The 144,179-nt window shown below is 45.3% G+C and overlaps 3 protein-coding genes and 2 pseudogenes across 6 annotated transcripts; all 5 read left to right on the top strand.

The window, feature by feature from the left end:
• The first annotated feature begins 22,481 nt into the window (after nucleotides 1-22,481).
• On the top strand, nucleotides 22,482-23,427 carry LOC123485460 (annotated as a pseudogene).
• Nucleotides 23,428-41,990: 18,563 nt separating this feature from the next.
• On the top strand, nucleotides 41,991-44,993 carry LOC123484475 (annotated as a pseudogene).
• An 8,857-nt stretch (nucleotides 44,994-53,850) lies between these two features.
• cwf19l2 (CWF19 like cell cycle control factor 2) lies at nucleotides 53,851-82,968 on the top strand. Of its 3 annotated transcripts, none has more exons than XM_045214516.1 (20): nucleotides 53,851-53,986; nucleotides 55,432-55,542; nucleotides 55,816-55,935; nucleotides 60,492-60,617; nucleotides 64,878-64,997; nucleotides 65,141-65,234; nucleotides 68,349-68,464; nucleotides 68,805-69,066; nucleotides 69,271-69,525; nucleotides 69,602-69,833; nucleotides 70,946-71,063; nucleotides 72,148-72,237; nucleotides 76,663-76,791; nucleotides 77,151-77,288; nucleotides 80,524-80,736; nucleotides 80,940-81,056; nucleotides 81,179-81,334; nucleotides 81,413-81,493; nucleotides 81,699-81,800; nucleotides 82,599-82,968. In XM_045214516.1, the coding sequence occupies exons 1-20, from the start codon at nucleotides 53,894-53,896 to the stop codon at nucleotides 82,737-82,739; spliced, it is 2,814 nt and encodes a 937-aa protein (XP_045070451.1). In that variant the 5' UTR covers nucleotides 53,851-53,893; the 3' UTR covers nucleotides 82,740-82,968. The 3 variants fall into 3 exon arrangements, with proteins under 3 accessions (XP_045070451.1, XP_045070455.1, XP_045070444.1); XM_045214520.1 differs by having other exon boundaries at nucleotides 68,805-69,072; nucleotides 69,277-69,525; XM_045214509.1 differs by having other exon boundaries at nucleotides 68,805-69,102.
• Nucleotides 82,969-87,241: 4,273 nt separating this feature from the next.
• LOC123484307 (guanylate cyclase soluble subunit alpha-2-like) lies at nucleotides 87,242-136,826 on the top strand. Of its 2 annotated transcripts, none has more exons than XM_045214504.1 (9): nucleotides 87,242-88,037; nucleotides 92,363-92,424; nucleotides 93,983-94,104; nucleotides 99,708-100,585; nucleotides 115,998-116,210; nucleotides 116,408-116,680; nucleotides 121,051-121,194; nucleotides 133,453-133,607; nucleotides 135,185-136,826. In XM_045214504.1, the coding sequence occupies exons 1-9, from the start codon at nucleotides 87,801-87,803 to the stop codon at nucleotides 135,402-135,404; spliced, it is 2,304 nt and encodes a 767-aa protein (XP_045070439.1). In that variant the 5' UTR covers nucleotides 87,242-87,800; the 3' UTR covers nucleotides 135,405-136,826. The 2 variants fall into 2 exon arrangements, with proteins under 2 accessions (XP_045070439.1, XP_045070435.1); XM_045214500.1 differs by having other exon boundaries at nucleotides 93,977-94,104.
• Nucleotides 94,326-95,016, top strand: LOC123484308 (cyclin-dependent kinase 2-associated protein 1-like). Its single transcript, XM_045214506.1, has one exon. It carries the CDS (start codon nucleotides 94,398-94,400, stop codon nucleotides 94,755-94,757), a length of 360 nt encoding a protein of 119 aa, XP_045070441.1. The 5' UTR covers nucleotides 94,326-94,397; the 3' UTR covers nucleotides 94,758-95,016.
• Nucleotides 136,827-144,179: the final 7,353 nt, after the last annotated feature.

The raw sequence follows: 144,179 nt of genomic DNA, 5'->3' as shown, positions 1-144,179 counted from the left end.
CCCTGTCGAAGAGAGAAGGGTCTCAGCCAAATAATTAGGAATTAGAAAACTAGAATGGACTTGCCCATCGTCTGGCGGTATAAAGGTCAGCCATTTTGGTAAGGGAGTTGGTCAACCCATAGAAATAGAATGAATAGAAAGTGTCTCCAGTCATGATGGCATAATGGGTGGATTGACAGACATTTTGATTGTACCCATGCCTAGATTGAAGATGACAAAGGTTAAGACATATCCCATAACTCTTTGCAACAATGGGACAACAGCTATGCTAGCTAGCAACAGCACATTCCCAGCTTCGTGACAATGTAGTCTTAACCTGTATATTTTCGACCTAGACCCATGCCAGGAAGTAAAAGCAGGAAGTGTCCCTTTCAATTTGTGCTGTGATTTGTTGAGTCAACTCAATTGACATTACAAAAAATACATTCGATTGCATAAGCCACATCAGTTAGCATGATTTAAATGAACATTCTTCATTACGTTGGCAATCCAGCTTCAGTTGACAGATCATTCCAAAATACCATGGAAATTATTGGCAAATCACAATACCAGGCAGCCATTGCGAATGTACCCTACCAGTCAAATGACCAGGATTAGAGCCAATATGGCAACAATATGGCAACACAATTTATATTTAAATAATACTATGTAACTTCAAGTGGAACTGACAGTGTTTTAACTACTGTGCAGATATCAAACAAACAGACAATCATAATATCAGTTAAAAACATTATCAAATTCGCAGTTTGTGCTTCAAAACCAACTTCATAAGAGGTTTTAAAAATAGGTTCTATTTGACTCAAAATACCATGACGTACAGTGAGGCATTGTTGGCAGCATATATGGATGCAGTTCAATGCATGATTAATATAATTCACCAACACATTTCTTGGTAGTCCAAAAAAATATTGCAATCAGGTTGTAAATCACAGCTGGCCTAGTATATTGTTTGCTGCCACCACCCATTCGGGATGCACCGTTTCAGTTTCAATGACAATATTTTGAACAAAAACAGATGACTGTAACTAAGGCTGGGAATATCAATACAAACTATTCATAGGTTGCACCTCCGTCACTCAGTCGCGTCATGCTATTGTAATGAGCTTTCTCAAGCCGCCCTCTATCGGCAGCGCCATAGTGGTGCCCTAAAGTGGTGATAAGCGCAGTCAGTCTGGACGGAGGCTAATTACTGTTTAGTCTAAATTACACTATAGTGCCTCGAAATACGATGACATTGCTAAAGTAGTCAACTATTTAGTAGGAAACAACTTTGCCAGCATTATCATGTCATCAAATTTACTTTAGACAAATGGCAATTTTATCATTAGCTAGCAAAATTCGTCAAAAATTGCTAGCAATGCTAACTTTAGCTAGCTAAAATCCGGTGGCTTCCCCTCAATTTTAGCTAGCTAGCTAACTTTATACTGCATCTAAAGTCAATCTGGTGATATTAATAATGATGACGAAAGGTTTTCCTACTAATTATTTGCCTCCTTTTTAAAGTGATTGTATTTCCAATCCACTGTAATGCACCTTTGATGAAATCAGCGCTCATTGACGATGCATTGAGTACAATGCTCAGTCCAAAACGAACGTTAAAAACAATATTGTGACAAAACATGCACCCCATGAATAGAGTGTTTACCCATAAAGTGATTATTTCATTCAATGAAAAACATGTTTTAAGTTTAAATGTTACAACAACGTATAGCTACGTTTTTGTTATTTGGAGTTATTAAAAACTTTTTGATTAGGGTCGCAGCATATTATGCACATCTACAAGCACAGCAGCAAAAGATGGACAAATTATTTATCGATTTTGTTTAAATGCTATATACAGTATATGTACATAAGTGGACATTATAAAGGGCCATATCTTTTCTAATAAAACAATGACCAGTTTGGGTCACAGTTGCATGTTTTTTTGTAAAAACAAATAGGCTGTCTGGCCTGCGTTTTTTTCAATATGGCCCGTGCACTGATTGAGTTTGACAGCCTTGGGTTAGCGTATCTATTTATGTAACTAGCTGTTTATTTAGCAAGCTAAAAAACACGGAGCCTAACGTTAGCTAGCTAGTTGCTGCGAGGATGTCATATCATTGAAGGAGTGGGTGAGTGACCAACTTTTTCTCCTCATATCGTTATTTGTTGGCTACAGCTAGAGATGCTGCAGGTGTAATTTGGTTAGCTAGCAAGTAATGTGAATCGCTTTGCTAGCTAGCTAATTATGCTGAACTTGAACGACTGTTATCCACAGTTGGCATATCTCTTAGTTGTCAATCAAATGTATTTGGCATCAATCAAATGGGTGGGCATGCAGGCAAGTTCCCATTCAGTTGTCAAAACGTGGGTTGGGACAAGCATGCGTTGGCAGGCAAGCTGCAGAAGGACGAGCAGGCGACTATTCCCCATCATTTATCATTGCAATTTTGATGGCCAACTAGCTGAAAAAGTTTGAGAGGGTTTATCTAATGTTCCCTGGTTAGATGTTAGCTTATCTCGCTCTGGCTAGCAGTAGTTGTTGATCTTGTTGTTGTTGATGTGCACAGGCAACTGAGGGAGAGAAGTTTCCAGATGTAAGCGGACTTACATTTGCAGTGTATTTTGAGGCTTTTGGCGACTGCATTCTAAAGATATAAAGTTGTGCTGTTATTCGGTTTTATTTACTGCAGTGTCTATTAATGGTCCAAACGCACGGCCGCTTTCCCACTCTATAATGTGATATATTTTCACAATTGCCTTACTATACGTCATTCCCAAACATTCTATGAATTTAAGAAAACGTGAAAATGGCCATATCTAAGTGCTCGCTTGTCAGACATTTAAAAAAAAAAAAAAAAAATGTCATATTCTTCCTGGGGGTGTACATGAACAGATTTTTTATATGATTTAATGTTGCTAAAATTCTGTCAGTTCCACTTTGTCTAGAATTAGAACCATTTTCTGAATTTGAAAAGTTGGCCCAACTTTTAATACATGGCTCTGCATCTGACTGAATGGGGTGACCAAATGCAGTCACTCTGGGGGCAGGCGGTCAATCCAGTCAGTACTCTCATGTCACATTTCATGAATTTTGCGTGGACACTAGGTTGATCATGTGAACATAAATAAATGAAATATATGCCATTTAGCAGACACTTTTATCCAAAGCAACTTACAGTTATGCATGGATACATTTTATATATGGGTGGTCCTGGGAATTGAACCCACTACCCTGGCATTACAAGCCCCAACCAAGCTACAAAAGGAGCACATTGTGGATAACCTACAGCTTTGAGAGGTATGTCTCTACTGTTCAGAAGAGGTTAGTGTTTTTGTGATCGTCAGGCACCTATAGGCCTACTGGTTGAAAAGTAGTCACTTAACCCTTAAAACTTCCTCTGATGATTTATCCAAACAAAAATAAATGTCAAGTAAAAATACTGTATATAAAACCTAAGTTGCTACTTTGTATAAGGGTAGATGTGACTGACATGTTGTTTCATGTTCTTGCAAGACTTAGAAGTTTGTTAGAAGTGTATATGATTCTCAGAGGGAACCCCTGTCTTTCAACAACATACAACAAATGAAGTCTTGAAGGATTACTGTCTAATTAGTGTATTTTTCATACACTAAGTTCCCTTGTGTGTGATTAGTGAGGATTGTGTGTGTGTGTGTCTGTGTGTGTGCGAGTGTGTGTGTGTGTGTGTGTGCGCATGTGTGTGTGTCTGTGTTTCTGTTTTGTTGTTATGATTTCACTATGCATGCAAGAAACAATGGTCTTGGGCCTTCTGTCAACAAATTATATTTATATAATGTACATATCATAATAACTAAGCTATTTTTTCTTCTGCATGTTGTCCATTTTTGTTTAGCTAAAATGTATTTCTAATGGTGTGTCTCTTCATTGAAATCACACCACAGACTTTCAACCACTTTTGCCAGGCCCAATGATTCTCAAATAATATTATTCATATTTTGGGTCATAGAGAATTGTGCTAATTACAGAAGATTATACTGTATACTATGAAGTGAAAATAATATTTTGCATTCTCTTTTTAAAAGTCATTTGACTTTTCATGTTGAAAGATAAGGTAACCAAATCATGGTGTTGGCCTTTTTCTACAGTAGCCAATTACAGTGGGGAAAAAAAGTATTTAGTCAGCCACCAATTGTGCCAGTTCTCCCACTTAAAAAGATGAGAGAGGCCTGTAATTTTCATCATAGGTACACGTCAACTATGACAGGCAAATTGAGAAAACAAAATCCAGAAAATCACATTGTAGGATTTTTAATGAATTTATTTGCAAATTATGGTGGAAAATAAGTATTTGGTCACCTACAAACAAGCAAGATTTCTGGCTCTCACAGACCTGTAACTTCTTCTTTAAGAGGCTCCTCTGTCCTCCATTCGTTACCTGTATTAATGGCACCTGTTTGAACTTGTTATCAGTATAAAAGACACCTGTCCACAACCTCAAACAGTCACACTCCAAACTCCACTATGGCCAAGACCAAAGAGCTGTCAAAGGACACCAGAAACAAAATTGTAAACCTGCACCAGGCTGGGAAGACTGAATCTGCAATAGGTAAGCAGCTTGGTTTGAAGAAATCAACTGTGGGAGCAATTATTAGGAAATGGAAGACATACAAGACCACTGATAATCTCCCTCGATCTGGGGCTCCACGCAAGATCTCACCCCGTGGGGTCAAAATGATCACAAGAACGGTGAGCAAAAATCCCAGAACCACACGGGGGACCTAGTGAATGACCTGCAGAGAGCTGGGACCAAAGTAACAAAGCCTACCATCAGTAACACACTACGCCGCCAGGGACTCAAATCCTGCAGTGCCAGACGTGTCCCCAGTACATGTCCAGGCCCGTCTGAAGTTTGCTAGAGTGCATTTGGATGACCCAGAAGAGGATTGGGAGAATGTCATATGGTCAGATGAAACCAAAATAGAACTTTTTGGTAAAAACTCAACTCATCGTGTTTGGAGGACAAAGAATGCTGAGTTGCATCCAAAGAACACCATACCTACTGTGAAGCATGGGGGTGGAAACATCATGCTTTGGGGCTGTTTTTCTGCAAAGGGACCAGGACGACTGATCCGTGTAAAGGAAAGAATGAATGGGGCCATGTATCGTGAGATTTTGAGTGAAAACCTCCTTCCATCAGCAAGGGCATTGAAGATGAAATGTGGCTGGGTCTTTCAGCATGACAATGATCCCAAACACACCGCCCGGGCAACGAAGGAGTGGCTTCGTAAGAAGCATTTCAAGGTGCTGGAGTGGCCTAGCCAGTCTCCAGATCTCAACCCCATAGAATATATTTGGAGGGAGTTGAAAGTCCGTGTTGCCCAGCGACAGCCCCAAAACATCACTGCTCTAGAGGAGATATGCATGGAGGAATGGGCCAAAATACCAGCAACAGTGTGTGAAAACCTTGTGAAGACTTACAGATAACGTTTGACCTTTGATGCAAATAAATTCATTAACAATTCTACAATGTGATTTTCTGGAGAGAAAAAAATCTCATTTTGTCTGTCATAGTTGACGTGTACCTATGATGAAAATTACAGGCCTCTCTCATCTTTTTAAGTGGGAGAACTTGCACAATTGGTGGCTGACTAAATACTTTTTTTCCCCACTGTATGGTTGCTACTATTATGGTTCTGAATGGGCAATGAAAGCTAATTATGATAGCTTATCCACACACACATTGTTCTCTTGGTCTGTTCACACCTCAGAACATTACATCTCAGAACATTACATCTCAGAACATTACACCTCAGAACATTATACCTCAGAACGTTACACCTCAGAACATTACACCTCAGAACATTACACCTCAGAACATTACACCTCAGAACATTACACCTCAGAACATTACACCTCAGAACATTACACCTCAGAACACTACACCTCAGAACACTACACCTCAGAACACTACACCTCAGAACATTACACCTCAGAACACTACATCTCAGAACACTACACCTCAGAACATTACACCTCAGAACACTACACCTCAGAACATTACACCTCAGAACATTACATCTCAGAACATTACACCTCAGAACATTACACCTCAGAACACTACACCTCAGAACATTACACCTCAGAACACTACACCTCAGAACATTACACCTCAGAACATTACACCTCAGAACACTATACCTCAGAACATTACACCTCAGAACATTACACCTCAGAACACTACACCTCAGAACACTACACCTCAGAACATTACACCTCAGAACATTACACCTCAGAACATTACACCTCAGAACATTACACCTCAGAACACTACACCTCAGAACACTACACCTCAGAACATTATACCTCAGAACATTACACCTCAGAACATTACACCTCAGAACACTACACCTCAGAACATTACACCTCAGAACATTACACCTCAGAACACTACACCTCAGAACACTACATCTCAGAACATTACACCTCAGAACATTACACCTCAGAACGTTACACCCCAGAACATTACACCCCAGAACGTTACACCTCAGAACATTACACCTCAGAACATTACACCTCAGAACATTACACCTCAGAACGTTACACCCCAGAACATTACACCCCAGAACGTTACACCTCAGAACATTACACCTCAGAACATTACACCTCAGAACATTACACCTCAGAACATTACACCTCAGAACATTACACCTCAGAACACTACACCTCAGAACACTACACCTCAGAACATTACACCTCAGAACAGTCTCTGGGGCTGTCACCTACTTTAACAAATTATTAATGCTGGAACCCTCTGGGGTGGTTTAACAGACTGCTGCTGCCTGCTCTTCCTAGGGAATTTATAAATGGTTTACTAATATCATTAGACAAGCTGGGCATTGGGATTACAATATATTTTCTGTGAAAGGGTGACTACACTATTGAATAACATGACCTTGTCCAAACCTACTCACAGAGAATGAAAGGTTGAGAGAGAGGGGAGCTCAAGGGAATACAATTTTTAAAAGGTAGCAGCCAAAGTCATCATCAAAAATAATACAGTCACGACCTAAATTATTGGCACCCTTGATAAAGATGAGCAAAAAATACTGTCTAAAATAAATCACATAAATACTGAGCTACTGTATATTTTATGCTGAAAAAAATAAAAAAAATGTTATACTAATACAATTGCTCAGAGAAAAATATGTTGTTAAACAAGTCAAAAAATCAAAAAAAAAAATATATATAGGTGTCAAAATGATTGGCACCCCTGTTTTTAATACTTTTTGCACCCTCCCCTTGCGGGGATAACGGCACGTTGCCTTTTTTTTATAATGTTTTATTAGATTGAAGAACACATTTATAAGAATTTTGACACCTATCTTTTTTAGATTTTTTGTATTACTTATTAAAGAAAATATTTTTCTTAGAGCAATTGTGTTATTATAAAATAATCTAATTTAAAAAAATGTACATACATTATAGCTCAGTATTTGTATTAGTTATTTTATAGTATGTTTTGCTCATCTTTATCAAGGGTGCCGATAATTTGTGTTGTGACTGAATTATGTGGAGGAGGAAGGAACGTCCTATCCTGAGATCTGTGCATGTAATTCAGCATTGTCATCAACGCAAGATTTATGAGAAAGATTGGGTTGTCTTATTAGGGATTTGGCCCTCAATGATTACAGTTCACTCATGAAAGGACACAGGGCCCAATTCAACCAATTACAGAAAAAAGGAAAACTCAAAATATGTCTGTCTTTATGTGTCTTATAGGCCTTTGAGCCAATCAGCATGTATGCATGTTCTAGTGTGCAGTTTTTACACCTGTTTTTGGATACCAATCAGTATATAGTTGCCTAATGAGAATCATGACGTGGGATTCCTCAAGTGGCTGAGAGAAGGTGGCTCACTATAAGAAAGTCCGAAATTGAATACATTCAGAGACATCCAATGCCAGTCTGGTCAGAGTGTCGTCTATCAGCTGTGTGTCTGACACTTAAAGAGAGCATAGAAGCCTGGCGTACAAAGGCTGCACTGGTAAGTATAGAACTAAACAATCCATTAACAAAACTTGACCTTGTAACCAAAAGTATGTTTTCTAAATTATATGATTCTCATTATATAATTGATGTTACAATCAATACACCAGTTTGACAATGCAGACTGTTTTTGTGCAATTATTTTCACAGATCGTATCAGTGATCACAGAGTTATACTGTCCTGATAGTGGTACATGGCTGGGATATTCAAGCATGTGCTGGGAGTTGGAGATGTTGGCCTACATTTAAAACATGTCTGGCACACTCTCCATTAGAGATTCTGCAAATCACTGTAGATCAATTTACAATCTTTTGCCTCTTTTTTTTGTAATTATTTTACAGGAACATGGAGCCAAACAACCGAACAACATATACGGTAACAGAATTCATCATCACAGGAATGGATGATGTGCCTCACCCAAAGCTGGTTGGAGCAGCCATTCTGTTCATCCTCTTTCTCATTCTGATCGGATGCATCACCAACATTTGTATTGTAGCATTCAACAAGCCTCTGCACACCCCCATGTACCTTTTTATTTGCACACTGGCAATGGTAGACATAGTCTACACCAGCGGTATTAGTGTTACAATGCTTAACGTTCTTCTTGGTGAGGAGAGAAGAGTCCGCTATGCACCCTGCATGATACAGTGCTTCCTATTTCATTTAGGAAGCACTATGGAACCCTTTACTATTGCGCTGATGGCTTATGATCGCCTTATTGCAATTTCACATCCTCTTCGATATCAGACTATCTTAACTAAGACAAGTGTATACTTACTTATAATAGCCACTTGGGCAGTAGGCTGCTTATTTGCCGGTTTGTGGACTGGCATGGTGAACAATCTGCCCTTCTGTGGCTCAAATAAACTCCCATACAGCTTTTGTGAATATGCAGCCTTAGTAAGAGCAGCATGTGTTAATCCTACATATTATTTCACCGTAGCTTCTACTGTGGCGACTGCTATGTTATTGGTTAATTTAGCCCTGATATTCTTCTCATACATGAAGATAGTTTATGAAGTGATGAAAATGTCTTCATCGAAAGACAGAGGGAAAACATTTAACACCTGTGTGTCTCACATTATAGTGGTGGCTTGCTTCTTTATCCCCAAGGTGGTGTTAATATTGATCACCAGGTTTGGTTTGGTTCTCACGCTTTCTCAAAGAAATGGCCTAATTATTGGCTCTACTCTGGGGCCCTCTCTTGTGAACCCATTTGTGTATTGTCTCAAAACCAAGGAGATCCGAGGGCGCCTGAAAAATATTTTCAAGAGAACTGAAATTACTCCAAATATGTAACGGTTAGGGTTACCAAAGCCATTTCTTGTCTCTTGTTTGTTCCAAGCAAAAGTGGTTTAGTCAACATTGTTTCCATGTTTTTCATCATCAATGTAATCACGTTGCATCAATGTTGAGTTTTGATTGAATTTGCTAAAAGTCATCAGCGGTTTCATCTCAATTTAACACATCAGGTTTCAACTGTGAATCATCAATAGAGTGTCAAGGTTTGGTTGATTTAGATCACAGGTGTCAAACTCATTCCATGGAGAGCAAAGTGTCTGCGGGTTTTCACTCCTGCCTTGTTCCTGACTGATCACTTAAGGTCACTGGTTAGTTAGGACTGATCACTTAAGGCCACTGGTTAGTTAGGACTGATCACTTAAGGCCACTGGTTAGTTAGGAACTCCTCTCACCTGATACTCTAGGTCTTAATAGGACACAAATTGTAAGGAAATATCAAAAATCAGTAGACACTGATATTCCTGATTTAGATTATTTTGATGTTTGTTGACGACTCAATTAAATGTCAGTCAAAATTTGATTTTGATCTGACATTTTAGCCCATTCGAACCGTATGAAATGTTATCTACTGTTAAATGCACTTTTAATAAAATGTCAAGTGTTAGCGTAAAGCATATACAGTAACGGATCACAATTGGATTATTGCAGTATTACCTGTCAAATACAATCTGATCTACACCCTCGACTGCTTACTGCATTATTGTTGTAGTTCTTAAGATTGCGAGCACCCAAGGCCGCCTCAAAACCTTTTCTACCTGCAGTGGTCAGCTGATCATCATTGCCCTCTATATTCTACCCAGGTTCTGTATTTATCTGTCCAGTAATATCGGCATTAGATTCAGCACTGATTTATGTATTGTTATTATCGTGTTGTAAAGCCTGCTCCCTCCTATGATCAATCCACTGATATACTGTTTCAACACAAAATATATAAAACAGAGCTTGATGAAAAGATTTCTGAAGATCAGCTGATCCACAGAAAGAGAGTGTCTCTGCTGTATCTTAATGATTTAGCTACTATACTACACAAATAGTTTTGCAATTGTCTGATATCATGCAATACATGATGTTGTACAGATGCTTAATAATGAGTATTGTTTATAAAAAAACGTATCAAAACAAAAATGTATTTAGCATCTATTTATATCTATGTATTGTTATTTAGCATTGAATGGCTTAGTAAATGTTTTACTTTGAAAGTGGGTGAACACATCATTCATCACTACCCAATGCCATTATAATTTTCAAAGCTAGAATCTGCAGTTGCTACATCCATTTTTGGACTCATAAATAAATTATATATACCCCTCAAATTGTAATCTTGACCTTGAAGCCAGTTCCACTGCTTTAAAAAAAATATTCCCCTCTAATCAAGGACTAATTTTGACCTGGGATATTAGTGATCAGGTAGAACAGAAAACCAGCAGGCGCCGGACCTCATAGGGTAAGATTTGAATACCCCTGATATATACCCATTGTTTCTTCAAGAATATAACTTATACATGCCTCATGATCTTAGTTCAACTGTCGTACCCCATCATAACCCAAAATATAAGCTTGTTTGATTCCATATTTGTAAACAATGTAATTGTAAGCAAACACTGTTTAGCCTTAAAACATGGTTACAACAAAAAATGTTATATCATGGATTCCTTGCATCCATGGCTCCGTCTATGAATTTGAGAGTGGTTACATTTATCCAGGCCTATCCCTCAGCTTTTTACCAAAACAGAGGCAGGGTGTCCGCTTTGATTTTGTTTCTACTAAGGATTCTAGCTATAAGGTGTCTTGTTATAAGGTTCCCAGAATACTCTTTATTGTTGCAGCAGTGCCATAATTGTATCTGAAACAAAGGTTGTATGCACACTGTGATTGAATTCCGGCCTTGCAAGCAAACATGCAAGCAACATGAGGCCAATTCCATTTCTCCAACTAAATCCTTCCCAAAGTGTGCACTTGTTCACTCCCTCATGGACCTTCAAAGAAAGGACTGGTTTGGGTAATATGGTAGAGGATCTCCTTTCATAGAGACATAAGGGACTGTAACATACTCTGTTTTCCGAAATCATGGCTCTCTCCGGATATATTGTCCCCGTCCATACAGCCAGCGGTGGTCTCCGTTCTTCGCACGGACAGGAAGAAAGAACTCTCTGGGAAAAACAGAGATGGAGGGGTATGTCTCATGATTAACAACTCATGTTGTGATTGTGGTAACGTACAGGAACTCAATTCATTTTGTTCTTCCAATCTGGAATACTTCACCATCAAATGCCGACAGCATTACCTCCCGAGAAAATGTTATTTGGTTATTGTCACTGCCGTGTATATTTCCCTCCGAGCCGACTGTCACGACTTCCTCCGAAGCTGCCTCCTCTCCTTGTTCGGGCAGGCTTCGGTGTTCGTCTTCACCGATCTTCTAGCCACTGCCGCTACTCATCTCATCATTCCATTTGTTTTGTCTTGTTTATTACACACACCTGGTTTTCAATTCCCCTCATCAGTACCTGTATAAGTGTTCCCTCTGCCCCCTTGTCTTTGTGTGCGATTGCTTATTGTGGAGGTTAGTTTAGCTCGTGTATTTTGTATCGCCGGGATATTCACCTGTGTGCCTTGTTGTTTCCAGTACGCTGTATATTTCCGCACTCGAGGGTTTGACGCATTGCTGCGTACCGCTGTGTCAACGGAATAAACCTGTTATTCTGTGATTTACCCTCCTGCGCCTGACTCCTTCATTGCCACACCGACACAGTGATGGCTCACAAGGAACTACACTGGACTTTGTGCAAACTGGAAACCATATATCCTGAGACCGCATTTATCGTTGCTGGGGACTTTAATAAAGGAAATCTGAGGATAATGCTCTCGAAATTCTACCAACACATCTCCTGTGCTACACGCGGAGAGAACACGCTTGACCATTGTTACTCTCCCTTCCGGGACGGCTATAAGGCCCTCCCCCGTCCTCCCTTCGGCAAATCAGATCACGCTTCCATCCTGCTCCTACCCGTGAATAGATGGCAGGATTCGCACAAAGAAAAAGGCGCAAACCACTGTATTTAACCACGGCAAGGTGACTGGGAACATGGACGCATACAAACAGACAAGCTTTGACCTCTGTAAGGCAATCAAAGAGGCAAAACGACAGTACAGGGACAGAGTGGAGTCGCAATTCCAAGGCTCAGACATGAGACGCATGTGGCAGGGACTCCAGACAATCACCGATTATAAAGGGGAAGCCAGCCACGTCACAAACACCGACGCCTTGCTCCCAGACAAGTGAAATACCTTCTTTGCCTGCTTCATAGAAAGCAACACGAGCAGCCAACGTTGGCCCCCACCACTCACAAGGACTGTGTGCTTACGATTTCCATGGCCAAGTCTGGCTGGAGTCTTTATGGACATATTCAATCTCCCCCTATCCCAGTCTTTTCCCCACTTGCTTCAAGATGTCCACCATTGTTCCTGTACCAAAGATAGCAAAGGTAACTGAACTAAATGACTATCTACTCATAGCATTCACTTCTGACACCATGAAGTGCTTTGAGAGGCTAGTTAAGGATCATATCACCTCCACCTTCCCCGACACCCTAGACCCACTACAATTTGCATACCGCCCCAACAGATCCACGGACGTCGCAATGGCCATTGCACTGCACACTGCCCTAACCCACCTGGACAAGAGGAATACCTATGTAAGAATGCTGTTCATCGACTACAGCACAGCCTTCAAAACCATAGTGCCCTCTAAGCTCATCAATAAGCTCAGGAACCTTTGTCTGAACCCCTCCATGTGCAACTGGGTCCAAGACTTCCTGAGGGGCCAACCCAAGGTGGTGAAGGTAGGCAGCAATACCTCTGCCTGTCACAGATTCAGCCGAGGCTGCTCCTCCTCCTTGCTCGGGCAGGCTTCGGCGTTCGTCGTCCCCGGAGTACTAGCTGCTACCGATCTATGTTTCGGTGGTTGTCTTGTCTGGTCTTTATTGTTTACACCTGTTTCCAATTATGTTGTATTGTATTCCCTTTATAACCCTCTGTCTCTCATTGTGTATTGTGTGTGATTGTTTTTCGTCATTTTCGGCTGTTGCTATTTTGTGTGCGGGTTAGTTGTTCCTCTCTGTTTGGAGGTTTGTTTTGTTACTTTGTATTTACTTTGTACAGTAAAGTATGTGCCAGTAGCTCGGTGTCCTGCTCTTGACTTCACCCACCGCATACACGTCGCACTGACAGAATCACACACCAAGACATGGAGTCAGCAGGAGCGGCGGTGCCAGCTGGATCAATGGAAGAACGCGTAGAACAACAAGCGGCCATGATCCAGGCTCTCGGCACCGCCATGGAATGGGTGGTGAGCACCATGGAGCGATGGGAAAGAGGAGGTTTGCCTTCACCTCCTCCGACGATACCACCACCATCAGCGATGCCCATCGCTTCACCTCCGGGGTCCAGTGGGATTCGGCTCTCGCTCCCGAGGGCTTATGATGGCACAGCTGCCGGGTGTCAGGGTTTCCTGCTCCAGGTCGAACTCTACCTGGAAACCATCCACCTGGTGCCCTCGGGATACGAGAGCGTGTCCGCCCTTATCTCCTGTCTGTCCGGCAAGGCGCTGGAGTGGGCCAACGCCGAGTGGGGGGGAATAGACGCCGCTACTGTCAACTATGCGGAGTTCACCCGCCGCTTCAGGGCAGTATTCGATCATCCACCAGAGGGTAAAGCGGCGGGTGAGCGTCTATTCCACCTCAGACAGGGGAGGAGGAGCAAACAGGAGTTCGCACTGGACTTCCGGACGCTGGCTGCCAACGCGGGATGGAATGAGAGGGCCCTCATCGACCACTACAGATGTAGCCTGAGGGAGGACGTGCGTCGGGAATTGGCCTGCAGGGACACCAACCTAAGCTTCGACCAACTGGTGGATATGTCGTTTCTCCTGGATACCCTGTTGGCTACCCGTGGACGTCCGGACTCAGGGCCGTCCATTCCATCCCCCAGTACCTCCGAGCCGACCCCTATGGAGCTCGGAGTTGCTGGCACAAGGGAGACCAGGAGAGAGGCCGTCCCCTGCAACAACTGTGGCCTCAGAGGACACACTGCTGGTCGGTGCTGGGGAGGGTCTCCTAGGAATCGAGGCAGTAGACAGCGCACTGATGAGTCATTCCAGGTGAGTAGGCACCCAACTCACCCAGAGCTCCCTGTTGCGCATATGTGTATTAAAGTTATGTTTCCCAAGGTTTCTCCTCATTCCCAGCATAAGGCGCTAGTAGATTCAACTGTTCTGCCTGCGGTTACGAAACCCCTACCTGTCCCAGACCTGCTGTTTTCAACTCTTAATGATCGGCTATGAAAAGCCAACTGAGAGACCTGAGCCCTAGGACCATACGTCGGGACTACCGGCCGTGGTGACTCCTTGCTGTCCCCAGTCCGCCTGGCCTTGCTGCTATTCCAGTTTCAACTGTTCTGCCTGCGGTTATGGAACCCCTACCTGTCCCAGACCTGCTGTTTTCAACTCTTAATGATCGGCTATGAAAAGCCAACTGAGATTTATTCCTGATTTATTATTTGACCATGCTTGTCACTTATGAACATTTTTGAACATCTTGGCATGGTTCTGTTATAATCTCCACCCGGCACAGCCAGAAGAGGACTGGCCACCCCTCATAGCCTGGTTCCTCTCTAGGTTTCTTCCTAGGTTTTGGCCTTTCTAGGGAGTTTTTCCTAGCCACCGTGCTTCTACACCTGCATTACTAGCTGTTTGGGGTTTTAGGCTGGGTTTCTGTACAGCACTTCGAGATATTAGCTGATGTACGAAGGGCTATATAAAATAAAATTGATTGAAAATTGATTGATTCAGGCGCAGCTGCGAATTTTATCGATCGCCACTTCCCCTATAAGTTAGGGATTCCTATTGTTCCAGTTGATGTGCCCTTCCCTATCCATGCCCTAGATAGCCGCCCTTTGGGGTCTGGGTTGATTAGGGAGGTCACGGCACCTCTCAGGATGAAAATGCAGGAGGGCCATGATTGATTCTCCTGCGTTTCCCTTGGTGTTGGGGCTTCCCTGGTTAACTTCTCATGACCCCAACATTTCATGGCAACAGAGGGCTCTCAAGGGATGGTCAAATCAGTGTTTGGGAGGTGTGTAGGTGTTTCCGTAGGGGCAACGACGGTGGAAAGTCTGAACCAAGTTCCCACCATGCACATTCCACCTGAATATGCCGATTTGGCTCTCGCCTTCTGTAAAAAGAAGGCGACTCAATTACCACCCCATTGACAGGGGGATTGTGCGATAAACCTCCAAGTAGGCGCTGCGCTTCCCCGAAGTCATGTCTCAGGAGGAGACGGCGGCTATGGAGACATATGTTGCCGAATCTCTTGAGACAGGGATACATACGGCCGTCCACTTCCCCTGCGTCATCAAGTTTCTTTTTTTGTGAAGAAGAAGGATGGGGGTTTACGCCCATGTGTATCCCTGTCTCAAGAGATTCGGCTATACGGGTTAATGAATGCTCCTTCAGTCTTCCAATCGTTTTGTGGATGAGATTTTCCGGGACTTGCATGGACAGGGTGTAGTGGTGTATATTGATGGCATTCTAATATACTCCGGTACACGAGCTGAGCATGTGTCCCTGGTTCGTCGGGTCCTTGGTAGACTGTTGGAACATGACCTAAATGTGAAGGCGGAGAAATGTCTGTTTTTCCAGGAGTCCATCTCCTTCCTGGGACACCGGTTGTCCGCATCAGGGGTGGAGATGGAAATTGACCGCGTTTCAGTCGTGCGCAATTGGCTACCGGAGGTTCATCCGGGGCTTTGGGCAGGTAGCAGCTCCCATTACCTCCCTGCTAAAGGGGGATCCGGTGCATCTGCAGTGGTCGGCTGAGGCGGACAGAGCTTTTAGGCATCTGAAGGACCTGTTTACCTCGACTCCAGTGCTGGCACATCCGGATCCCTCTTTGGCGTTCCAAGTCGAAGTGGATGCGTCCGAGGCTGGGATCGGTGCAGTACTGTCTCAGCGCTCGGGTATGCCACCTAAACTCCGACCCTGTGCTTTCTTTTCTAAGAAGCTCAGTCCGGCGGAGCGCAATTATGATGTGGGGGACAGGGAGCTGTTAGCTGTGGTTCAAACCCTGAAGGTGTGGAGACATTGGCTTGAGGGGGCTAAACACCCTTTTCTCATTTTGACTGACCATCGTAACCTGGAGTACGAGTACGTAATCTGGGCGGCGAGGAGGCTGAACCCTCGCCAGGCAAGGTGGGCTATGTTTTTTACCCGATTTGTATTTACGCTCACCTATAGACCAGGGTCACAGAGCGCTAAGGCAGACGCCCTGTTCCGACTATATGACACAGAGGAGAGGTCCATTGAGCCCACTCCCATACTTCCGGAGTCTTGTCTGGTGGCACCGGTGGTATGGGAGGTTGATGCGGACATCGAGCGGGCGTTACGTACCGATCCTACTCCCCCACAGTGTCCAGAGGGTCGTATGTACGTGCCGCTCGAGGTTTGTGATCGATTGATATATTGGGCTCACACGTCACCCTCCTCTGGTCATCCTGGGATTGGTCGGACAGTGCACTGCCTTAGTGGGAAGTACTGGTGGCCCACTTTAGCTAAGGACGTGAGGGTTTATGTTTCCTCCTGCTCGGTGTGCGCCCAGTGTAAGGCGCCTAGACACCTGCCCAGAGGGTAATTACAACCCCTACCCGTTCCACAACGGCCGTGGTCTCACCTATCGGTGGATTGTGTCACGGACCTTCCCCCCTCCCAGGGGAACACGACGATCTTGGTCGTTTTGGATCGGTTTTCGAAGGCCTGCCATCTCATTCCTATGCCTGGTCTCCCTACAGCCCTACAAACTGCTGACACCCTGTTTACACATGTCTTCCGGCACTACGGGGTACCTGAGGATATAGTGTCTGATCGGGGTCCCCAGTTCACCTCTAGAGTCTGGAGGGCGTTTATGGAACGTCTGGGGATCTCGATTAGCCTTACCTCAGGCTTTCACCCCGAGAGTAATGGGCAGGTGGAGAGAGTGAACCATGATGTGGGTAGGTTTCTGAAGTCCTATTGCCAGGACCGGCAGGGGGAGTGGTCAGAGATAGCCCAAAACTCACTCCGCCACTCCTCAACTAACCTTACGCCTTTCCAGTGTGTGCTAGGTTATCAGCCGGTCCTGGCACCTTGGCATCAGAGCCAGATTGAAGCCCCTGCGGTGGACGAGTGGTTTCGGCGCTCGGAAGGAACCTGGAACGCTGCGCATGTCCATCTGCAGCGGGCTATCAGGCGGCAAAAGTCGAGCGCCGATCGCCACCGCAGTGAGGCTCCGGTGTATGCACCGGGAGATCGGGTCTGGCTCTCGACCCGAAACCTGCCCCTTCGCCTGCCCTGCTGGAAGCTGGGTCAGCGGTTTGTGGGAACATTTAAAGTCCTGAGGAGATTGAACGAGGTATGCTATAGGTTACAACTGCCCATTAATTACCGCATTAACCCCTCGTTCCATGTGTGTCTCCTCAGGCCGGTAGTAGCTTGTCCACTCCAGGAGAGTGAGGTACGAGAGGCTCCTCCGCCCCCACTGGACATCGAGGGGGCTCCGGCGTTCTCAGTCCGTTCCATCTTGGATTAAAGGCGTCGGATGGGGGGCCTGCAGTATCTCGTGGAGTGGGAGGGGTACGGTCCGGAGGAACGGTGCTGGGTCCCTAGGAGGGACAACCTAGATCCCTCCATGTTGAGGGAATTCCACTGGAGTCATCCGACTCGCCCTGCTCCGCGTCCTCCTGGCCATCCCCGAGGCCGGGGTCGGCGCACGGCTGGAGCCGCACGTCGAGGGGGGGGGGTACTGTCACGGATTCAGCCGAGGCTGCTCATCTTCCTTGCTCGGCCAGGCTTCGGCGTTCGTTGTCCCTGGAGTACTAGCTGCTACCGATCTATGTTTCGGTGGTTGTCTTGTCTGGTCTTTATTGTTTACACCTGTTTCCAATTATGTTGTATTGTATTCCCTTTATAACCCTCTGTCTCTCATTATGTATTGTGTGTGATTGTTTTTCGTCATTTTCGGCTGTAGCTATTTTGTGTGCGGGTTAGTTGTTCCTCTCTGTTTGGAGGTTTGTTTTGTTACTTTGTATTTACTGTGTACAGTAAAGTACGTGCCAGTAGCTCGGTGTCCTGCTCTTGACTTCACCCACCGCATACACGTCGTACTGACACTGCCATGCTGACCCTCAACACAGGGGCCCCACAGAGGTGCGTGCTCAGCCCCTGCCTGTACTCCCTGTTCACCCATGAATGCGTGGCCACGCATGTCTCCAACTCAATCATCAAGTTTGCTGAAGACACAACAATGCCGAGACAGTCTACATGGAGGAGGTGAGTGCCCTGGTGGCGTGGTGCCAGGAACAGTACCTCTCGCTCAACGTCAACAAAACGAAGGAGCTCATCGTGGAATACAGAAGACAGCAGAGAGAGCATGCCCCCATCCACATCGACGGGCCGTAGTGGAGAGGGTCAAAAGCTTAAAGTTCTTCAGCGTGCATGTCACTGAGGACCTGAAATGTGTCTCTTCAACCTCAGGTGGCTGAAGAAATTTGTCTTGACCCCTAAGACCATCACAAACTTCTACAGATGCACCATAGAGAGCATTCTGTCGGGCTGTATCACGGCCTGGTACTGCAAATGCCCCGCCCACAACCGCAGGTGCGGACCACCCAAAGCATCATCAGGGGCACACTGCCTGCCCTCCTGGACATCTACAGCACCCAGTCTCACAGGAAGGAGAAGAAGATCATCAAGGACCTCAGCCACCCGAGCCACGGCTTGTTCACGCCGCTACCATCTACACTGAACAAAAATATAAACACAACATGTAAAGTGTTGGTCCCATGTTTAATGAGCTGAAATAAAATATCTCAGAAATGTTCCATACGCACAAAAAGCGTATTTCTCTCAAATTTTGTGCACAAATGTGTTTACATCCCTCTGTTAGTGATCATTTCTCTTTTGCCAAGATAATCCAGCCACCTGATAGGTGTGGCATATCAAGAAGCTGATTAAACAGCATGATCATTACAGGTGCACCTTGTGCTGGGGACGATAAAAGGCCACTCTAAAATGTGCAGTTTTGTCACACAACACAATGCCACAGATGTCTCAAGTTTTGAGGGAGCATGCAATTGGCATGCTGACGGCAGGAATGTCCACCAGAGCTGTTGCCAGAGAATTAAATGTCAATTTTTCTACCATAAGCCGCCTCCAACGTCATTTGAGAGAATTTGACAGTACGTCCAACCGGCCTCACAACCACAGACCACGTGTAACCATGCCAGCCCAGCCCACATCCGGCTTCTTCACCTGCAGGATCGTCTGTGACCAGCCACCCGGACAGCTGATTAATCTGTGGGTTTGCACAACCAAATAATTTCTTCACAAACTGTCAGAAACCATCTCAGGGAAGCTCATCTGCATGCTCGTCGTCCTCACCAGCGTCATGACCTGACAGCAGTTCGGCGTCGTAACAGACTTCAGTGGGCAAATGCTCACTTTCAATGGCTACTGGCATGCTGGAGAAGTGTGCTCTTCATGGATGAATCTCAGTTTCAACTATACCGGGCAGATGGCAGACAGCGTGTGTGGCGTCGTGTGGGCGAGTGGTTTGCTAATGTCAACATTGTGAACAGAGTGCCCCATGGTGGAGGTGGGGTTATTGTATGGGCAGGCATAAGCTACGGTCAAGGAACACACTTGTATTTTATCAATGGCAAATTGAATGCACAGAGATACCGTGACGAGATTCTGAGGCCCATTGTTGTGCCATTCATCCGCCGCCATCACCTCGTGTTTCAGCATGATAATGTACGGCCCCATGTCGCAAGGATCTGTACACAATTCCTGGAAGCTGAAAATGTCCCACTTCTTCCATGGCCTGCATACTCATCTGATATGTCACTCATTCGGCATGTTTGGGATGATCTGGATCGACGTGTACGGCAGCGTGTTCATAGCAACTTCGCACAGCCTTTGAAGAGTGGGACACCATTCCACAGGCCACAATCAACAGCCTGATCAACTCTATGCGAAGGAGATGTGTCGCGCTGCATGAGGCAAATGGTGGTCACACCAGATATTGACTGGTTTTCTAATCCACGCCCCTACTTTTTTTTAAAGGTATCTGTGACCAACAGATGCATATCTGTATTCCCAGTCATGTGAAATCCATAGATTAAGGCCTAATTAATTTATTTCAATTGACTGATTTCAGTATATGAACTGTAACTCAGTAAAAACGTTGAAATTGTTGCATATTTTTGTTCAATGTAGAAGGCGGAGACAGTACAGGTGTATAAAAGCTGGGACCGAGAGACTGATAGAATCTGTTTATCTCCAGGCCATCAGACTGTTAAACAGTCATCACTAGCTGGCCTGCTCCCAGTACCCTGCCTTGAACCTTAGACACTGTCACTAGCAGGCTACTACCCGGTACTCTACCCTGCACCTTAGAGACTGCTGCCCTATGTACATCATTGAACACTGGTCACTTTAATAATGTTGACATACTGTTCTACCCACTTTATATGTATATACTGTATTCTAGTCATGGCTAATCCTATATAACTACTGCAGTACACACATTTTCTATTCACATACTGTTCATACGATTTATACACACCGTTCACATAAATATATATTTATATTCCGGACTGTTCCGGAAGCAAATTTCCTGTAATTCTATCAATTTTGTCATGTAGTGTTGTACTGTGAATGTAAATACTGTATTCTCGACATTGCTCATTCTAATATTTCTACTACTCTACATTGCATTTTAGTTACATTGTTTATACTGACATGTACGCGACCAATACAATTTTATTTCATTTAATTTGACACTCCATGTAGTTATTAACCCCCTGCTTTTAAATCCTTGGGGGGAGTAAATGAGTGCACACGTCAAGAAGCAGGGTGAGAAACCGAACTGGGCTCAGATTCTGCCTCATGTCTATTTTCTGTAGTGTAAAAAGACAACAACCTCAAAGGAAAGTGTAATATGTCAAATGTAGTCTAAAGTTATGGTAAAACCACTATTTTAGACAACAAACTATGAGACATTCAGCAGACAAAATTAAATTAAAGCCAAAGAGGTCATCACCATGTCGATGGTCTCCCATAGCAGCCAGCTAGCTTTACAAGACAGATGAACATATTAAGATGGCCAACTACCTAGCTTTTTTCGTTGCTAAGTATAATGAAATAAAAACATGTGCGGATCGTTTCCTTAGGGAGTAAAGGTCAGGTGTATATTTACGTCAGCAGTTACTATAAATTGGGCACTGCAAGTGTCCGTGTCAGACATCAGACTTTGGTAAGCCCTGATTTACTATCAGCTCTGGACTTACATGGCATGTCTTTAATAGCTCACTTTATGCATCTTCTTAATGTGTGGGATCTGAATATATTTTTTATCTGAATGTGATGGAATATGTTCTCTAATCTTTAGAATACAACATTGGATAACTTTAGTCCATGATACAAGACTCCATTGAAAGGCTTATTGTGAGGTGAAGCTTTTATATTGACATGCCACACATTGGGCGAAAATAGATTGTTCTCTGTGCGATTGCTGAATAACAGTAATTCGTTATTTTTTAATTATTATTTAAATGTCTTTATATCTTGACATTAATATATAGTGGGACATAATAATTTGGTGTCACTTGTAATATCAATAAGATAATGTGATGTTAAAACATACCGGTACGTTAGAAGAGATGTGTACATTAACCTATAATGATACATATTGCATTGATGTCCTACTACTTTTCCCTGTAAAACAAGAAAAAGATTTTACTCCGTTGATGTAAAATGTATGAAGTTGTATAAACTTGTGATAATGCAACCAATTGCTTTACTTACTTTTTACCTAGTATTGTTAACTCAACTTGATTTCCTGAGTTGATATACTGTGTTTTAAAAATGCAAGATAGCAGAGTAACTTAAGTTATGGAAAATCTAATTGAGATGACAAAACTGGGTAAAATAAAATGTGTTACAACTTCATACAACATAACATTTTAAGTCATTAGCTAAACGTGTATGTTTCATGATGAAACAGATAACATTTTCATTTGGATTTAAACAAAGTATTTAATCCATTACTTTCCAGTGTTGGTTCTAAGAGAACTCCACATCATCATGTCTGAGGGGAATCACAGCTTTGTGACAGAGTTTGTCATCGTTGGTTTCCCTGGACTTCACCCAAAGTTCTACGGCCTTGCCTCAGCTGTATTATTCCTCGTTTATTGTTGCACTTTAATAGGAAATGGTGTTGTTATTGTCTTGTTTGCAACTCATAACGTTCTCCATAAACCTATGTATTTTATCATTTTGAATCTGGTTGTGTCTGACGTACTATTCAGCACCACCACTTTACCAAAGATTATTGCCAGGTATTGGTTTCAGGCAGGGGCAATTTCTTTCTTTAGTTGTTTTTTGCAAATGTACTTAGTGCACTATTTTGGATCCGTAACTAGCTTTCTCCTATTGATAATGGCTTTAGACAGATATGTAGCAATCTGTTACCCGCTCAGATACCCAATGGTTATCAACAACTGCCACTATTCATATACTCAATGTCACTGCGTGGGTTGTTGCGAAAGCCTGTCCATTGATGATTGTAATCCGGGCCTATCCTCTTCCTTACTGTGACTCAAACACAATCGAACAGTGCTACTGCGATCATACTTCTATAACAAAGCTAGCATGCACTGATAGGGCCCCTTATGGTTTTCCTGCTTTTGTTTCAGCAATGGTGGTATTACTGGGACCGCTTGTCTTTATTATATTCTCATATTGCTCTATTATTGTGGCAGTGCTTAAGATTGCGAGCACCCAAGGCCGCCTCAAAACCCTTTCTACCTGCAGCGGTCAGCTGATCATCATTGCCCTGTATTATCTTCCCAGGTGTTTTATTTATCTGTCCAGTAATATCGGCATTATATTCAGCACTGATTTACGTATTGTTATTATCATGTTGTATAGCCTGCTCCCTCCCATGATCAATCCAATGATATACTGTTTCAAGACAAAAGATATAAAACAGAGCTTGATGAAAATATTCAAGAAGTCAACTGCTCCATAAAAGGAGAATGTCTTTGCTGTAAGCCAATGCTTAAAATGATTTTTTAATCAGAGTTTGAGTTCTGTTATTATGTTTAGGAATACTTTTCCCTACAAGAATAGCAACTGAGTACCATATCCTAAATGGAAATCCAAAATTGACATATAAGGCCCTGACTCTGTGTAGCAGTAGATATCCCCTTGTTAGATTGGCACAGATGGAGCATGTAGTGTTTATTGTTGGACAAAGAGTATTATATATTTAGTTATTTCAAATCTAGTTGTTTCTGATATTCTCTTTAGTATCACCACATTACCCAAGATTATTGCCAGTTATAGCCAATGATTAAATTTGTTTTGAATCTGTTTCTTTCATTATGTTCAGAAGTCCCTACAACAATATCAACTGATTACCAAATCCTACCTTGAAATCGAAAACGGACATTCAGTACCTTTTTAAAGTATCCACATCCCTTGACTTTTTCCACACTTTGTTGTGTTACAGCCTGAATTAAAAAATGATTAAATATTGATAAATATATTTTTTTTCACTGGCCTACACCATACCCCACAATGTCAAAGTGGACTTATGTTTTTCGAAATGTGTACAAATCAATTAAAAATTAAAAGCTGAAATGTCTTGACTCAATAAGTATTCAAACCCTTTGTTATGGCAGGCCTAAATAAGTTCAGGAGTAAACATGTGCTTAACAAGTTACATAATAAGTTGCATGGACTCACTCTGTGTGCAATAATAGTGTTTGTCATGATTTTTGAATGACTACTTAATCTCTGTACCCCACACATACAATTATCTTTAAGGTCCCTCAGTCCAGATAGTGAATTTCAAACACAGATTAAACCACAAAGACCAGGGAGGTTTTCCAATGTGTCGCAAAGAAGGGCACCTATTGGTAGATGGGTTAAACAAAATGCTGACATTAAATATCCCTTTGAGCATGGTGAAGTTACTCATTACACGTTGGATGGTGTATCAATACTCCCAGTCACTACAAAGATACAGGCAACCTTCCTAACTCAGTTGCCGGAGAGGAAGGAAACCACTCAGGGATTTCACCATGAGGCCAATGGTGACTAAAACAGTTACAGAGTTTAGTGGCTGTGATAGGAGAAAACTGAGGATGGATCAACAACATTGTAGTTACTCCACAATACTAACCTAATTGACAGAGTGAAAATAAGGAAGCATGTACATAATACAAATATTCCAAAACATTCATCCTTTTTGAAACAAGGCACTAAAGTAATACTGCAAAAGATTGTGGCAAAGCAATTAACTTTTTGTCCTGAATACAAAGTGTTATGTTTGGGGCAAATCCACGGAGTACCACTCTCCATATTTTCAAGCATAACGGTGGCTGCATCATGTCATGGGTATGCTTGTAATCGTTAAGGACTGGGGAGTTTTTCAGGTTAAAAGAAACAGAATGGTGCTAAGCACAGGCAAAATCCTAGAGGAAAACTTGGTTCAATATGCTTTCTACCAGACACTGGGCGATGAATTCACCATTCAGCAGGACAATAACCTAAAACACAAGGCCAAATCTACACTGGAGTTGCTTACCAAGAAGACAGAGAATGTTCCTGAGTGGCCGTGTTACAGTTTTTACTTAAAACTCCTTGAAAGTCTATGGCAAGACCTGAAAATGGTTGTCTCGCAATAGCTAGGTTTCCATCCAATTTGCGAATGTGTTGCATGTGAATATTCTAAAATCAGCATGAAAACAATATGTACATTTTCCCAACAGAGATGTTTCCATCAAATTCATTTGTTGCAGATAAAAGACTGTGCATGATGGCATAGTGCCCATAAAATACAATTTGCAGTTAAATTCCCATGTACCAAATAAAAAAATAGAAGTTAAATGGGTTTCCATGGCATTTTCAACTCTACAGATGATTTTCTCACAAAACTGTTTTGTTATACAGCGAGTGTGCCCACTCTGGTATTGGCATGTGCGCTGTAGCCAGCACGCTGTTGGCTAGAGCGCACGTATAGCCTACATGATGAGATTATTATTATGGACAAAAGAGCAAGATTATGTCAAACGGCAGCCAAGCATCGATTATCAATCATGTCACCAGAATAAGAGCCACGATATTTATTGGAAATGAGCATCAAGCTCATCACCTTGCACTTTCACCACCCTGTGAAGTTCATCATAATTGATTTAATCTGAAGCCTAATAAACTGCATGCTTTCCCGACTCGTCGCAGTGTGAGGTCCAAACAACAAGTCATCGCGTGACTCCAAGTTTACTTAGACATGATGGTTATTATATCAATATTTGCGCATAAAAGCGTTTAGACAGACATTTCTCGCATAATTCATTTTACTGATCCCACCTTTTCTAGCGTATTTTGTTTTGTTGCATTTTGGAAAGTTTACCGAAAATATTTACGTTTCCAGGCCTGTCATATGTCATGACATTTTTTTATCCGACATGTACTTTACTTGCAGAAAAAGGTTGGATGGAAGCCTGGTTTCTGATCAACAATCAATTTGACAGAGCTTGAAGAATTTTGAAAATAATAATGGGCAAATGTTGCACAATCCAGGTGTGGAAAGCTCTTAGAGATTTACCCAGAAAGACTCACAGCTGTAATCACTGCCAAAGGTGCTTCTACAAAGTATTGACTCGGGTGTGAATTCTAATGCAAATTTTAAAAAATGTAACTTCTGTTCACTTTGTCATTATGGGGTATTGTGTGTAGATGGGTGAGAAAAAAAAATATTTAATACATTTTGAATTCAGGATGTAACACAAATAAATGAGGAATAAGTCAAGAGATATGTATACTTCTGAAGGCATTGTACAAGGCCCTGATTCTGTGTAACCTGCTCAGTAGGGAACACATGTTGTTAGATTGACACAGACACAGCATGTACAGTTTATTGTTTTAGAAAGAGTACTGTGTTAACTCACTGGGTAGTTTTTCCCCTTGTGGCTTTGCCCTCTACAGAACTTGTCAATGTTATCATAAATGATTCGGTCACTAAATAGATACATTGTGAGCATACAGAGCTTCTCAGGAAGTGTCTTCGTACTTACATTTGAGTTTATTGTAATCTAGGTAAGGACATTTTTCTAACAGCATTGACTAGATTTTTGATGTATCAAACTGTGATAACATGGATGATCAGTGATAATGGTACTTAGTTTCTCATTTGATTTGCCAACACCCTATTTGAATGTCTGCTTTTAAACTGCTTACACACATTATTGCTTTGTTAGTTTACTACTACATTTAGTAAATCCATGCATAAGGCCTGTTGTTCATGATTAGTATAGCTTTCCAGGTCCTGGTTATACATTATATTCGTTGATGCTATCTTTCTTAGTTCTCTTGATCATTGTTAAGTAAACCTTGACCTTGTTAATTCCTGCGTCGGCGTCCTGTCTCTTTTTATACTCAGTACGCGTCACAGAATCACACACCAAACGAAAATGGATGCAGCAGGAGTTTCCCAGTGCCTCGACCAGTACCAGCAGCAGCTTGCCCAGTTGAACGCCGCCATGCAGGAAGTGCTCCAAACTCTGCATAATCTGCCCAGCGCTCCAGTTCCACCTCAGGGAGTGGTGAGTGCCCCCAATCCACCTGTTCCCGTGCTATCACCCACTCTTGCGGGAACCCTCGCCCTACCTGAGCGCTATGACGGTAAAACTACTAAATGTAGCGGCTTCCTGCTACAGGTTTCACTATCTGGCGCACATCCATCTGAACAAACCAGGATAGCGCTGGTGATTTTGCTTCTTAAATGAAAGATGCTGGATTGGGCCACGGCAGTCTGGGAAGGAGAGGAGGCAGTGGGGCTTCCCTACCCCACCTTCCTCTCTCGGTTCAGGGCAGTGTTTAATCATCCCACAGAGGGAAAGGACGGGGGTGAGTGTCTCCTCCATCTACAACAGAGAGAGGGGCACCCGTCTGTGTACACTCTGAGCTTTTGTACAGTGGCGGTGTCTTCCGGCTGGAATGAGCGTGCTCTGCGCACGATCTTCAGGAGAGGCTTACATGAGGACATCAAGACGGAACTCGCATGTCGGGACGACAAGATGGACCTTGATACCCGCATCACCACGTCCATCCGTCTTGATGACAGAGAGACAGCGTTCCCAACACCTCCCGGAGCCTCGACGCTCACCCCATTTGAGCTATGGAAGCCACCCTGCTTCTGAGTCCTCACCCATGGAGGTGCCTGGATTCGAACCAGGATCTCTAGTGGCACAGCTAGCACTGCAATGCAGTGCCTTAGACCACTGCGCCACTCGGGAGACCTTCTGTGTTCCAGTCCTTCGTCAATGACGTGTTCCGGGACATGCTGAGTAGACAGGTGGTGGTATACATTGACGATATCCTGATCTACTCGGCTACGTTTGAGGAGCACGTCAGGGATGTCCAAGCTGTCCTACTCCGCCTCCGGGAACACAGCCTGTTGGTGAAGGGGGAGAAATGTGAATTACACCCACAGGCCATCTCCTTCCTGGGATACCGGATCAGTCCTCAGGGGGTGTTCATGGAAGGAGTGAAGATGGACCCCGTCAGGTCATGGCCAGTTCCCACCACCATCAAGGGCTACAGAGCTTCCTGGGCTTCGCTAATTTCTACCGGCGTTTCAACAGGTCCTTCAGCTCCATAGCCGCCCCGCTCAACTCTCTCCTTAAGGGTGGGCCTCAGAAGCTGGCCTGGAACCCTGAGGCTGACGCTGCCTTCAAAAGGCTTAAGGGGAGGTTCACCACAGCGCCCACCACAGCGTCCATCCTAAAACACCCAGATCCATTTCGTCCTTTCATCCTGGAGGTGGATGCATCGGAGGAGGGCATGGGTGCGTTCCTCTCCCAGCGGCAGAGTTTGCCAGAGAAGATGTATAATAATAATAATAATAATAATAATAATATGCCATTTAGCAGACGCTTTTATCCAAAGCGACTTACAGTCATGCGTGCATACATTTTTGTGTATGGGTGGTCCCGGGGATCGAACCCACTACCTTGGCGTTACAAGCGCTGTGCTCTACCAGCTGAGCTACAGAGGACCACATATCCCTGTGCCTTTTTCTCTAAAGAATTACTCCCGCAGAGAGGAACTATGGAGTTGGAGACCGGGAGCTGTTGGAGGTGGTCCTCGCTCTGGAGGAATGGAAACACTGGCTGTAGGGCGCAGTCCATCCATTCCAGATTCTTACTGACCACCGGAATTTGGAGCACATATGGGCAGCGAAACGGATGAACTCTCGTCAAGCCAGGTGGGCCCAATTTCTCACTCGCTTCCAATTCACTCTGTCCTACCGCCCAGGATCCCAGAATATGAAGGCCTACGCACTCTCAAGGATGCACCATACCGGAGAAAGGAAGGATCTGGGGGGTCCTATCCTGCCCTCGTCTCTCATTGTTGCTCCTGTCGTTTGGGATGTGGACGAAAGCATCCGCCTGGCGGCTCAGGAGGACCCAACGCCTGCCAACGCCCCTCCGGGGCCTGTGTATGTACCCACCAATGTCCGTGACCGCCTGCTGATCTGGGCGCACACCGCCCTTACGGCAAGGCACTCTGGTATTATGCGAACCCTGCATTGTCTAGCCCAAAAATACTGGTGGCCCACCTTGGCTTCTGATGTCTCCCGCTACGTCAACTCCTGTTCCGTATGTGCCCAAACGAAGACACCTCGGAATGCACCGGCAGGCAAACTAGTTCCTCTCCCAGTGCCTCAGCGACCTTGGTCACACCTGTCCATAGACTTTGTCACCGACCTTCCATGTACTGACGGCTTCACCACAGTCATGGTGGTCATAGATCGGTTCTCCAAATCATGCCGTTTTTTGCCACTAACTGGTCTTCCTTCTGCTCTCCAGGTCGCTGAGGTCCTGTTCCAACAGGTCTTCTGGCATTATGGACTTCCGGAGGACATCGTCCCGGACCGTGGCCCACAATTCACCTCCCGAGTGTGGAAGGCTTTCCTGGAGAAGATCGGGGCCACGGCCAGCCTCACTTCCGGATATAGGCCTCAGTCAAATGGGCAGGTGGAGCGCATGAACCAGGAGCTGGGGAGGTTTCTTCGTTGCCACTGTCAGGACCGGCAGGGTGAGTGGGCAAGGTTTCTTCCCTGGGCAGAATGTGCCCAGAACTCCCTCGTTCACTCCTCCACGGGTCTCACTCCCTTCCAGTGCGTCCTGGGGTACCAGCCGGCGCTGGCCCTTGGAAACCCAGCCAGACCGATGCGCCCGCTGTTGACGAGTGGTTCCACAGGGCCGGACAGGCCTGGGACGCCGCCCATGTCCATCTCCAGAGGGCCATTCGTCGGCAGAAGGACCAAGCCGACTGCCACCGCAGTGAGGCCCCTGTATTCCAGTCTGGGGATCGTGTCTGGCTGTCCACAAAAAACGTCCTTCTCCGCCTGCCCTGCAAGAAACTGAGCCCCCGGTTTGTGGGGCCGTTTAAGGTCCTCCGGCGGATTAATGAGGTATCATACCGGCTGCTCCTTCCCCCTCACTACTGTGTCTCACCCACTTTTCATGTGTCTCTCCTCAGGCCGGTGGTTCCTGGTCCTCTGGCGGATGCCGTCCCCCGGGGTACGTCTCCTCCGCCCCTGGACATTGACGGGAGTCCGGCGTATGCGGTGAGGGACCTGCTGGACTCCAGGTTCCGTGGGGGACGGCTCCATTACCTGGTGGACTGGGAGGGGGGGTACTGTCACGTCTCCTCCCGTTGCTCCCCTCCGGCGCTCTGATTCGCCGTCCTACTGAGCCACCGGTCTGAGCGGAAACCCAACGCACCCTAATCACCTCCAGCGCACCTGCACCTCATCATCTCATCACCACCTTTATTTAGCCCTGGACTTTTCTGGATGATGTTGTGTGTGATTGTTTAGCTTCGTGCCGTTTACTCTATCTTTGTTATTTCTCTTGCTCATTGTTTAGTAAACCTTGACCTTGTTAATTCCTGCGTCTGCGTCCTGCCTCTTCGTATACTCAGTACGCGTCTTTGGTTGGTTTTTGCAAATGTACTTAGTTCACTATTTTGGATCCGTAACTAGCTTTCTCCTATTGATAATGGCTTTAGACAGATATGTGTCAATCAGATACCCAATGGTTATCAACAACTCCACTATTCATATACTCAATGTCACTGCGTGGGTTGTTGCGAAAGCCTGTCCATTGATGATTGTAATTAGGGCCTATCCTCTTCCTTACTGTGACTCAAACACAATCGAACAGTGCTACTGCGATCATACTTCTATAACAAAGCTAGCATGCACTGTTTTATATCTTTTGTCTTGAAACAGTATATCATTGGATTGATCATGGGAGGGAGCAGGCTATACAACATGATGATAATAACAATACGTAAATCAGTGCTGAATATAATGCCGATATTACTGGACAGATAAATACAGAACCTGGGTAGAATATAGAGGGCAATGATGATCAGCTGACCACTGCAGGTAGAAAGGGTTTTGAGGCGGCCTTGGGTTAGCAACATATTTAAATAATGATTGACATATTTTCATAACAAATGTTATTTTGATGAATTTATTCATACTATTTCATCCTTCCACAATAAATAGTCCCGACACATGTCTAAGGTTGCTACCCAAGCCGGCTGGTCGTTCGTTCTATTGGTTCGGTTGCCAGAGACGCGACCCAGTCATTCAGTCTTTTTGTTCTGTATCTATGGATGTGACCCAGTCGTTAGTACTAAATGTTCCATTGCAATACTGGCTGGGAACATTCTTATCCCTTGCTTGCTAGTTAGCCAACTACGGCTAATTTACAGTCATGTCAATCAGTGCAGCCATAATAACAGCAAAGTAGCTGCATTTGTGTTTGTTTCAGCTGTTTTCTAGTGACATTTATTTGGATACATCCATAACAATGAGCTAATGATGCGCGATTTCGCCTGGCATAGAAAATGTGCTCTCTCATCAGGACACTGTTGTTCACAGGAGCTAGCCAACAACACAGCTAACACAATCACTTCAAACTGAAACTGGAAAGACCGCAAACTAGCTGCATTTTGTTTCGTTTTACCTGTTTTCTATTGACATTTCTTTGTATATATCCATAAAAATGATGCCAGCTTATTCATGATTTCGACTAGCTGAAAAAATATGTTTGTCTGCCTGTCTGTCTCGTCCTGACTCCCAACACGTTCATTACTATGGGACAGCTGGAGATCGAATTTGCTGTATTTAACATTCAGCAAAAAAAGAGCTTGCGTCCATCTTCGAATAGTCTATTGGTATAAGAAATGCTCAAAAAAAATAATGTCCAGTAACTTGACAGACACTTCCTTATCAATCTACAGTGTGTCTATCTCTACAGTGTAAAATGTCAGCCGTTGGGCATTTACCTGCCTGGGTCTGATGGTGGGTGTGACGGGCAGAGGTCCTCTGTGGTCCTGTGGTCAGGGTCTCCGAGTTGTCCGTCTGTCTTCTACAGTCCTGAGGGCCAGGGTCCATCCTTAAAGTAACCCACTGCCAATGGACTGCCCACGGTTCAGATATAGCCTCTGGATGTTTGGGCCGTGGGGTGGGGCTGAACCCTCTGGAGCCTGACATGCACGTACACGCAGACCCTCACACACATCTCCTCTGCTGATGAGGGCAGGATCCAGGGCAAGGGGGACACAAGTGTTATTTATAAAAGCCCATTGTCTGAGCTGGATTACAGTACTTCTAAAGACATATACATTTTAGTAATTTAGCAGACGCTCTTATCCAGAGCGACTTACAGTTAGTGAGTGCATACTTTCATATTGTACATGCAATAAAATGCAAATGAATTACTTAAAAATCATACAATGTGATTTTCTGGATTTTTGTTTTAGATTCCGTCTCTCACAGTTGAAGTGTACCTATGATAAAAATTACAGACCTCTACATGCTTTATAAGTAGGAAAACCTGCAAAATCGGCAGTGTATCAAATACTTGTTCTCCCCACTGTATAAAGACTTGCTTTGACAAAGTATTTTCTGAAGATTATTAATTATTTCATGTTATAAGTGATTCAAATCCTGTACCTCATTTTAAGGTTAACCCTTTTACATGAACTGAACTCTAGTTTAACTATGGTAAAATGATTCCTTTAAAAAAATCAAAAGGAACATTGAACATCTAATAGTCAAATCATAGTGTAAAAGCAGGTGAGCTGGTTCTATTCCTTTTGGCCATTTTCTGGTGTTTTGTGGTGGAAAACTGAGCGGGTTGAGTATAACACGTCTACCCTGTGACTCATAGATAGACAGGCTAGAAATGTTTTAATGATTTACATTTTTAGTGAAGCTTTCATTCAATTGCCCCTCCCTGTTGCACATAACAAGCTTAAATTCCCATTGTCACAAGGGGATTATGGCTGATTTTAAGATGAAGTTGTCAACCCTGTTACGTTCAACAATGTTCTTTATTTGGCACTTAACCATCTAGAGTCTAAGCCCTGTCTAAGCCAGGGGAGGGAGGGGAGGTTCTAAGCTAACATATGGAATTGTTTTAAGATGGTCATAGCAAGGATCATTTAGCTATTTGATTTTGAATTTTAAGACCCCTTAAGGTATCAAAAAAATACATGCAAAAATCATTGGATGGAACATTGAATTTGGCATTAATGCTATTAGCCAATTGAAATGCATTAAATAAGAGATTCACTACATGGAGCAACAGATAGTCCCAAAAACAAAAATCTAAAGGAAGTTTGTTATGAAGTGTCAGTCCTATACAGTGGGGAAAAAAAGTATTTAGTCAGCCACCAATTGTGCAAGTTCTCCCACTTAAAAAGATGAGAGAGGCCTGTCATTTTCATCATAGGTACACGTCAACTATGACAGACAAATTGAGGAAAAAAAATCCAGAAAATCACATTGTAGGATTTTTTATGAATTTATTTGCAAATTATGGTGGAAAATAAGTATTTGGTCACCTACAAACAAGCAAGATTTCTGGCTCTCACAGACCTGTAACTTCTTCTTTAAGCGGCTCCTCTGTCCTCCAGTCGTTACCTGTATTAATGGCACCTGTTTGAACTTGTTATCAGTATAAAAGACACCTGTCCACAACCTCAAACAGTCACACTCCAAACTCCACTATGGCCAAGACCAAAGAGCTGTCAAAGGACACCAGAAACAAAATTGTAGACCTGCACCAGGCTGGGAAGACTGAATCTGCAATAGGTAAGCAGCTTGGTTTGAAGAAATCAACTGTGGGAGCAATTATTAGGAAATGGAAGACATACAAAACCACTGATAATCTCCCTCGATCTGGGGCTCCACGCAAGATCTCACCCCGTGGGGTCAAAATGATCACAAGAACGGTGAGAAAAAATCCCAGAACCACACGGGGGGACCTAGTGAATGACCTGCAGAGAGCTGGGACCAAAGTAACAAAGCCTACCATCAGTAACACACTACGCCGCCAGGGACTCAAATCCTGCAGTGCCAGACGTGTCCCCCTGCTTAAGCCAGTACATGTCCAGGCCCGTCTGAAGTTTGCTAGAGTGCATGTGGATGATCCAGAAGAGGATTGGGAGAATGTCATATGGTCAAATGAAACCAAAATATAACTTTTTGGTAAAAACTCAACTCGTCGTGTTTGGAGGACAAAGAATGCTGAGTTGCATCCAAAGAACACCATACCTACTGTGAAGCATGGGGGTGGAAACATCATGCTTTGGGGCTGTTTTTCTGCAAAGGGACCAGGATGACTGATCCGTGTAAAGGAAAGAATGAATGGGGCCATGTATCTTGAGATTTTGAGTGAAAACCTCCTTCCATCAGCAAGGGCATTGAAGATGAAACGTGGCTGGGTCTTTCAGCATGACAATGATCCCAAACACACCGCCCGGGCAACGAAGGAGTGGCTTCGTAAGAAGCATTTCAAGGTCCTGGAGTGGCCTAGCCAGTCTCCAGATCTCAACCCCATAGAAAATCTTTGGAGGGAGTTGAAAGTCCGTGTTGCCCAGCGACAGCCCCAAAACATCACTGCTCTAGAGGAGATCTGCATGGAGGAATGGGCCAAAACACCAGCAACAGTGTGTGAAAACCTTGTGAAGACTTACAGAAAACGTTTGCCCTGTGTCATTGCCAACAAAGGGTGTATAACAAAGTATTGAGAAACTTTTGTTATTGACCAAATACTTATTTTCCACCATAATTTGCAAATAAATTCATTAAAAATCCTACAATGTGATTTTCTGGATATTTTTTTCTCATTTTGTCTGTCATAGTTGACGTGTACACATGATGAAAATTACAGGCCTCTCTCATCTTTTTAAGTGGGAGAACTTGCACAATTGGTGGCTGACTAAATACGTTTTTCCCCACTGTATGTGTTATTTCATAGTTTTGATGTCTTCACTATTATTCTATGATGTAGAAAATAGTTTTTAAAAAATAAAATAAATAATAATAATAATAATAATTGAATGAGTAGGTGTGTCCAAAGTTTTGACTGGGACTATATACACTGCTCAAAAAATAAAGGGAACACTAAAATAATACATCCTAGATCTGAATGAATGAAATAATCTTATTAAATACTTTTTTCTTTACATAGTTGAATGTGCTGACAACAAAATCACACAAAAATGTTCAATGGAAATCAAATTTATCAACCCATGGAGGTCTGGATTTGGAGTCATCCTCAAAATTAAAGTGGAAAACCACACTACAGGCTGATCCAACTTTGATGTAATGTCCTTAAAACAAGTCAAAATGAGGCTCAGTAGTGTGTGTGGCCTCCACATGCCTGCATGACCTCCCTACAACGCCTGGGCATGCTCCTGATGAGGTGGTTGGTCTCCTGAGGGATCTCCTCCCAGACCTGGACTAAAGCATCCGCCAACTCCTGGACAGTCTGTGGTGCAACGTGGCGTTGGTGGATGGAGTGAGACATGATGTCCCAGATGTGCTCAATTGGATTCAGGTCTGGGGAACGGGCGGGCCAGTCCATAGCATCAATGCCTTCCTCTTGCAGGAACTGCTGACACACTCCAGCCACATGAGGTCTAGCATTGTCTTGCATTAGGAGGAACCCAGGGCCAACCGCACCAGCATATGGTCTCACAAGGGGTCTGAGGATCTCATCTCGGTACCTAATGGCAGTCAGGCTACCTCTGGCGAGCACATGGAGGGCTGTGCGGCCCCCCAAAGAAATGCCACCCCACACCATGACTGACCCACCGCCAAACCGGTCATGCTGGAAGATGTTGCAGGCAGCAGAACGTTCTAAACACATGCACATGCACATTTGTGGCCTGCTGGAGGTCATTTTGCAGGGCTCTGGCAGTGCTCCTCCTGCTCCTCCTTGCACAAAGGCGGAGGTAGCAGTCCTGCTGCTGGGTTGTTGCCCTCCTACGGCCTCCTCCACGTCTCCTGATGTACTGGCCTGTCTCCTGGTAGCGCCTCCATGCTCTGGACACTACACTGACAGACACAGCAAACCTTCTTGCCACAGCTCGCATTGATGTGCCATCCTGGATGAGCTGCACTACCTGAGCCACTTGTGTGGGTTGTAGACTCCGTCTTATGCTACCACTAGAGTGAAAGCACCGCTAGCATTCAAAAGTGACCAAAACATCAGCCAGGAAGCATAGGAACTGAGAAGTGGTCTGTGGTCACCACCTGCAAAACCAGTCCTTTATTGGGGGTGTCTTGCTAATTGCCTATAATTTCCACCTGTTGTCTATTCCATTTGCACAACAGCATGTGAAATGTATTGTCAATCAGTGTTGCTTCCTAAGTGGACAGTTTGATTTCACAGAAGACTTGGAGTTACATTGTGTTGTTTAAGTGTTCCCTTTATTTTTTTGAGCAGTGTATATATATTTTATTTATATGTATTTTTTTCTCACAAAGTAGTGCACTGGGCCTTTAATAGTCCTGTATTAGCGGACCTGCAAACCCCCCCGCCCCGTAGAAGATAAAGATTGCATCACCTCCATCCCCAAACTACTTCCTGCGGCTATGTGGTGCCCTACCAAATCTCATCAAATTAAACCAATTCAGTTTTTATTCAGAGCTTTTACAAATGCATTTATCACAAACAACAGCATCACAGGCTTAATCCCCCAAAGAGCAAATAGGGGAAACAGTAGCAATAACAAACCACACACTAAACTGGAGTTTTGATCTCATAGTGTTTACACTTATGCACACTACACACCCATGACCCCTTTAGAATGCCTGGAATGGTGGTCGGGGCCTGTTGACATCCCCATGTCTCATTTTGGAATGGTGGTCGGGGCCTGTTGACATCCCCATGTCTCATCATGGAATGGTGGTCGAGCCTGTTGACATCCCCATGTCTCATCAATATGGGGATAATCCTGTTTTCTCTATTTTGGGCTCCTCTTAGAGCCATATGCAGCTGTCAGAAGCACAGAGCCAAGTGGACCTCAGACACACACTAACTGAAGGAGAATTCAAATAGTGAATCTGTATAAATTTACGAGAGAGAGAGAGAGAGAGAGAGACATCACTGCTCCCGAATGCACACCATGGATGAGTGTGGACAGTGCAATATCCGTCCATATCCTGTTCCCCATATTACTCTGTAGATAGTGATTGGACAGAACAGAAGCTTCCCTGCTAGCACATAACATTCTGAGAACCATATGTTTCTTAGAGCTTGGTGAGAGTGTGGTTGTCCTATGCTTATTTTGCATACAACCTTCCCGCAACTTTCTGAGAATGGTGCAGGATAGTTGCTTGGCTTTGGAACATTCTCAGCACATTTAATGAACTTGCATAAAAAATATTATATGGATAGAGAACAGATGGTTATAAGTTCGACTCTCACTGATGCCGTGTCACAATAAAATAAGAAATGTGTTTGCATGATTAATGCATAAGGAAATTCATTTCCATGTGTTCTATCTGTGCTAAAAAATAGTTAACCCCCCAAAAGATAGAAGTGTTATTAAAAGTCTTCGTATTTTGTCTCAAATTTAGAGCAGCTGAGGGACCAATACCATGGACAATTGGCAAAGTTCAAATGTAATTTTATTAAACATTCCGGCTTGTAGAGGACCATTTCCACAATCAAACACTGTCACACGGCAGGTACTGGTAGCCTAGCAGTTAAGACCATTGGGCCAGTAACCAACAGGTCGCTGGTTGGAGTCCCCGAGCCGACTAATTGAAAAATCTGTCGACGTGCCCTTGAGCAAGGCATTTAACCCTAATTGTTCATGTAAGTCGCTTTGGATAAGAGCATCTGCTAAATGACTAAAAGTGTTCCAGATGGTGTATTAGAAATTCACCATCTAGTCCCCAGGCAACCAATCAACCAACTGTCAGTGGCTGTGCAGGTTTCAGTCACTGGCTGATGGTTGTTGTTTAACTTGTTTGTCTTTCAGTGCAGAAAGCCCTGAAGTACAGGAGAGTGAAGCATTATGGTTACGAGTTTCGCTACGACAACAACAATGTGGACAAAAACAAACCGTTACCTGGAGGTGTGTATGTCTGTCAGTCCCTAATATCACGATTACAGCGTATGGAATATACTCTCAGTGATTCCCATGCTAAACATTGATGTTTGTTGTCTTGTTCCCAGGTCTTCCCCAGGTGTGTGTCCCTGTGCTGGACAGGTGTGTGAGGGATAGACACAAAGACGTCATGCCAGACCAGCTGACTGTGAACCAGTAGGTGAGCGTAATCTTATCTCATCCAGCAGCTGTAGTACTCTCCTTGACCACATAGGGGCAGCAGAGCTCTGCAGTCATAAGGTAGAGGACAATGAAGGTAGTATCAACGCTGCTGTAGAATCAGACTGTAGTGTGTGGAATTGGAAATGAACACAACCCTCATGGCAGTTATTCAGAGGTAATTTATAGACCTTTTTACTGGTTGGTGTTTGGATAACTCATGTTAATAGTGCCAATGGTTTATTTGTGTTCTTGTTGTCAGGTTATCCTCCTCATGTGGACACTCACTCTGCCTTTGAAGACCTCATCCTCTCCCTAAGCCTGGGGCTATGGTACATCTACAGTGGTGAGGGTAGGGTAGATGATGGTGACGTAAATGGCTTCGATCTGCTTTCTTTTCTCACAGAACATTGTCTGTACTCTGTTCACCATCTCTCTCTTCTCCCCACCCTTTCCCCTTTCTCTGTCTCGGTCTCCCTGTCTCGGAGACCTCGGTCTCCCTGTCTCGGTCTCCCTGTCTCGGTCTCCCTGTCTCGGTCTCTCTGTCTCGGTCACCCTGTCACGGAGACCTCGGTCTCCCTGTCTCGGTCTCCCTGTCTTGGTCTCTCTGTCTTGGTCTCCCTGCCTCTCTGTCTCTGTCTCTCTGTCTCTGCCTCTCTGTCTCTGTCTCTCTGTCTCTGTCTCTCTGTCTCTGTCTCTCTGTCTCTGTCTCTCTGTCTCTGCCTCTCTGTCTCTGCCTCTCTGTCTCTGTCTCTCTGTCTCTGCCTCTCTGTCTCTGCCTCTCTGTCTCTGTCTCTCTGTCTCTGTCTCTCTGTCTCTGCCTCTCTGTCTCTGTCTCTCTGTCTCTGCCTCTCTGTCTCTGCCTCTGTCTCTGCCTCTCTGTCTCTGTCTCTCTGTCTCTGCCTCTCTGCCTCTCTGTCTCTGCCTCTCTGTCTCTGCCTCTCTGTCTCTGCCTCTCTGTCTCTGTCTCTTGTGCTCGGTCTCTCTCCCCTCTCACTCTCTCGCTCTCCTCTTGCTCTCCTCTCTCTCTCTCTCTCTCTCTCTCTCTCTCTCTCTCTCTCTCTCTCTCTCTCTCTCTCTCTCTCTCTCTCTCTCTCTCTCTCTCTCTCTCTCTCTCTCTCTCTACCACTGCAGTGAACCAGCTTTTCAGAGTTTCTGTGAACGTGTTACTGTAGCAGTCTAATTGAAAGGATTGAGGATAGGCAGGTGTGAGTTTGCACGCGCACGTCTGTGTATGAAGGTTTTTCAGTCTAATGGGAGGGTATGTTATATTTAAGACCTGTCTCTGCTGGAGAGGCCTTCACAATGATGTTTAGTATCCCACAAGAGACACACACACGTGTACACACACGCACAAACTCTACCCTGGAGAGTTCCGTCTCATAGACTGAGTTGATGGTGCGTCTCTTTGAAGACTGTTTCTTTTGGTTAATGGTGAATTAATGAAAGAAATACAAAGACCGATGTAGAAAAAACAAATAAGGGAATGGAAAAGGAGAGAGAGAGAGGTTCCAATGTCCCTTATGTCTGTGTGACGTTGTTCCCTGTCACAGCTACTCGGGAGACACTGTCAGCACATGACTGGTTGACAGGAGGGGGCAGCTTTTACTGCGACATTCTGACAGGGCATTGTGTCACTGTTTGTTTTATATATAATAGACACTGTAGATATCCTTGTCTCTGAAGCTGTGGTGAAGTAGGTAGTGTTGAGTGATCGTCTGTGATACTGATATCGTTTGTGATACTGATATCGTTTGTGATACTGATATCATTTGTGATACTGATATCGTTTGTGATATGTCTTTGTGATGAAGTGTCTTGAGGGACGTCTATGTTTGTAAGTTGTAATGAAGCAGTAGGCAGTCTTGAGGGTCTTTTTTTCTTCAGTAGAAATAAATAGGCAGTTATAACTGCTAGTTGTAGGCTTCTACTGTGTTAATATTTCTGACGTTGTAGTAAAGGAGGTTATCTGGAGTGTAGCTCAGTTGGTAGAGCGTGGCGCTTGCAATGCCAGGGTTGTGGGTTCGATTCCCACGGGGGACCAGTATGAAAATGTATGCACTCACTAACTGTAAGTCGCTCTGGATAAGAGTGTCTGCTAAATGACGTAAATGTAAAATAGGTTAGGCCTACTTGAAGATGTCTTTCTTTCCTCTGCAGCAGTAATTTAACAGGAAGTCGTCAAGCAATGGTAATGAATCAGTAAACATTGAACTGCCTTTCTATTCAATTGGTGAGTGTGTGTATGATTAATTGCTGAGTATTGAAGCGTAACAAAGCTGTCTGGTTCTGGATTGATTTGGTCACAGCTGAGCAGCTCCATTGATAGGTTAATACTCCTCAGAAGATCTGAGAGGAGGAAGAAAGCCCAGATCTTGTGCGTGTGTTTGTGCATGCGCATGTCTATATCAATAGGGCCTGTGATTTGATAGGGGAGAAAGTGGTGTAGAAAGTTGTGATCTGTTCCTGCTTTGTAGCACACAGGTTCAGCAGTGTCTGAAGTTCCATTATATCCTGTCACTCTCTCTTCTTTCTTTCTCTCTTTCTCTCTCGCTCCATCTCTCTCTCACCATCTCTCCCTCTCGCTCCAGCTCTCTCTCACCATCTCTCCCTCTCGCTCCATCTTTCTCTCTCGCTCCATCTCTCTCTCACCATCTCTCCCTCTCGCTCCAGCTCTCTCTCACCATCTTTCTCTCTAGCTCCATCTCTCTCGCACCATCTCTCCCTCTCGCTCCAGCTCTCTCTCACCATCTCTCCCTCTCGCTCCATCTCTCTCTCACCATCTTTCTCTCTCGCTCCATCTCTCTCTCACCATCTCTCCCTCTCGCTCCAGCTCTCTCTCACCATCTCTCCCTCTCGCTCCATCTCTCTCTCACCATCTCTCTCTCACTCCATCTCTCTCTCACCATCTCTCTCTCTCGCTCCATCTCTCTCTCACCATCTTTCTCTCTCGCTCCATCTCTCTCTCACCATCTCTCTCTCGCTCAATCTCTCGCTCACAATCTCTCCCTCTCGCTCCATCTCTCTCTCACCATCTCTCCTTCTCACTCCATCTCTCTCTCTCGCTCCATCTCTCTCTCACCATCTCTCTCTCGCTCCATCTCTCTCGCACCATCTCTCTCTCTCACGCCATCTCTCTCGCACCATCTCTCTCTCTCTCTCCATCTCTCTCTCACCATCTCTCCCTCTCCCTCTCGCTCCATCTCTCTCTCACCATCTCTCCCTCTCGCTCCATCTCTCTCTCACCATCTCTCTCTCTCTCGCTCCATCTCTCTCACCATCTCTCCCTCTCGCTCCATCTCTTTCTCTCGCCATCTCTTCCTCTCGCTCCATCTCTCTCTCTCTCTCTCTCTCTCTCTCTCTCTCTCTCTCTCTCTCTCTCTCTCTCTCTCTCTCTCTCTCTCTCTCTCTCTCTCTCTCTCTCTCTCTCTCTCTCTCTCTCTCTAGACGGTGATGGATTGGGGAGAGAAAAGAGATGGGAGGGAGAGGTAGAAAGAGAGAAAGAGAGAGATGGAGGGGGGAGTGATGGGGAGGGAAAGAGAGCTGATACCTATGGACTCACTGCTAAGAGGGATATGGAGATGGAGAGTGAGAGAGAGAGCGAGATGGAGAGAGAAAGTGGGGGTGAAGGTTTCAGGATTTCTGCCACAAATGCTAAAATGTTAGTATGTGTAAACATTGCCATGGACACCAAATCATGGATTGATGTCATACCTTGTCCATAGACTGCTTTCCGGGTAAAGAAACCAATGTCATTTTGTAATTTGGGTGAACTATCCCTTAAAATGTGTGTTTTCTGTGGTTTTCTAGGATACATTTACATTTTAGTCATTTAGCAGACGCTCTTATCCAGAGCGACTTCCAGTAGTAAGTGCATACATTTTCATATTTGTTAGTACAAACCCTGACATTGCAAGTGCCATGCTCTACCAAATGATAACCCCCAGGAAGTTTGACGTGGTGCCAGCCTGTGACCCAGAATCCCCTGCTGCAGTGATCTCTGACCTCAGTAACCATAGTAACCTCACCCTAAAAGCTTTTGTGTGTCTCTGTGTGTACTGACTGACGCCTGCCGTCTGGAGGCAGAGTTCGTGCACCACGTGTACGAGGAGATCGCTGGTCATTTCAGCATCACTCGACACTCCCGCTGGCCACGCGTGTGTCACTTCCTGTCTTCCCTAGAACCAGGAAGCATTCTTGCTGATGTGGGCTGTGGGAACGGAAAGTACCTGGGCGTAAATCCGGAAGTGATTGCATTAAAGGGGTCTGTGAGGGTTGTTTATAAATACTAGCATCTTTTAACAGTATCTATGGAAGAGAGAGTGTCCTGTTTATTGACCCTACTGTTCCCTATCTTCTCTCAATTCAATTAGCCTACCATACAAGTTTCACAGACTCAATTTTTTTTCTCAGTTTTACGAACCCTGATGAAGACAATTTACAGTTACAAATGCTACACTATTTTTGTGAGAATGTATTATTTGTCTAAAAACATTTATTTTCCTCTATCTGGGTACTCAGAGACTAGGTTTTAGATATACCATATAAGCTTTCAAAGACTCCAAACAATCTCTACACGATGTTCCCAGCTTAGCGAAGCCTTGTGAATGCTACTCTACTTTAGTATAAATGGATTAGGCTACCTGTAGAGACTCTTCACCCCCTCAGCCATTCTAATAGTGATAACTTCACTACTTTGAATTTAATGCAAATGTTGACCTTTGTGTGTCTGCCTCTGTGTATGAGCAAGAGTGAACGTGCGTTTTTTGGCACGCGTGTGTGTTTACACTCACGCATGATGAAACAGACTATATGACATTCTCCCCCAGCCTTGCCCCAGACCCCTCCTCATAGGCTAGAGCGAATGCCTCATAAAGCTTAATTACATTTCTCCCCCGAACAAGAGTTTTATTGAAAAGATTATTACTGCTATCAATTTCCCTCACTCTCTCCTCTCCTACTCTGCTGTGAGTTATTGCAGCTGGCTAATCTGGCTGTAATTTGTCCACTGCTGGTTTTCATTATGTGGAGTAAATTGGGTGACTTTGATAAGGATATAAAGGTCTTAATGATTCTCTCGATGAGGCGTGTGTAAAGGCAGGCCAGTAATGGGGTTGGCTGGGGTCATATAGGAGCTTTATGATCATTAGTTGTGTCCAACTGTGGAAAAGGAGTTGTGTGCGTTTGTATCTCCTATTTGTAGGTGGGCTGGGTGGATTAATAAAGTTGTGTGCATTTGTATCTCCTATTTGTAGGTGGGCTGGGTGGATTAATAAAGTTGTGTGCATTTGTATCTCCTATTTGTAGGTGGGCTGGGTGGATTAATAAAGATGTGTGTGTTTGTATCTCCTATTTGTAGGTGGGCTGGGTGGATTAATAAAGATGTGTGTGTTTGTATCTCCTATTTGTAGGTGGGCTGGGTGGATTAATAAAGATGTGTGTGTTTGTATCTCCTATTTGTAGGTGGGCTGGGTGGATTAATAAAGTTGTGTGCATTTGTATCTCCTATTTGTAGGTGGGCTGGGTGGATTAATAAAGATGTGTGTGTTTGTATCTCCTATTTGTAGGTGGGCTGGGTGGATTAATAAAGATGTGTGTGTTTGTATCTCCTATTTGTAGGTGGGCTGGGTGGATTAATAAAGATGTGTGTGTTTGTATCTCCTATTTGTAGGTGGGCTGGGTGGATTAATAAAGATGTGTGTGTTTGTATCTCCTATTTGTAGGTGGGCTGGGTGGATTAATACAGTTGTGTGCATTTGTATCTCCTATTTGTAGGTGGGCTGGGTGGATTAATAAAGATGTGTGTGTTTGTATCTCCTATTTGTAGGTGGGCTGGGTGGATTAATAAAGATGTGTGTGTTTGTATCTCCTATTTGTAGGTGGGCTGGGTGGATTAATAAAGTTGTGTGTGTCTGTATCTCCTTCCTGTAGGTGGGCTGTGACAGTAGCAGTGCTCTGGTCCAGACCTGCCCTGAGAGAGGCATCCATGCCTTTGTGTCAGATGCCCTCAGTGTACCTCTACGCAGTGACGCCTGTGATGCCTGCATCTCTATTGCAGTCATACACCACCTCTCCACACAGGTCACACACACACACAGACCGACACAGACGCTTTTCCATTTAGTGATTTAATTCATCTATTTCACATTGAGATTGTCTTTCCTTATCAAGCTGTCAGTGGTCATGAACTGAAAATATTTTATTTAATGTTTAATCAAGTGTAGTTGTTAATCTGAGTTATTTATGTGTGTGTGTGTGTGTGTGTGTGTGTGTGTGTGTGTGTGTGTGTGTGTGTGTGTCTGTCTGCCTGTGTGTGTGTGTGTGTGTGTGTGTGTGTGTGTGTGTAGGAGTAGAGGCAGGCTGTAGTTGAGGAGCTGCTTCTGCTACTGAGGCATGGAGGATGGGCTCTGATCTATATGTGGGTTCTGGAACAGGAATACAACAAGCCAAAGTCCAAATACCTCAGAGACCAGACACCAGCATCCTACAGGCGACTCCACAGACCACAACAACCTGGAGTCAAAGAGTCTTGCCACAGATGCCCGCAACACAGCACGTGATCTTTCAGGCATAGCCACGGACTGCACCAAGGTCCACCCTGAGACAGAGAGTCCAGCAAAACTTAGCGTTCACACCAACCGCACTGCCTTCAACACCCAGGACCTGCTGGTGTCCTGTCACCTCAAGGGTGGAGGGGGAGGAGGGTGTAACCAGGGGAGGGGATGAGCAGGGGGGACGAGGCTCCAAAAATACTTTAGACCCCCCACTGAAGCTCAGGCCTCTGCACCCAATACTGCACCCAGCCCCAGCCCTACCCCCAGCCCTGCTCTGAGCCCTGTGTTTCACAGCTTCTACCATGTGTTCCAGAAGGGGGAGCTAGAGGAGCTGTTTGTCTGGAGACAGATAAACAAACACTATCAAGATTTTAGTAAATGAGCTCCTAAACTGATAAACATTGAATTCTGAAATAAATTAGCTTTTCAACTCATCAGATAAAGATGAGACAATTAAACAAACCAATGATGCGTTTTATTGTCTCTTATTATTGTAAATAATAAAGATAGAAAAACATAATGCCCTTCAAATTAATGAGGAAAGTGCCTGTTGGATTTCCTTCACTCCAAATGTATGTATTTAGTTTTAAGTGTTAGAAAAAGCCCCAGGTTGTTGAATGGGAATGGTAACCTTGAAATACACTACATGACCAAAAAGTATGTGGACACTTGCTCGTCAAACATCTCATTCCAAAATCATTGTCATTAATATGGACTTGGTCCCCCCTGCTTGGGAAGGCTTTCCACTAGATGTTGGAACATACTTTCTTCCATTCAGCCACAAGAGCATTAGTGAGGTCGGGCACTGATGTTGGGCGATTAGGCCTGGCTTGCAGTCGGCAGTCCAATTCATCCCAAAGGTGTTCAATGGAGTTGAGGTCACAGCTCTGTGCAGGCCAGTCAAGTTCTTCCACACTGATCTCGACAAACCATTTCTGTATGGACCTCGCTTTGTGCATGGGGGCATTGTCATGCTGAAACAGGAAAGGTTCTTCCCCAAACTGTTGCCACAAAGTTGGAAGCACAGAATCGTCTAGAATGTAATTGTATGCTGTAGCATTAAGATTTCCCTTCATTGGAACTAAAGGGCCTAGCCCAAACCATGAAAAACATCCCCAGACCATTATTCCTCCTCCACCAAACTTTACAGTTGACGCTATACATTCGGGCAGGTAGCGTTCTCCTGGCATCTGCAAAACCCAGATTAGTCCGTCGGACTGCCAGATGGTGAAGCGTGATTCATCACTCCAGAGAACATGTTTCCACTGCTCCAGAGTCAAATGGCGGCGAGCTTTACACCACTCCAGCCGAGGTTTGGCGTGGCACATTGTAATCTTAGGCTTGTGTGCGGCTGCTCGGCCATTGAAACCAATTTTATGAAGCTCCCGACTAACATTTCTTGTTCTGATGTTGCTTCCAGAGGCAGTTTGGAACTCGGTAGTGAGTGTTGCAACCAAGGACAGACAATTTTTACGTGCTACACGCTTCAGCACTCGCCGGTCCCGTTCTGTCAGCTTGTGTGGCCTACTACTTCGCGACTGAGCCGTTGTTGCTCCTAGATGTTTCCACTTCACAATATCAGCACTTACAGTTGACCGGGGCATCTCTAGCAGGGCAGAAATTTGACGAACTGACTTGTTGGAAAGGTGGCATCCTATGACAGTGCCATGTTGAAAGTCACTGAGCTCTTCAGTCAGGCCATTCTACTGCCAATGTTTGTCTATGGAGATTGCATGGCTGTGTGCTAAATGTTATACACCTGTCTGCAACGGGTGTGGCTGAAATAGCCGAATCCACTAATTTGAAGGGGTGTCCCAGCTCTCTGCAGGTCATTCACTAGGTCCCCCCGTGTGGTTCTGTGATTTTTGCTCACCGTTCTTGTGATCATTTTGACCCCACGGGGTGAGATCTTGCGTGGAGCCCCAGATCGAGGGAGATTATCAGTGGTCTTGTATGTCTTCCATTTCCTAATAATTGCTCCCACAGTTGATTTCTTCAAACCAAGCTGCTTACCTATTGCAGATTCAGTCTTCCCAGCCTGGTGCAGGTCTACAATTTTTTTTCTGGTGTCCTTTGACAGCTCTTTGGTCTTGGCCATAATGGAGTTTGGAGTGTGACTGTTTGAGGTTGTGGACAGGTGTCTTTTATACTGATAACAAGTTCAAACAGGTGCCATTAATACAGGTAACGAGTGGAGGACAGAGGAGCCTCTTAAAGAAGAAGTTAAAGGTCTGTGAGAGCCAGAAATCTTGCTTGTTTGTAGGTGACCAAATACTTATTTTCCACCATAATTTGCAAATAAATTCATAAAAAATCCTACAATGTGATTTTCTGGAGAAAAAAATGCTCAATTTGTCTGTCATAGTTGACGTGTACCTATGATGAAAATTACAGGCCTCTCTCATCTTTTTAAGTGGGAGAACATGCACAATTGGTGGCTGACTAAATACTTTTTTCCCCCACTGTATATACAGTGTGTGCAAATGTAGTAAATTATGGAGGTAAGGCAATAAATAGGCCATAGTGCAAAATAATTACAATTAGTATTAACACTGGAGTGATAGATGTGCAAATAGAGATACTGGGGTGCAAATGAGCAAAATAAATAACTATGTAAATAACAATATGGGGATGAGGTAGTTGGGTGGGCTAATTACAGATGGGCTGTGTACAGGTGCAGTGATCGGTGAGTTGCTCTGACAACTGATGCTTAAAGTTAGTAAGGGAGATAAGTGTCTCCAGCTTCAGAGATTTTTGCAGTTCGTTACAGTCATTTGCAGCAGAGAACTGGAAGGAATGGCGGCCAAAGGAGGTGTTGGCTTTGGGGATGACCAGTGAGATATACCTGCTGGAACGCATACTACGGGTGGGTGTTGCTATGGTGACCAATGAGCTAAGATAAGGCGGGGATTTGCCTAGAAGTGATTTATAGATAACCTGGAGACAGTGGGTTTGGCAACAAATATGTAGTGAGGGCCAGCCAACGAGAGCGTACAGGTCACAATGGTGGGTAGTATATGGGGCTTTGGTGACAAAACGTATGGCACTGTGATAGACTACATCCAATTTGCTGAGTAGAGTGTTGGAAGCTATTTTGTAAATGACATCGCCGAAGTCAAGGATCGGTAGGATAGTCAGTTTTACGAGGGCATGTTTGGCAGCATGACTGAAGGAAGCTTTGTTGCGAAATAGGAAGCCGCTTCTAGATTTAACTTTGGATTGGAGATGCTTAATGTGATTCTGGAAGGAGAGTTTACAGTCTAACCAGACACCAACATTTACATTTACATTTTCGTCATTTAGCAGACGCTCTTATCCAAAGCGACTTACAACTTGGTGCATTCACCTTATGATAGCCAGTGACACAACCACTTTACAATATATTTTTTTTGGGGGGTGGGGTAAGGGGGGGGTAGAAGGATTACTTTATCCTATCCCAGGTATTCCTTAAAGAGGTGGGGTTTCAAGTGTCTCCGGAAGGTGGTGAGTGACTCCGCTGTCCTGGCATCGTGATGGAGCTTGTTCCACCATTGGAGTGCCAGAGGCGGGAACTGTGCTTCCGCAGAGGTAGGGGGGCCAGCAGGCCAGAGGTGGATGAACGCAATGCCCTCGTTTGGGTGTAGGGACTGATCAGAGCCTGAAGGTACAGAGGTGTCGTTCCCCTCACAGCTCCGTAGGCAAGCACCATGGTCTTGTAGCAGATGTGAGCTTCAACTGGAAGCCAGTGGAGTGTGCGGAGGAGCGGGGTGACGTGAGAGAACTTGGGAAGGTTGAACACCAGACGGGCTGCAGCGTTCTGGATGAGTTTTAGGGGTTTAATGGCACAGGCAGGGAGCGCAGCCAACAGCGAGTTGCAGTAATCCAGACGGGAGATGACAAGTGCCTGGATTAGGACCTGTGCCGCTTCCTGTGAAAGGCAGGGTCGTAGTCTGCGAATGTTGTAGAGCCTGAACCTACAGGATCGGGTCACCGCCTTGATGTTAGCGGAGAACGACAGGGTGTTGTACAGGGTCACGCCAAGGCTCTTTGCACTCTTGGAGGAGGACACAACAGAGTTGTCAACCGTGATGACGAGATCATGGAACGGGCAGTCCTTCCCCGGGAGGAAGAGCAACTCCGCATTGCCGAGGTTCAGCTTGAGGTGGTGATCCGTCATCCACACTGATATGTCTGCCAGACATGCAGAGATGCGATTCACCACCTGGTTATCAGAAGGGGGAAAGGAGAAGATTAATTGTGTGTCGTCTGCGTAGCAATGATAGGAGAGGCCATGTGAGGATATGACAGAGCCAAGTGACTTGGTGTATAGCGAGAATAGGAGAGGGCCTAGATCTGAGCCCTGGGGGACACCAGTGGTGAGAGCACGTGGTGCGGAGACAGATTCTCGCCATGCCACCTGGTAGGAGCGACCTGTCAGGTAGGACGCAATCCAAGAGTGAGCCGCGCCGGAGATGCCCAACTCGGAGAGGGTGGAGAGGAGGATCTGGTGGTTCACAGTATCAAAGGCAGCAGATAGGTCTAGAAGGACGAGAGCAGAGGAGAGAGAGTTAGCTTTAGCAGTGCGGAGAGCCTCTGTAACACAGAGAAGAGCAGTCTCAGTTGAATGACCAGTCTTGAAACCTGACTGGTTTGGATCAAGAAGGTCATTCTGAGAGAGATAGCAAGAGAGTTGGCTAAAGACGGCACGCTCAAGAGTTTTGGAGAGAAAAGAAAGAAGGGATGCTGGTCTGTAGTTGTTGACATCGGAGGGATCGAGTGTAGGTTTTTGAGAAGGGGGTGCAACTCTCGCTCTCTTGAAGACGGAAGGGACATAGCCAGCAGTCAAGGATGAGTTGATGAGCGAGGTGAGGTAAGGGAGAAGGTCTCCGGAAATGGTCTGGAGAAGAGAGGAGGGGATAGGTTCAAGCGGGCAGGTTGTTGGGTGGCCGGCTATCACAAGTCGCAAGATTTCATCTGGAGAGAGAGGGGAGAAAGAAGTCAAAGCATAGGGTAGGGCAGTGTGAGCAGGACCAGCGGTGTAATTTGACTTAACAAACGAGGATCGGATGTCGTCAACCTTCTTTTCAAAATGGTTGACGAAGTCATCCACAGAGAGGAGGGGGGGGGGGGATTCAGCAGGGAGGAGAAGGTGGCAAAGAGCTTCCTAGCGGTTCAGATTTATCGGTGGTGACAGTGTTTCCTAGCCTCAGTGCAGTGGGTAGCTGGGAGGAGGTGCTCTTATTCTCCATGGACTTTACAGTGTCCCAGAACTTTTTGGAGTTAGTGCTACAGGATGCACATTTCTGTTTGAAAAAGCTAGCTTTTGCTTTCCTAACTGATTGTGTATATTGGTTCCTGACTTCCCTGAAAAGTTGCATATTGTGGGGGCTGTTCGATGCTCATGCAGTATGCCACAGGATGTTTTTGTGCTGGTCAAGGGCAGTCAAGTCTGGGGTGAACCAGGGGCTATATCTGTTCTTAGTTCTGAATTTTTTGAATGGGGCATGCTTATTTAAGATGGAGAGGAAAGCACTTTTGAAGAACATCCAGGCATCCTCTACTGATGGAATGAGGTCAATATCCATCCAGGATACCCGGGCCAGGTCAATTAGAAAGGCCTGCTCGCTGAAGTGTTTTAGGGAGCGTTTGACAGTGATGAGGGGTGGTCGTTTGACCATGGACCCATTACGGACGCAGGCAACGAGGCAGTGATCGCTGAGGTCCTGGTTGAAGACAGCGGAGATGTATTTAGAGGGTAAATTAGTCAGGATGATATCTATGAGGGTGCCCATGTTTACGGATTTAGGGTTGTACCTGGTAGGTTCCTTGATCATTTGTGTGAGATTGAGGGCATCTAGTTTAGATTGTAGGACGGCCGGGGTGTTAAGCATATCCCAGTTTAGGTCACCAAGCAGTACGAACTCTGAGGATAGAAGGGGGGCAAGCAATTCACATATGGTGTCCAGGGTACAACTGGGGCTGAGGGGGGTCTGTAGCAAGCGGCAACAGTGAGAGACTTATTTCTGGAAAGGTGGATTTTTAGAAGTAGAAGCTCAAACTGTTTGGGCACAGACCTGGATAGTATGATAGAGCTCTGCAGGCTATCTCTACAGTAGATTGCAACTCTGCCCCCTTTGGCAGTTCTATCTAGACGGAAAATGTTATAGTTTGGGATGGACATTTCTGAATTTTTGGTGGCCTTCCTAAGCCAAGATTCAGACACTGCTAGAACATCAGGGTTGGCAGAGTGTGCTAACGCAGTGAATAACTCAAACTTGGGGAGGAGGCTTCTGATGTTAACATGCAAGAAACCAAGGCTTTTATGGTTACAGAAGTCAACAAATGATTGCGCTTGGGGGGTAGGAGTGATACTGGGGGCTACAGGGCCTGGGTTAACCTCTACATCACCAGAGGAACAGAGGAGGAATAGAATAAGGATTTAAGAACTGGTCTTCTAGTGCATTGGGTACAGAGAATAAAAGGGGCAGATTTCCGGGCGTTGTAGAATAGATTCAGGGCATTATGTACAGACAAGGATATAGAAGGATATGAGTACAGTGGAGGTAAACCTAAGCATTGGGTAACTATGAAAGAGATAGCATCACTGGAGTGACCGATTGAGCCGGTCTCCGCGTGTATGGGGGGTGGGACAAAGGAGTATTTGTGTCTTTGTAACATCTGAATAGTTCACTTTACAAAGTTTTCATACCTCCGTTAGACTCAAGACCACTTTGGTGTTATGGAAACGTTCGTTTTGGGGTAAACTATTCCTTTAAGTCCCCTTCATTGCCAAGCTGAGTCACTGTAAGGTCTGGTAAATTTACTGCAGTGTGTTGGTCTGCTGCTGCCGCCATTGCTTCCCAATGCAAGACTAATTCATCTCAATGAGGGCGGTACCAGACAATCACAGAGAGAGGGGCCTCAAATGTCCAGCTCATCATAAACTGTATGCTCCTCTCTCTCCTCTCAGTCTCTCTCTTGCTTGCAGTCTCCATCTCTCGCCTCTCCCTCTCTCCCCTTGCTGCTGTAAACTGGGATCATCGTGGTCACTACACTGCCTGTGTATCAGTTTTCCTCCCTCTCCCCTCCCTCTCCCATCCTCCTCTGTCTTGCTCCTTATTTCCCTCTCCCTCCCCTCCCCTCCCCCTCTCCCTCCCCCATCCCTCCCCTCCCTATCTGTTACTGCATGGTCCCTGAGCAGCCTGAGTATCAGTATTCAGGACCAAATATGTGCTGTCAGGGAGTCTGGATCTCTGTAGACCGCACCTGAAAATGAACACACGCACCGAACACACTCACACACACCAATCTTAACAAGATAAGGTCCAACAGACTAGTTAAATAGCTGAATGGATCTCGGGGTAATGGGCTCTTGTTCACGGCAGTGACGATGCCGTATCTCAAAGCAGCCCCGTGATAATTGAGAAATGGCTCCCGGTAAATTACCTCCACGACTGTCTGAGTCCACTGGAACTGAACCGCTAGTTATGTAGTTAAAAGGAGGTGGAGTCTAGAGTCTACCGTGCCTGGTGTTTTATCTATTGATTGTTGTGCTGCTGTTACCTGGCTGCAGATAGGCACTTGACATTTTCAGAAAATTCAAGGTGGTTAGATGTTTGCCTGCCCACAGTGTATTGATCAAATGGATAGGTCTAATGCATTCTATTCTAATCTATTTACTGAGGAGGTAACATCAAGACAACATCATTGCAATACATTCCTATTCATTATAGGCCATTTTGCATTCCTTATTATGGTCAACATCTTGGCCTTGTCATAGGCAGGCCTATACTGTAAAATATTTTCTCCTTTAGCCTACTCAGCATAACACACTGGGGCTACACAGAATGAGAATTAGATTTTAATTCTATGAGAGCTACACTATTTCCCTTTTCTCAAGTAGTGTTTTGCAGACACAGTGAGATTGAAAACAGAGAAAACGTTCAATGAAGGCCTAAGGGAGGGGGGATTTAACCTTGTGGTTATGGGATGAGTGCACTGCCCTACTACCTGTACAATCATGTTCCAGGTAACCCAGGTTGCTTTTTATATCTGTTTGATCACACATGCACAAAATACAACTGTATTTCTATCTTGTTTTGTTTTAATGTATTTGTATGTACAATACACTGCAGTGGAAGTGTTGGAGAGACTACAGAAAGATAGGGAGGATGTTGATCCATCTGATTTCTTTAAGAGACGTCTGGAAACTGTGTATCAGGATTTTGTGGCCATTTACACAGATGGTTCAAAAGATCCAAGGACAGGACGTACTGGGTCAGCATTTGTAGTGCAGGAATGTGGGGTGGAAGTCAGAAAACGTATTACAGATCATCTGGCTGTATATACGGCGGAGCTGATGGCCATACTGTTGGCCTTGCAGTGGGTGGAGGAAGACAAACAAGACAGAGTAGTTATTTGCTTGGATTCATGTGCAGTGTTAATAAGTCTCCAGTCCTTTAGCTCACGTAGCAGACAAGACCTGCTTTATGAGGTGCTACAAACCCATGGCAGGATTAAACAGATGGGTATTCAGATAAGATTTACTTGGGTCCCAGCCCATGTGGGGGTGGAGGGGAACGAGGCAGTAGATGAACAGGCTAAACAAGCACTTAGTAGTGGGGATGTTGATGTTGAAGTTTCAATGAGCAAGGCAGAGGCAAAAAGACTGATATATACAGTGATCGTGCAGAGATGGCAGGAGCAGTGGAATATAGATAATAAGGGAAGGCATTTATTTCAAGTACAGAGGAAAGTCGGGGAGGGGAGGACGGCAGGAAGGGACAGAAGAGAGGAGGCTATTTTTACAAGATTAAGGGTGGGACACAGCCAGTTGAATAATACATTAAATGTGATAGGAAAGCATCCAACAGGAAAGTGTGATTATTGTCAGGAAACAGAGACCATGGAGCATGTATTGCTACAGTGTGGGCAGTAGCAGAGGGAAAGAGAGAGGATGAGATCTAGTATGAGGGAGAAGGGGATACAGGAAATTAGTTTAAAGAATATATTGAGTAGAACGTCATTAGATATAGTCTCAAATATTTTGTTATCTTTTTTAAGAGCAACGGGGCTGGCAGGTAGGATTTAGTTTCTCCCCGTCTCTGGCCCACACTCCAGTACAGTAGGTGGCGGTAATTCACCATAACGTTGGATGCCAACCACCGACAAACCCCACTGAAGAAGAAGAAGACGAAGAAGAAGAATACACTACAGTGGACTACATGAATCAGAAACAATGTTTTTTCATGGGTCGCAAATATTTTTGCGACAGTTGATGGAAGCACATTTAACGGCAGTGTCATGGCGGCTTACGGAAGCAGTTTTGAAAGTGTTAATAGCATCGAAGACCGAAAAGAATACAAACGTAAAGCCAGGGAGGAGGTTATTCAGAAGGTAAATATGTGTGCTTTATAAGTAGATACCAAACTACATGCTCAATGTAAGAAGATACTTTGATATAACGTCAGTACAAAAGTCAAGTGTGTGGCTGCAACAGCTAGCTGAATGCTAACAAATAGCTAGCCTGAACGTCTGCCATACGAATTAGCTAGCTAGTTTTCTGGTGCATTTTCTACAATATTTGTAATTGGTACATATACGTATGTTTGTAATATCATATAGTGTTAATAAACCGTTTTGAATAATGCAATTACCTACTACTAGCTAGTACAGCAAAGATGTGTAGCTAGCTAGTTAGCTATCTTAGCCAGCTCGCTAGCAATCATCAAAACAGCGAGAGGAAGTCACATGGTCCTTGCTATAAGGGGTCTTTAGGACGCCCCCCCACACACACTGAAGTTGAACATTAAAATGGGTTAGGGTTTAGGTTAGGGACTTCCGAATAGCACGAACCGGAGTCACATGGCTGGCTAGCTAGCTACTGTACCTATTTAGTCTTAGCTAAGTATTGGCTAAGCTAACTACCTTTTAAACGTTTGTTAGAACTATACAGTCGAACACTACTGACTGAAATGTTAAGTCTTTGTAGAAACTAGCTAACATTATTTGCATTCCTTTTCAATTCCTGCCCAAGTACATTCACTTGTTTACATGACCCCTTTTCCCCCCATGGTGCCTCTGCTACGGTACTATGCTGTTATTCTCTCTCTGGTAGTCAGTCGTGATGTGAGCATGGCAGACACTAGGTGGCGAAGTTCTACATAGCAGAGCTATATCTGTTTGCTGAATGTCTACCCACCATGCCTCAGGTGATCAAAAGATTACTAGGGAGAAATAAGGAGCAACAGACGCTGTGCCCTCTGAAGACAGGAAGGAAATGACAAGGCGGATGGACGCTTGCATCAATGGAAGCAGATTGATAGTGTTTACAGTGGTGTGATTGATCGAGGCGCACCATAGTGTGTGTGTAAATATGAGGTGTCATCAGTCAGGTAGTGGCGTCTGCAGGGGATGGCAGGGCAAACACTGCTGCAGGGCGATAAGGGCTGTGACGCAACCACTCCGGATACAGTTTAGCATGGTTAAATTCCTCCTTCAGAAGACACATACACTCACTTAACACCTTACACCATACATATGCATTTCATGCACACAAAAACATCAACACAGAGTAGTCAGGTCCATGTTATCTCCTGAGCAGCTGTGTTGACTTCATAAACAGTGTGAGGTGTGTGTGTGTGTGTGTGTGTGTGTGTGTGTGTGTGTAATGGTGACTGATAAGCTTCCTGGAGGAAGTCATCTGAACTCTCTCCATTTATCTCTAAATCTCCTCTCTCCCTCTCTTTCACTTCATCTCCGTTCTCCTCCCTCTCTCTCACCTCATCTCCATCTCCGCTCTCCCTTCTTCCTCTCCCTCACCTCATCTCCCCCTCCCCCAGGCGAAGCAGCAGTATGAGAAGGAGGAGAAGAGGAAGGAGCTGAAGAGACAGAGAGGAGAGGACACCTGGATGCTCCCTGAAGTTGACCTCCGACTACAGCAGCTAGAACAGGTCAGCAGGTTGTTGCTTTGGTAACCCCATTATCTTTTAAGGAGGTCACTTGTGTGACCTCCCTATCCTCTGCATGGCCTAGTAGTAAGGTTGACCCCAAAGTCAATATTTGGTTCTCATACAGCAACAGTAGATCTAGAGCTGAGCTGGTTTTGTAGCTCTAGCTTGAGCATATTGATGTTTCCAATCCATTTATCCTATCTATCATGGCTTAATAAAGATCACTTCGTTTTGCATAATTTAATCAGGCCCACTAATTTCTGTCACCTTCAGGAGGTTTCAAGCAAAACCAAGAAGAAGAAAGAGAAAAAGACCAAGAAGAGTAAGAAGGAAAAGAAGAAGAAGAAGGAGAAGAGAGCTCAGAGAGGAGATGGGTCCAGTGCCAGCTCAGAGGTAAGCGCCATTGTATTGCTCCCTCCTTTCCTCTCACCTCTTTCTTTCTCTCTCGCATCTCACATTCCCTCTCCTTCCCTCTCTTGTGCTTCCTTTCCTCTATCCAGAACATATTTACATTTTACATTTTAGTCATTTAGCAGACGCTCTTATCCAGAGCGACTTACAGGAGCAATTAGGGTTAAGTGCCTTGCTCAAGGGCACATCGACATATTTTTCACCTAGTCGGCTCGGGGATTAGAACGTTGTAATGTTGTAATGTTGCCAAATGTTGTAACAGCCTGAATTTAAAATGGATTAAATTGTGATTTTTGATCACTGGCCTATACACAATACCCCGTAATGTCAAAGTGGAATAATTTTTAAAGAAATGTTTACAAGGTAATACAAAATTAAAAGCGGAAATGTCTTGAGTCAATAAGTATTCAACCCCTTTGTTATGGCAAGCCTAAATAAGTTCAGGAGTAACATTTTGCTTAATAAGTTGCATCTGTGTGCAATAATAGTGTTTAACTTGATTTTTGAATGACTACCTCTTTTCTATACTTCACACATACAATTGTCGGTAAGGTCCCTCAGTCAAGCAGTGAATTGCAAGCACAGATTCAACATCAACAACATTGTAGTTACTCCACAATACTAACCTAATTGACAGAGTGAAAGGGAAGCCTGTACAGAATAAAAATATTCCAAAACATGCATCCTGTTTGCAACAAGGCACTAAAGTAATACTGCCAAAAAATTGGCAAAGCAATTCACTGTTTGTCCTGAATACAAAGTGTTATGTTTGGGGCAAATCCAATACAACACATTACTGAGTACCACTCTCCATATTTTCAAGCATAGTGGTGGCTGCATCATGTTATGGGTATGCTTGTACATTTTTTTTTTTTTTTTTTGGGGGGGGGATGGATCAGCTTAATATTGCAAATATATTGTATCTTCTATCAATGTAATTGTCTGCATCACTTCCAATCCCCATGTTTTATATATATATATATATATATATATATATATATATAATATATATATATATATATATATATATATACTCCCCTTTATTACTTTTCAACCCCCACCATCCTTTCCCTACTTGTAAATTAGTGAACAACAATGCCCAGGCCTCTACTTCCGGTCTATACTTACTATCTACACCTTATGGACAGAGTTAATTTTACAATAATTATATTATATATATATATATATATATATATATATATATATTATTTTTTGCTCCTGAACTTCATCTACTCTCAACCTCTCCGATCATTTTCATGATGTCCATCCGGTTTGCTTCTATATGCCATATCTTTCTAACTGTGCTCTTTCCCAAAAGCTCCCAACATACAACCTATATACTTATTATGGACACAGTATGCTTACATTATTAGCTATCTTTGTTATTATTTGTTGTTATTTGTTATTGGTCCCATCCTTCAACTCTATTCAATACCTCCCATCTATCTCTTAACACCATCCATATAGGATTTCTATTTGCCATATATATTTCAACCGTACTGTGATGTTTTACAAAAGTTCTGAACCTTTCTATTCTCATTGCTTCTACAGATTGTGAATTAAAAATAAACATTTTTGCTAAAAGTATTATTATATTATTGATTGATTGACTATGACTTTTCAGATCACCCAGTAATGCTATCTGCAAGGTTAGCTCCAGGTAAATATTGCAATCCTTTAGCCATTTCTGGACCTGTGTCCAAAAACAAGCTACAAATGGACAGAACCAAAACAAATGATCTAATGATTCTGTCTCTTCACAGCAAAATTTGCAGAGCTGGGAAGATTGTATCCCCCATATAAATAACATTCTATTGGTAGCAATAATTTTATATAATAATTTAAATTGAAAGATTCTAATTTTTGAATCCGGTGTCGTTTTGCGTGTCAGTTCATAAACACTATGCCATGGGATCGTTACTTCAAAGATCTCTTCCCAACTATTTTGCAATCTATATGGGACGGCTGTCAATCCTTTGGTCCTTAAGTGAAACTGATATACTTTTTTATTTATCACAGTTTTCCTTAACCAATTATGTTCTTTAATGCAAGGCCGACAGACAAGTTCCTTACTTTCTCCCCCTTCCACTTTCCTCTTCCACTTTTGCGGTAAGGCTGCAATTATTTGGTTGTAATTTTGGGTAGAGCAGACATTTCCATATGTTTTTGTTAGCTGCATGTGCGACATAACTCCAAATCAAATCAAATCAAATTTTATTGGTCACATGCGCCGAATACAACAGGTGCAGACATTACAGTGAAATGCTTACTTACAGCCCTTAACCAACAGTGCATTTATTTTAAACAAAAAAGTAAGAATAAAACAACAACAAAAAAGTGTTGAGAAAAAAAGAGCAGAAGTAAAATAAAGTGACAGTAGGGAGGCTATATATACAGGGGGGTACCGTTGCAGAGTCAATGTGCGGGGGCACCGGCTAGTTGAGGTAGTTGAGGTAATATGTACATGTGGGTAGAGTTAAAGTGACTATGCATAAATACTTAACAGAGTAGCAGCAGCGTAAAAAGGATGTGGTGGGGGGGCAGTGCAAATAGTCCAGGTAGCCATGATTAGCTGTTCAGGAGTCTTATGGCTTGGGGGTAGAAGCTGTTGAGAAGTCTTTTGGACCTAGACTTGGCACTCCGGTACCGCTTGCCGTGCGGTAGCGGAGAGAACAGTCTATGACTAGGGTGGCTGGAGTCTTTGACAATTTTGAGGGCCAGTCCTACCGATGATATCATTTATGAAGATTATACCTTTTTTAAACATTCTGTCAAAAAATAAAGTTTTTTTTGTCAATTAGTATATTTGAATTTAACCACAATGTTTGTTGCATTATTTGTTCTGTCGTTTCTGGAGGATTAAATTGAAATTGCAACCAACTTTCTATGGCTTGTTTTAGAAATAGTGATATTTGGGAGATTATTTCCTTTTCAAATAACTGAAAGTGAGAGGTTGTAATCTGAATAAAGGGAAAAGGCTATTCTTGAACATGGGGTGAGACAATCTTACTAATTTGCTTGAAAACCAGTTCGGATTTAAGTATAATTTTTATATGACTGAAGCTTTTAGTGATAGGTCTAATGCTTTAATATTTAATAATTTCTGTCCTCCTAATTCATATTCATTATATAAATATGCCCTTTTAATTTTGTCTGGCTTGCCGTTCCAAATAAAATTGAATATTTTTTTCTCATATAATTTAAAAAACTGTTCGCTAGGCGTAGGCAAGACCATAAGCAAATAGGTAAACTGGGATAATACTAAAGAGTTAATAAGGGTGATTTTTCCACAAATTGACAGGTATTTTCCTTTCCATGGTAGTAAGATCTTATCTATTTTTGCTAACTTTCTATAAAAATTTATTGAAGTGAGATCATTTATTTTCTTTGGTATATGTATTCCGGGTATATCCACATCACCATCAGACCATTTAATTGGTAAACTACATGGTAATGTAAAAATTGTATTTTTAGTGATCCAATACGTAATATAGTACATTTGTCATAATTTGGTTGTAATCCAGAGAGGTTAGAAAATGTATCTAGATCCTCTATGAGGCTGTGGAGGGACTCTAGTTGTGGATTTAAGAAAACATGAATCATCAGCGTACAATGACACCTTTGTTTTTAAGCCCTGTATTTCTAATCCTCTGATATTATTATTGGATCTGATTATATAGCTAACATCTCCATGGCCACAATAAATAGATATGCCGATAGTGGACAACCTTGTTTCACTCCTCTTGACAGTTTAAAACTTTCTGAGAAATAGCCATTATTTACTATTTTACACCTAGGGTTACTATACATGATTTTGACCCATTTTATAAGAGATTCTCCAAAATTGAAATGCTTGTTAAGGACTAAGGACTGGTGAGTTTTCAGGATAAAAATTAACGGAATGGAGCTAAGCACAGGCAAAATCCTAGAGGAAAACCTGGTTGTCTGCTTTCCACCAGACACTGGGAGATTAATTCACTTTTTTTCAGCAGGACAATAACCTAAAACACAAGGCCAAATATACACTGGAGTGACTTACCAAGAAGACAGTGAATGTTCCTGATTGGCCAAGTTACAGTTTTGGTTTAAATCTACTTGAAAATCTATGGCAAGACCTGAAAATGGTTGTCTAGCAATGATCAACAACCAATTTGACAGAGCTTGAAGAATTTTGAAAAGAATAATGGGCAAATGTTGCACAATCCATGTGTGCCATGCTCTTAGAGACTTACCCAGAAAGACTCACAGCTGTAATCACTGCCAAAGGTGCTTCTACAAAGTATTGACTCATGGGTGTGAATACTTATGTAATTTTTTATTTTTTCTGTATTTATTTTTCAATACATTTGTAAACATTTCTAAACATGTTGTCACTTTGTCATTATGGGGTATTGTTTGTAGATGGGTGAGGGGGAAAAAATCAATTTAATCAATTTTGAATTCTGGCTCTAACACAACAAAATGTGGAGTAAGTCGAGGTGTATGAATACTTTCTGAAGGCACTGTGTCAATTTTAGCCCTCTTTTCTCTCCCTACAGGGGTCAGAGGATGAGTGGGTTGAGGCCCAGCCCCAGGCAGAGGCATCGGGTAAAGCCTGGAAGATTCCTGCCAAGTCTGAGGCCAAGCCCACAGACAGCAGCCCTACCCCAGCCGAGAACAACCAGGTAACACCCCCATCCATCCCCCTCCACAGCACCGGTAAACCCTAACACAGGGATCATCAACTACATAGATTCAGCCGTGGGTAAAAACATTTATTGAGCGGATGGTCAAGGGGCCGGAACATAAAGAAAAATTATTTGTAGACTGCTAATTAACTGCAAGACCGATATAATATTTGATTAAAGCATATTAATTTCAAACCTTGCTTACATTTGTATACGATCACATAGTTGCGGCCAAATATATTGGCACCCTCACACTTTTCTTAAATCATTCCCTATTTCTGATCAAATAAGTAGACATAAAAAATGTCTGTCACCGCACCTTGTTATTGGATTTTCAACATTGCAGAACCCATTTTATTTTCGTAACCTTAAGTTTACAATTTTAATTGAAAATAAAGAAAATGGCATCGACAAAATTATTGTCACCCCGGAGCTAGTACTTGGTTGCACAGGCTTTGGCCAAGATAACTGCAGACAAACACTTATTGTAGCTATTAATGAACTTGCTGCATCATTCTACTGACAATTTGGCCCACTTTTCAGCAGCAAATTACTCTAATTTTTTAATATTTGAGGGGTGCCCTCCAATGTTCCTTCTAATCTGCGCGCATGCGCGCAGCTCCCCTCGGACTGCCCCGCAAAATAAAGATCAGCCCATGCAGAAAAGCAAGAGATTGAACTTCACTCCACTTTCTAGAGTTTTCCACTCAACATTTCGCTCTACTGTTGTAGTTGTGATCGAATCAACGCAACATTAGCCACTTTCAATGTAAAATACCAAAACAAACTATGCAGGACTTAGTATGAAAAACTAACTGTTCAAGAGATTCTGTTGTGGGCAGAGTTGTAGCAAAAACACTTTTTCAGCTACCTCCTTGTCTGAAGGACAAGGGAATAAACAGGTTAATGTCAAGCCCTGCATGTTATTCTTTTCAAAAGTCTCATGGAATGTAGGCCTACATTGAACACCACACATTGGCTGCTACTGTAGGCTGAATGATAGAACAGCTATTTCCATGTTAAAATGTTATGGGATGCATTTTTATAATATATATATTGTTTTATGGTAGGCCACTCTGGTAGGCCTGCATTATGATCAAATTGCCACAGTAGCCGACTTGGCCACTGTTAAAACTGTAATGTAAAGCGGGTACAGCCTCAGTGTTCACAGTAAACGTGCGCCGGAAGTTGCACAGAATTTTCACAACATTCAACTTTGCGCTCAGCAGACCTGAAATGTGTCTGTACCTAAAAAAAAATTGAGGGAACATTGGTGCCCTCCAACAACTGCTGTTTTCAGATCTCTCCATAGGTTTTGGATGTGATTCAGATCTGGTCTCTTCGCTTGCCACTCAAACTGTCCAGCATCTCTTCATAAAGGGGTACTTTGGGATTTTGGCAATGAGGCCCTTTTTCTGGCTCCCAGGTGTCTTTTATACAGGTAACGAGCTGAAATTAGGAGCACACTCTTTAAGGGAGTGCCCCTAATCTCAGCTTGTTACCTGTATAAAAGACACCTGTCCACAGAAGCCATCAATCAATCAGATTCCAAACTCTCCACCATGGCCAAGACCAAAGAGCTCTCCACGGATGTCAGGGACAAGATTGTAGACCTACACAAGGCTGGAATGGGCTACAAGACCATCGCCAAGCAGCTTGGTGAGAAGGTGACAACAGTTGGTGCGATTATTCGCAAATGGAAGAAACACAAAAGAACTGTCAATCTCCCTCAGCCTTGGGCTCCATACAAGATCTCACCTCGTGGAGTTGCAATGATCATGAGAACGGTGAGGAATCAGCCCAGAACTACACGGGAGGATCTTGTCAATGATCTCAAGGCAGCTGGGAACATAGTCACCAAGAAAACAATTGGTAACACACTACGCCGTGAAGGACTGAAATCCTGCAGCGCCCGCAAGGTCCCCCTGCTCAAGAAAGCACATATACATGCCCGTCTGAAGTTTGCCAATGAACATCTGAATGATTCAGAGGAGATCTGGGTGACAGTGTTGTTGTCAGATGAGACCAAAATGGAGCTCTTTGACATCAACTCAACTCGCCGTGTTTGGAGGAGGAGGAATGCTGCCTATGACCCCAAGAACACCATCAAACATTGAGGTGAAAACATTATGCTTTGGAGGTGTTTTTCTGCTAAGGGGACAGGACAACTTCACCGCATCAAAGGGACGATGGACGGGGCCATGTACCGTCAAATCTTGGGTGAGAACCTCCGTCCCTCAGCCAGGGCATTGAAAATGGGTCGTGGATGGGTATTCCAGCATGACAATGACCCAAAACACACGGCCAAGGCAACAAAGGAGTGGCTCAAGAAGAAGCACATTAAGGTCCTGGAGTGGCCTAGCCAGTCTCCAGACCTTAATTCCATAGAAAATCTGTGGAGGGAGCTGAAGGTTCGAGTTGCCAAACGTCAGGCTCGAAACCTTAATGACTTGGAGAAGATCTGCAAAGAGGTGTGGGACAATATCCCTCCTGAGATGTGTGCAAACCTGGTGGCCAACTACAAGAAATATCTGACCTCTGTGATTGCCAACAAGGGTTTTGCCACCAAGTAATAAGGCATGTTTTGCAGAGGGGTCAAATACTTATTTCCCTAATTAAAATGCTAATCAATTTATAACATTTTTGACATGCGTTTTTCTGGATTTTTTTGTTGTTATTCTGTCTCTCACTGTTCAAATAAACCTACCATTAAAACTATAGACTGATCATGTCTTTGTCAGTGGGCAAACGTACGAAATCAGCAGGGGATCAAATACTATTTTTCCTCACTGTATCTACTTCCCCAGAGTCCGATGCACTTGTGGATTCCATTTTTATGTCTCTGTGTGCAGTTTGAAGGAAGTTGCTAACTAGCACTAGCGCAATTGCTAAAAAGCTCTGACTAAGGCCTTGAGGCCGATACGTAAAGCTTAATAAAGAGCAGTGATACTAGCAAGAGCAGTGTGCAGGTTTCTTCTTTTTTCTCATCTTATTCAACTGTTACCATGCACCTGCAACAAAGATAGCACAGATGTGCGAGTGCCTTTTGAATGTTTAACTAGCGTTAGCACAATGACTAGAAGTCTATGGTTATCTGCTAACACTAGTTAGCATTTGCTCGCAAAACTACCTCTAACTTCCATCATACTGGACACAGAGACATAAAAAAAAGTAGATATAGGGCCTCACTACCAGAATCCCCAAGTATCCCTTTAACCATTCCTGGGTGCTTTTTGATGCATTGTTGGGATCATTGTCCTGCTGAAAGACTCATAACCTTCAACAGAGACCTAGTTTTTGGACACTGGGTTGAACACTGGACTACAAAACACCTGATAATCTGCTGATTTCATGATGCCTTGCGCATGTTCAAGGCCCCCAGTATCAGAGGCAGCAACAAAAAAAAACACAGCATTATCAAACCTGCCCCATCTTTCATTGATGCCCTAAGAGAACAAGTAGCTAGGCAAGGTAGTCAAGATGGGGGTTGAGCTGGAGGGTTCTACGCTGCTCTTGGTTTACATAGTGGTGTCGTCTTATTGAGCTGTATGATCTAGGAAGTGTGTCTGTGCATTTTTTTTTCTTCCAAATCAAATTATATTCGTTACGTCCACATTTTCAAGCAGGTGTAAAAGGTGCAGTGAAATGCTTATTGTGTGTGTGTGTTTCTAGGAGATGGGATCAATAGAGCCTCTGATCGATACACAGCCTGTGTCACCATCAACAATCAATAACCAGGCTTTTTCAGGTTTCTCTCCAGGATTTTCGAACAAGGTGGTGTTGATGAGTAAGGAGGGGTGGTCCGGAGGGGTGCTCTGCCCCACTTTGGACTCAAGAGATTTTTGCGTTTATGAACACCTTTCCTGCAATCTACAATGTTTTTACATAGTGGCGCAGCCACCTGTTTTGATTTTACTAATGCTGTCACACACACACAGTCGCACACCTTCCCTTATTAGATTTACCCCCACTGTGTGTGTTTTTGTCTGTCTGTGTGTAACAGCCTGATCAGTGAGAGAAATCACTGGTCTTAAAATAGGCTTTTTGTTAGGATCCTAGATAATGGCTTGATAGTCATATTAGCATTGATCGTTTATGTGTTGGGGGTTATGAACCCATGTACATAATGATTTTATTTTCTATATTGATTTCTTTATTGATTGGGTTGATGTTATTGTCAGACAACATTTCATAACATGATTCATGTGTTTTGTCCATTCCCCTCTCTCTCTATCCCTGTCGCCATCCATCCGCTAGAGAGATGAGTGGATGACCTTTGACTTCTTGACAATGAGAACAACGTCAACAGCAGAGAAGAGGGCTGAGAAAGAAAGGCTGAAAGCGGAGGAGAAAGATAAGGCCCGGGTCATCGAGCAGGTGTGTGTGCTCGCTATGTTTAAATGGAAGGTTGATGGAAGTTGATTGCCTCACCTCATCTGTTGGTTACCTGGGCAACCAAAAGTGCAAAACTGAGCAGGGACAAGGGACTTGACAATTGCTGTGTGTGTGTGGTGCCCTAGGCAGGTCTGCACAAGCTGGAGTTGAACCCGTTCTGGAAGGATGGGGGGAGTGGCCTGCCCCCAGAAGAGAAGGCCAGTAATGTGGTTAAAAAAGGTAAATCTAACCCCCTACACAACGTCATACTACATAAATTTGTGGTCCTCTGTAGCTCAGCTGGTAGAGCACGGCGCTTGTAACGCCAAGGTAGTGGGTTCGATCCCCGGGACCACCCATACACAAAAATGTATGCACGCATGACTGTAAGTCGCTTTGGATAAAAGCGTCTGCTAAATGGCATATTATATTATTATTTAAATATTTTCTGCTCTCACACTTGTACCTGAAGTTGAATCATCAAACCCATGTACACAACTCTCTATATCAGCCCAGTCTTTGGTCAACCCCTCTGTGCTAGGACTCCCCCCTCCCCTCCGTCTGTGCTAGGACTCCCCCCTCCCCTCCGTCTGTGCTAGGACTCCCCCTCCCCTCCGTCTGTGCTAGGACTCCCCCTCCCCTCCGTCTGTGCTAGGACTCCCCCTCCCCTCCGTCTGTGCTAGGACTCCCCCCCCCCCTCCGTCTGTGCTAGGACTCCCCCCTCCCCCTCCGTCTGTGCTAGGACTCCCCCTCCCCCTCCGTCTGTGCTAGGACTCCCCCTCCCCTCCGTCTGTGCTAGGACTCCCCCTCCCCCTCCGTCTGTGCTAGGACTCCCCCTCCCCTCCGTCTGTGCTAGGACTCCCCCCTCCCCCTCCGTCTGTGCTAGGACTCCCCCTCCCCTCTGTCTGTGCTAGGACTCCCCCTCCCCTCCGTCTGTGCTAGGACTCCCCCTCCCCTCCGTCTGTGCTAGGACTCCCCCTCCCCTCCGTCTGTGCTAGGACTCCCCCCTCCCCTCAGTCTGTGCTAGGACTCCCCCCTCCCCTCCGTCTGTGCTAGGACTCCCCCTCCCCTCCGTCTGTGCTAGGACTCCCCCCTCCCCTCCGTCTGTGCTAGGACTCTCCCTCCCCTCCGTCTGTGCTAGGACTCCCCCTCCCCCTCCGTCTGTGCTAGGACTCCCCCTCCTGTCTGTGCTAGGACTCCCCATCCCCTCCGTATGTGCTAGGACTCCCCCTCCCCTCCGTATGTGCTAGGACTCTCCCTCCCCTCCGTCTGTGCTAGGACTCCCCCCTCCCCCTCCCGTCTGTGCTAGGACTCTCCCTCCCCTCCGTCTGTGCTAGACTCCCTCCTCCGTCTGTGCTAGGACTCCCCCTCCCCTCCGTCTGTGCTAGGACTCCCCCCCCCCCTCCGTCTGTGCTAGGACTCTCCCTCCCCTCCGTCTGTGCTAGGACTCCCCCTCCGTCTGTGCTAGGACTCTCCCTCCCCTCCGTCTGTGCTAGGACTCCCCCTCTGTCTGTGCTAGGACTCCCCCTCCCCTCCGTCTGTGCTAGGGCTCCCCCCTCCCCTCCGTCTGTGCTAGGGACTCCCCCCTCCCCTCCGTCTGTGCTAGGACTCCCCCCTCCCCTCCGTCTGTGCTAGGACTCTCCCTCCCCTCTGTCTGTGCTAGGACTCCCCCCCCCCTCCGTCTGTGCTAGGACTCCCCCCTCCCCTCCGTCTGTGCTAGGACTCCCCCCCTCCCCTCCGTCTGTGCTAGGACTCCCGCCTCCCCCTCCGTCTGTGCTAGGACTCCCCCTCCCCCTCCGTCTGTGCTAGGACTCCCCTCCCCCTCCGTCTGTGCTAGGACTCCCCCCTCCCCCTCCGTCTGTGCTAGGACTCCCCCCTCCCCTCCGTCTGTGCTAGGACTCCCCCCTCCCCTCCGTCTGTGCTAGGACTCCCGCCTCCCTCCGTCTGTGCTAGGACTCCCGCCTCCCCCTCCGTCTGTGCTAGGACTCCCGCCTCCCCTCCGTCTGTGCTAGGACTCCCCCCCCTCCCCTCCGTCTGTGCTAGGACTCCCGCCTCCCCTCCGTCTGTGCTAGGACTCCCGCCTCCCCTCCGTCTGTGCTAGGACTCCCCCCTCCCCTCCGTCTGTGCTAGGACTCCCGCCTCCCCTCCGTCTGTGCTAGGACTCCCCCCTCCCCTCCGTCTGTGCTAGGACTCCCGCCTCCCCTCCGTCTGTGCTAGGACTCCCCCTCCGTCTGTGCTAGGACTCCCGCCTCCCCTCCGTCTGTGCTAGGACTCACCCCTACCCTCCGTCTGTGCTAGGACTCCCCCCTCCCCTCCGTCTGTGCTAGGACTCCCCCTCCTCTCTGTCTGTCTCTGAGAGGGGAGGGGTGGGTTAATGGTTCACTGTGTGTACAGGCACTGAGGGCCCAGACACTACGTAAATCACAGACGGACGGACAGACAGACAGACCGACTGAGGGAGATATAAGGAGGAGATAAATAAGAGAGGGGAAAATAGGAGTGAGAGAAGGAGGGAGAGGGAGACACTGTCAGGGCAAATCGGGTAAAGCATTTCTGGCAGGCAGAAGGACAACGAGAGAGAGTGGAGGCAGGCAGAGTGTGTGGAGAGGAGTGCAGGCAGAAAGAGATTGCTGAGAGAAAGAGGGAGGCAGGCAGTATTGAGAGATGTGAGAGAGGAACATTTAAAAAGTAAGAGGTACAGAGAGAGGGGCTTGGTTCTGTTAAGCGTCTCCACTCAGAAGGGTACACTCTGCCATCTCCTGAGTGAGCTTTACTTTAACAGCGTGGCAGAAGAAGCAGACTTAAGACACACTCACACAGACAGTGACGCACACTGTCACTTACGTATGCAAACCAAACTCCTAAATACAGACATGGACAGTACAGACTCTCTTATCTCTGTAAGCTGTGTGTGTCAGAAGGGAATGTTTTCGTCATCCCTGGTTTGACTGAGAGGGTAATGAAGAGGTGTGTGTGTGTGAATGGAGGGGGGGTTTAAACATAACTTTTAACTTGGGCTTTTGACAAACTCACATGCGCGCACACATACATTTTGAGAGAAAAGAGATTGAGGGAGGGGAAGGGGATGTCTTCTCTGGGGAAGGCAGATGTGAAATGTTCCCATTCTCTGTGCTGTGTTCCGGAGAAGAGGGTGAGGCCTAGCTGTTCTCTTGGGAAGTTGACAATGATGTTCTGTTCTCAGTGAAAGAACACTGATTTCCCACAGATAAAAGTTTAACTCTAATTATTCCCCTCCATCCTCTGGTCATTCTGTCCATCGCTCTGTTCCCTCCCTTCTTACTTCCTCACCCTGTCTCTCCTCACCCTCTCTCCCCCATCCCCCTCTGTCTGTAGCTGCAATTGTAGATGATGGAGGACTAGGTTGGCTCAGGAAGTCTTACCAGAGGATGAGAGAGCAGGCGGAGAGAGAGCAACGCAGTCTGGAGGTCATAGTGGCAGAGCGATATGGGGTGAGAGTACACACACTCACTCTCAACCATATGCACAAGCATACACCGGTAGACAGACATAACGAATACAAAAACCACCTGTATAAACAGCTAACTATATAAACATTCTCACATGCACAGAAATTCTACAACGTGCATCCTTCCATATGCATTCCTACTTCAGACTCTCTCCCTATCTCCCTGGTTAATTCCCTCTATGCAGGGTCGGCACTCCCTGTCTTTCAAAAGTTAGAAAGCTCATGCCAAACTACAACTTAGGTACATTGCAATGCACCATGGGAACATCATATCACACCACTCACTTGTGTGTATGTATTATATTTGTGTTTCTCACATGCAGTCCATGGAGAAGTTTCAGAAGAGGATGGATGAGGCTGAGATTGCTGTGTATGGATACAGGAGAGGAGAGGGGAGAGACGGAGAAAGATGGAGGGGAGGGGAGGAAGCGGGAATGGGCAGAGAGAGGTGGAGGAAAGGAGAGGAGGGGATGGATAGAGAGAGGTGGAGGAGACCAGACAAGGGTAGGGACTCCTTACCTGGAGAGAAAGAGAGGGATAGAGATGGAGGTAGACATAGTGATCGGGATAGAGAGAGGGATGGAGGTAGACCTAGTGACCGCAATAGAGAGAGGGATGGAGGTAGACCTAGTGACCGGGATAGAGAGAGGGATGGAGGTAGACCTAGTGACCGGGATAGAGAGAGGGATGGAGGTAGACCTAGTGACCGGGATAGAGAGAGGGATGGAGGTAGACCTAGTGACCGGGATAGAGAGAGGGATGGAGGTAGACCTAGTGACCAGGATGGAGGTAGACCTAGTGACCGGAATAGAGAGAGGGATGGAGGTAGACCTAGTGACCGGGATAGAGAGAGGGATGGAGGTAGACCTAGTGACCGGGATGGAGGTAGAGCGAGGGATACAGATAGAGACAGAGAGGGGGACAGACCCAGAGACAGAGGTGCGGATGAGAGCCTTGGCTCTGGGCTAGGCCGGAGTCTGCCTCCCCTCTCCCTCGGAGCTCTGAAAAGTCGCTTCCTCAAGCCTGCTGACGATGATGATGGAGGTGAGTTGAGTGTAGTACCTTGTTCCACACACACAAATATACACACACACACTCTACTGATACATTTATTTTCTAGACGGAGTGTCAGCCCCTGCTCCGGCCCGAACTTCCATGGGTTTCCTGAAACCTGTGTCTGACGATGAGGAGTCGGATCGGAAGAGCAGTGGTCCGGCCTGGAGGAAGAGCAGCTCCGGACAGAAATCTGCTTCAGGAAAACCAGAGCAGGATAAAGAGAGGGAGTCTGGGATTACCATGTCCTCTCCTGACCAGGGTCATAGCAGCAACAGGCCTGCAGTGACATCATCCAGGTCAGAGGCCATAGCACTGTTCCAACAGTTAATTTTGGCTTCCTCTCCCCCCTCTACTAATCACTCATCTAACATCTCTAATATGCTTGGATGCACTACATTTCAACTGAATATGATTTATCGGTACTAGAGATGTTTAGCTATTGGCTAGACTGAACTTGTAGAAGCATTCTTCCAATCCCCAGAAGATTCTCTGAATATCTGAACTCTGAACCTGAAGTCATTTATTCTCTGTAAGACTAAGATTGTATTTTTCTACACACACTGTCCTTGACCCTGTTCCTGTCTACTGATGGGGAAAACCTTTCATCACTTCATCCTAACTTTAAAATGACCCCCTCAGACGATTCTGTCCTCCACTTGACCTTCTCCTCTCTTTTTACACACAATCTTTCCCTCCGTTCATCAGACAGTCTGCACAGTGACCGTTTAGCCGTTCCAAAGCAGCAGTTATCACTTCACGCACCATAGAATGCTCACTGAATTAACTGGATTTTCTCTCGTTCATATTCACTGTCTCTTTTTCTCGCCTTCACTCCCTCTATACCCATCTCTCTCTCCCATCTCTCCTCATTCTTCTATTCCTCTTTCCACCACCTTTCTCTCTCTTTCTCTCCGTCCTTATTGCTCCACCGCTCCCCCTTCTCTCTCTATCATTAGCTAAGTCATTAAGTTAAACCTGCACCCAGAAGCCCTTTAAACCTCTGCAGCGTGAAATGAAGGTGCCGTTTTAGAAGAAGGTAATGTGTGAGGAGAGAAACAGTCTGGAGGGAACGAGACAGAAGAAGCCTGTTTCTGAGACGACGACGACCATCAGATAGAACATGGCAGAAAGAGAGAGGGGGGTGGGTTAGAAAGGGATGGAGTGAGAAAGAGAGCAAGGAAATGGACCGGAAAGAGAGCGAAGGGTGGCGTGGGAGGGAGGGATAGAGAGAGAGAGCCATCAGGGGAGAGGAGAGCAGAACAGCTATAAGGTCCTGATGGATCGGTGTGTCTGTTCCCATGCTGCTATTTATCTCTCTAACACACACTACCACACACAGGTGTCTGATGTTTACAATGTGGACCCCTTGTTGTCTTTGCTTAATTTCACTTTTCCCCTGTGTCTTCAGATCTGAGAGCAGTAGTGACAGTTCGAGTGAGGAGGAGGAAGAGGTACCGATCCTCACAGATGAAGAGATGAACAAACTGGGGGCCAGGCTGGTGAAGGCAGAGATTATGGGTAACACGGTGAGGTCGACCACATGCGCCGTGTTTCCTGTCCTTATCCTACCTGGTCACACAAAAAAAGACAGACAATTCCCCATTCTAGGCGCTTTCCTTACACCCCTGCCCATAGGCCCTTCCCCTAGCATATCAGGTCCCACAGCTCTCTCTCGCTCTCCTTGATCAAAGCAAACGACTCATTTTATAGCACTCACTCAGGCCACTCAACCCCCATCCATCTCTGTATGTCAATCCATACAGGTTTTACTGGCCTCAGTACTATATAACACACATTTATAACAGACAGTTTGACTGGCCCTTGACTACTCTATAGCAGACCACTAAGTTCCCCTGGTTTGATAGACACTGGGTTGATGTGTGTGTTTGTTAATTGCCTTTTAACTGTGTACTTGTATACCCTATAGATTAACAGCATGGGCATCTGTCACTAGAGACAGGCTTCAGAGGACTGAGTGTGGATGTGGCCACTACTTTTCTATATCCCCTTCAGAGGACTGAGTGTGGATGTGGCCACTACTTTTCTATATCCCCTTCAGAGGACTGAGTGTGGATGTGGCCACTACTTTTCTATATCCCCTTCAGACTGTCTGCTCTGACAGTGTCCAGTCACAGGCAGCTCTTCTTAACTGACAAGGTTCCTGGTGGAGATGGGCCAGGCAAGAACACACACACACACACACACACACACACACACACACACACACACACACACTCAGTGGCTTCTTCTTCTGCTGCTTTTCCACATTATCCACATCCCTCTCATGAGACAGAGGGTTAGAAGGAGATGGTGGTGAGAACATCTCTTATTCAGTAGGCTTTAATATTTAGACTCATGGGAAGGGCTGCAGGGGTGAAGGACACCACCATACTACTATGTTTAGTAGAATCACTGATTGAACAGTCAGCCTCTTGTAGTGGTCAAATACGATCAGGAGAGGTTGTTAAATGTAATTCAGTGTGTTATGGATGGATGGAGAAACAGCACTCTGTGTACGAGAAATCCAGACAGGTAACGTCTTTAAATCATTAGTGTGGGCGGGGTGCTGTCAAGGAACATGTGAAGTTTTTAAATGTGTGTCACCTTTAGGCTCTGATGGAGAAACTGAAGACCCAGCTGGAATCAGCCCGTAAAGCCAAGGAGAACCGTGCTGCACAGCAACCTGGGAAATCAGACAGGGTGAGTGGAGGTGTATAGGGAGGGAGGGAGGGACGGGCATTCTAGACTCTGCCTCCCTTACCCCTCAGGGAGCCAAGAGGATAAGGTAGTAGCCTACTGTAAGTATGTGCTACTCTTGTGGAGATGACTACTAGCACTTTAGAACAAACTAAATCACTGTCAGCTGACTGACTGAGTGCTCAATAGCAACAAGCCTGCAGGCTGATTGACTGCTTTACCCATGTCTGTCTGTCTGTCTCTGCCTGCCTGCCTGCCTTTCTCTCTGAATACCTGCTGACTGAAAGCCTGTCTAGAATTGTATATTCTCTCCTGTTAGCAGTAAGAGTTGTCTTTAATATGAATCTAGTGTTGTAGAGTATATACCCTCCCAACACATCTACCCCAGTCAGATGTGTTCCCTAGCATTCTCTCCTGCCCTGGTATGGGTTTATCCAAATAGAGAGCTCATAACTCCACTTTTAATACACAAGTGGCTCAAATTAAAGCTGTTATTGCGTCATCCATCTTCCACCAGGCATGAGGAATTTGACACTCAAAGCTGAGGTATCTTCAAAAACAACATCACATCTAAACATTTATTAGAAAATACAATCGCTGTTAGTCTGCGGCGGTCTACTTTTCCTGTGTGTGTGTCATTGGGTTTACTGACTGAGCGTTGGTAGTCATTAGTAGAGAGTTATGGCTAACACTTGCCGCACTGTTCTTTCTGTCCTTGGCTGTGGTCATGCCTTGAATGCAAACCTGCGCCACCATCCAACACCTCCCTGATATACAGACTGCACACGCGATCTTATAATATAATATAATATAATATAATAATATGCCATTTAGCAGACGCTTTTATCCAAAGCGACTGACAGTCATGCGTGCATACATATTATTATTTTTTTGTGTATGGGTGGTCCCGGGGATCGAACCCACTACCCTGGCGTTACAAGCGCCGTGCTCTACCAGCTGAGCTACAGAGGCTGGCTAGTGCTCACTACATGGTCATAATATCCCACAACCACTTGTTAATTCACCAGTGTGTATTAAAGCTTTACAGACCTAATCTGTGGTTTGTTTACAACTCTGAATTTATTGTAGGATTTTTTTTAAATAATTTTTTTTTTATGACAGAGGGGTTATGGGTGGTTTTCAAGGATCAAAGACTTTCTCCTTCAGTGAAACGCTCTACTTGCTTTTGGTGTTTTTTTTTAGGAAAGGGTATGGCCCGTGTCTATTGTTAGTGGTGGTAATCATCGTAGCCAAAGCTGTCTCTCTTTCACTTCTCTCGCACTCCTTGAATGTCCTCTGCTATTCCCCCTCTCTCTCTTTCCTCCCCCCCCTTCTTTTTCCTCCCCCCCCCTCTCTCTGTCATGTCAGCTTTGAATGAAACCCTCTAGTGCAGGGATTTCCAACTCGATTCAGCCGCGGGCCAATTTCTTTTCTTGACAGGATGGTCAGAGGTCCGCCAGTTGGGGAACCCTGCTCTAGTGAGCTGTCTGATTGTGAACTCTCTCCTCCGCCTCTCCTCAGTTAGGTTTTTCTGTGTTGCTTCTCTTTTCATTAGTGAGGAGAATAAGAATATGGAGAAGTAGGCTAATGTATTACTGTTCCTCTCTTGGTGAGATCTGCTATAATCTCTTCAGACTCCTCAGTGAGGGTGTGGCTGTTGGAGTTATTCCACACTCTTCATTGTCCCCCACGATGAAATCGGGGAGGGGACTGTGGATCGGTCTCCGTTCGTACGTTAGCCACACGCGATATCTCAGACAGCACTAGCCCGATTTTGACGAAACTTGGGGGAATGATGTGTCTTGCCATAGAGATCTGGCATTTACAAAATTACACTGATTGGCTAGATGGTGGCGCTATAATGAGATTGAAAATGCAAACTTTGAAAGGTCACGCACCTCACCCCGTTTGACCTGAAGTCATGAAATTCAGTACATGGGTGCATCTCCTCACAAGGAAAGAAATATGCCTCAGGGACCCATAAGGTCTGCCATTATGGATTTTCCACCATTTTGTTTTTTTGTGTGGAAAACACTCATCTTCTGGCACCGAATGACCGATCTGTGCGAAACTTGATATGTGGCATCTATGGACAAATGTTTTCAGACTAGTACCTAAAACAACCAATAAACATTCACGTGGCCGTGGTCTGGCACAAATGCGTATAAATCAGTCAAGGATATTCGTATTGTAACACAATTTTGTGCACATGTTGCAAACACTGTCAGGACTCAACATAACAAAGTACATTCATATCAACCACGCAGTGGCGCTATAACGGGCACGTGTTTATCTCTTGATCTGTTTGACTCAGAGTGCTGAAATTTGGCACACATGCTCAGGGATATGAGTCTAGCTAACCCATGCGAAACTTGGTGAATGATGCGTCTTGCCATAGACGTGTTTACAAAATTACACTGATTGGCCCAAGGGGGGCGCTGCATCATTCGTAGGGGACTGCATGTTTACTGTTGCCTTTTTTGATCATGGTTAGTGATACACCCAGCAGTCATACAAGCTCTCTCGCAAGACTGATTGGAGAGGTCGTGTGGAGGGCTCTGTCCTTTTTCTTTTGATGATTTCTATTGTCTCAAATCAAATCAAATTTTATTTGCCACATGCGCCAAATACAACAGGTGACATTACCGTGAAATGCTTACTTACAGCCCTTAACCAACAATGCATTTATTTCTTAATAAAAAAGTAAAATAAAACAACAACAACAAAAAAGTGTTGAGAAAAAAAGAGCCGAAGTAAAATAAAATAACAGTAGGGTACCGGTGCAGAGTCAATGTGCGGGGGCACCGGCTAGTTGAGGTAATTTGTACATGTGGGTAGAGTTAGTGACTATGCACTTCATGGCTACAGACGTCAGTGCTACGGGTCGGTAGTCATTTAGGCAGGTTATCTTAGTGTCCTTGGGCACGGGACTATGGTGGTCTGCTTGAAACATGTTGGTATTACAGACTCAGTCAGGGACATGTTGAAAATGTTGGTGAAGACACTTGCCAGTTGGTCAGCACATGCTCGAAGTACACATCCTGGTAATCCGTCTGGCCCTGCAGCCTTGTGAATGTTGAACTGCTTTAAAGTCTTACTCACATCGGCTACGGAGAGCGTGATCACATAGTCATCCGGAACATCTGGTGCTCTCATGCATGCTTCAATGTTGCTTGCCTCGAAGCGAGCATAGAAGTGGTTTAGCTCGTCTGGTAGGCTTGTGTCACTGGGCAGCTCGCGGCTGTGCTTCCCTTTGTAGTCTAATAGTTTTCAAGCCCTGCCACATCCGACGAGTGTCAGAGCCGGTGTAGTACGATTCAATCTTAGTCCTGTATTGACTCTTTGCCTGTTTGATGGTTCGTCGGAGGGCATAGCGGGATTTCTTATAAGCGTCCAGGTTAGAGTCCCGCTCCTTGAAAGCGGCAGCTCTACCCTTTTAGCTCAGTGCGGATGTTGCCTGTAATCCATGGCTTCTGGTTGGGGTATGTACGTACGGTCACTGTGGGGACGACGTCATCGATGCACTTATTGATGAAGCCAGTGACTGATGTGGTGTACTCCTCAATGCTATCTGAAGAATCCCGGAACATGTTCCAGTCTGTGCTAGCAAAACAGTCCTGTAGCTTAGCATCTGCATCATCTGACAATTTTTTTATTAACCGAGTCACTGGTGCTTCCTGCTTTAGTTTTTGCTCATAAGCAGGAATCAGGAGGATAGAGTTATGGTCAGATTTGCCAAATGGAGGGCGAGGGAGAGCTTTGTATGCATCTCTGTGTGTGAAGTAAAGGTGGTCTAGAGTTTATTTTCCTCTGGTTGCACATTTAACATGCTGGTAGAAATTAGGAGGGCTTAAACAACGTTATTGTCCCCCATGATGAAATCGGAGGGCGGGACTATGGATCTGTCTCCATCCATTCGTACGTTAGTCACACGCAAAATCTCAGTCACCACTGGCCTGATTTTGACGAAACTTGGGTGAATGATGCATCTTGCCATAGATTTCCGGCATCTACAAAATAACACTAATCGACCTAAGGGGGGCGCTATAGTAATCAACTGAAATTCCAAACTTTGAACAATCAAATCTTCTGTCCCGTTTGAGCTCTAATTGATGTCACTAATTAGGCTGGGGGGGACAACATGTTTACTGTTGCCTTGTTTGATGGTGTGTGTAAGTTATTGCATTATCAGTGTGCCGTTATTCTGTAAGTGTTCCTGTAAACCCACCCAGCCATGGAAAAACGGCCTTATCAACTGTCGTGTTCCTCTTACAATAACACTGGATAATTTTATTTTACTGTAGAATAATGAATGTGCTGCTACCGTAATGTCTGCTATGTGATGAATTGTGTTTGAGTGTTGTGCTTGCATGTGTTTTTTCTGTTCTATGTTAGTCTTCATAACCCTCTCCCTCTCTTTTTGTTCAGCCTCCAGGTCAAACAGAGGAGGACCAGGAAGTACTTCTCTTCAGAACAGACCAATCGGGTCGTGCCTGGCCGGTCAACGCCTCTTCAGAACCCCAGGAGCCCAGAGGAGGACGTAGGAAAAAGAAGGCGGTGAGGAGTGTGTGTGTGTGTGTGTGTGTGTGTTATGATAGGTTGTGTGAAATGAGGCCAGAGTGTCTCCTCTGTCTGGACTTACCTGGGAGTGAAGAGATGTATCACAAATTGATTTTGCCACATCAACAATACAAACAGTCTCCCTCTCTTAACTGTGCTTATGTAAACAGATCTAAAGTATATTCTCTGTTTATGATTTATAATGACTTTATGAAGTGTAACAGAGAGAGTGTCTCGTCTACAGCATCTCTCTTTTCTCCCACTCCCTCTTTCTCTCCATCTCTATTGGTTACACATAGGGATGGGGAAAGAGAGGTATTTTCAGAATTCTAATCATGTCTCTCTCTCCTGGTCAGATTGAGACCCACAGGGATGGGGAGCGTGTGAGATACTTCCAGGATGATGACAGTGTGGGTCTTCATGAGATGGTCCGCAGGGAGAAGATGAGCTCTGCAGAGGACCAGAACTCCCTCTACGCACGCATGGCTGGCAAGGTACGCTGCATTCGCTACAAACAACCTTTCCCATCTGTAAAATGTAAATGTACTCATCCAAGACATCAATCTGGCAACCTAGAACACCATAGAGTTTTGGACAATCTTTTTTTTGGCTTAATCCTTTAATCTGCATTTATTTGAGGTCAGTTGGTAGAGCGTGGCGATTGCAATGCCAGGGTTGTGGGTTCGATTCCCACTGGGGGCCAGTATGAAAAATGTATGCACTCACTAACTGTAAGTCGCTCTGGATAAGAGCGTCTGCTAAATGACTAAAATGTAAATGTAAATTTAGAGTCCACACTGCAGAACCACTAGCAGAGTAGAGTTTGTTCCCCTATCAAGACGGGCATTGCTCTGGCAGTGACTATTTCTAGGGTTGCTGGGGTAGGTAACCTTGGGTTACAGCAGAACACTGTAGTGGGTAGCTACCCAATCAGTGAGGAGGAGGGAACTACTCGTTATCCTAGCATCTCTTAAAAAATAAAAAATACTTTCCCCCCCCACATCAAATTTGTATTATTTCAATTCATATCAGTTTTCGTATCAGTTTGATAGGTTTTCCCATTGAAAATACTTACGGTGTCTCTTAGTAGAAGGTCTTTGGTGCAATCTGTGAGACAGGATAAGTCAAGGTTAATATGTCAGCTCCCCCTGAGGGCAGAATGGAGAGAACAGCCTTCTGGGATGTGTAGTCTTGCAGCCTCACTTCCTGTGTACTAGAAACATACAGAGTAGCAGATGGGTGTGTCATATTTATCAATCTGAATTGGTATCCTTACAGTTTTAAGTGAGTCTCTCTCGCTCTCTTTTCATCGCTCTCTTTTTCTCTAAGTATATGAATAAATATTTTGGAGTACAGAGGTGTGTCTGTGTTGGAGAGAGGAGAGAGAGCGATGGATAGAGGGCGAGAAGTATAGAGAGAGAAAGCATTATTAATAAACTAGGAGATGTCAGTTGCCATGGTGATTCAAAATGAAAGCGACAAAGTTTGCACCTTTTTTAGCTCTCTCTCTGTGGGCTATATCATTAGCTCCGCACACACACACACTCTCTCTCTCTCCTTAGCTCCACTGTAAGCCTACAAGCAGGGACTGGACTCTATAAATACTGCTACGGTTACCATGGCATAGTGACTATAAATACTAGATCTAGTCATTTATATATTTATAATGTGCATGGAGAGAAAGTAATTGTCTCAACACCCACCACCCTAGTCCTTACGGCTTTAACACTGGCCTGGTTACTCCTCAACCACCACCCAAATCTGACTTTTGATTTCTTCAATCAAGATGGTCTGATAACCAGTTAATAGATATATGGTGTTAAAATATTAGCCGTCTGTCTCCTGTATCAACGTTTGTCTGGGTTTAGTTTTCCCTCACCGTATGTAAATATGTTTTCAGCAGCTGGATGCATCTACACTATGCCTAAATCCTAGACCTGGTATTTATGTTGATGTTTCAATGGTGCCAGGGTACAAGGATAGCTAGTCTTTTATACTCTGGCCAGGGTACAAGGATAGCTAGTCTTTTATACTCTGGCCAGGGTACAAGGATAGCTAGTCTTTTATACTCTGGCCAGGGTATAAGGATAGCTAGTCTTTTATACTCTGGCCAGGGTACAAGGATAGCTAGTCTTTTATACTCTGGCCAGGGTAGAAGGATAGCTAGTCTTTTATACTCTGGCCAGGGTACAAGGATAGCTGGTCTTTTATACTCTGGCCAGGGTAGAAGGATAGCTAGTCTTTTATACTCTGGCCAGGGTACAAGGATAGCTGGTCTTTTATACTCTGGCCAGGGTAGAAGGATAGCTAGTCTTTTATACTCTGGCCAGGGTACAAGGATAGCTGGTCTTTTATACTCTGGCCAGGGTATAAGGATAGCTAGTCTTTTATACTCTGGCCAGGGTAGAAGGATAGCTAGTCTTATACTCTGATACTGTATTTTCTTCCCTATACCTTCTGTGGCATAACCGGTCGGATTCCAGGAGCATTTGCTTTTTGCACTTTCTTGGTTCCCTGTTCCACCACCCACCACTGTTGCTCAATCGAAACAAGGCAAAGTCCCATTCAGGGAATAGGGTATATGCGTGCGTGCGTGTGCGTGCGTGCGTGCGTGCGTGCTTGCGGCCCAGGTAGAAGTTGTCTAAAACTCCAGCAGTGAGGTGTGGCAGTTACACACACACACACACACACACACACACAGACCTGTGGGAAATTGATTCATTATCCACCGAGTGAAGGCTGGCAATATAAACCCCACATTGGCCGAGCACACACACAGTCACACATGCGCTTATCACATCTCTGCCTTAGTGTCCGTAAGCAGCTTTAGCTAGAGCGAATGTCTCCCTGTACTCTGTCTGAGAGAGAAAGATCAAATTAGAGCTGGAATTAGAGTAGATAAATCAGAGCTGATATTAGATCAGCCTTTTGTTCCTGTTCTAGAGTCGACTTCCCTCCTAAAGGGAGGCACTGGTAGAGGTGTGGTATGGGTGATACCGTTCTGACTGACTACCCAATGAGGTGTTGGATTTTCATGGGTGATGAGGTGATGGAATGCACACGCTATGCTCTCACACATACAATAGACTAGACGGGCATGTTGTTGTACATACACACACCTAGGCCTGCTCTCACACAGACCCAGACCTGTCAATCAGTCAGGACAGGGTGTGGAGACACCACATCCCCACAGCTCACCCTGTATCCATGGAGATGCCTCTCTGTCACTGCCATTTAAAAAAAAGATCCTTCAAGCAACACTCAACCATCAGATCCTATAGACATGGTTTAGTGACAAAATGACAACTTAACCAACACAAACACAACTTTTCAAAGCACCCTCCTATCTTGTTTCTGTGTGCAATGTGAAGTGGGAATATTCGTCCGCTGTTCGATGCTCCCTAGTGTGATCTTTATTGAGCTACAACAATGACGTGCACTGATCTAACAATGACGTCTGTTAACTGACCCGGCTACAGCAATATGGATTTGTATTGATAGACTGATTAATTACTCTAGTCTAGTGTGAGACTAGCCCTTTGGGTCTCTCTCTCTCCGTGTGTGTGTGTGTGTGTGTGTGTGTGTGTGTGTGTGTGTGTGTGTGTTGAAAACCACTCTAGGTCATGCACCGACTCATTTGGGGAAATCACTATAATAAGTTAATAATCACACTTTGGGCAAACAGTGAGCAAACAAACATATTTCTCTCCCTCCCTCCCCCTCTGTCAGATGATGGGGAAGACCGACGATGACAACTACACCCTGGATGACATGTTTGTTTCGAGCGCGGCTCAGAGAGAGGGGGAGGGGAGGGACGAGGACAGGATGAGGAGCAGAGCCATAGCGGAACACAGGCGACTGGCCGTTACCATGGAGAAATGCCATCACTGCTTCAGCAACCCCGAGCTCCAGAAACACCTGCTCATTGCCATAGGAACCAAGGTGAGGAAGTAGGGAAGGAGCGTTTGGCCCCCTGGGATTTGTAGTGTCAGATTGGTTAGTATGTTTTTTGACTGTGTGTGTTTTTTGTTGTTGTTTGTGTTTTTTGACTGGGTGTGTTTTTTGACGTGTGTGTTTTGACTGTGGGGGGGAGGGTTGGTTTGACTGTGTGTGTGTGTGTTCTGACCATGAGTGTGTCTCTGCAGGTGTATCTGAGCCTGCCTGGAGGTGTGTCTCTGACAGAGGGTCACTGTCTGATCACTCCGCTGCAACACCACTGCTCTGCCACTGGATTGGACGAGGACGTGTGGACAGAGATCCAGGTTAGCCAATCAAAAACTCGGGTTCTACTATAGCATAGACATGCCCGCCCACCTTTCAGATTTTCACTGATTGGTCGAGAATGGAGGTTGTGTGTGACGTTGTGTGTTTGTCCTGTGTGCAGGTGTTCCGCAGGGCATTGGTGCAGATGTTTGAGTCTCAGGATCAGGACTGTGTGTTTATGGAGACTCATATGAACCCAAAGAGACGCCAGCACATGGTCCTGGAGTGTCTCCCTTTACCCAGAGAACTGGGAGACATGGCTCCTATCTACTTTAAGGTGTGTGTTTGTCTTCCTATAGAAAACTATCTATAGAATAGATGAGCTGTGGGTTAATAATGTGTGTGTGTTCTACAGAAAGCCATCATGGAATGTGATGAGGAGTGGGCGATGAATAAGAAGGTTGTGGATCTCTCCTCCAAAGACATCCGCCATGCTGTGAGTTATACCTCCATCTTCTCTTTCCCTGTTCCTCTTGTCACATCTTTCCCCCTTCCTCACTCCTGAAATGCCTTTAGCCCTCTTTCCCTCCATACCTCCCTCTCTCTACCAAGCTCCAGAACCAGTTGCCTGTCCCTGAGTTAGGGCTTTTAAGGGGGTGTATTCTGTGAGTGTGTATGACAGTGTGTTCTCTCTGTGCCAGGTGCCGCGGGGTCTGCCGTATTTCTCAGTCGACTTTGGTCTTCAGGGGGGCTTTGCTCACGTCATTGAAAACGAACACAAGTTCCCCCACTACTTTGGCAAGGTCAGTGAATTACAACTACTATGGGGCGCTTTTACTGTCTGCTGCATTTTTTTATTTTTTTACCTTTATTTAACTAGGCAAGTCAGTTAAGAACAAATACTTATTTACAATGACGGCCTACACCGGCCAAACCCGGACGACGCTGGGCCAATTGTGCACCGCCCTATGGGACTCGGCCGGTTGTGATACAGCCTGGAATCGAACCAGGGGGTCTGTATTGACGCCTCAAGCACTGAGATGCAGTGCCTTAGACCACTGCGCCACTCGGGAGCCCAATCACTAACCCTTCTCCCCCTCCTTCTCCCCTCCTTCTCCCCTCCTTCTCCCCTCCTTCTCCCCTCCTTCTCCCCTCCTCCTCCCTCCTTCCCCCCTCCTCCTCCCTCCTTCCTCCCTCCTCCTTCCCCCCTCCTCCTCCCTCCTTTCCCCATCCTTCTCCTTTTCCCTCATCTCTTTCTTTCCCCTCTCCTTCTCTACCTCTCCCCTCTCCTTCTCTACCTCTCCCCTCTCCCTCTCCTTCTCTACCTCTCCCCTTCTACCTCTCCCCCTCTCTACCTTTCTCCTTCTTCCTCTCCCCCTCTCCTTCTTCCTCTCCCCCTCACCACCTCCTTCTCTCCCTTTCCTCCTCTCCCCTCTCCTCCTCTCCCCTTTCCTTCTCCTCCTCTCTCCTCTCCTTCTCTACCTCTCCCCTCTCCTTCTCTCCCCTCTCCCTCTCCTTCTCTCCCCTCTCCTTCTCTCCCCTCTCCTTCTCTCTCCTCTCCTTCTCCTCCTCTCCCCTCTCCTTCTCTCCCCTCTCTTCAGGAGATAGTTGGTGGGATGTTGGACGTGGAGCCGAGGATATGGAGGAAGTCCATCAGGGAGAACTTTGACAACCAGCGGAAGAAAGTCCTTGAGTTCTCCCAGTGGTGGAAACCCTTCGACTGCACCAAGACGGACAGCTGAACCAGCCAACCAACACGTCTCAATAAACCCCTAGCCCCTTGTATATCTGAAATTATAAACCTGGTGGTTAGAGCCCTGAATGCTGATTGGCTGACAGCCATGGTATATCAGACCGTATACCACGGGTATGACAGAACATGTATTTGTATTACCCTAATTATGTTGGTAACCAGTTTATAATAGCAATAAGGCACCTCTGGGGTTTGTGGTTTATGGCCTATATGCTTCGGCTAAGGGCTGTATCCAGGCACTGTATCCGTTGAGCCCTGTGTAGCTCAGTTGGTAGAGCATGGCGCTTGCAACGCCAGGGTTGTGGGTTCGACAGGGTTGTGTAAGTCGCTCTGGATAAGAGCGTCTGCTAAATGACTAAAATGTAAATGTAAAATGTAAACAGCCCTTAGCCGTGGTATATTGACCATATACCACAACCCCTCGTGCCTTGTTGCTTAAATATACAGTAGATGTAACTGCAAGCCGTATGGTGTTAGCCCTGCCTCGTCCTCTGATGGGTTAAGACTAAGAGGAGTATGCTTTATAACCCTCTGATTCTGTCAACACACTGTTTTACTCCATTCTGATTAAATAAGGGCAGAAGGCCATAAAATACAACGATTTAAAAGCTGATGTACAATTGTGTATGTTGGTATGTTTTTTTACTCTGTTAAAAAAAAAATGATAATGATGCATTCTGTTCTTTTACATTTTACGTTGCTGTCATTTAGCAGACGCTCTTATCCAGAGTGACTTACAATTAGTGCATTCATTTTAAAAGAGATGGGTGAGACAACCAGATATCACAATCGTAGCAAGTACATGTTCCCCTCAAAATACAGTAGTTATCAGCAAAGTCAGTGCTAGTAGAAAAAGATAAGTAGATTTATTTTAATTTAATTTACTGCTTTGTCATCAGGTAACTTGTAAACACCAAAAACACAGCCGCATACACGAACACACACACTTTTACTCGTGGCTAAACAGCCAAACCTGACCCAGCAGCTGCCTTCATCATTCAGACACTAGATTGGTCTAGACATGACTAAACCACTCCAATGGCTCCTATTACTGTCCCCTGAAAGACCCCGCTCTCACTCGCTCTCTCTCCTCCCTATCCTATTATCTAAGTCTCTCTTTTCTCTCTTCCTCTCCTCTCTCCATATTTCTCTTATCACTCATCTCGCCCGCGCGTGTGTGTCAATGGTTGTATGTCTCCATGTGTGTGTTGTAGACCGTAAATGGTCCCATGTCATCAGTAATGGTATTCTAGTGGTGACGAGTGATCTGTGGTTATGCCCACTTAGATGGACCTGGGACAGATTTACAGCCAAGCTCCACTCTACTGTCCCCCTCCTGCTGACGCACACATTCTCTGTCTCTCTCCCTCACACACACCCACCCACCGTCAGGCCATATCCCATGACTAAACTGACCAGTTCTGGTTAACAGTGGCGTTTATCACAGTACGGTGCAGACAAGTGCTCAACTTGGTTTTATGGTTTACACACAAACACAGGGTAGAGCAGACAGCGTTAGTCCTCCGCGGCCTATATGGCTGCGTTTATACAGGCAGCCCAATTCTGGTTAATTGGTCTTTTGACCAATCAGATCAGCTCTGAAAAAGATCTGATGTGATTGATCAAAAGACCAATTTAGTGAGGGAAAAAAATCAGAATTTGGCTGCCTGTCTAAACCCAGCCTACGTTTGTTCTGAGATACTAGCCTACAGTCAGTTGGAACTAGATCAGACAAGGGGGAGGTGAGTGTATATCTGAATGACGTGAGGCTCTGTGTGACTTAACGGTAGGCTCCTCGGAGCCACTTCATGCACCATCTCTGCTAGCTCTGCTAATTTCATGTGACTGACGGAACAATGTTACCTTTGGTTGTGAGCGTTAGTGCCTCTGACTGACATTAACATTATCTTTGGCTGTGTTTTATTATATCTGTAGTATTTAGGTGCATTGTGATGACTGGCTGTCTCTTGCGCAACATCTCTACAAAAAGCATACCTTAAGGGAATCACAACTGTAACTGACTGTTGAAAACCCTGTTATTACTGCCTGTTGATCTGGAGGGAGATGGAGGAGACATATGGAATATTCAGCCAAGAGGGGTTTTATGGGTAACACATACACCACAATTTAAATAATGGCTTTAAAATTGAAGTTGGGTTTTCGGTAATGTCAACTGAAGGGACGAGTCTTCATACTGTAGGCTATGTTCCCTTTCAATAGTAACAAGCATTGCGTAAGCAGCATTTTTGTCTTCTTCATGTAACATTTAATTATAATCTTCAATAAACCTAATCATCTAATGATTTGTTAAAGGTATTACACAATAGACCCATCCTCTGAGCACACACGGTCAAGGATTTCCCTTGCTTTTAGTCTGGAGAGATATGGATAAATTGTTGCTGCAGGTTTATTAAATATCCTTATTTGTTTATAGTTATTGAGGTGGTGTAGCTAGATAAGTGAGGGGGGATGGGGAGAGACCGAACATACTTTTGTTAATGTAGTGTATGTGGACACCTACTTGTCGAACATCTCATTCCAAAATCATGGGGATTAATATGGAGTTGGTCCCCCCTTTGCTGCTATAACAGCCTCCACTCTTCTGGGATGGCTTTCCACTAGATGTTGGAACATTGCTGCGGGGACTTGCTTCCATTCAGCCACAAGAGCATTAATGAGGTCAGGCACTGATGTTGGGCGATTAGGCCTGGCTAGCAGTCGGCGTTCCAATTCATCCCAAAGGTGTTTGATGGGGTTGAGGTCATGGCTCTGCGCAGGCCAGTCAAGTTCTTCCACACCGATCTTGACAAACCATTTCTGTATGGACCTCGCTTTGTGCACGGGGGCATTGTCATGCTGAAACAGGAAAGGGCCTTCCCCAAACTGTTGTCACAATGTTGGAAGCACAGAATCGTCTAGAATGTCATTGAATGCTGTAGCATTTAGATTTCCCTTCACTGGAACTAAGGGGCCTAGCCCAAACCATGAAAAACAGCCCCAGACCATTATTCCTCCTCCACCAAACTTCACAGTTGGTACAATGCATTTGGGCAGGTAGCGTTCTCCTGGCATCCACCAAAACCAGATTTGTCTGTCGGACTGCCAGATGGTGAAGCGTGCATCATCACTCCAGAGAACACATTTCCACTGCTCCAGAGTCCAATGGCGGCAAGCTTTACACCACTCCAGCTGACTCTTGACATTGTGTATGGTGATCTTAGGCTGCTCGGCCATGGAAACCTGTTTCATGAGCTCCCGACTAACAGTTATTGTGCTGACGTTGTTTCCAGAGGCAGTTTAGAACTTGTTAGTGAGTGTTGCAACTGAGGACAGACGATTCTTACGCGCTTTAGCACTCGGTGGTCCTGTTCTGTGAGCTTGTGTGGCTTACCACTTCTCGGCTGAGCCATTATTGCGCCTAGATGTTTCCACTTTACAATAACAGCACTTACAGTTGACCAGGGCATAAATTTGACGAACTGACTTGTTGGAAAGGTAGCATCCTATGACGGTGCCACGTTGAAAGTCACTGAGCTCTTCAGTAAGGCAATTCTACTGTCAATGTATGTCTATGGAGATTGCATGGCTGTGTGCTCAATATTATACACCTGTCAGCACAGGTGTGACAAATAGACAATCCACTAATTTGAAGGGGTGCCCACATACTTTTGTCTATATAGTGTATTTCAATGTCATCTTTTTGGGTCAGGGCACACTGCTTTGGCAAATATATATTTTTAAATAATTGCACATCCAGGAAAATGACCGCTGTGTATGTGTAAATATGTTTTGCATATTTATGCAGTGTGTGTTTATCCAGAGTGTATGTAAGCACTATCCTGTTGTCTTCCGTTTTTGTGTCTCAGGCTGGGGGTATAGTCAGGCACATGGGCAGGTCAAGGTCACTGAAGCGATTAGTGTTCAACATGAATTCCGCCCTGTCGCATGCTGCGGTTCCGCGATTTTAATTACCCTAATAATGTCAGTTACCTTTTATCATGTGTGTATTATGGGGACAGAGAGCCGGTTCTTATAGGAGAGGAGGCTGTGCGAACCAAAGACACCCGTTGACTTTAGTGGTGTACTATATCATAGTCTAGCCTACTAGAACCAAGTCTACCTTAAATTATTGTTTTATCTCAATGACCTCGAGTAAAGTAAGAAGTACATTATTTACATCGGTCAGTATTCAGTTGATTATGGCAAGTTGGTCTAGGATACAAACACACTGAATATGTTCTGCTGGCATTGCACAGTGGGGCCAGCTTGCATATTGTGTGGCAATTGAAAATAATTAAGGATCAAATCACATGCAAACACTATGCCTATTTGATTTGTAGGTTATGGTGTTCGTTCTCCTGCAGTTGCTTGTAGTACTCTAGCGTCTCCTCCGTCAGTATCTGCGCCATACATTAGCCTAGCCCTTGACTCAATTCTCCCTCTCATATGGATGGTAAGGAGGGGGGTAGTCTGATATTATATCTGATTGGCTGTGGCGGTAGAATAGTGATGCTGTAGAGCTTGAGCAGAGTGGACAGATATAACTCCACTAGGCAGCAGCTCGAGCAGATGTTTGACTGCATGCTGACTGCGCGAGCATCTCTCGGTATCTTCCGATCCTCCTCGGGCCCGCACCGCACTAGGAGAGGAATACATCCAGCTAACTGCAGGGATGAAGGAATGACAGAATGAATAGTTAAAACACAGAGAGAGAGTCAGAAAGCCGTGAAGCCGCAGAGGATGTGATAGTGGCGAGGTGCGCAGCAGGCAAAATACTTCTAAAAGGGAAAACAAAAAGTACAAGAGTTAAAACCGTTAGACATGAGATTCAGCTGGTGAATCTAGTCCCTCTCTCTGGCCGACGCGAGCGCATCTTTGTTTGGGGAATAGGTTTTTTCTCTAAATGCTCGCGTGCCGTTAGTGTCGCTCTTGACCGGCGCGCGCGCCTCCCCATCTTTTCCACGCGAGTGAATCTGATGAGTCCCCGTGGCCGTGTGTTTCGTCGCCGCACGCGTACGCGCACGGACTTCTCGTGCTTAGCAGCAGCAGCATGTCCTCGCGCAAGATCTCGTCGGAGTCGTTCAGCTCGATGGGCTCGGAGTGCCTGGAGAGCCCCGGAGATGATGGCGACTCCTGTCCATTTTCACGCATCTGGAACGGCAAGAGCCCCGTGGAGAAGCTCGCGTGCCCGTTCGAGGACGCACCGGGACCCAAACGGGCGACCAGACGGAAGCGCGTGAACCTGGACTCGCTCGGGGAGAGCTTGAGGAGGTTAACGTCGCCCACGGTAGGATACAGTAACAACAACTGCAGATAGAGATTTTCTCCGGTGTTCCTCTCTCCCCTCTGCATGCATCACCTGCGTGATTACACAAGGGCCAGCACCCTAGAGATGACTGTTAGAATAATGAGAGAGAGAGAGAGAGAGAGAGAGAGAGAGAGAGAGAGAGAGAGAGAGAGAGAGAGAGAGAGAGAGAGAGAGAGAGAGAGAGAGAGAGAGAGAGAGAGAGAGAGAGAGAGAGAGAGAGAGAGAGAGAGAGAGAGAGAGAGAAGAATGGGTAGTTGGTTCGGCCTATTCTATTTCACTCCTTACTGGGTGATGGGGTTGTTCTGGTGAGTGTACTGAAGGTAGATGTTTACTGTGTGTAGTGTAGATGTTTCCCTCTAGCCTCCTCTCCTCCATCTGCACTGATGTGAAAGAGGTGGACAGGTGAAATAAAATCCCTGGTTGGGAGGCCTCCACCTTACAGCATCATTAACCTGTGTTTTCAGAACCGTGTAGGTTAAGGAATAGAAACTAGGACATAAGCTAGATATTAGAGATGCATTTGATGATGATGATTATGGTGATTAAAGATATCCTGTTCTAATACAAGACTGGTTTTAATTTCCTTGGTCCAAGGGAAGTGTTTAGCTTGCTACTCCCTGGCCAAAAGCAGAGACGCCACAACCCACTTTGAAATGAAAATATTTATGATACCTGCTTCTGTCAGAATTAGTGTGTGTGTGTCTGGGTCTGGGTCGGTGCCTCAGTACCTGTAATAAGAGGCTTACAGTCACAACGACCCTCTCTCAGTCAACCATGACCGGGAGGACAGAGAATGTACTTGGACCAAGTACATTCCTGATACTGTCAACCAGGCCAGCCACGGTGACCCAGAACAGAGGACACACACACAGCATCTTCACACACAAATGGGCATACCCTCCCACTGTCTCCACACATTATACCACATAAACACAAACACAAACATATGCAGGGAGGTGGTAGTTAGTGGAGAGACCCATAACTGTTCTAAAGTAGTGTGATTCATGAACTTCAAAGGCTGTGTGTGTACTGTGGGACATGGAGCTGTGTGTGTACTGTGGGACATGGAGCTGTGTGTGTACTGTGGGACATGGAGCTGTGTGTGTACTGTGGGACATGGAGCTGTGTGTGTACTGTGGGACATGGAGCTGTGTGTGTACTGTGGGACATGGAGCTGTGTGTGTACTGTGGGACATGGAGCTGTGTGTGAACTGTGGGACATGGAGCTGTGTGTGTACTGTGGGACATGGAGCCCAGCCAGTTTGCACTTCATTCCCTAATTAAAGCAGTACACTGACACACTCACATACAAACATACTGCCTTAGAGGAGAGAGGAGAACTGCTTGAGGAGTGAGAAAGGAGGAGAGAGGAGAACTGCTTGAGGAGAGAGAAAGGAGGAGAGAGGAGAACTGCTTGAGGAGAGAGAAAGGAGGAGAGAGGAGAACTGCTTGAGGAGAGAGGAGAACTGCTTGAGGAGAGAGAAAGGAGGAGAGGGGAGAACTGCTTGAGGAGAGAGAAAGGAGGAGAGAGGAGAACTGCTTGGGAAGAGAGAAAGGAAGAGAGAGGAGAACTGCTTGAGGAGAGAGAAAGGAGGAGAGTGGAGAACTGCTTGAGGAGAGAGAAAGGAGGAGAGAGGAGAACTGCTTGAGGAGAGAGAAAGGAGGAGAGAGGAGAACTGCTTGGGAAGAGAGAAAGGAGGAGAGAGGAGAACTGCTTGAGGAGAGAGAAAGGAGGAGAGAGGAGAACTGCTTGGGAAGAGAGAAAGGAAGAGAGAGGAGAACTGCTTGAGGGGAGAGAAAGGAGGAGAGAGGAGAACTGCTTGAGGAGAGAGAAAGGAGGAGAGAGAAAGGAGAACTGCTTCAGGAGAGAGAAAGGAGGAGAGAGGAGACCTGCTTGGGAAGAGAGAAAGGAAGAGAGAGGAGAACTGCTTGAAGAGAGAGAAAGAGGAGGAGAGAGGATAACTGCTTCAGGAGAGAGAAAGGAGGAGAGAGGAGAACTGCTTCAGGAGAGAGAAAGGAGGAGAGAGGATAACTGCTTGTGGAGAGAGAAAGGAGGAGAGAGGAGAACTGCTTGAGAGATATGGAGAGAGTAAAACTAAAGACACAAATTAATTGACACATTTTTCATTGTGTTTGTATGGATCAGCCAGCTGATCCACTATGTGTTAACAAGCCAACCCACCTTTTCATAGTGTGTGTGTGTGTGTGTGTGTGTGTGTGTGTGTGTGTGTATTGATTAATGAACAAGACTTTGTGATGTGGATGTTTGCTTGTCTTGTCAGTGAAATGTGATAAAAGATGTGTGCTCGTCATTGTGTTTACTGGTTTGCTGATGGTAATGTGTGGAGAGAGTGAATGTGTGTGTCGATGACGTATGTTCTGTGAATGAATGGCTAAGACAAGGACACTCTCATAGGACACACACAATGCCTACTATGTATACAGTTGGATAAGCCAGATGCTGGTCTCCTGCACACCAGGTTTCAACAGAGGCCGTAGGGTGACCCCAGACTGACACAGTGTTGCTACAGGATTGTATGAATGTTCATCATGTTAAACCCTCTCCCTCTGGCTCAGTGTCTCTCTCTCTCTTTCTCTCACACACACAAACACGCACATACACGAAGGCACACACACTCAAACACACACTGTCTCAGTCAGAGCCCACTGCAGAGGGATTTAGAGTTAAAGCTGGATTTGGAATATTTAGAGCTTTCTGTAGTTATTTCTTATTGTTGATAGGAAAGGATCGTTTTTTTGTGTGCCAGTAATACATTGCTGGAATGTTATTAAAGCGTTAGATGTCAGCATTAAATGCAGGCTGTTGAAATGATCTGTTTTTATATTTAGGGCCTGAGTTTTTAGTGACCACTTGACCTGACAAGGACATCAGTGTTCTTACAGTGCATTCGGAAAATATTCACACCACTTGACTTTTTCCACATTTTGTTACGTTACAGCCTTATTCTAAAATGGATTTTTTTTTTTATTATCCCCTCATCAATCTACACACAATACCCCATAATGACAAAGCAAAAAAGTTTTTTTTTGCAAATGTATTAAATATAAAAAACAGAAATATCACATTTACATGATTATTCAGACCCTTTACTCAGTACTTTGTTGAAGCACCTTTGGCAGTGATTACAGCCTCGAGTCTTCTTGGGTAAGATGCTACAAGCTTGGCACACCTGTATTTGGGGAGTTTCTCCCATTCTTCTCTGCAGATCCTCTCAAGCTCTGTCAGGTTGGATGGGGAGCTTTGCTGCACAGCTATTTTCAGGTCTCTCCAGAGATGTTCAATCGGGTTCAAGTCCGGACTCAAGGACATTCAGAGACTTGTCCCAAAGCGACTCCTGCGTTGTCTTGGCTTTGTGCTTAGGGTTGTTGTCCTGTTGGAAGGTGAACCTTCGCCCCAGTCTGAGGTCCTGAGCGCTCTGGAGCAGGTTTTCATCAAGGATCTCTCTGTACTTTACTCCGTTCGCCTTTCCCTCAATCCTGACTAGTCTCCCAGTCCCTGCCGCTGGAAAACATCCCCACAGCATGATGCTGCCACCACCATGCTTCACCGTAGGGATGGTGCCAGGTTTCCTCCAGATGTGACGCTTGTCATTCAGGCCAAAGAGTTCAATCTTGGTTTCATAAGACCAGAGAATCTTGTTTCTCATGGTCTGAGAGACTTTAGGTGCCTTTTGGCAAACTCCAAGCGGGCTGTCATGTGCCTTTTACTGAGGAGTGGCTTCCGTCTGGCCACTCTCCCGCGAAGGCCTGATTGGTGGAGTGCTGCAGAGATGGTTGTCCTTCTGGAAGTTTCTCCCATCTCCACAGAGGAACTCTAGAGCTCTGTCAGAGTGACCATCATGTTCTTGGTGACCTCACTGCCCATTTCTAAAAACCTGTTTTTGCATAGTCATTATGGGGTATTGTGTGTAGATTGCTGAGGATAAAAAAATATATTTATATATATTTTTTAGAATAAGGCTGTAATGTAAAATTTTTTGAAAAAGTCAAGGGGTCTGAATACTTCCCGAATGCACTATATATTTGTCCTATTCCACACATGTACAAGTGTGTATTAATGTGAATGTGTGAATTGGAAATGTTTTTTTTACATATCCCAACTCTCCCTCAGAGTGGGGCCATGGCCAAGGTCTGCCATTATCAACGGCGACCCTGGAGCAATTAGGGTTAAGTGTCTTGCTCAAGGGCACATCAACAGACTTTTCGCCTTGTCGCCTCGGGGATTCGAACAAGCAACCAGATGTTGCTGTCCCAATGACATTTGTTTTTTAATCTTCTTTCAGACGCAGATGGTTCAACAGTCTTTACAGAGAACCTTAGAGTTCTACAGACAGAAAGAGATCAGGTAAGGACTGCTGTGCTATGTGTGTGTGTGTGTGTGTATGCGTGTGTGTGTATGCGTGTGTGTGTATGCGTGTGTGTGTATGCGTGTGTGTGTGTGTGTGTGTGTGTATGTGTGTGTGCGTGTGTCTGCACCCTTGAGAATGGTGTAGTAGAGGTAGCTATAGGCCTTTGGGAAGAATGAATAAGGATACTGTGAGTAATGGTTTCTAGTAACATACTGAGGTCACATAAGAGCAAGGCCACTGTACTGTTTTAGCTCATCTATGTGTTATAAATGAGAAAACCATGTAACTAATTCATCCTTTACATAACACGTGTTTGTATTTTGTGTGAACATTGCGCTGTGTCCTTGTTTTGAATTATACTGAACAAAAATATAAACACAATATGTAAAGTGTTGGTCCCATGTTTCATGAGCTGAAATAAAAGATCCCAGAAATGTTCCATATGCACAGAAAGCTTATTCCTCTCAAACTTTGTGCACACATTTGTTTACTTTCCTGTTAGTGAGCATTTCTCGTTTGCCAAGATAATCCATCCACCTGACTGGTGTGGCACATCAAGAAGCTAACTAAACAGCATGATCATTACACAGGTGCAGGGTACAATAAAAGGCCACTCTAAAATGTGCAGTTTTGTCACACAATAGCCACAGATGTCTCAAGTTTTGAGGGAGCGTGCAATTGGCATGCTGACTGCAGGAATGTCCACCAGAGCTGTTGCCAGAGAATGTAATGTTCATTTCTCTACCATAAGCCACCTCCAACGTCATTTTAGAGAATTTGGCAGTACGTCCAACTGGCCTCACAACCGCAGACCACGTGTAACCACGCCAGCCCACACGTGTAACCATGCCAGCCCAGGACCTCCACTTCCGGCTTCTTCACCTGCGGGATTGTCTGAGACCAGCCGATGAAACTGAGGAGTATTTCTGTCTGTAATAAAGCCCTTTTTGTGAGGAAAAACTCATTCTGATTGGCTGGGCCTAGCTCACCAGTGAGTCGGCCTGGCTCCCAAGTGGGTGGGCTATGCCCTCCCAGGCCCACCCATGGCTGCACCCCTGCCAGTCATTTGAAATCCATAGATTAGAGCCTCATTTATTTATTTCAATTGACTGATTACCTTATATGTACTGTAATCCAGTAAAACTGTTGAAATTGTTGCATGTTGCGTTTATTTTTTGTTCAGTATATTTAAGTATTACTGTCTGTGTGTTGTGTTGGTGAGTTTCTGTTCTATGCTCGGTGTTTGTGTGTGTGTGTATGTGTGTGTATACATGTGCGTATGTGTGTATGTGTGTTTGTGAATTGTGTATGTGTGTGTGATCTGTGTCTAGTAGGGTGGTAAATGTGCTCATTAGACATAGCAGGTCAGTATTACAGTAATGCCCAGATCAATATTACAGTAATGCCCCATTGGTTTATAAACAAACCAGCAATGAGGCACTCTCTAGCCTGTTATATCATCTCTCTGTCTCCATTCCGTGTGTGTGTGTGTGTGTGTGTGTGTGTGTGTGTGTGTGTGTGTGTGTGTGTGTGTGTGTGTGTTCAAAGGTGCAGAGAGGATGGGAAGGAGGAAAATAAAAGTTTTACTTTGGAGAAGTGTCCCTTTGTGGATAATTCTGGTTCTGGAGAAGAGGCGGACATCTCAGGAATACTACAGTACATGGCTACTCTACAGGGTCAGTATCACTCTGCCGTGTGTGTCGTGTGTGTGTGGCCAATCGGTATAGAGTTGTGTGTTGGCAGAATAACCTTGGATGTTATTGATGCTGCCTGCTTAATGTGTGTGTGTGTGTGTGTGTGTGCTTTTAAGGACTTCTATGCTCTCTGCTTAGTCTCTGTGTGCACATTTCAAGGAGTTTGATTAATGCTGTCTGCTAACTATGCTTACTAAGGTGTAAACAAAAAGTGTCTGAGGGAGACAGAGGCGCTTCATTGGATTTTAGGACGATTTTTATTTCTTTCAGTTATAATGTCTCTAGGAATGTCTTACAAGCCCAACCTCCATCAGCATGTTCTCGGAACTTCCGTGAACCAAGTTGCTGTTGTTCACTCTACATCAACAAGCATATCAACACTGCAATCTTACAGGCCATTAGTGAATGACTATGGACCACCATCTTTCGGCTTTTCACAGAGTTCAAGTGGAAGTCAAGTGCCTCAGAGTAAATATGCAGAACTGCTAGCCATTATTGAAGAGCTTGGGAAGGAGATTAGACCAACTTATGCTGGGAGCAAAAGTGCCATGGAGAGACTAAAGCGAGGTATCATTCATGCCAGGGGGCTTGTACGTGAATGCTTGGCAGAAACAGAGAGAAATGCAAGGTCCTAACAGGCAAAGTACAGGCAAAGTTATTGGATTGAATTGGACCAACTCTCCAGACTGAAGATCTACAAGACTCAAAAGACGAAGCTTTTAGTCAATACTTTTATTGGACCAATAAAAACTAAAAGTTCATTGTTTTTTAAAACTGCGATGGCACGTTCGGCTTTGACAAAAAAAGTGCCCTATGAGCTGTACTTGACAGGAATTTCCTGGTTTTATTTGTGTTCCCTTTGGAAATGCCTAATTTCAATATTACTTGAATGAATAAAAATAATGAAAACAAACAAAATGCATGTTATGTAGCAATGCCCCTATCATTTAATGAAACTTGCATGGCTTTTATAGTGTAAGAGTGTATAAAGGGCATTTTGACAATGGATGAGTTCTACCAGCTCTACCAGCTCAGAGCACGGCGCTTGTAACGCCAAGGTAGTGGGTTCGATCCCCGGGACCACCCATACACAAAAAAATGTATGCACGCATGACTGTAAGTCGCTTTGGATAAAAGCGTCTGCTAAATGGCATATTATTATTATTATTATTATTATTATTATTATTATTATTATTATTATTTATTATTATTATTATTATTATTATTATTATTTATTATTATTATTATAAGGTATAGTGTGTGCTTTTTCATGTATCAGTGTTTGATTAATGGTTTGATTTATGTCCAAAAGTGTGTGTGTGTCATTTTGACTCCCCCAAAAGTCCTGAAATGTCACGAATATAAAGGTGTGTGTGTGTAATGGGTGTGTGGTTTATAATGCTTACACTATAATGATTCTTCAGCTGCACTTTGCAACTAAAAGGAACCTCTCCACATGCATGCACACTAACCCCTCTGGTACCTTCTAATGAGGAGGAGAGACATCTCGGTGGAGCTCTGACAAACACACACTTCTTTACCTCTTTACCTCTTTATGCTGTTCTCTTTCTCTCCTCCATCCTCTCCCTTTCCTGGCTCTCCTACCTCTCATCCTCCCTCCCTTCCTCCATCCTCTCCCTTTCCAGGCTCTCCTACCTCTCATCCTCCCTCCCTTCCTCCATCCTCTCCCTTTCCAGGCTCTCCTACCTCTCATCCTCCCTCCCTTCCTCCATCCTCTCTCCTTTCCAGGCTCTCCTACCTCTCATCCTCCCTCCCTTCCTCCATCCTCTCCCTTTCCTGGCTCTCCTACCTCTCATCCTCCCTCCCTTCCTCCATCCTCTCCCTTTCCTGGCTCTCCTACCTCTCATCCTCCCTCCCTTCCTCCTTCCTCTCCCTTTCCTGGCTCTCCTACCTCTCATCCTCCCTCCCTTCCTCCTTCCTCTCCCTTTCCTGGCTCTCCTACCTCTCATCCTCCCTCCCTTCCTCCATCCTCTCCTTTCCAGGCTCTCCTACCTCTCATCCTCCCTCCCTTCCTCCATCCTCTCCCTTTCCTGGCTCTCCCTACCTCTCATCCTCCCTCCCTTCCTCCATCCTCTCCCTTTCCTGGCTCTCCTACCTCTCATCCTCCCTCCCTTCCTCCTTCCTCTCCCTTTCCTGGCTCTCCTACCTCTCATCCTCCCTCCCTTCCTCCTTCCTCTCCCTTTCCTGGCTCTCCTACCTCTCATCCTCCCTCCCTTCCTCCATCCTCTCCCTTTCCAGGCTCTCCTACCTCTCATCCTCCCTCCCTTCCTCCATCCTCTCCCTTTCCAGGCTCTCCTACCTCTCATCCTCCCTCCCTTCCTCCATCCTCTCCCTTTCCTGGCTCTCCTACCTCTCATCCTCCCTCCCTCCCTCCATCTCTCTCTACCTCCATCTCTCTACCTCCCTCCCTCCATTGCTTTCTACCTCCCTCCCTCCCTCCCTCCCTCCCTCCCTCCCTCCTCCTCCCTCCCTCCCTCCCTCCCTCCCTCCCTCCCTCCCTCCCTCCCTCCCTCCCTCCCTCCATCTCTCCCTCCCTCCTCCCTCCCTCCCTCCCTCCCTCCCTCCGTCCCTCCCTCCATCTGTCTACCTCCCTCCCGCCATCTCTCTATACCTCCCTCCCTCCCTCCATCTCCATCTACCTCCCTCCATCTACCTCCCTCCATCTCCATCTACCTCCTCCCTCCATCTCTCTCTACCTCCCTCCCCCCCTCATCTCTCTCTACCTCCCTTGGTCTACGTTCCTCCCTCCATCTCCCTCTCCCTCCCTCCCTCCATCTGTCTACCTCCCTCCCTCCATAGCTCGCTATCTCCTTCCCTCCCTCCGTCTACCTCCCTCCCTCCATATGTCTACCTCCCTCCCTCCATCTCCCTCTCTCCATCTCTCTCGACCTCCCTCCCTCCCTCCCTCCCTCCCTCCATCTCCAATACCTACCACCATCTCCCTCTCCCTCCCTCCCTCCATCTGTCTACCTCCCTCCCTCCATAGCTCGCTATCTCCTTCCCTCCCTCCGTCTACCTCCCTCCCTCCATCTCCCTCTCTCCATCTCTCTCGACCTCCCTCCCTCCATCTCCAATACCTACCACCATCTCCATCTACCTCCCTCCATCACCCTCCCTCCCTCCATCTGTCTACCTCCCTCCCTCATCTCTCTCTACCTACCTCCCTCCCGCCATCTCCATCTACCTCCCTCGCTCCATCTCCCTCTACCTCCCTCCCTCCCATCCTCTCTCTCCCTCCATCTGTCTACCTCCCTCCCTCCATCTGTCTACCTCCCTCCCTCCCTCTCTCCATCTCTACCTCCCTCACTCCATCTCCCTCTACCTCCCTCCCTCCCGCCATCTCCATCTCCCTCCCTCGCTCCATCTCCCTCCCTCCCTCCATCTCCATCTACCTCCCTCCCTCCATTTCCATCTACCTCCCTCCCTCCATCTCTCTACCTCCCTCCCTCCATCTCTCTCTACCTCCATCTCTCTACCTCCCTCCCTCCCTCCCTCCATTGCTTTCTACCTCCCTCCCTCCCTCCCTCCCTCCCTCCCTCCCTCCCTCCCTCCCTCCCTCCTCCCTCCCTCCTCCCTCCCTCCCTCCCTCAATCTGTCTACCTCCCTCCCTCCCTCCCTCCCTCCCTCCGTCCCTCCCTCCATCTGTCTACCTCCCCTCCCGCCATCTCTCTATACCTCCCTCCCTCCCTCCATCTCCATCTACCTCCCTCCATCTACCTCCCTCCATCTCCATCTACCTCCTCCCTCCATCTCTCTCTACCTCCCTCCCTCCCTCCATCTCTCTCTACCTCCCTTGGTCTACGTTCCTCCCTCCATCTCCCTCTCCCTCCCTCCCTCCATCTGTCTACCTCCCTCCCTCCATAGCTCGCTATCTCCTTCCCTCCCTCCGTCTACCTCCCTCCCTCCATCTCCCTCTCTCCATCTCTCTCGACCTCCCTCCCTCCATCTCCAATACCTACCACCATCTCCATCTACCTCCCTCCATCACCCTCCCTCCCTCCATCTGTCTACCTCCCTCCCTCATCTCTCTCTACCTACCTCCCTCCCGCCATCTCCATCTACCTCCCTGCTCCATCTCCCTCTACCTCCCTCCCTCCCATCCTCTCCCTCCCTCCATCTGTCTACTTCCCTCCCTCCATCTGTCTACCTCCCTCCCTCCCTCCCTCCATCTGTCTACCTCCCTCCCTCTCTCTCTCCATCTCTACCTCCCTCACTCCATCTCCCTCTACCTCCCTCCCTCCCGCCATCTCCATCTCCCTCCCTCGCTCCATCTCCCTCCCTCCCTCCCTCCCTCCCTCCATCTGTCTACCTCCCTCCCTCCCTCCCTCCCTCCCTCCTCCTCTCCCTCCCTCCCTCCCTCCCTCCCTCCCTCCCTCCCTCCCTCCATCTGTCTACCTCCCTCCCTCCATCTCTCTATACCTCCCTCCCTCCCTCCTCCCTCCCTCCCTCCCTCCCTCCCTCCATCTACCTCCCTCCATCTCCATCTACCTCCTCCCTCCATCTCTCTCTACCTCCCTCCCTCCCTCCATCTCTCTCTACCTCCCTTGGTCTACGTTCCTCCCTCCATCTCCCTCTCCTCCCTCCCTCCATCTGTCTACCTCCCCTCCCTCCATAGCTCGCTATCTCCTTCCCCTCCCTCCGTCTACCTCCCTCCCTCCATATGTCTACCTCCCTCCCTCCATCTCCCTCTCTCCATCTCTCTCGACCTCCCTCCATCTCCAATACCTACCACCATCTCCATCTACCTCCCTCCATCACCCTCCCTCCCTCCATCTGTCTACCTCCCTCCCTCATCTCTCTCTACCTACCTCCCTCCCGCCATCTCCATCTACCTCCCTCGCTCCATCTCCCTCTACCTCCCTCCCTCCCATCCTCTCCCTCCCTCCATCTGTCTCCCTCCATCCATCACCCTCCCTTCCTCCATCTGTCTACCTCCCTCCCTCCATTTCTCTCTACCTCCCTCCCTCCAGCTCCTCTACCTACCACCATCTCCATCTACCTCCCTCCCTCCATTTGCCTCTACTTCCCTCCCTCCATCTCCCTCCATCTACCTCCCTCCCTCCATCTCTCTCTACCTCGCTCTCTCCGTGACATGCCTGTAAATGTCAGCATGCTCCTCACCATACCCTCATTACCTAACCCACCTCTGTGTGTGTGTGTGTGTTTGGTTTGTAGTTGTTTGTGTGTTGTCCAGCCTGTTGTGTTCTCTCTGTTTGTTATGCATCAGGGTTGACTGATCAGTCAGACAAACAGCAGCAGCTGTGTGTGTGTGTTTGTGTGTGTGCTCTAAAGCTGACTCCAGATTGCTTGTCCTTCACAGTAAATAACCCCCTACAGCCCAGCCATGGCACTCCAGCTGTGTTTGTTTACTTTGATGTTGTGGTTGTGTTGTCCTTACCTTATCCTGAGGATGTGGTTGTGTTGTCCTTACCTTATACTGAGGATGTGGTTGTGTTGTCCTTACCTTATCCTGAGGTTGTGGTTGTGTTGTCCTTACCTTATACTGAGGTTGTGGTTGTGTTGTCCTAATGTTGTCCTGATGTTCTGGTTGCTTTGTATTCTAGGTGTGCGGTTCTGTGAGCTGAGGGAGCGTTTCGGGGAGGAGTTCTTCGGTCTGTGTTTCGAGGAGAATGAGCGGGTTCTAAGAGCGGTGGGAGGGAACCTGCAGGACTTCTTTAACGGCTTTGACGCCATCTTAGAACACATCAGAACCTCGACCGGACGCCGTGCCTCTTCAGAGAGCCCCTCCTTTCAATGCAAAGAGCCTCACGAGGAGGAGAGAGGAGGAGGAGGAGGAGGAGGAAGGGAGAGGGTGGGAGGAAAGCTTCTCCTCCTCCACTGCTTTAACCCCGCCCCTGTCGTGGGATTGGCTATGCCTGGTCTGATCCGAGCCGCTGCACGCCGAATCTTCCACTCCCACGTCGTGGTGAAGGAAGCCCCTCCCCTAGCGGCGTTGTCACCCAATGAGGACGCAGAACACTCAGGAGGAGCCTCCACCCCTACTCCGACTCCCTCCCCTTCCTCGTCTCCCTCACCCCCTTCCCCGTCTGCCCCCGTCTGCCTCTCCTTCCTCATCAGAGAAACCTCCCCCTCCCCTCTCTACATCCCTCCCTCCTCTGTCACCCTTCCAACAGAGACCTCCAAGCGGACCCTCCCGCCCCTCTCCCTCTCCCCCACTGACCTGCGCATCGGTCCGGCTACATTCTGCAGGGCGTTCCCCTTCCACCTGGTGCTGGGCCCCAGCATGGAGCTGCTGCAGCTAGGGGAAGGTCTGAGAAGGCAGGCACGGATCGAGCCTCACCGGACCCTCTCCTTCAGGGACTGCTTTGAGATCATCTCCCCCAGGATCCAGCCCACCTTCCAGGCCATACTGCTGCGCCTGGCCTCCCCTTTCACCATCCGCACCCGGCCAGACAGCTCCCAGTCAGGCACCAAGGAGAAGGTATTTATGTACTGTGTGCGTGTGCGTGTGCGCATCAGAAAAAGAGGCTAAAATGGTCCTGTTGAATAACAACCTCTGATATGCAGTCTTATCTGTCAGCAAGCTAACACACACTGCTCTCTCCATCTTCTATCTGCAGTCTTATCTGTCAGCAAGCTAACACACACTGCTCTCTCCATCTTCTATCTGCAGTCTTATCTGTCAGCAAGCTAACACACACTGCTCTCTCCATCTTCTATCTGCAGTCTCCTCTGTCAGCAAGCTAACACACTGCTCTCTACTCTCTCCATCTTCTTATTTCTCACTTCTTAATTTTTCTGTTCCAGTCTTCCTGTCTTTCTCTCCTTTATTAGTTCTGTTCCTCCGGGTTATAGCTTTGAAAGTCTGTGTTGTTTCTTAGTTCTTCTTGGATTTGTCTGTCCTTTTCTACCAGTCTATTTCTGCAGGTTAGTTGTCCTCTGGGGGCCTATCTGTCCCAGCTGAACTCATTTGAATGCTTTTAACTGACTGTGTTCAGGGAGTCTTTTCATGCCAGGTTTCTGTCTTCTAGTAACACTGTGTTATCCGTACATCAGCTAGCGATATTAGTTGGAAATGTAGATCTTTTTGATTTCAATAAGTTGAGAAGATACCTTAAGGTCTGCTACTTTGCAGAACTAACCATCTTTCCAAGCTACTGTTTTTCTAACCATTCGTTGAGTTGAAAGTATCAGGTTTGCATGCAGGGTGCATACGTTTGAGAGCATAGTCAATTCTATTTACCATATCAATACATGATTGCTGTATAATGAATCTGCACAAGATCAGCTAATATTGAGAATACCAACAAAAATGTACACAATGTAGTAGGTGTGTGTGTGTGTGTGTTCCTGTAGTTGTTTCTGCTCCTTACGGGGGGTTTAATTGGATGGCTGTGATGTTGCAGTGGGTTTCAGAGGGAGGCTGTTGACAGACTAGAGCCACCCAGGGCTTACTGTGGTAATCTGGACAGATGATTATGAAATACACCAGTTTATGTTTACATATCCTCTTATGAAAGAGCATTACCCTGCAGGCCTGTTCCACTATTATTGCCCACACAAAACATCATCTAAACACATACACACACACACACACACACACACACACACACACACACACACACACACACACCGAACAGACTGAAAATCTCCACAAACCCAAATCATCTGTGATCATCAGTAGTGGCTCTTATCTGCTGTGGCTGTCCCCTGCATGCACACACACACACACATGCTCTTTATTGTACAGTACCAGGACCTCCTCTCCACAGTCAGAACTCAAGCACCACTACATCTCTCTATCTCCCTCTCTCACGCTCACTCCCTCGCTTTTATCATTCTCTCCTCGCTCCCACTCTGCTCGCGCTCTCTCACAGGGTTCCCCTCTCAGGCAGATATATGAGTGTCACTACATATCCCTTCCTCTTTTTAGCTCTCCTTTACTATCTTTGAGAATAGATTATTAGTCCCCTGTTTTAGAGGGCCTTAGTTGGGCCTGGGTTTGTCCGTTTTAGCTTAGGGGGGCCCCTTTCACACACACACAGACAGAAAAATACAGTTAATGCAGATTAAATGTGTCTCTGTGCGTCACCCGGGTCTCTCTGTCGGCGGTGGTTGGGTAACCACGGTGATGAATCAGAAAGCAGTGTGAGGTGTAGAGCAGGTCAATTCTGACTGAGTTAGCAGAAACACACACACCTCAGTTTGAATAACACAACCACCTGCCTTTCCCAACTAGCTCTCACAGTCTTACGTCAGAATTAGACGTTCATCCATGTTTCTCAAACGCCAAATTTCAAAGTTGTTCCAAACGTCAAATTCTGAAGTTGTTCCAAACGTCAAATTTCAAAGTGTTTAAGGATACATTTAGTCATTTTTGATAATTAGTCAAAATTATCAAAAACAACTTTCTATTGTTGGATTCGACCTTGTAATCCGCCATCCCGTCCACAACGCCTTGGCAAAACCAAAACCTACTTCCTTGACGCACGCACACACACACACACACACACACACACACACACACACACACACACACACACACACACACACACATACACATACACACACACACACACACATACACACACATACACACACACACACACACTGTGTTACTGTGGCATTAACACTATAGACCTCGGCAGTGGAAAGGACACCATCATGTTCCTGCAGCAATCTGAATCTAAGTCTGTCATTAGTGAGTGAGTGAGTGTGTGTGTGTGTGTGTGTGTGTGTGTGTGTGTGTGTGTGTGTGTGTGTGTGTGTGTGTGTGTGTGTGTGTGTGTGTGTGTGTGTGTGTGTGTGTGTGTTTGCATCAGGAGGAGGTCTGTCACAAAATGTTCATAATAAGGTCAAATCAAAGCTGGAATCATCCTATAAACAGGGATGTATGCAACAGTTAGACACATTAAAGGGCGACTGCACTTCCTGTTTTGACCTAGTTTTCCATCAATGCTCATTAAGAAATGCTAGCGGCCATGACTGAAGGCAAACAAGAGTTGTGTTGGGGGTGTGGTTTGATGTTAGCTAGCAAGGATCAAACCTGTCGTCAGGTGCAACGTTAGCAATGCAAATCTTCTTCTCACATTACACAACAGGAAGAGGCTATGTATTTAGCTAGTTACATCACAGTATCACAGCCTAGTATCATAGCGGCATAGCCTATCAAATATTGACATGTAGCATGTAGCTAGCTAGCTATAAACAAAACGTAGCTACTTACCAACAACACACCAGTCTCAGGTTTTAATGGTAGAAACTAGTCGAATGTAATCCATAAGATTGTAAACAACTTTATGGAAGCCCAGTGCCCCGGGTGTGCGGGGTTTGCTCATTTTCAACCATTCCATTGGTCCTCCTAAGGAGCATCGGGGCAGTGCAAAGCGAACTCGCCCAGTCTTTTCCCAGCAAACACAGTGTCACCATGTGTTATTAGGCAAAAGGGGGCATGAATTGTTGACATAATTGTAATCCAAACCAAACCCTCAAGTAACTCATGATGCAGTCATTTACCAAACTCAGTTTTGGACGAGACTGACTTTATGACCAAAATTATCCTATTTAGACTTTGTAGTACATTTTGACACAACAATTAATGTTTCTTTCTCATATCGATGACACAGAGGCCGTTTAAAACTAGAGAAGTTGGTTCTAAGGGGCAGTTGACCTTTATAATAGTCATAGCAGGGACAATGATGTATGCAACAGTAAGCCACATTAACAGTCATTAGGGACAGTGATGTATGCAACAGTGAGATACATTAAGAGCCATTAGGGACAGTGATGTAAGATACATTAAGAGTCATTAGGGACAGTGATGTATGCAACAGTGAGATACATTAAGAGCCATTAGGGACAGTGATGTAAGATACATTAAGAGTCATTAGGGACAGTGATGTATGCAACAGTGAGATACATTAAGAGCCATTAGGGACAGTGATGTAAGATACATTAAGAGTCATTAGGGACAGTGATGTATGCAACAGTGAGATACATTAAGAGCCATTAGGGACAGTGATGTAAGATACATTAAGAGTCATTAGGGACAGTGGAGGGGCGTGAGCTGACATTTTCAGCAGAAAGGGCAGAGAGTGGAGGCGACAGGACATAGTCTTCAGCTGAGGCCATACCCCCAAACCCCCCGTCCGTCCGTCCGTCCGTCCGTCCGTCTTCCAGCCCTTGAGGGGTGTCTGATTCCCCCACCCCTCCTTGCCAGACTCCCTCTCTCTCCCTCCTGCCAGTGTCTGTCTGTCCATCCATCCTCCCCCCAGGGCTTGAGCTCTCCAAGAGTAGATCTACTGGAAAGGTTACTTAGGCTTCTCTCTCTCTCTCTCTCCCTCTCTCTCTCTCTCTCTCTCTCTCTCTCTCTCTCTCTCTCTCTCTCTCTCTCTCTCTCTCTCTCTCTCTCTCTCTCTCTCTGTCTCTCTCTCTCTCTGTGTGTGTCTCTTTGTCTCTGTCTCTCTCTTTCTCTGTGTGTGTCTCTCTTTCTCTGTGTCTCTCTCTGTGTCTCTGTCTCTCTCTTTCTCTGTCTGTGGTACCAATGTCTCTGTGTCTCTGTCTCTGTCTCTCTCTTTCTCTGTGTGTGTCTCTCTTTCTCGGTGTCTCTCTCTGTGTCTCTGTCTCTCTCTTTCTCTGTCTGTGGTACCAATGTCTCTGTGTCTCTGTCTCTCTCTGTCTCTGTCTGTGGTACCAATGTCTCACTCTCCTTTTCCTTTACTTCTTTAACTTCCCTCGCTCACACACACACACACACACACACACACACACACACACACACACACACACACACACACGTATTACTGATGCTGAGAGGCCAAGCCTCCAGCTGTGTGTGTACACCTTTCTGCACACAGAGAAGACATCTTATTGACATGCCGTCAGGACCGCCCTCATCTACCCAGCACCTTACACTCCTCCTCTCTCTCTAGCTCCTTCACTCCAAACCCCTCTCTTCACCTTCCCTTTGCCTCAAACCATCCTCGCTTCACCTAACCAGAACCCCCACCCTCCCTCCTCACAGCAATCCATCTTCACCTAACCAGAACCCCCACCCTCCCTCCTCACAGCAATCCATCTTCACCTAACCAGAACCCCCACCCTCCCTCCTCACAGCAATCCATCTTCACCTAACCAGAACCCCCACCCTCCCTCCTCACAGCAATCCATCTTCACCTAACCAGAACCCCCACCCTCCCTCCTCACAGCAATCCATCTTCAACCAGTATCGTCAGTTTGAATTTACACGGCATGTTACAGCGTAACCTTAAGAGCACCTAGTGTACATCATGTATCTGTTTTTATCACTGGTGTTGTGTCATATGGTCACCATCTCCACTCTCTGTAGTGTAAATATGACCCAGAGAGAAAGGGAGCGCAGTGACTTTCAAAGCTTCCTCTCTTTTTGTTCTTCTGAACAACAAACAACAAAAATCACAGTGTTGAGGGGGGCATCGGATCAAAGGTTTGCTAAATGTTTCAATCTTCTTTGTTCCCTGTCACATGAGCGCACACACACACACGTGCACGCACACAAACACACACACTCATGGCCTTGTCTTGTAAAACAGCCTCCACAATAACAGAGCAACAGAGCAGTAAAGAAATCAAAGTTGGAAAGCGCCAGACACCAGCAGAGTTGGGCTGGAGGAGAAATGGATGTCTGAGCACAGGTTGGCCTAAAGGTCTCACATGATCTTTCAATAGATCTGAGTGGGCATATAGGGGGATACCATGTTTCAGGATGCCTGGCTGTGTGGATGTCTTTGTCTACCTGTGTGTGTGTGTGTTTGTGTGTGTGTGTGCAGCCTTCATGCATGTACATGTGTGTTTGTGTGTAGGTGTATTTGTGTGTGAGTGACTCATTGACTTGTGCTCTGTGCTTCTATGCAAATGAGTCTGTTTACACGCCAGTCTGCTTAAATCTCTCTGTTTTTCCCTCTCTGCCCACCTCTCCTTTTCTCTCTCACTTTCTCTGTCTATCTCTCATTCTCTCTCTCTTTCTCTCTCTCCATCTCTCCATTTCTCTCTGCTCTCCTTCTCTGTCCTCTGGTTGAGAGTGGGGCTGTGGTCCTCTGTGGTCTGTGTTGATGTGTGTTACTGTATTGCTGCTGAGAGTGTAGAACTGAGTTAAAGCAGGGAGACGCACACCAAGGCTGGCAGAACAGCCTCTAGTCTGTGTGTGTGTGTGTGTGTGTGTGTGAGCGAGCGCAATCGTTTGCTTGTGAGTGAGTGTGCATCCTCTGCATCAGTGGTCACCAACCGGTCGATCTTCAAGGTATTCCTAGTCGATCACCAAACATTTCTATAGAACAGCCAACGATAAAGGCATAAAGGCTTGAGCTCTTTTTTAAAAATTTGTGTTGTGCTGTTGGCGGTAGGTGCACTTGATTCAGAAGCCCTGTTGGCGGTAGGTGCACTTGATTCAGAAGCCCTGTTGGCGGTAGGTGCACTTGATTCAGAAGCCCTGTTGGTGGTAGGTACACTTGATTCAGGTGGTCCACTTGATTCAGTGGTCCTCTGTAGCTCAGCTGGTAGAGCACGGCGCTTGTAACGCCAAGGTAGTGGGTTCGATCCCCGGGACCACCCATACACAAAAAATGTATGCACGCATGACTGTAAGTCGCTTTGGATAAAAGCGTCTGCTAAATGGTATATTTTATTCAGAAGCCCTGTTGACGTTAGGTGCACTTGATTCAGAAGCCCTGTTGGCGGTAGGTGCACTTGATTCAGAAGCCCTGCGCACCGGGTAGGCAAAGTGTTCCGTTTTTGAACCATTTAATTTGTCTGAAAATACATACTCCGCCTACCTGGCGGACCTGGAGATCTGTGGCTAAATCAATTGTGCCTACTACGCTGGCCAATCGGACAGCTCAAATCACCGTGCCTACAGCCTCCACGACCCTGGCCACAGCAAAGTTTGATACAGTGGCTTGTGAAAGTATTAACCCCCCTTGGCATTTTTCCTATTTTGTTGCCTTACAACCTGGAGTTAAAATTGTTTTTTGGGGGGTTTGTATCATTTGATTTACACAACATGCCTACCACTTTGAAGATGCAAAATATGTTTTTCTTGTGAAACAAACAAGAAATAAGACAAATAAACAGAAAACTTGAGCGTACATAACTATTCACTAGGCCATTCCAAGACATTTACATTTTTCCCCTTAAACCACTCAAGTGTTGCTTTAGCAGTATGCTTAGGGTCATTGTCCTGCTGGAAGGTGAACCTCCGTCCCTGTCTTAAATCTCTGGAAGACTGAAACAGGTTTCCCTCAAGAATTTCCCTGTATTTAGCGCCATCCATCATTCCTTCAATGCTGACCAGTTTCCCAGTCCCTGCCGATGAAAAACATCCCCACAGCATGATGCTGCCAGCACCATGCTTCACTGTCGGGATGGTGTTCTTGGGGTAATTGGTTACACCAGATCTTATTTAGGGGCTTCATAGCAAAGGGGGTGAATACAGTGGGGGAAAAAAGTATTTAGTCAGCCACCAATTGTGCAAGTTCTCCCACTTAAAAAGATGAGAGAGGCCTGTAATTTTCATCATAGGTACACGTCAACTATGACAGACAAATTGAGATGTTTTTTTCCAGAAAATCACATTGTAGGATTTTTAATGAATTTATTTGCAAATTATGGTGGAAAATAAGTATTTGGTCACCTACAAACAAGCAAGATTTCTGGCTCTCACAGACCTGTAACTTCTTCTTTAAGAGGCTCCTCTGTCCTCCACTTACCTGTATTAATGGCACCTGTTTGAACTTGTTATCAGTATAAAAGACACCTGTCCACAACCTCAAACAGTCACACTCCAAACTCCACTATGGCCAAGACCAAAGAGCTGTCAAAGGACACCAGAAACAAAATTGTAGACCTGCACCAGGCTGGGAAGACTGAATCTGCAATAGGTAAGCAGCTTGGTTTGAAGAAATCAACTGTGGGAGCAATTATTAGGAAATGGAAGACATACAAGACCACTGATAATCTCCCTCGATCTGGGGCTCCACGCAAGATCTCACCCGTGGGGTCAAAATGATCACAAGAACGGTGAGCAAAAATCCCAGAACCACACGGGGGGACCTAGTGAATGACCTGCAGAGAGCTGGGACCAAAGTAACAAAGCCTACCATCAGTAACACACTACGCCGCCAGGGACTCAAATCCTGCAGTGCCAGACGTGTCCCCCTGCTTAAGGCAGTACATGTCCAGGCCCGTCTGAAGTTTGCTAGAGTGCATTTGGATGATCCAGAAGAGGATTGGGAGAATGTCATATGATCAGATGAAACCAAAATAGAACTTTTTGGTAAAAACTCAACTCGTCGTGTTTGGAGGACAAAGAATGCTGAGTTGCATCCAAAGAACACCATACCTACTGTGAAGCATGGGGGTAGAAACATCAAGGCTGTTTTTCTGCAAAGGGACCAGGACGACTGATCCGTGTAAAGGAAAGAATGAATGGGGCCATGTATCGTGAGATTTTGAGTGAAAACCTCCTTCCATCAGCAAGGGCATTGAAGATGAAACGTGGCTGGGTCTTTCAGCATGACAATGATCCCAAACACACCGCCCGGGCAACGAAGGAGTGGCTTCGTAAGAAGCATTTCAAGGTCGTGGAGTGGCCTAGCCAGTCTCCAGATCTCAACCCCATAGAAAATCTTTGGAGGGAGTTGAAAGTCCGTGTTGCCCAGCGACAGCCCCAAAACATCACTGCTCTAGAGGAGATCTGCATGGAGGAATGGGCCAAAATACCAGCAACAGTGTGTGAAAACCTTGTGAAGACTTACAGAAAACGTTTGACCTGTGTCATTGCCAACAAAGTGTCACACCCTGGCTCTGGGACTCTATATGTTGAGCCAGGGTGTGTTCATTCTATGTGTTCTGTTTCTATGTTGGGAGTTCTAGTTTGTTTATTTCTATGTTGGCCTGAGTGGCTCCCAATCAGAGGCAACGAGTGTCAGCTGTGGCTGGTTGTCTCTGATTGGGAGCCATATTTAAACTGTCGGTTTTCCCTTAGTGTTTGTGGGATCTTGTTCCAGTTGGTTGTGTTAGACTTAGGACGTCACGGTATCGTTTGTTGTTTTGTATTTCGTGTGTGCACTTTAATTAAATAAAGTATGTTCGCTCAACACGCTGCGCCTTGGTCCTCCTCTCTTAACGACGATCGTGACACAAAGGGTATATAACAAAGTATTGAGAAACTTTTGTTATTGACCAAATACTTATTTTCCACCATAATTTGCAAATAAATTCATTAAAAATCCTACAATGTGATTTTCTTGATTTTTTTTTCTCATTTTGTCTGTCATAGTTGACGTGTACCTATGATGAAAATTACAGGCCTCTCTCATCTTTTTTAAGTGGGAGAACTTGCACAATTGTACATATGCACCCCACTGTACATATGCACACACCACTTTTCCGTTATTAATTTTTTAGAATTTCTTGAAACAAGTTATTTTTTTCATTTCACTTCACCAATTTGGACTATTTTGTGTATGTCCATTACATAAAATCCAAATAAAAATCCATTTAAATTACAAGTTGTAATGCAACAAAATAGGAAAAACGCCAACAGGGATGAATACTTTTGCAAGGCACTGTACTAGCCTACGTGAGATTTCATAACTTTTAAAACCTTGACCAGAGAGAGACTGTCAAAGAATAGAGCAAAGAGCTGCTGTTTTTATGAGTGAGTTCATTCTAAGTATTTATTCAGCATTGTCAACACTGTTTTAATTCAACACTATTACAAAAGATAAAACGTGCTTCTCCCTACTTCCACTCGCGCTGCAGCTGCAATGAATGAGTAGCCAAGTGTCTCGATAGCCCTGCGTTTTTATTATTATTAGCAACTCGTCATGTCTATTTTAATATCGAGGAATATTTCACTTTCTCTGGTCATAGGAACAACATGAATTTGTGCATGCATGCGCCTCGTCATCAGGTGTAAGACGGTGTTGCATTTACATGTTGCGTTTATATTTTTGTTCAGTATAATTCAAAACAAGGACACAGCGCAATGTTCACACAAAATACAAACAGGTGTTATGTAAAGGATGAATTAGTTACATGGTTTTCTCATTTATAACACTTAGATGAGCTAAAACAGTACAGTGGCCTTGCTCTTATGTGACCTCAGTATGTTACTAGAAACCGTTACTCACAGTCTCCTTATTCATTCTTCCCAAAGGCCTATAGCTACCTCTACTACACCATTCTCAAGGGCGCAGACACACGCACACACACATACACACACACACACACACACACACACACACATACACACACACGCATACACACACACGCATAGCACAGCAGTCCTTACCTGATCTCTTTCTGTCTGTAGAACTCTAAGGTTCTCTGTAAAGACTGTTGAACCATCTGTGAGGTTGCTTGTTCGAATCCCAGAGGCGACAAGGCGAAAAGTCTGTCGATGTGCCCTTGAGCAAGGCACTTAACCCTAATTGCTCCGGGGTCGCCGTTGATAATGGCAGACCCTGGCCATGGCCCCACTCTGAGGGAGAGTTGGGATATGTAAAAAACAAATTTCCAATTCACACATGCACATTAATACACACTTGTACATGTGTGGACTAGGACAAATATACAGTGTATTTGGAAAGTATTCAGACCCCTTGACTTTCCACATTTTGTTACGTTACAGCCTTATTCTAAAATGGATTAAATTGTTTTTTCCCCTCATCAGTCTACACACAATACCCCATAACGACAAAGCAATAACCGGAAAACTGAAATATCACATTTACATAAGTATTCAGACCCTTTACTCAATACTTTGTTGAAGCAGTGATTACAGCCTCGAGTCTTCTTGGGTATGACGCTACAAGCTTGCACACCTGTATTTGGGGAGTTTCTCCCATTCTTCTCTGCAGATCCTCTCAAGCTCTGTCAGGTTGGATGGGGAGCGTCCCTGCACAGCTATTTTCAGGTCTCTCCAGAGATGTTCGATCGGGTTCAAGTCCGGGCTCTGGCTGGGCCACTCAAGGACATTCAGAGACTTGTCCCGATGTCACTCCTGCATTGTCTTGGCTGTGTGCTTAGGGTCGTTGTCCTGTTGGAAGGTGAACCTTCGCCCCAGTCTGAGGTCCTGAGCGCTCTGGAGCAGGTTTTCATCAAGGATCTCTCTGTTCATCTTTCCCTTGATCCTGACTAGTCTCCCAGTCCCTGCCACTGAAAAACATAGTATATAGGCAGGTGTGTGCCTTTCCAAATCATGTCCAATTAATTGCATTTACCACAGATGGACTCCAATCAAGTTGTAGAAACATCTCAAGGATGATCAATGGAAATTTGCAAAATTGTAGACTATATGTAGGTAGTGTGTGTGTTATCTCTCTGTTGACTATATGTAGGTAGTGTGTATGTGTGTTATCGCTCTGTAGACTATATGTAGGTAGTGTGTGTGTTATCTCTCTGTAGACTATATGAAGGTAGTGTGTGTGTTATCTGTCTGTAGACTATATGTAGATAGTGTGTGTGTTATCTCTCTGTAGATTATATGAAGGTAGTGTGTGTGTTATCTCTCTGTAAACTATATGAAGGTAGTGGGTGTGTTATCTCTCTGTAGACTATATGTAGGTAGTGGGTGTGTTATCTCTCTGTAGACTATATGTAGGTAGTGGGTGTGTTATCTCTCTGTAGACTATATGAAGGTAGCGTGTGTGTTATCTCTCTGTAGACTATATGTAGGTGGTGTTTGTGTTATCTCTCTGTAGACTATGTGTAGGTAGCGTGTGTGTTATCTCTCTGTAGACTATATGTAGGTAGTGTGTGTGTGTTATCTCTCTGTAGACTATATGTAGGTAGTGTGTGTGTTATCTCTCTGTAGACTATATGAAGGTAGTGTGTGTGTTATCTCTCTGTAGACTATATGTAGGTAGTGTGTGTGTTATCTCTCTGTAGACTATATGGAGGTAGTGTGTGTGTGTTATCTCTGTAGACTATATGTAGGTAGTGTGTGTGTTATCTCTCTGTAGACTATATGTAGGTAGTGTGTGTGTTATCTCTCTGTAGACTATATGAAGGTAGTGTGTGTGTTATCTCTCTGTAGACTATATGTAGGTAGTGTGTGTTTTATCTCTCTGTAGACTATATGGAGGTAGTGTGTGTGTGTTATCTCTCTGTAGACTATATGTAGGTATTGTGTGTGTTATTGGTCTGTAGACTATATGTAGGTAGTGTGTGTGTTATCTCTCTGTAGACTAAATGAAGGTAGTGTGTGTGTTATCTCTGTAGACTATATGTAGGTATTGTGTGTGTTATCTCTCTGTAGACTTTATGAAGGTAGTGTGTGTGTTATCTCTCTGTAGACTTAATGTAGGTATTATGTGTGTTATCTGTCTGTAGACTATATGAAGGTAGTGTGTGTGTTATCTCTCTGTAGACTATATGTAGGTTTTGTGTGTGTTATCTCTCTGTAGACTATATGTAGGTAGTGTGTGTTTGTTAGATCTGTAGATGTAGGTTGTATGCATTATGCAGAGCTAGGAGAGGGTTCTATAAATAAATCAGGCTGCAGTGGGCTCACAGGCGGAATAATCTATCTGACACCAGGGAGAGAGAGAGAAAGAGAGAGAGACAGAGGAAGAGAGAGACAGACGGAAAGAGGGAGAGAGAGGAAAACTGAGAGAGAGAGAGAGAGAGAGAGAGAGAGAGAGAGAGAGAGAGAGAGAGAGGATGCTAGGATCTTACACCAGGGCTGGAACCTGAGAGAGACCTGGCTTCCCCGGGTTTAAATAACAATATGTAGCTTTCACTTCTGGTCAAAGTGCTGCCATTGCACTTGTGTGTAAACTCAGGGGGTGGGTTAACCCTTTTATTGTTCACAGATAGATGGGAGATTGTTGAGTGGAGCTGAAGGGTGGGACTAAAAATAACAAGATAACTAATGTAAAATATACTGTGTCCTTAAAATGTATATAGTATGTAAAAGCTGGAAGTAGAAGCTTATGTGTTGTTGTCCATTAGTTTACTCCAATTAGGGGAGGGGAAAATAATAAAGGAAAGTATACAGTGGGGAGAAAAAGTATTTGATACGCTGCCGATTTTGCAGGTTTTCTTACTTACAAAGCATGTAGAGGTCTGTAATTTTTTATCATAGGTACACTTCAACTGTGAAAATCCAGAAAATCACATTGTATGATTTTTAAGTAATTAATTTGCATTTTATTGCATGACATAAGTATTTGATACATCAGAAAAGCAGAACTTAATATTTGGTACAGAAACCTTTGTTTGCAATGACAGAGATCATACGTTTCCTGTAGGTCTTGACCAGGTTTGCACACACTGCAGCAGGGATTTTGGGCCACTCCTCCATACAGACCTTCTCCAGATCCTTCAGGTTTCGGAGCTGTCGCTGGGCAATACGGACTTTCAGCTCCCTCCAAAGATTTTCTATTGGGTTCAGGTCTGGAGACTGGCTAGGCCACTCCAGGACCTTGAGATGCTTCTTACGGAGCCACTCCTTAGTTGCCCTGGCTGTGTGTTTCGGGTCGTTGTCATGCTGGAAGACCCAGCCACGACCCATCTTCAATGCTCTTACTGAGGGAAGGAGGTTGTTGGCCAAGATCTCGCGATACATGGCCCCTTCCATCCTCCCCCTCAATACGGTGCAGTCGTCCTGTCCCGTTTGCAGAAAAGCATCCCCAAAGAATGATTTTTCCACCTCCATGCTTCACGGTTGGGATGGTGTTCTTGGGGTTGTACTCATCCTTCTTCTTCCTCCAAACACGGCGAGTGGAGTTTAGACCAAAAGCTCTATTTTTGTCTCATCAGACCACATGACCTTCTCCCATTCCTCCTCTGGATCATCCAGATGGTCATTGGCAAACTTCAGAAGGGCCTGGACATGCGCTGGCTTGAGCAGGGGGACCTTGCGTGCGCTGCAGGATTTTAATCCATGACGGCGTAGTGTGTTACTAATGGTTTTCTTTGAGACTGTGGTCCCAGCTCTCTTCAGGTCATTGACCAGGTCCTGCCGTGTAGTTCTGAGCTGATCCCTCACCTTCCTCATGATCATTGATGTCCCACGAGGTGAGATCTTGCATGGAGCCCCAGACCGAGGTTGATTGACCGTCATCTTGAACTTCTTCCATTTTCTAATAATTGCGCCAACAGTTGTTGCCTTCTCACCAAGCTGCTTGTCTATTGTCCTGTAGCCCATCCCAGCCTTGTGCAGGTCTACAATTTTATCCCTGATGTCCTTACACAGCTCTCTGGTCTTGGCCATTGTGGAGAGGTTGGAGTCTGTTTGATTGAATGTGTGGACAGGTGTCTTTTATACAGGTAACAAGTTCAAACAGGTGCAGTTAATACAGGTAATGAGTGGAGAACAGGAGGGCTTCTTAAAGAAAAACTAACAGGTCTGTGAGAGCCGGAATTCTTACTGGTTGGTAGGTGATCAAATACTTATGTCATGCAATAAAATGCAAATTAATTACTTAAAAATCATACAATGTTATTTTCTGGATTTTTGTTTTAGATTCTGTCTCTCACAGTTGAAGTGTACCTATGATAAAAATTACAGACCTCTACATGCTTTGTAAGTAGGAAAACCTGCAAATTGGGGATACCTAGTTAGTTGCACAACTAAATGCATTCAACCGAAATGTGTTTTCCGCATTTAACCCAACCCCTCTGAATCAGAGGGAGGTTTTCCAATGCCTCGCAAAGAAGGGCACCTATTGGTAGATGGGTAAAAATAAAAAAAGCAGACTTTGAATATCCCTTTGAGCATGGTTAAGTTATTAATTACACTTTGGATGGTGTATCAATACACCCAGTCACTACAAAGATACAGGTGTCCTTCTTAACTCGGTTGCGGAGAGGAAGGAAAACGCTCAGGGACTTCACCATGAGGCCAGTTGTGACCTTAAAACAGTTACAGAGTTTAATAGCTGTGATAGGAGAAAACTGAGGATGGATCAACAACATTGTAGTTTCTCCACAATACTAACCTAATTGACAGAGTGAAAAGAAGGAAGCCTGTGCAGAATAAATATATTCCAAAGCATGCATCCTGTTTACAACAAGGCACTAATGTAATATTGCAAAAAATGTGGAAAAGCAATTCACTTTTTGTCCTGAATACAAAGTGTTATGTTTGGGGCAAATCCAATACAACACATAACTGAGTACCACTCTCCATATTTTCAAGCATAGTGGTGGCTGTATGATGTTATGGTTTGCTTGTAATTGTTAAGGACTGAGTTTTTCAGGATAAAAAATTTATGGAATGGAGCTAAGCACAGACAAAATCCTAGAGGAAAACCTGGTTCAGTCTGCTTTCCACCAGACACTGGGAGATTAATCCACCTTTCAGCAGGACAATAACCTAAAACACAAGGCCAAATCTACGCTGGTGTGGCTTACCAAGAAGACAGTGAATGGCCGGGTTACAGTTTTGACTTAAATCTACTTGAAAATCTATGGCAAGACCTGAAAATGGTTGTCAAGCAATGATCAAATACCAATTTGACAGAGGTTGAAGAATTTTGAAAAGAATAATGGGCAAATGTTGCACAATCCAGGTGTGGAAAGCTCTTAGAGACTTACCCAGAAAGTAAGTAATCGCTGCCAAAAGTCATTCTAACATGTATTGACTCAGGAGGTTGAATACTTATCTAATCAAGATATATTAGTGTTTTTTTTTTAGAATGTTTCCTCCACTGTGTAGATCGTTGAAAAAAAAGACAATTAAATACATTTTAATCCCACTTTGTAATACAACAAAATATGTTAAAAAGTCAAGGAGTGTGAATACTCTCTGAAGGCACTGTATTTCCCACGGTCTGCATTCCATTGACCTCTTTATCACATTAATACCCCCCTCCCTCCCTCTCTCTCTCTCTCTCTCTCTTTGCCAGGTGATGGAGGTGAAGGGTCAGATGATTCATGCCCCAGAATCCTCTACTCTGATGTTCCTGGGTTCCCCCCGGGTGGACAAGCTGGAGGAGCTGATGGGCAGGGGCCTCTACCTGTCAGACATCCCCATCCACGACGCCACGCGTGATGTCATACTGGTGGGACAGCAGGCCAAGGCACAGGACGGCCTCAAAAACAGGATGGACAAACTCAAGGTACAGTCACACACACACACACACGCAATATGCACGCACGCACACACACATGTGCTCATACTCATTATTCTGTCATGTAGACATTCAGCAGGGGACTCCTCCGGCTTTAGAAGAAGAGGAAATGCGTCGGTCACTAAATCTTTACTCCATCATCCCCATTCTACTAATTGTATTTCTATCCCTCTGCTCTTCCCCAGGCCACTCTAGAAAAGACACACCAAGCTCTAGAAGAGGAGAAGAGGAGGACAGTAGACCTTCTCTACTCCATCTTTCCTGGTGATGTGGCCCAGAAGCTGTGGCAGGGGGAGTCTGTCCCCGCCAGGAAGTTTGATGATGTCACCATGTTGTTCTCTGACATTGTGGGCTTCACAGCAGTGTGTGCCCAGTGTACCCCCATGCAGGTCATCAGCATGCTCAACGAGCTCTACACACGCTTCGACTACCAGTGTGGAATACTGGACGTGTATAAGGTATGAACACACACCTGTTCGACTACCAGTGTGGAATACTGGACGTGTATAAGGTATGAACACACACCTGTTTGCACGTGCACATACTGTACACTCATTGCATGCGTGTTATACGTGTCAGGGTTGGGGTCGATTCTGAATTGAGTTGCGAATTGTTCTTTAATTCCAATTAAATTATTGTATTTTAATTGAATTTGAATTGGCCACACCCCACAGGAAGCAAAATTTGAATTGCATTTGAATGAAAGGAATTAGAATTTAATTCAAATGGCTTAGTTATTCTACACATCACCATAGCAACGTCTACATTTACGTCATTTAGCAGACGCTCTTATCCAGAGCCACTTACAGTTAGTGAGTGCATACATTTTCATACTGGCCCCCCGTGGGAAACGAACCCACAACCCTGGTGTTGCAAGTGCCATGCTCTACCAACTGAGCTACAGGGGACTAGTACCATTTAGCATAAGGTTGAAACATTTCATCTTTAAAACTCATTCTCCATTAACAATTTTAAATAATTACAGTAGTCTGGAAATATTCGAAGATCATGTTGTCGGTTGTCTGTAATAATTCATAATTCCCTTAATGTTTTTAAATATCAGAAGATTTTTTTTTCTCCCTAATGCATTATATCAAACACTGCAGTATGGAAGGGAACAATCAAATCAAATCAAATTGTATTTGTCACATGCGCCAAATACAACAGGTGTAGACCTTACAATTAAATGCTTACTAACAAGCCCTTAACCAACAATGCAGTTTTAAGAAAAATAAGTGTTAAGTAAAAAATAGATAAGTAAAAAAACTATGCAATAGTCCGGGTAGCCATTTGATTAGCTGTTCAGGAGTCTTATGGCTTGGGGGTAGAAGCTGTTAAGAAGCCTTTTGGACCTAGACTTGACCCCAGTGATGTACTGGGCCATACGCACTACCCTCTGTAGTGCCTTGCGGTCGGAGGCTGAGCAGTTGCCATACCAGACGGTGATGCAACCAGTCAGGATGCTCTCCATGGTGCAGATGTATAACTTTTTGAGGATCTGAGGACCCATGCCAAATTTTTTCAGTCTCCTGAGGGGGGAATAGGCTTTGTCGTGCCCTCTTCACAACTGTCTTGGTGTGTTTGGACCATGATAGTTTGTTGGTGATGTGGACACCAAGGAACTTGAAGCTCTCAACCTGTTCCACTACAGCCCGTCGATGAGAATGGGGGCGTGCTCGGTCCTCCTTTTCCTGTAGTCCACAATCATCTCCTTTGTCTTGATCACGTTGAGGGAGAGGTTGTTATCGTGGCACCACACGGCCAGGTCTCTGAACTCCTCCCTATAGGCTGTCTCATCGTTGTCGGTGATCAGGCCTACCACTGTTGTGTCGTCGGCAAACTTAATGATGGTGTTGAAGTCGTGCTTGGCCATGCAGTCATGGGTGAACAGGGAGTACAGGAGGGGACTGAGCATGTACCCCTGAGGGGCCCCGTGTTGAGGATCAGCGTGGCAGATGTGTTGTTACCTACCCTTACCACCTGGGGGCGGCCCGTCAGGAAGTCGAGGATCCAGTTGCAGAGGGAGGTGTTTAGTCCCAGGGTCCTTAGCTTAGTGATGAGCTTTGAGGGCACTATAGTGTTGAACGCTGAGCTGTAGTAATTGAATAGCATTCTCACGTAGGTGTTCCTTTGTCCAGGTGGGAAAGGGCAGTGTGGAGTGCAATAGAGATTGCATCATCTGTGGATCTGTTGGGGCGGTATGCAAATTGGAGTGGGTCTAGGGTTTCTGGGATAATGGTGTTGATGTGATTTAATATCTCATGACAAAGAAAAATACTGTTTGACATATTTGAGTTATAATAAAATGTATATTTCAAATGGTATGTGTATTATTTGCATTACTAAGTGGCATGTCCTTTTTATAAAAGATTTGTCAAATGAATGAGACTTTCATTTTTCACATCTCAGTTGATTCAAATTAAATTCAAATTCTGCTTCCTGTGGGGTGTGGCCAATTCAAATTAAATTCACAATTGACTCCAACCCTGAAACGTGTCGTCAGTCCACATACAGTGAGGGAAAAAAGTATTTGATCCCCTGCTGAATTTGTACGTTTGCCCACTGACAAAGAAATGATCAGTCTATAATTTTAATGGTAGGTTTATTTGAACAGTGAGAGACAGAATAACAACAACAAAATCCAGAAAAACGCATGTCAAAAATGTTATAAATTGATTTGCATTTTAATGAGGGAAATAAGTATTTGACCACTCTGCAAAACATGACCTAGTACTTGGTGGCAAAACCCTTGTTGGCAATCACAGAGGTCAGACGTTTCTTATAGTTGGCCACCAGGTTTGCACACATCTCAGGAGGGATTTTGTCCCACTCCTCTTTGCAGATCTTCTCCAAGTCATTAAGGTTTCGAGGCTGACGTTTGGCAACTCGAACCTTCAGCTCCCTCCACAGATTTTCTATGGGATTAAGGTCTGGAGACTGGCTAGGCCACTCCAGGACCTTAATGTGCTTCTTCTTGAGCCACTCCTTTGTTGCCTTGGCCATGTGTTTTGGGTTATTGTCATGCTGGAATACCCATCCACGACCCATTTTCAATGCCCTGGCTGAGGGAAGGAGGTTCTCACTCAAGATTTGACGGTACATGGCCCCGTCCATCGTCCCTTTGATGCGGTGAAGTTGTCCTGTCCCCTTAGCAGAAAAACACCTCCAAAGCATAATGTTTCCACCTCAATGTTTGATGGTGTTCTTGGGGTCATAGGCAGCATTCCTCCTCCTCCAAACACGGCGAGTTGAGTTGATGCCAAAGAGCTCCATTTTGGTCTCATCTGACCACAACACTTTCACCCAGTTCTCCTCTGAATCATTCAGATGTTCATTGGCAAACTTCAGACGGGCATGTATATGTGCTTTCTTGAGCAGGGGGACCTTGCGGGCGCTGCAGGATTTCAGACCTTCACGGCGTAGTGTGTTACCAATTGTTTTCTTGGTGACTATGGTCCCAGCTGCCTTGAGATCATTGACAAGATCCTCCCGTGTAGTTCTGGGCTGATTCTTCACCGTTCTCATGATCATTGCAACTCCACGAGGTGAGATCTTGCATGGAGCCCCAACTGTTGTCACCTTCTCACCAAGCTGCTTGGCGATGGTCTTGTAGCCCATTCCAGCCTTGTGTAGGTCTACAATCTTGTCCCTGACATCCTTGGAGAGCTCTTTGGTCTTGGCCATGGTGGAGAGTTTGGAATCTGATTGATTGATTGCTTCTGTGGACAGGTGTCTTTTATACAGGTAACAAGCTGAGATTAGGAGCACTCCCTTTAAGACTTTAAGAGTGTGCTCCTAATCTCAGCTCGTTACCTGTATAAAAGATACCTGGGAGCCAGAAATCTTTCTGATTGAGAGGGGTTCAAATTCTTATTACCCTCATTAAAATGCAAATCAATTTATAACATTTTTGACATGCGTCTTTCTGGATTTTTTTGTTGTTATTCTGTCTCTCACTGTTCAAATAAACCTACCATTAAAATTATAGACTGATAATTTCTTTGTCAGTGGGCAAACGTACAAAATCAGCAGGGGATCAAATACTTTTTTCCCTCACTGTAGGAGAGGTTTAGTGCAATTGAGTAATGGTGCTGCCATGGGTAAATACAAGGACCAATCAAGTTGTGTTTTATATCAGCACTGTGTGTGTGTGTGGAAAAACACACTGATTAATGGCTAATGTAACGGAGCTTAACAACAGTGTGTCAATACTGGCTGCCTGACAGAGTGGCTTTACAGCAAGGCCCAGTGCGTCCATTAACAACCATCACTCCCTCTATCCATCCCTCCATCTATCACTACATCTATCACTACATCAGCTCTCGTCCTTCGCCAGGGTTTGAGTCAGCACAGATACAGCTGTTTTTGCTTTCCCTACCCTTCCTCTCTCCTCACCCTTCCTCTCTTCTCACCCTTCCTCTCTCCTCACCCTTACTCTCTCCTCACCCTTCCACTTTTTTACTTGACTCTTCCCCTTCTCTCTTTCTACTTCAATTTTCTCTCGTCTCCACTTTCACTTCTCCCTCTCTCTTTTCCTGCTCCATGTGAGGACATAGGAGAGAGAGAGAGAACCATATGTTCCCATTGTCATGGTTACTCTGGATAAATGACTGTGACTGGCTGAAAATGAGAGTTGTGTTTCTTGTTGTCAGGTACAGCTTGTCTGAGTGTTTATTTTCATTCTGCCATCAACCCTGTCAGGATAAAAAAATTTACAACTTGTTTTATTATTTTTTATTATGAAAATATTTAAATGTGATGAAAATATGGAACTCAAATCAAATTAAATGCTCATGGCTTCATGTACTCTCCTCCAATCCCCATATAGATTGAGACTATAGGCGACGCCTACTGTGTTGCGGGCGGGCTCCACCGGAAGATTGACAGCCATTCCAAGCCAATCGCACTCATGGCCCTGAAGATGATGGAGCTGTCAGAGGAGGTGTTAACGCCGGACGGCAAATCCATCAAGGTGAGCCTTCGCTTGGGGGGGCACCTTCTCCTTCACTCTCTTTTTCTCTCTCCCTTTTCACTCCCTCCCCCTCTCTCTCTTTCTTTCTCTCTCTCTCTTTCTCTCTCTTTCTCTCTCTCCCTCCCTTTATTTCTCTCTCTTTTCACCCTCTCCTCCTACTCTGTCTGTCTCTCTTCTCATTCAAATGTAAATGTAGTTTACACCTAGAATTTAAGGCATCTATAAGCTGATCATTGCAGTGCTGTGTTGTGCAATTGTGTTGTGCTAGCTGTTTTGTGCCACAGACAGAAGGGGTAACACAGACACGTCACAGGGGCTATAAAGCTGAAGCATCCGTTTAGAACGTTTTCTCACCACCAACCATGGTAGTGAGAGGAATTCCAGTAGTGGGAGAGGCTGTGTTGTGCTAGCAGACTTGTGTTGTGTTAGCTGCTTCTCTCCCATTGGCTGACAGTCCCAGATGTGCTTGTGTTGATATAATCCTCAGTGTCATGGCCCATTGGGAAGGAAGTGCTTACCCAGCTGTAGATGCTGACAATGGAGCCGCTTTCATCATCCCCTTTATTGATGACTGATGAGATGAAACGTGTCTTCACAAGGAAGAGAGCACACACACCACACATGCACACATACACACACTGACGGACACTACAATGTGTTTGTGTTTTTTTGTTGAGTGTGTGTACAATAAATGTGTGTGTGGATGTCCGTGTGCATATGTATGCTTGCAGTGTGTGATCACAGCATGTATGTGTGTAATTGACTTATTGCGAACACACTGGTCACCACGGTGATGGATAGAACATGGGAATGCATAGTGTGCAGTTACCATGGTGATGGGAGAATTGTGGCATGGCAGCAGGGGCTGTTTTTGGCTAATTAATGACAGTTGTTTCTGTTAAGCTGTTGTTTCATGTCTTACAGGAAATACTTGAGCGTTGTGTTGGGCTGTGTTGTGTTAGGTCAGAGAGAAAGTCACATTCTGGCAGAGGTCTGTCTTTCTCCCATCTCCACAGGTAGAGAGGGCCTTTTCTCTTACATCCATCTGCCTATGTCAGTTGGCCATTAACACTGTCACAGAGTACATTGTGTTTGTGTGTGATCATCTGTCTGTGAATGTATGTGTGTGTGTGTGTGTGTGTGTGTGTGTGTGTGTGTGTGTTGGCTCAGAGCTCCAGGTTGTTTTTAGCATGCTTCCACCTAGACTTCCTACCTATGGCATCCAGCAATAAAAATAACCAACGTCACACAACCTCTGTCTCTGTCTCTCTCCGTTGGCATGACAACAAGGGTGCTAGGGATCACATGTACAGTCACGACCGAAATTACCCTTGATAGAAATGAGTAAAAAAGACTGTATAAAATACATAATACAAATACTGAGCATGGGAAAATTATATTATTTTATACTAATACAGTTACTGAGAGAAAAATGGGGTGTCAATAATTTTAACCCTATCTTTTTGAGAGAAAAAAAATATTACTTACAATTTTTTTCTGAGCAATTGTTTTAGTATAAAATAATATAATTTAGCAATTTTGAGCATAGAATATAGCTCAGTATTTGTATTATTTATTTTATACTGTCTTTATTGCTCATCTTTATCAAGGGTGCCAATAATTTGGTCGTGACTGTATGTATTTGTATTTGTATTTATTATGGATCCCCATTAGCTGCTGCTATGTGGTGAGGTGGATATATCTTGGCTCAAACCAGGCTCCTGTAGAAGAGCTCTGCTCTGCTGGCCGTCTAGAAGGAACCTAGCTCTGTTTAAAGTAAAATGCTGACTACCCCCCAAAAAAAGAAAACACCCGTGTCGACTACACCGGGCACGCGCGTGCGTCCGCGTGCACATGTGGATTTTGTCCATCCACACCAGACACGATCAGGACAAGCAGGTTGAAATATCAAAATGAACTCTGAACCAACTATATTTATTTTGGGACAATTTCGAAACACACAAACATTCATGGACATTTAGCTAGCTTGCTGTTGCTAGCTAATTTGTCAATATTTTACCTGACATGTACAAGGTCCTTTTCTTTGCTGGATCTTTGTAGAATATCAACCAATTTTTAGTCACACAAAATTGTGTGTTCTCTTCTCCGATAAGAGGGGAAGCCTAGTTAGTTTCTAGTAATCTCTCCTAGTTCAGTCTTCTTCTTCTATGAATTTTGGCAACCAACCTTAAGGTGCATTACTGCAACCAACTGGAATGGAGGGTGGACCTCATTTATCTTTCAATCACCCACGTGGGTATATGCTCCTAAAAACCAGGCAGGACTTGCAGCGCGTCAAGCGTCACAAATAGAACCAAGTTCTATTTTAGCGCCTGGCTACGCAGACACTCGTTGACGCGCACGAGCAGTTTGGATGGAATTATAGAATAACATGTATGTGTACATTTATTTAGCAACACTCGCACACGCAACGCGGCCGGTATGATCAGCATCTGTCTGTCTGTCTATAGAGCTGCATGATTAACTCTCTATTCATTCTAACTCTGAAGCCCTGCGAAGAAGTCAGAGAGAGAGAGAGAGAGAGGGTCCTTTAGTCCTTAAAAACGGCAACTACACAATTGTAATGTTATGTGTGTGCATGCGTGTGGCCATGCATGTGTATGCCTGTATCAGTCTGTGCGCGTGCGTACGTGTGTGTGTGCGCGTGCGTGCATGTGTCTGGTGTGTGTGCACGTGAGTGCATGTTTGTGGCCTATAGTTGTGATTAATTCACCAGCCATTTATTTTTCCAGAAATAGACTGGCATAGCTATGCCCTGTTCTCTGTATCGTCCTCTCTCTCTCTCTCTCTCTCTCTCTCTCTCTCATTCTTTGTTCCCGCGCCCATAGAGGAGAGGAAAAGAGGAGAGATGCTCTGCTCGTTCAAACTACTTCAGCCGGATAAACGCTCTTCAGTCAGCGTGCTCACAACAAGCCAATACCACTGTGTTATGTAAACTAGTCTATGAGGGGGGGTATTGACCCATATTACTGTTTTACAATCACATATTCCAGATCACAGAACATCCTAGAGAACATTGTTCCATGTACCTCACAACTGTCGGTTGGGATTGGCTGTTTCAGAGCTGCAGTGTGTTTTGATTGGTTTGTTCCGACTCTGTGCTGACTCACAGAAGAGTGAGAGATAGAGCAGAAGGGGATAAAGTTGGAGAGGGGAGAGGGGACAGAGAAAGAGAGAGGAAATGTATGATCATATTAGAGACACATATTTCCCTCAGATTACACAGATCCACAAAGAATTTGAAAAAAAATCCAATTTTGATAAACTCCCATATCTATTGGGTGAAATACCACAGTGTGCAATCACAGCAGCAAGATGTGTGACCTGTTGCCACAAGAAAAGGGCAACTAGTGAAGAACAAACACCATTTTAAATACAACCCATATTTCTGTTTATTTATTTTCCATTTTGTACTTTAACTATTTACACATTGTTACAACACTGTATATAGACACTATGACATTTGAAATGTCTCTATTCCTTTGGAACGTTTGTGAGTGTAATGTTTACTGTTTATTGTTTATTGTTTATTTCACTTTTGTTTATTATTTATTCCACTTGCTTTGGCAATGTAAACATATGTTTCCCATGCCAATAAAGCCATTTGAATTTAATTGAAATTGAGAGGGGAGAGAGAGGAGAGGGGGTACAGAGAAAGAGAAAGAGAGGGGAGAGAGAAAGAGAGAGGGGAGAGAGGGGACAGAGAGAGGGGAGAGGGGGGACAGAAAGAGAAAGGGGGACAGAGAAAGAGAGAGGAGGGACAGAGAAAGAGAGAGGGGAGAGTCGGACAGAGAAAGAGAGAGTAGAGAGGGGGTCAATTTGTAGAGAGAAAGATTAAAATACCACACCTTAACTTGTCTCTATCTCCTCTCTCCTCACTCTTTCCTCATAACATCTGGCAATCTGTCCATCTCTATGGCAGTCTGATCAGAATAGCACACCTTTCGCTCACTCTCTCCCTGCTCTCTCTTCCTCCCCGTCACTCACTCACTCTCTCTCTCTCTCTCTCTCTCTCTCTCTCTCTCTCTCTCTCTCTCTCTCTCTCTCTCTCTCTCTCAAATTCAATTCAATTCAAAGGGCTTTATTGTAATGGGAAGCATATGTTTACATTGCTAAAGGAAATGGAATAGACAATAAACATAAGGGAAATAAACAAGGGAAACATTAGTAAACATTACACTCACAAAAGTTCTAAAAGAATATAGACGGAAATGTTACATTATTGGCTATGTAAAGTGTTGTAACAATGTGCAAATAGTTGGAAGTGTGAAAGGGAAAATAAATAAACAGATAAATATAGGTTGTATTTACAATGTTGTTTGTGCTCCACTGGTTGCCCTTTTTAATGGCAAAGGGCCACAAATCTTGCTGCTGTGATTGCACACTGCAGTATTTTGCCAAACAGATATGTGAGTTTATCAATGTTTGATTTGTTTTCAAATTCTTTGTGGGTGTGATCTGTGGGAAATATGTGTATCTAATGTGGTCATACATTTGGCAGGAGGTTAGGAAGTGTAGCTCAGTTTCCACCTCATTTTGTGGGCAGTGGGCACATAGCCTGTCTTCTCTTGAGAGCCAGGTCTGCCTATCGTGGCCTCTCTCAATAGGAAGGCTATGCTCACTGAGTCTGTACATATTCAAGGATTTTCTTAGTTTGGGGTCAGTCACAGTGGTCAGGTATTCTGCCACTGTGTACTCTGTTTAGGGCCAGATAGCTTTACAATTGTATCTGTTTTTTGGTTGATTATTTCCAGTGTGTCAAATAGTTATCTTTTTGCTTTCTCATAATTTGGTTGGGTCTAAATGTGTTTCTGTCCTGGGGCTCTGTGGGGTCTTTTTGTATTTGTGAACAGGGCCCCAGAACCAGCTGGCTGAGGGGACTCTTCTCTAGGTTCATCTCTCTGTAGGTCAGGGCTTTGTGGTGGAATGTGTGGGCATCGCTTCCTTTTTAGGTGGTTTAACAGCTCTTTTCTGGATTTTGATAACTAGCGGGTATAGTCCTGATTCTGCTCTGCATGCATTGTTTGGGTTTTTGCGTTTTATTCAAAGTATATGCATGCAGAGTCTCAATTGGGTGTTTGTCCCATTTTGTGAATTCTTGGTTGGCGAGTGGACCCCAGACCTCACAACCATAGAGGGCAATGGGTTCGATAACTGATTGAAGTATTTTTAGCCAGATCCTAATTGGGATGTTGAGTTTTATGTTCCTTTTGATGGCATAGAAGGCCCTTCTTGCCTTGTCTCTCAGATCATTCACAGCCTTATGGAAGTTACCTGTGGTGTTGATGTTTAGGCTGAGATAGGTATAGTTATTTGTGTGCTCTAGGGTTGTCTTGGCTACTGGACCTTTTTTGGAACACCATTATTTTTGTCTTACTGAGATTCACTGTCAGGGCCCAATTCTGACAGAATCTGTGCAGAAGATCTAGGTGCTGCTGTCGGCCCTCCTTGGTTGGGACAGAAGCACCAGATCACCAGTAGACAGTAGACATTTGATATCTGAGTCCAGTAGGGTTAGGCCGGGTGCTGCGGACTGTTCTAGTTCCCTTGCCAATTCATTGATATATACAGTACCAGTCAAAGGTTTGGACACACCTACTCATTCAAGGCTTTTCTTTATGTTTACTATTTTCTGCATTGTAGAATAATAGTGAAGACATCAAAACTATGAAATAACACATATGGAATCATGTAGTAACCCCAGAGAGTGTTAAACTAATCTAAATATATTTTATATTTGAGATTCTTCAAAGTAGCCACCCTTTGCCTTGATGACAGCTTTGCACACTCTTGGCATTCTCTCAACCAGCTTCATGAGGAATGCTTTTCCAACAGTCTTGAAGGAGTTCCCACATATGCTGAGCACTTGATGGCTGCTTTTCCTTTACTCTGCGGTCCAACTCATCCCAAACCATCTCAATTGGGTTGAGGTCAGGTGATTGTGGAGGCCAGGTCATCTGATGCAGCATTCCATCACTCTCCTTGGTCAAATAGCCCTTACACAGCCTACAGGTGTGTTTTGGGTCATTGTCCTGTTGAAAAACAAATGATAGTCCCACTAAGCACAAACCAGATGGGATGGCGTATTGCTGCAGAATGCTGTGGTAGCCATGCTGGTTAAGTGTGCCTTGAATTCTAAATAAATCACAGACAGTGTCACCAGCAAAGCACCCCCACACCATCACACCTCCTCCTCCATGCTTTACGGTGGGAACCACACATGCAGAGATAATCTGTTCACGTATTCTGCGTCTCACAAAGACATTGTGGTTGGAACCAAATATCTCCAATTTGGACTCATCAGACTAAAGGACCGATTTCCACCGGTCTAATGTCCATTGCTTGTGTTTCTTGGCCCAAGCAAGTCTCTTCTTCTTATTGGTGTCCTTTAGTAGTGGTTTCTTTGCAGCAATTCGACCATGAAGGCCTGATTCACGCAGTCTCCTCTGAACAGTTGATGTTGAGATGTGTCTGTTACTTGAACTCTGTGAAGCATTTATTTGGGCTGCAATCTGAGGTGCAGATAAATGCCGATTTCTGAGGCTGGTAACTCTAATGAACTTATCCTCTGCAGCAGAGGTAACTCTGGGTCTTCCTTTCCTGTGGCGGTCCTCATGACAGCCAGTTTCATCATAGCGCTTGATGGTTTTTGCGACTGCACTTGAAGAAACTTTCAAAGTTCTTGAAATGTTCCATATTGACTGACCTTCATGTCTTAAAGTAATGATGGACTGTCATGTATCTTGCTTATTTGAGCTGTTCTTGCCATAATATGGACTTGGTCTTTTACCAAATAGGGCTATGTTCTGTATACCAACCCTACCTTGTCACAACACAACTGATTGGCTCAAACGCATTAAGAAGGAAATAAATTCCACAAATTAACTTTTAACAAGGCACACCTGTTAATTGAAATGCATTCCAGGTGACTACCTCATGAAGCTGGTTGAGAGAATGCCAAGGGTGTGCAAAGCTGTCATCAAGGCAAAGGGTGGCTACTTTGAAGAATCTCAAATATAAAATATATTTTGATTTCTTTAACACTTTCTTGGTTTCTACATGAATCCATATGTGTTATTTCATAGTTTTGATGTCTTCACTATTATTCTACAATGTAGAAAATAGTAAAAATAAAGAAAAACCCTGGAATGAGTAGGTGTGTCCAAACTTGACTGGTACTGTATGTTGAAGAGGGTGGGACTTAAGCTGCATCCCTGTCTCACCCCACGGCCCTGAGGAAAGAAATATGTGTGTTTATAGACAATTTTAACTGCACATTTGTTGTTTGTGTACATTGATTTTGTAATGTCATATGCTTTCCCCCAACACCGCTTTCCATCAATTTGTATAGCAGACCTTCATGCCAAATTGAGTCAAAAGCTTTTTTTAAATCAACAACGTATGAGAAGACTTTGCTTTTGTTTTGTTTTGTTTGTTTGTCAATAAGGGTGTGCGGGGTGTACACATGGTCTTTCGTATGGTATTTTGTTATTGACATTTGCTCAGGACATTGTTTTCATTGAGGAAATGTTGGAGTCTGCTGAGGACATTGTTTTCATTGAGGAAATGTTGGAGCCTGCTGTTGATGATACTGCAGAGGATTTTTCCTAGATTGCTGCTGAAGCATATTCCACTGTAATTATTGGGGTCAAATTTGTCTCCACTCATGCTGTTCCTTCTTTTTTCTTAGTGTATTTTTGTACTGTTTTAGTGTTTCACCATAGTGAAGGTGTAAGCTAAGGTATTCTGGTTCTCTGTGCTTTTGGTTGGATAGGTTTCTCACTTTCTTTCTTACATTCTTCATCAAACCATTTCTCATTGTTAGTTGTCTTAGGTTTTCTGCCTGAATTAAAATGTGATATGTTAGCTGATATATTGTTCATGCTTCCTGCTCCTAAGTTTACACCTTCACTATTGCAGGAAAACATTTTGTCCAGGAAGTTGTCTAGGAGGGATTGGATTTGTTGTTGCCCAATAGTTTTTTGGTAGGTTTCTACATTACCCTCCTTCCATCTATAGCATTTCTTAATATTATGCAGTTTGTTCGGCTTCGATGCCTCATGGTTGATTCTTGCGCCATTCAAGTAGATTGTGATTTTGCTGTAATCTGATAGGGCTGTCAGTGGGCTGACTGTGAACGCTCTGAGAGACTCTGGGTTGAGGTCGGTGATAAAGTAGTCTACAGTACTACTGCCAAGAGATGAGCTATAGGTGTACCTACCGTAGGAGTCCCCTCGAAGCCTACCATTGACTATGTACAGACCTAGAGTGCGACATAGCTGCCGGAGTTGTGACCCGTTTTTGTTGGTTATGTTGTTGTAGTTGTGTCTAGGATGGCAAATGGGGAAAGGATTGCTGTCACCTCCAGGTAGGTGTTTGTCCCCCTGTGTGCTGAGAGTGTCAGGTTCTTGTCCAGTTCTGGCATTTAGGTCACCACAGACTAGTAAATGTCCCTGGGCCTAGAAATGATTGATCTACCCCTCTAGGAAGGAGAAGCTGTCTTCATTAAAGTATGGGGAATCTAGTGGGGGGATATACAGTGGGGAGAACAAGTATTTGATACACTGCCGATTTTGCAGGTTTTCCTACTTACAAAGCATGTAGAGTGCTGTAATTTTTATCATAGGTACACTTCAACTGTGAGAGACGGAATCTAAAACAAAAATCCAGAAAATCACATTGTATGATTTTTAAGTAATTAATTTGCATTTCATTGCATGACATAAGTATTTGATACATCAGAAAAGCAGAACTTAATATTTGGTACAGAAACCTTTGTTTGCAATTACAGAGATCATACGTTTCCTGTAGGTCTTGACCAGGTTTGCACACACTGCAGCAGGGATTTTGGCCCACTCCTCCATACAGACCTTCTCCAGATCCTTCAGGTTTCGGGGCTGTCGCTGGGCAAAACGGACTTTCAGCTCCCTCCAAAGATTTTCTATTGGGTTCAGGTCTGGAGACTGGCTAGGCCACTCTAGGACCTTGAGATGCTTCTTACGGCGCCACTCCTTAGTTGCCCTGGCTGTGTTTCGGGTCGTTGTCATACTGGAAGACCCAGCCACGACCCATCTTCAATGCTCTTACTGAGGGAAGGAGGTTGTTGGCCAAGATCTCGCGATACATGGCCCCATCCATCCTCCCCTCAATACGGTGCAGTCGTCTTGTCCCCTTTGCAGAAAAGCATCCCCAAAGAATGATGTTTCCATCTCCATGCTTCACGTTTGGGATGGTGTTCTTGGAGTTGTACTCATCCTTGTTCTTCCTCCAAACACGGCGAGTGGAGTTTAGACCAAAAAGCTCTATTTTTGTCTCATCAGACCACATGACCTTCTCCCATTCCTCCTCTGGATCATCCAGATGGTCATTGGCAAACTTCAGACGGGCCTGGACATGCGCTGGCTTGAGCAGGGGGACCTTGCGTGCGCTGCAGGATTTTAATCCATGACGGCGTAGTGTGTTACTAATGGTTTTCTTTGAGACTGTGGTCCCAGCTCTCTTCAGGTCATTGACCAGGTCCTGCCGTGTAGTTCTGGGCTGATCCCTCACCTTCCTCATGATAATTGATGCCCCACGAGGTGAGATCTTGCATGGAGCCCCAGACCGAGGATGATTGACCATCATCTTGAACTTCTTCCATTTTCTAATAATTGTGCCAACAGTTGTTGCCTTCTCACCAAGCTGCTTGCCTATTGTCCTGTAGCCCATCCCAGCCTTGTGCAGGTCTACAATTTTATCCCTGATGTCCTTACACAGCTCTCTGGTCTTGGCCATTGTGGAGAGGTTGGAGTCTGTTTGATTGAGGACAGGTGTCTTTTATACAGGTAACGAGTTCAAACAGGTGCAGTTAATACAGGTAATGAGTGGAGAACAGGAGGGCTTCTTAATGAAAAACTAACAGGTCTGTGAGAGCCGGAATTCTTACTGGTTGGTAGGTGATCAAATACTTATATCATGCAATAAAATGCAAATTAATTACTTAAAAATCATACAATGTGATTATCTGGATTTTTGTTTTAGATTCCGCCTCTCACAGTTGAAGTGTACCTATGATAAAAATTACAGACCTCTACATGCGTTATAAGTAGGAAATCCTGCAAAATCGGCAGTGTATCAAATACTTGTTCTCCCCACTGTATGTAGCACACAGGAGGACATTTTTCTCTGTTGAGATAATTTCCTTAAACATTTCTAGCCAAATGTAAAATGTTCCTGTTTTGATTAATTTAAAAGAGTGAGTTAGGTCTGCTCTATGCCAAATTAGCATACCCCCTGAGTCCCTTCCCTGTTTCACACCTGGTAGTTTGGTGGATGGGACTACCAGCTCTCTGTAACCTAGAGGGAAACCAGTGGGTCCATCTCCTCTATACCATGTTTCTTGTAGGATGACAATGTCTGTATTTCTAATTTCTTTGGTGAAGTCCAGGTTCCTGCTCTTTAGGCCAAAAGCAGATGACCTCAGGCCTTGGATATTCCAGGATGAGATAGTGAAGGCTTTGTGTTCCATAAAGTGTCCAATGTTGTTAGTTGTGTGGTTTGGCCTCAGACCAGTAAGTTTGAGCAGAACCTGCTGAGCATCTGATACATGCCATTGGCTTGGGCTAGTGTAAGAGTGGGGGTTGGGCCTGTTTGCCTGCTCACGGCCTGGGCGTATGTGTGACTTTCATGTTGAGGCCCTCTTTGCGGGAGTGGGGGACATGGGGTGGGCAGGAAGGCCATAGGTCTGATCTGAGGGGGCCTATATGGTGTGTGCATGGTTGTTTGGGGGGATATTGATTGGTTGGGGTGGGTGTGTGGATGTGGCTGGTGGTGCTGTGGTCTGGATGTAGGTCCTCTCGGTGTGGGTCCTCTAGGTGTAGGTCCGGGGGTGAGTCCCGCAGGTCTGGGAGAGTGGCTCGCTGGTCTGGGCGGGTTGTCCGTTGGTCAACGGTCCTCTGTAGCTCAATTGGTAGAGCATGGCGCTTGTAACGCCAGGGTAGTGGGTTCGATCCCCGGGACCACCCATACGTAAAAATGTATGCACGCATGACTGTAAGTCGCTTTGGATAAAAGCGTCTGCTAAATGGCATATTATATTATATTGTTATTATTATTATATTATTATTATATTATATTATAAATATTATTATTATCTGTTGCTCCTATGTGAGGTGTTGGGACTTTGGTTGAGGGCGATGTCCTTCAGGGTCCTGGCGAAGGTGGGCACTGCTGCCTTGTATAGGTGGACCTGGTCGTAAAGGCTGTTCAAGTCCAGGGTGGAGTGGTGGGCCAGGAAACATTTGGTTTTAAGGCACAGTCATGGGAAATACTTGCGTTTACCCGCTGTATGGTAGCAGGGTGGAAGTATTTTTGTGGTAGCAGGGTGGAGATAACCATTTGTGCGTTGGGGAAAGTAGAAGAAGCTTTTTCAATCACTCCCTTGAGTGCTGTGGCCACCCTTTCCTGCTATGCTCTCAGGTTGTTTGTGCCTGTGTGTATTATTATGTGGCTGGGTGACCCTAGTTGGTCCTCAGACAGAAGGTCTAGGACGCGCTGGGTGTTTGGACACCAGAGTTTAGACACTGTGTGTTTGGGAAAAAGTTTATTTTCTTGTATATATTTCCCATTTGAATCCATAAGGAGTACAATCTGTGGCTTGTGTGTGTCCTCAGTGGGTGTGGAGGGGTTGTCAGGAGGGCTATCGGGGGGGCTGACAGGGGGGGTGCTAGGAGGAGGCAGGGTCCCTGGGCTTGGGGTTCTTAATTTATCTGTCCTGCTGTGATGTCGAGGCTATGGTCTCTCTCTCTCTCTCTCTCTCTCATTGCCAAGGTTACCCACATTGGTGTGCTGGCATGCACTCAGTGGTGTTAGTAACCGTGGAGATGAGATACTGAAGTGGATCATTAGAGATTATGTTTGTGTTTTTTGTCAGACCTACAGTGGAGTGGGTTTGAAGTGGGATGATCACATTTGAATCACAGCTATAATAATATACTTATAAACTCCTTCCATGACATAGACTGACCAGGTGAATCCAGGTGAAAGCTAACTCAATATTAGGAAGGTGTTCTTAATGTTTGGTATACTCAGTGTATACGTCTGTTTTGTTATGTTAATAACTCCAACAGTGTGTTATAGCTTAGCCCTTTACTGAAACAGTTTCTACTGTCCCTCACTGGTCAGTGTTCAACTGACATATCTTTCTCTCTCTACTTCTCCCCCTACCCCCTACTCTCCCTCCCTCTCTCCGTCCTTCAGCTGCGTATAGGTATCCATACGGGCTCAGTGTTGGCGGGGGTGGTCGGGGTGAGGATGCCCAGGTACTGTCTGTTTGGCAACAATGTCACACTGGCTAGCAAGTTTGAGTCTGGGAGCCACCCTCGATGCATCAACGTCAGCCCAACCACATACCGGTGAGTACACCTGTGTGTGTGTGTGTATGTGTGTGTGTGTGCGTGTGTGTAAGGGAGTGGCAGAGGGAGAGAGAGTGAGAGAGGGATGCTCATTTTCAATACAAGTTTTTATTCTGTTATTTTCTCAACTGATACTGTTAGTAAACTTACGTTGCTAGATCTCTACGTCATTCTATGTCTTTAGAGCAATAACCTTAGGATCCGATCTGTCTGTCACCACTCTAGTCCCCAACCCCATTTCTCTCTCTCTCTCACACAAAAACACACATTGCGTTGGCTTGTTACAAGTAAGAAATGGACTGCTTCAATCGAATACCATTCTAACTATATTTGTCCTGGAAACTTGTTTTTGATGTCATTGATTTAGCTGTGAGGTTTAGTTAAAGCGATAAAGATAATAAATGAAACAAAATAATCAATCAATCAATCAGTCATCCAGCTTTCAAACAGCAGCATAATCAAACGTTCCGTCCCATGTTGGAGTTCTACACCAAAGAACTTCGTCATGTAAAATAACCTGTAAAAAGTGTGTGTGTGTGTGCGTGTACGGGTGTGTGTGTGCGAGCGAGCGAGAAGTAAGTGTAAGATAACCTGTGGATCTGTTATTGCATTAAACTCTGTACAAAATAACTTGTATGTAAAAAGGCCTATACAGTGCCTTGCAAAAAGAATTCATCCCCCTTGGCATTTTTCCTATTGTGTTGCATTACAACCTGTAATTTAAATGGATTTTTATTTGGATTTCATGTAATGGATTTTTATTTGGATTTCATGTAATGCACATACACAAGAGTACACCTGTGTGTGTGTGTGTGTGTATGTGTGTGTGCGTGTGTGTATGTGTATGTGAGGGGGAGAATGAATGGCAATAGAGCAGCTTTCAGTCTCTAAGGACATTTGAGTAAGAAACGGTTACATCCAGTCACTGCATTTGTGATACGTCATAAACACACGCCCGCAAGCATGCAGGCAAGCACACACCCGCACGTGTGCGCACACACACACACACACACACACACACACACACACAGTGACTCTGATGTTGAGTCAAACACTTTGAGATGAGAGATGATCTTAGTGTTCTCTCTCTCTCTCTCTCTCTCTCTCTCTCTCTCTCTCTCTCTCTCTGGGTGTCCGTTCTCTCTGGTGTCTAAAGCGTTGCCTTGGAAACCTCTATTTTTGCAGTCAAGGACGTTCTCTCCTCAGAATCACTCATTATTCGCACGACACAAAGAGGGCTAATTGTTGCAGATTTAAATCAACCTGGTGTGTGTGTGTGTGTGTGTGTGTGTGTATGAAAGGTGGTTAATAAACACTGTGCGATTGCTTGCTTGTGTTTGTGTGTGTGGATCAAAGTGTGTGTGTGTGTGTGTGTGTGTGTGTGTGTGTGTGTACATACCCCCCTTCAGCAGAAACACACACCTGTAGCTTGTGAATAATGCCTGTGTTTGTTATTGGCCTTATCTCATTCTGAACAAGGCTGCATCACTCCCTGGAGAGTCACTGCTGTTTGGAGAAATCCCCAAATATACCACACTTGAGTTTTAAAATCTCTCTCCCTCTCTCCCTCTCTCCAGGCTGCTGAAAGACGATTGCTCTTTCTCTTTCGTCCCTCGTTCCCGGTTGGAGCTTCCTGATAATTTTCCGAAGGATATCCCAGGAACATGCTACTTCCTGGAGGGGGGGACTTCCCATAGCCACGCCTCCCTGACCAGCTCTCGCTCCGCCCCCCCAGCTCCCCTGAGGAAAGTGTCCTACAGCATTGGTACCATGTTCCTGCGAGAGACCAGCCTATAGGCTCCCAATACACACAGTCATCAGCATACACACACACAACTCTAACCCTACAGCCATATTTAAATGGGAGACAAGCTTATAGGGATGACAATACCCTCCTACCCCAAACCAGGACTCAGTCCTCTTAACAACCCCCCTCACTTTTCCATCTAGAAACAGACACTCCTCGCTGCACCAACTACAACCTGTTGTTACCAAGGGCAGCCACCCTTTACCCTTCAACCCCACCACGAATCAGACTTTGAAGGTAGAGAGAAGAGGAGGAGGAGGAGTGTAAACAACAAGAACAGACAATAATAGAATCATCTAGCGACTCTAAAACTAAAGCATTCTGCTTGTAGAACACAGAATACTGTAACCATGGATACCAAGGCTGGCTGTCAGTCTGGGCATGGCAGGTATTGTGCTATTATCAACAGCGCTCACAACTCAGTGCCTTCTTCACTAGAACAATACAGACATACACAACATGGGAGCTGGCTGAACACACAGGGAAATGGAACGAGGTCTGCAGCTCTGATGCTCCCCACAGTGATATGTGTGACTCCCAAATCAGTCATTGTGGGAAGCCTATGTTGTTTCGCTCCAGCTTGCACCTGAACCATTGGGATGTTTGGACATTTTCTCTTTCAGTTAGTTGAATGCATCCACTTCCCAGCCCGTCCCTCAACACTAAACCATGGACATAAGAAAGCAGCACGGAAATGCATCCATCCATCCATCCATCCACCCCCCTCCCCACCATCCACCAACTCTACCATCCATCCATCCACCCCCCCCCCTCCATCCACCAACTCTACTAACCAAGGTGTGGATATGAAGTATGCCGGGGGGGGTTGGGATTGTGGTGTGTTTTGGGTAGAACAGTCAAGTATCACTCGTCTACACTCAAGTCTCTGTATTTAAGGGCCTTTCATATGTTTCGAACCCCCCCCACCCCACACTGCATCCCTCTCTTGCTAAACACCAGCATCACACATCAATACGTCCATGGATTTAGGAAGAAGGGAGTGGCAGAGGGAGAGAGAGTGAGAGAGGGATGCTCATTTTCAATACAAGTTTTTATTCTGTTATTTTCTCAACTGATACTGTTAGTAAACTTACATTGCTAGATCTCTACGTCATTCTATGTCTTTAGAGCAATAACCTTAGGATCCTATCTGTCTGTCACCACTCTAGTCCCCAACCCCATTTCTCTCTCTCTCTCACACACAAACACACATTGCGTTGGCTTGTTACAAGTAAGAAATGGACTGCTTCAATCGAATACCATTCTAACTATATTTGTCCTGGAAACTTGTTTTTGATGTCATTGATTTAGCTGTGAGGTTTAGTTAAAGCGATAAAGATAATAAATGAAACAAAATAATCAATCAATCAATCAGTCATCCAGCTTTCAAACAGCAGCATAATCAAACGTTCCGTCCCCATGTTGGAGTTCTACACCAAAGAACTTCGTCATGTAAAATAACCTGTAAAAAGTGTGTGTGTGTGTGCGTGTACGGGTGTGTGTGTGCGAGCGAGCGAGAAGTAAGTGTAAGATAACCTGTGGATCTGTTATTGCATTAAACTCTGTACAAAATAACTTGTATGTAAAAAGGCCTATACAGTGCCTTGCAAAAAGAATTCATCCCCCTTGGCATTTTTCCTATTGTGTTGCATTACAACCTGTAATTTAAATGGATTTTTATTTGGATTTCATGTAATGCACATACAAAAAAAAAATAGTCCAAATTGGTGAAGTGAAATGAAAAAAAGAACTTGTTAAAAGAAATTCTAAAAAATAAATAACGGAAAAGTGTGCGTGCATATGTATTCACCCCCTTTGCTATGAAGCCCCTAAATAAGATCTGGTGCAACCAATTACCTTCAGAAGTCACATAATTAGTTTAATAAAGTCCACCTGTGTGCAATCTAAGTGTCACATGATCTGCCACATGATCTCAATATATATATACACCTCTTCTGAAAGACCCCAGAGTCTGCAACGCCACAAAGAAGGGGCACCACCAAGCAAGCGGCACCATGAAGACCAAGGAGCTCTCCAAACAGGTCAGGGACAAAGTTGTAGAGAAGTACAGATCAGGGTTGGGTTATAAAAAAATATCAGAAACTTTGAACATCACACGGAGCACCATTAAATCCATTATAAAAAAATTGAAAGAATCTGGCACCACAACAAACCTGCCAAGAGAGGGCCGCCCACCAAAACTCACGGAACAGGCAAGGAGGGCATTAATCAGAGAGGCAACAAAGAGACCAAAGATAACCCTGAAGGAGCTGCAAAGCTCAACAGCGGAGATTGAAGTATCTGTCCATAGGACCACTTTAAGATGTACACTCCACAGAGCTGGGCTTTGCGGAAGAGTGGCCAGAAAAGAAAAGTGGCCATTGCTTAAAGAAAAAAATAAGCAAACACGTTTGGTATTCGCCAAAAGCCATGTGGGAGACTCCCCAAACATATGGAAGAAGGTACTCTGGTCAGATGAGACTAAAATTGAGCTTTTTGGCCATCAAGGAAAATCCTATGTCTGGCGCAAACCCAACACCTCTCATCACCCCGAGAACACCATCCCCACAGTGAAGCATGGTGGTGGCAGCATCATGGTGTGGGGATGTTTTTCATTGGCAGGGACTGGGAAACTGGTCAGAATTGAAGGAATGATGGATGGCGCTAAATACAGGGAAATTCTTGAAGGAAACCTGTTTCAGTCTTCCAGAGATTTGAGACTGGGACGGAGGTTCACCTTCCAGCAGGACAATGACCCTAAGCATACTGCTAAAGCAATACTCAAGTGGTTTAAGGGGAAACATTTAAATGTATTGGAATGGCATAATCAAAGCCCAGACCTCAATCCAATTGAGAATCTGTGGTATGACTTAAAGATTGCTGTACACCAGAGGAACCCATCCATCTTGAAGGAGCTGGAGCAGTTTTGCCTTGAAGAATGGGCACAAATCCCAGTGGCTAGATGTGCCAAGCTTATAGAGACATACCCCAAGAGACTTGCAGCTGTAATTGCTGCAAAGGGTGGCTCTACAAAGTATTGGGGGTGAATAGTTCTGCACGCTCAAGTTTTCAGTTTTTTTGTCTTATTTATTGTTTGTTTCACCCCCAAAAATATTTTGCATCTTCAAAGTGGTAGGCATGTTGTGTAAATCAAATGATACAAACCCCCCAAAAATCCATTTTAATTCCAGGTTGTAAGGCAACAAAATAGGAAAAATGCCAAGGGGGGTGAATACTTTCGCAAGCCACTGTACCTACAGTACCAGTCAAAAGTTTGGACATTCAAGTGTTTTTCTTTATTTGTACTATTTTCTACATTGTAGAATAATAGTGAAGACATCAACACTATGAAATAACACATATGGAATCATGTAGTAACCAAAAATATATTTTAGATTTTAGATTCTTCAAAGTAGCCACCCTTTGCTTGATGACAGCTTTGCACACTCTTGGCATTCTCTCGGCATTCTCTCAAGCAGCTTCATGAGGTAGTCACCTGGAATGCTTTTCCAACAGTCTTGAAGGAGTTCCCACATATGCTGAGCACTTGTTGGCTGCTTTCCCTTCACTCTGTGGTCCAACTTAACCCAAACCATCTGGTTTGCGCTTAGTGGGACTATCATTTGTTTTTCAACAGGACAATGACCCAAAACACACCTGCAGGCTGTGTAAGGGCTATTTGACAAAGGAGAGTGATGGAGTGCTGCATCAGATGACCTGGCCTCCACAATCACCCGACCTCAAACTGATTGAGATGGTTTGGGATGAGTTGGACCGCAGAGTGAAGGAAAAGCAGCCAACAAGTGCTCAGCATATGTGGGAACTCCTCCAAGACTGTTGTAAAAGCATTTCAGGTGACTACCTCATGAAGCTGCTTGATAGAATGCCAAGAGTGTGCAAAGCTGTCATCAAGGCAAAGAGTGGCTACTTTGAAGAATCTCAAATATAAAATATATGTTGATTTGTTTAACACTTTTTTGGTTACTACATGATCCCATATGTGTTATTTCATAGTGTTGATGTTGTCACTATTATTCTACAATGTAGAAAATAGTAAAAATAAAGAAAAACCCTTGAATGAGTAGGTGTGTCCAAACTTTTGACTGGTACTGTATATTAAATATGTACAATTTAGATATATTTAATAATTCAACAGAAAAAAATCAATTGTAAAGATCATACTATGTTGTACTGCTTGGTATTATTCACAAGTTTAGATGAGTACATTCACATTTCTGTTGGCTTTTTTTGTCTTTTTGGTAAAAGTATTTGACATGTCTGAGTCGTCTGTCATCTAGGCCTATGAATAACATTGCTGATGTATCTGGTTGTAACGTTGAAATCTGTTGAATGACTGAGTTTTAAGGCACATCCTCTGTCAAATAAGTTGTAAATAAAAATCACCATATATGTTTAATAAAGAATGTCATTACTTTATTATTTTACCCAGGGGTTAAGGGGTGGGAGGTTAATGTGTGCATCTCTCTCTGCTTGGATGTCCCTGCTCACATAAATGCAGGTGTGACCCAGCTAGGCAGGACGTATATAGTCAGGTGATGGTGTAGACAGTGAAATGACAGTACAGTATGTCTGTCTGTCTAGAGAGAGAGAGAGGATAGACATGGCAGAGCAGAGCGAAGGAAAGCAAAGCCAAATGCATCAATGAGAAAAGGTGTCAACATAGGAGATAGGAATAGGGAGCTTTATCGCTCTGAGAGAAGTGAAGAGAGAGGGATGGGCAGGGAGAGAGAGAGAGGGGGGGGATGAGGAGTGACAGAGAGAGAGAGGGGGGATGGGCAGGGAGAGAGAGAGGGGGGGGGATGAGGAGGGACAGAGAGAGAGAGGGGGGATGGGCAGGGAGAGAGAGAGAGGGGGGGGATGAGGAGGGAGAGAGGGATGGGCAGGGAGAGAGAGAGAGAGGGGGGATGAGGAGGGAGAGGGAAAGAGAGGGGGGATGGGCAGGGAGAGAGAGAGAGAGGGAGGGATGAGGAGGGACAGAGAGGTGAAGAGAGAGGGATGGGCAGGGAGAGAGAGAGAGAGGGGGATGAGGAGGGACAGAGAGATGAAGAGAGAGGGATGGGCAGGGAGAGAGAGAGAGGGGGGATGAGGAGGGACAGAGAGGTGAAGAGAGAGGGATGGGCAGGGAGAGAGAGAGAGGGGGGGATGAGGAGGGAGAGAGAGGGGGGATGAGGAGGGACAGAGAGAGGGGGGATGAGGAGGGACAGAGAGAGGGGGGATGCGGAGGGACAGAGAGAGGGGGATGGGCAGGGAGAGAGAGGGGGGATGAGGAGGGACAGAGAGGTGAAGAGAGGGTGATGCGGAGAGAGAGGGGGATGCGGAGGGACAGAGAGAGAGGGGGGATGAGGAGGGACAGAGAGGTGACGATGGGGTGATGGGGAGAGAGAGGGTGGATGCGGAGGGACAGAGAGAGAGAGGGGGGATGAGGAGGGACAGAGAGGTGAAGAGAGGGTGATGGGGAGAGAGAGGGGGGGATGCTGAGGGACAGAGAGAGAGAGGGGGGATGAGGAGGGACAGAGAGGTGACGATAGGGTGATGGGGAGAGAGAGGGGGGGATGCGGAGGGACAGAGAGAGAGAGGGGGGGATGAGGAGGGACAGAGAGGTGAAGAGAGGGTGATGGGGAGAGAGAGGGATGGGCAGGGAGAGAGAGGGGGGGGATGCGGAGGGACAGAGAGGTGACGATAGGGTGATGGGGAGAGAGTGGGGGGATGCTGAGGGACAGAGAGAGGGGGGATGCGGAGGGACAGAGAGGTGAAGAGAGGGTGATGGGGAGAGAGAGGGGGATGCGGAGGGACAGAGAGAGAGGGGGAATGCGGAGGGACAGAGAGGTGAAGAGAGGGTGATGGGGAGAGAGAGGGATGGGCAGGGAGAGAGAGAGAGGGGGGATGCGGAGGGACAGAGAGGTGACGATAGGGTGATGGGGAGAGAGTGGGGGGATGCTGAGGGACAGAGAGAGGGGGGATGCGGAGGGACAGAGAGGTGAAGAGAGGGTGATGGGGAGAGAGAGGGGGGATGCGGAGGGACAGAGAGAGAGGGGGGGATGCGGAGGTACAGATAGGTGAAGAGAGGGTGATGGGGAGAGAGAGAGGGGGGGATGCGGAGGAACAGAGAGATTGGAAGAGAGGGTGATGGGGAGGGACAGAGAGGGTGATGGGGAGGGACAGAGAGGGTGATGGGGAGGGACAGAGAGGGTGATGGGGAGGGACAGAGAGAGAGAGAAAAAGAGCTAAAAGGTCAGATAGCTGCTTAGTTTCTCTCAATTCAATTCAATTAAAGGGGGCTTTACTGGCATGGGAAACATATGTTAACATTGCCAAAGCAAGTGAAATAGATAATAAACAAATGTGAAATAAACAATAAAAACTGAACAGTAAACATTACACTCACACAAGTTCCAAAAGAGTAAAGACATTTCAAATATCACATTATGTCTATATACAGTGATGTAACGATGTGCAAATAGTTAAAGTACAAAAGGGAAAATAAATAAACATCAATATGGGTTGTATTTACAATGGTGATTGTTCTTTACTGGTTGCCTTTTTTTTTGTGGCAACAGGTCACAACTCTTGCTGCTGTGATGACACACTGTGGTATTTCACCCAATAGATATGGGAGTTTATCAAAATTGGATATGTTTTCGAATTCTTTGTGGATCTGTGTAATCTTGAGGGAAATATGTGTCTCTAATATGGTCATACATTTGGCAGGAGGTTAGAAAGTGCAGCTCAGTTTCCACCTCATTTTGTGGGCAGTGTGCACATAGCCTGTCTTCTCTTGAGAGTCTTGTCTGCCTATGGCAATCTTTCTCAATAGCAAAGCTATGCTCACTGAGTCTGTACGTCGTCAAAGCTTTCCTTAAGTTTGGGTCAGTCACAGTGGTCAGGTATTCTGCCACTGTGAACTCTCTGTTTTTTTGTTGATTCTTTCCAATGTGTGAAGTAATTATCTTTTTGTTTTCTCATGATTTGGTTGGGTCTAATTGTGTTGCTGTCCTGGGGCTCTGTGGGGTCTGTTTGTGTTTGTGAACAGAGCCCCCCCCCTCTCGCTTACTTGGATGGAGTGAACAGAGCCCCCGCCCCCTCGCCCCCTCTCTCTCGACCCCCTCTCTGCCCCCATTATATCTCCCCCTCTCTCTCCCCCCTTTCTCCCCCCCCTCTCTCCCCCTCCCTCTCTCTCCCCTCCCTCTCTCCCCCCTCCCAATCTCTCTCCCCCCTCTGTTACATCGTCTCATTCTCTATCCCATCTCATCTATCTTTCCCTCCCTCACTCTCCCATCCCTCCCGCCCTCTCTCTCCCCTCCATCCTACCTCTCTCTCCTCCCTCCCACTCTCTCCTCCCTCCCTCTCTCTCCTCCCTTCCTCTCACTCTCTCATTTATCTCTCTCTCTCTCCTCCCTCCCTCTCTCCCTCCCTCTCTCTCCCTCTCTCCTCCCTCTCCCCTCCCTCCCTCCCCCTCCCTCTCCCTCTCTCTCCTCCGTCCCTCTCTCTCTCTCTATCCCTCCCTCCCTCCCTCTCTCTCCTCCCTCCCTCCTCCCTCCCTCCCTCTCTCCTCCCTCCCTCTCTCTCCTCCCTCCATCCTCCCTCCCTCTCCTCCCTCCCTCTCTCTCCCTCCTTCTCTCCCCCTGCCCCACTCCCCTCTCTACCCTCTCTCTCTCCCCCTCCCTCTCTGCCCCCCATCTTGCTCCCCTCTCGCCCCCCTCTCCTCCCCCCTCCCCCCACTCTGCCCCCCATTATATCTCCCCCTCTCTCTCCCCCTTTCTCACCCCTATCCATCTCCCCCCTCTCTCCCCCTCTCTCCCTCCTCCCTCTCTCTTTCCGCCCTCTCTCCACCAATCTCTCTCCCCCCTCTGTTACATCGTCTCATTCTATATCCCATCTCATCTATTTTTCCCTCCCTCTCTCTCCCCTGCCTCCTCCCCTCCCCTCTCTCTCCCCTCCCTCCCCCCTCCTCCCTCTCTCTCCCGCCTCCTCCCTCCCCTTCCTTTCCTCCCTCCCGCTGTCTCCCTCCCTCCCTCCCTCTCACTCCCTCCTTCTCCCCCCTCCCCTCTCTACCCCCCAATCTCTCTCCCCCCTCTGTTACATCGTCTCATTCTATATCCCATCTCATCTATCTTTCTCTCCCTCTCTCTCCACTCCCTCCTCCCCTCCCCTCCCTCCTCCCTCTCTCTCCCGCTCTCCTCCCTCCCTCCTCCCTCCCCTCCCTTCCTTTCCTCCCTCCCGCTGTCTCCCTCCCTCCCTCTCACTCCCTCCCTCTCTCTCTTCCCTCTCTCTCCCTCCTCTCCTCCCTCTCTCTCCTCCCTCCCACTCTCTCCTCCCTCCCTCCTTCGCCTCTCTCCCACTCTCTCCTCCCTCCCTCCTTCCTCCCTCCCTCTCCTCGCTCCCTCTCATCCTTCCCTCTCTCCTCTCCCTCCCTCCATCTCCTCCCTCCCTCTCCTCTCTCCCACTCTCCTCCCTCCTCTCTCCTCCTTCTCTCTCCTCCCTCCCCCTCCCCTCCCTCCCTCCCTCCCTCTCCCCTCCCTCCTCTCTCTCTTCCCCATTCTCTCCCTCCCTCCCTCCCTCCCTCCCTCGCTCCCTCTCCTCCTTCCCTCTCTCCCTCTTCCCTCCTCATCTCTCCCTCTCTCTCCTCCCTCTCGCTCTCTCTCCTCCCTCCCTCTCTCCTCTCCCTCCTCATCTCCTCCCTCCCTCTCTCTCCTCCCTCCCTCCATCTCCTCCCTCTCTCTCCTCCCTCCCTCCCTCTTTCTCCT

The sequence above is a fragment of the Coregonus clupeaformis genome, chromosome 5, assembly GCF_020615455.1.
Source record: "Coregonus clupeaformis isolate EN_2021a chromosome 5, ASM2061545v1, whole genome shotgun sequence".
NCBI lineage: Eukaryota > Metazoa > Chordata > Actinopteri > Salmoniformes > Salmonidae > Coregonus > Coregonus clupeaformis.
Note: the sequence above shows the minus strand (reverse complement) of the source record. Positions and strands in the feature narration are given on the sequence as shown.

Bases quoted from the DNA above. Each gene is read 5' to 3' on its own strand.
- cwf19l2 (XM_045214509.1), top strand. From the start codon at position 53,894: ATGGCGGCTTACGGAAGCAGTTTTGAAAGTGTTAATAGCATCGAAGAC. The intron at 60,618-64,877 runs GTAACACCCCCA...TCCATCCGCTAG, and splicing joins CCCCAGCCGAGAACAACCAG to AGAGATGAGTGGATGACCTT. The intron at 81,801-82,598 runs GTCAGTGAATTA...CCCTCTCTTCAG, and splicing joins TCCCCCACTACTTTGGCAAG to GAGATAGTTGGTGGGATGTT.
- LOC123484307 (XM_045214500.1), top strand. From the start codon at position 87,801: ATGTCCTCGCGCAAGATCTCGTCGGAGTCGTTCAGCTCGATGGGCTCG. The intron at 116,681-121,050 runs GTATGAACACAC...ATCCCCATATAG, and splicing joins GAATACTGGACGTGTATAAG to ATTGAGACTATAGGCGACGC. The intron at 133,608-135,184 runs GTGAGTACACCT...CCCTCTCTCCAG, and splicing joins GTCAGCCCAACCACATACCG to GCTGCTGAAAGACGATTGCT.
- LOC123484308 (XM_045214506.1), top strand. From the start codon at position 94,398: ATGTCTCTAGGAATGTCTTACAAGCCCAACCTCCATCAGCATGTTCTC.